This window comes from Anas acuta, chromosome 3 (assembly GCF_963932015.1).
Source record: "Anas acuta chromosome 3, bAnaAcu1.1, whole genome shotgun sequence".
NCBI classification, from domain to species: domain Eukaryota; kingdom Metazoa; phylum Chordata; class Aves; order Anseriformes; family Anatidae; genus Anas; species Anas acuta.
Window position 1 is genome coordinate 82,061,851 of NC_088981.1, and position 122,458 is coordinate 82,184,308.

At 39.6% G+C, this 122,458-nt stretch overlaps 2 protein-coding genes across 14 annotated transcripts; one reads left to right on the forward strand and one right to left on the reverse strand.

Annotated features, from left to right (window-relative positions):
- The first annotated feature begins 27,196 nt into the window (after window positions 1-27,196).
- On the forward strand, window positions 27,197-68,493 carry CEP162 (centrosomal protein 162). Of its 3 annotated transcripts, none has more exons than XM_068678033.1 (28): window positions 27,197-27,366; window positions 27,862-27,947; window positions 28,775-28,857; window positions 33,930-34,068; window positions 42,302-42,454; window positions 42,721-42,907; window positions 43,860-43,912; window positions 44,946-45,013; window positions 46,030-46,057; window positions 46,444-46,566; window positions 47,200-47,391; window positions 47,550-47,631; window positions 48,506-48,770; window positions 49,903-50,170; window positions 51,969-52,111; window positions 52,756-52,983; window positions 53,676-53,813; window positions 54,665-54,777; window positions 55,549-55,654; window positions 56,461-56,587; window positions 57,260-57,423; window positions 58,095-58,199; window positions 59,363-59,587; window positions 60,489-61,159; window positions 61,950-62,091; window positions 64,711-64,809; window positions 65,709-65,843; window positions 68,066-68,493. In XM_068678033.1, the coding sequence occupies exons 3-28, from the start codon at window positions 28,798-28,800 to the stop codon at window positions 68,273-68,275; spliced, it is 4,224 nt and encodes a 1,407-aa protein (XP_068534134.1). In that variant the 5' UTR covers window positions 27,197-27,366; window positions 27,862-27,947; window positions 28,775-28,797; the 3' UTR covers window positions 68,276-68,493. The 3 variants fall into 3 exon arrangements, with proteins under 3 accessions (XP_068534134.1, XP_068534135.1, XP_068534137.1); XM_068678034.1 differs by having other exon boundaries at window positions 28,778-28,857; XM_068678036.1 differs by lacking the exons at window positions 27,197-27,366; window positions 27,862-27,947 and adding exons at window positions 29,707-29,853; window positions 39,692-39,816.
- Window positions 68,494-71,657: 3,164 nt separating this feature from the next.
- Window positions 71,658-94,331, reverse strand: MRAP2 (melanocortin 2 receptor accessory protein 2). Of its 11 annotated transcripts, none has more exons than XM_068678044.1 (9): window positions 94,285-94,331; window positions 93,138-93,409; window positions 89,353-89,526; window positions 88,600-88,768; window positions 85,943-86,043; window positions 85,127-85,193; window positions 84,703-84,852; window positions 79,214-79,313; window positions 71,658-74,901 (listed from the first exon to the last, which is right to left on the reverse strand). In XM_068678044.1, the coding sequence occupies exons 7-9, from the start codon at window positions 84,827-84,829 to the stop codon at window positions 74,508-74,510; spliced, it is 621 nt and encodes a 206-aa protein (XP_068534145.1). In that variant the 5' UTR covers window positions 84,830-84,852; window positions 85,127-85,193; window positions 85,943-86,043; window positions 88,600-88,768; window positions 89,353-89,526; window positions 93,138-93,409; window positions 94,285-94,331; the 3' UTR covers window positions 71,658-74,507. The 11 variants fall into 11 exon arrangements, with proteins under 11 accessions (XP_068534145.1, XP_068534139.1, XP_068534138.1 ...); XM_068678038.1 differs by lacking the exon at window positions 94,285-94,331 and adding an exon at window positions 93,787-93,974 and having other exon boundaries at window positions 89,424-89,526; XM_068678037.1 differs by lacking the exon at window positions 94,285-94,331 and adding an exon at window positions 93,787-93,974.
- Between the last annotated feature and the right edge of the window lie 28,127 nt (window positions 94,332-122,458).

Here is a 122,458-nt window from a genome sequence, read left to right on the forward strand (position 1 = left end):
GCCTAGGGAATACAAAACACTAAACAAAGGGGTTTGGAGGATGACTGAGCCTAGGCCCATAAGTTTTCACTTCTAGAGGTTTTGTTTTTTTTTCCCACATTTTATTCTGCAGCATGCCCAAGATTGGCAGGAATTGTCCCAGTTATGAGAAACTACATGACAACCTACTGCAAACAGCCTGAACTAATGTCCCTGACTTTCAATAGGGCTTTCAGCTCCAGCACTCTCAATCCAGTTTCCAGCCTTCAATTCTGAGAGGAGAATCCAGATATACTTTTTTCAGATGTTCTAAGAAGGGCTAAGGTAGCTAAACAGAAGACACAAATCCGGTATATGAAATAGCAGATCTCAGCTGCACATTCACAGCATTTTACCTCTGATATTGCAGAATATCATCTTTTTGCTTTGTTGTGCATATGCATATGCATGTATACTGCAAATATGCATGTATACTGCAAAAGGGGGAAAGTTCTGGAGCAAATAGTACAATGCAGTTTCATATAATTATTCTGACAAATCCATAATGCTGTAGTAGAATTTAAATAACATTCTGTTAGTATAAAAAATAGTGTTTTTAAAAACATATGTGTTTTTCCATTAAAAGATTGCAATCTGTCCCTAGCTTATGAAGCTCTTTTGCTTTTGAGATAAGACTCTGTGAATGTATAACCAAAAGGTTTAGCCATTGTTTTTTCCCAGAATGTCACAACATGCTCTGCTCTTAAATTGGAAAATATTGCTGTCTCCATATTTCATGATATTCTGGGGAATACAAAGTGAGCTCTTTTATGGACTAGGACAGAGGGGCATTGGAACAGCATGTGCAGGAAGTCACAGTGCAACCACTGGGGATACAGAGAGATGCAAAAAAATTCACATTTCTACTTACAGTCCTATCTGGGAAGCAATTTCCCAATAATATAAGAAGATATATGGATAGTCTGACCTATTTTTTTTAGAGACTCACTGCAGCTGAGTATTTCCTGTACTGACCTGGATCCAATATCATAGAACCTAATAAATCAGTTAATATTTCAGGTAACTAAAATATTAAAAGATGCCTTAAAGATTTAAAATTTTTCCACACATCATACTCCAGTTTAACAAACAAAGGTAATGTAAAACATGTAAAAATTCTCCTCCTTTATTAATTTTTCTTTTTTTTTTTCTTTTTCCTTGAAAGCTATCCAGCTAACAGAGGGGAAGCCATGACCTTAGAAGGCGCTTTTCTCTTTACCAGAGTGTTTGGAGACAATGTGTGTGGCACATTTAAGTGATACATAATCCCCAGTTCTTCCCCTCAGTCTCTGAGGAATACAGACAGAATCTCTTGTTGTGGGAAGAGCTATTCCCCAGAATGCAGACTGGATCTATTCAGTGCATCTAATGCTGTTCAGTTACTCAACAATTTTGTTCTGTTCTGATTTGTCCCCAAATATAGGATTTTCTTCTGTCATTTGACACAAGAATCCAAATCTTCATTTGTGTCACATAGGCCCCATGGCAATCACACAGTTCTTCGACAAACGGAGATTCTGTATCACTATGCCAGCAATCATTATACTCAGAATAGACCCAACTCCTTTCATTTTGTTGGGCTCTGCTGACAGTGATGTAACTGCACAGGCACAATCTGTTTAGCCCAGGAGAATCTTCCCATAAAAAAAAAAAAAAATGAAAGGAAAACAGAGAAAGGAAGAAAAAGGAAAATAAAAGAAGAGAAAAAAGAAAGGAAGAGAAGAGAAGAGAAGAGAAGAGAAGAGAAGAGAAGAGAAGAGAAGAGAAGAGAAGAGAAGAGAAGAGAAGAGAAGAGAAGAGAAGAGAAGAGAAGAGAAGAGAAGAGAAGAGAAGAGAAGAGAAGAGAAGAGAAGAGAAGAGAAGAGAAGAGAAGAGAAGAGAAGAGAAGAGAAGAGAAGAGAAGAGAAGAGAAGAGAAGAGAAGAAAGAAAAGAAGAAATAGAAGAAATAAAAGAAAAGAAAAGAAAAGAAAAGAAAAGAAAAGAAAAGAAAAGAAAAGAAAAGAAAAGAAAAGAAAAGAAAAGAAAAGAAAAGATCTTAAAGTGTTTCTATTGTTTTCCTAAAACAAAAGGATTCCAGTTTCATAAAACCAAGGTTTTTATATTCATCAGAGAATCTGTTGATCTCTGCCAGCCAACACATTTCTTTGAAGCTTAAGGAGCTGAAACAGTTAATTCGCCATGATCTCTTAGAGAGACTCTAGTAGCAGAAAAGGGTTTGCTGAAGGCGTTTTCCTGTACCCAGGGTTTTAGTTAATTTTATACACAACAACTAGGATGACACGCTATTATGGAAAAGGTCATAATTCATTCCAGTCCATTTGCAAGCCAGGAATTCTAGGATTTGTATAAGTCTTTTGTAAAATGGCCAATTTCATGTAGAGGCATGAAAACACTCAGAATTGCAACTGTCAGGAGAGAAAATTCACTAACAGCCGAATGGAATTGAAATCAAAAATACTTGGGTTACTGTCTTGTATACTAGATAAACAGTAAACTAAATTTTACCTGAAAAGAAATGGTTGTGACACTGAAATAATATTTTGCCATCAATCCATAGGTATTAATTCAACCTAAAATGCATAAAACTCAAGGGTTTGCATTTTTCACAAATTTCCCATGGTTTCCAAGCTATCCTGACTCTCCCAGGCCTATAGTGGAACACATGCACTGACGGTCCTTGGCATACCCATAGTTAACAGCCTACACACTGATTTCAGTTGTTTTTCTTATTTGCATATATCCCATGGACAGTGTGTGATCTGGCTGCTTATTTCCTGAATTTGATGTAGTTTCATAGCTGTGCTATGTAATTTCATAATGTGCTTCAACTTACAGGCTGGACACACAGGATTCATTGAAAGTATCCAGCAAAATCCATCTAAGATTTGAGCTAAAATTTCAGATTGTCACTAGTAGACAAAGATATATCTTTGTGTTTATGTACATAAATTTAATTACATAATGTCATTATGTTTATGTATATGGCTAATGCTAGAAGTTAAATATATAGTTAAGTTTGCTGCTGGATAAGGGACTTATTTCAGGAAGAACATTAAAGCTCTGTAGTATTCTGTTTTACTTTAGAATAAAGAATAAAAGGGTTGATTTTTTTTTCTTTATTTACTTCTTTGATTCTTTTTTTAAAGTGTAATTGTGGACCTGAAAACATCAACATAGTTTATGAATACATTTGGCTTTTAAGAAATTGATTATAGCTTGGAAAACATTAAAAATAAATAAATAAAAGACCGCAGAAACATTTTATAATAAATATTTTTTATTTTTTTCATCTCCAAATATCCTTCCTTTTGTTAAAAAAAAAAAAAAAAAAAACAAAAAAAAAACACCTGTTTTATGCTTGGGTTACTTGATTTTTGCCCCTGAACTGCAAGTAAATCATCCACCCCAGAAGAGCTTAACAGAAAGACAAAACAGTCACAAATTTCAGCCTGGGAGCAGTAGCAAGACAAAGCAGTTTCATGCGTATTTGGTGAAAGTGGCCCTTAAGCAGCTCCCCTGAGCATGGGAAAGCAGGAGCTCAGTCCCTTTCATCTCTCTTTACATTGGTCTGGCAATGGCTAAGGCATAGATTGAAATTAGGTAGCAGAAGCCAGCAAGCCATCCTGTCCCAACACCTCTCCTGCAACCAAAGCACCTATTCCACACCATCATTGCAGGTTGACCAGTAGCAAACCAGCCCAAAGCTCAGCCTACCTTAGGGTGGACTGGGGCAGAAGCTGCCCACATGCTGGTGGTGGCTCCATCCCATAGGGAGGCAGCCCCATCGGCCGGCCAGAGCACACGGCTGCTGGCAGGAACCATCTCAGCCATCCGATATTAATCCTCTGCTGCATGTGAGCCAGAGCCCGAAGAGGCCCCGGGGCAGAATTGCCATTTAATAGCAACCTTTCTCAGTACACTCTAAATTTGGCCAAGTCAAGCAGCTGCAGTCCTATGTTAGTCATTTGGCAGGCAGTTTGATCCTGCAATTTGTTGAGCACACATAGTAGTCCTTTAATGTAGTCCATTAAACAAGCCTCGGTGCATGCGAGTAGCCCTTGGATTCAGTGGGAATACTTCAGCAACCGAGCAGTTTTGGTTTCAGGAGTCCCGTCCTGTTGAGTACATGGGAATTTTGCCATTGAATTCCACGGGTGGGGGGTTCTCTGGGATCAGTCGGACTCTGTAGCAAAGTGGGGGGAAAAAACACTTTTAGGCACCGCGTGTGGTTAGCCTGGCATTGCTGTTCTGCTAAGGAAAAAGTTTCCGTGTGCAAAATCTGCATTTTCACTTTGCAACGTTGCAACTACAGTCTTTGCAAGTGTCTGCTTCTTGACGGATGCAGACAGATAGTGAAGGTACAAATGGCCCAGTGCTGTTTTGGCAGTGTAGAAGACGCAGTTCTTCCCCATCACTCTGTGACAAGCCTGTGGGGCACACCAGCTGCCATATGCCTTAACTGCCCTGACAATACTTCCAGAGCAAACCTAAAGCTGCTGTACACTAGGATCTACTGTGAAAGTGGCTCAATGGGGTAAAGTGGGAGTGACTTGAGCTAAATGTGTTGCATGCTTCCAAAGGCTTAAAATGCCTTTTTCTCCTAAGTCCATCCAACACACATCCTCCTGGTTAATCCCGGGAAGCCAGGGAACAAAAAGCCACTTCACACAGTCTGGTTCATTTGGATAACAAAATATCCAGAGGAATTAGGTCTGGGGAAATGCTCTGACTTGCAGTTGTTTGAAGGCCAGACAAGTTAATAGTGTCACTGCTGAAGATAATCCAAGGAATTTCAGAGATAAACAGGGGCCGAAATGTTCCCTGTTTAATGGATATCTGATGTTACACCTTGTTATTTCTTTTGAGAAGTCTGCACTTATAAAGTCTGTCAACAGCAATGGATATGGTGGGCTTGAGGATCCTCATGACCACCAGACAACTCCGTTTTTACCAAACTACCACATATTTGACTTGCAGCTACTTTTCCATCCATGCCGCCACATGTCAGTGCTGACCTACCCCAGCCTGGGTGCACGTGGCTATTGCCGCTCACACAGCACCGATAGCAGGCTGGAGGCTGTGCAGCCTCGCAGAAGGAAAGGTCACCACTGAAATAGCTTTCAAGGGAGAAGTGCTGTCTGCAGCGGCAGATGCATGTTCTCACACACACTCCTGGGTCCCCCCCGAAGTCAGGGGGCTGCAGCAGGAGCAGACAGGCCTACCTGCAGGGAGCAGCAGAAAAAAGGTGCAGAAACACCCTGGATAGGAGAGAGGGTAGAGGGAAGAGGAAATAAAAGTGCAGCAGAATGAGCAAAGCTCATTCTAAGGGTTTGGAAGATGGTTCAGATGCCTTTTTTTTTTTCCCCTCTGACCTGTAAATGCCTTTTGAAAAGACATACAAGCCATTTAGGATAAGCATATTTTAAGGATGTGGTTAAAAGAGAAGAATATGAAGGCAGAGGAGACTGTATTTATCAAAGTTGTTTTAATACCAGAAAAAACATAACTGTGTTTGTCAAGTAATTTCTTCTTGCTGAAGATGGCAAAAATATTAATTGAACAACTTGCTTGACAAAAAACTTCAGCTATTATTTAGTCAGCTGTACTTACAGACGAATTTATGTCTGTTTCCCTCCTCATTGTTATGAGAGCATCCCTTGGGAGCTAACAGTGTGAGATAGTAAAAAAAAATGCTTTTATTTTACATTATTTTATTACCTTCACACAAATGCTTGATAATGGTACTAGGTTTTCTCTACACAACAAGAGGAGGACATGCTGAGTGAGAACTGTAATAGTAAAAAGTGTTTAAGAAGCAAAAACCTTGTTTTCATCAATTCTCAACCTCATGCACACCAGCATATAACCAAAGTTACACAGAAAGAGGTATTTGTGATCCAGCCAGCACATGAACTGGCTTTAATGAGGTGATATAGTAACTAGTATTCAGCTTTCTAACACAAATCTTAAGGTCATTAAGGTGGGGTTACTTCCAAGCAGTCAAACTTGTCCCGTACCCACAGGACAGGCTCTAGGATCCACACTGCAGAGCATCCGCACAGCCCCCTCTTCACACGCGCACTCCAGGCACACACTCCATTTTCACAATGCCCGGAAAAACAATCTCAGTGTGAAACGAAAAATGCAGCAAAACCAGCAGGTGTTTGGGGACACTGCAGCATTTCCTCCCTTTACTCTTTTGCTTTTTCCTTCTTTCATCCTCTCTCCCCTCCCAGTGCTCCCACATTCATGGCTGCTCTTGGCTGTGTCACCATTTGATCACAGCCCTCCTCCCATCCCCGCACACACTGGCAGTGCCAGCAAAGATTCATGGGCTGGACGTGGCCTGCCCACCCAAAAGGAGAGCAAGCGACTGAAATATTCCCTTCAGGGTTTGCAAACACCAGCTCTAAGAGGCCGGGCTCTATGCTGTAGCCCAAACACAACTTAGTGTAATCCCTTGCTGCCTTCTGTGCTTATACAGTACAGATCTTCTTGAGTTACAAGACACTTTGAAGATCTCACCTTCTCCCATTACTCGTCTTTTACATAAAATGTCCACAGATGTGAGTCTGCTGGTGTGTCAGAGGACTGCGGTTAATAATTTATAAACCAATACTTCCTATTGGGCATATTGTGTAACGCACTGGGGTACGGGAGCAGGCTGCCTTGCTGCAGGAGCACCCTCTGCTGACGGGCAGCAGCCCTGAGGTGGGGTGATGGCCACTCTGGAGGCCTGTGGGGGACCGGCCCTTGGCCACAGGGACACTGCGTCTCAGCTTCTTCAGGGTGGTGGCTGGGTCATGACTGTTAAACCCCTCGCTCTGCAGCAAATGGCTTCATATCCCCAGCAAAGCACAAATGAATGGTACTCTGGTGGAAATATCCCTACGTGAGGTTCCTGGGAGCCCCATGCAATGCAACCCCAATTCGTGAAACATGGATCACAGGAAGCCCAGCGTTTCTGTGTGCATGCTCCAGCAATCACACTGAAAAGGCTCCTCTTGAGCCAAAGCCACAAGGAAATGGTCTAGACAGCTACACCTGAAAATAGGTCGTTGTGTGTGATGGCGTTTGCCCCGTACTTCTAATTCAGCCCAGGTCTGAATGGAGCATGGGAGAGGATGTGGGCAGATAGATTTGCAGTGCGGAAGATAATTCCCTGCAGGTGGGACTGATGCTCTGGACCAGCAGTCCCAGCCTGGGAAGAAGGGTCCTCCCTAGGGGCATGCACTGGATGGATCTTCTTCAACTCCCTTCCCGTCTGTGACAGCTCTGGAGCTTAAAATTCCAGTAACAATGGTGAGAACAGTCCTAGAGCATTGTCCTGCAGGGATGCGTGTACTGTGTCATCATAAATAAACAATTTGGCATAGCTAGCAATGGCTGCTCCATAAAGAACCATTGTGTAGCTCTAGAGCACTGACGGCAAGTGCTTGTCCTTCCTTCTCTTAGCACATCTGTCTTTATGACCGTTACATCTATTTATTTTTTCACTTTATTTTAAATATTTTTACTTTTTATTAACACTTTTTAACTATTTAATTTGTATATTTAAATACACAAAGCTCAACCACTAATTGATAGGCTAACAGTTCTTCACATAATCAGAGATCCTAGAGAGATTTTAAATCAATTATTAATTTCAGATTCCCAAAACGCAGTAGGCAGTATAAAAGTTATAGAAAAGCTTTCCAGGGCACTGTGCAATTTCAGCTTGTTTTGAATTTTACTTGTGCCTTTGGCCATTTTTCTTACCGGAAAAGTGATTACAAAACCAAAACGTTCATGGCTCTCTAGGCATACCTTTACTGACCTGAGGAAGAGTTTGTGTGCCGAAAGCTTGTCTGCTTTTTCAGACTAGTGTAATAAAAGATATTGCCTTCCCTAACAAACCTTTTTTCGTTGACTGATCAAAATGCTGCAAATGTTATTTCCAGCAGTGCTTTATTATTCTGATCAGAAGGGCAGCTTTAAAAACCTGTGGTAGAGGGATGTCCTCATATAGCTGGAAACCAAAGTGACACTCTTTTCCTTGAAGCTTTTGGCTGCTGATGTCCAGTCTGTGGCCAGGGAGTCCATTTTTGCACCAGCTGGAAAGGTGGACAGCTCTGCTCTAGACACCCTTCATGCAGGATGGAAGCAGCTCCACATCCTTCCTCCTGCCCCAGCCGAGGCTCCAGCCATCCTCTCGCCACATGTCAATGCTGCTCGCTCCTCACTGTCACCCAAGCCCACGTTGATGCTTGTGAGCCCCAGACCGCCCTTTCCTGCGTTCCTCATCAGGGGGACTGCTGGTTGATGAATAGCTGGGGGCATCACTGGGCAGCCTGGACAAATGGCGGGATGCTGGAAGCTGCTGTGCTGAGAGTCATGCATAGGAAGAGTCCATAGGAAGAGTCAGAGTCCTGCACATGCACAGCACACATCCTTGCCTGAGCTAATGACCACTCATCCTCACAGGCTGATGCACCTTCAGGAATGCCTCTGAAGACTGCCATTGCCAAGTGTCACTATACTCTTCTTTCTCATCATGCAACACAGAAATTGTCTTGCAAATCTGCTGTTAACAGGGCAGGAATAAAGGCTGAGATGATGTGTAACATGGCATAAGTTGATTGAGTTTTTGTTCACTCACCCAGGGGCAACAATCACCTCCACAGAGGGTAGACATGAACCACCATGAGGACAGATGGTGAACCAAGACCAACTGCCATCAGAAATACCACACATGTTATGCTGTCTTGAAGAAGCAATGTGTTGATCCCTGTTTCTGTGAATCAAGCCATTTCATATTTTTAAAGGAGGTCAAAAAATACAAATAGCCTCCCTCTGCCAAAATGTACCTGTTAAGAGGCCTTGTGCTGTACTTAACCGGAACAATATCCTGATGGAACTGGCTTTTGGCTTGTACTGCCAATTCTTTTAGAGTTAGTGCATCAGTAATATGTGCACCATCTCTTTTCCATAGCCATGTAAGCATCTCAGTTTCCTCTCAGTGATCTCCTTTTGTCTCTTCTCCTTTTCATACCTGTATTTTCCTCTTCAATAGGGAGGAGGAGTTTTCTCCAGTTAGTCATTCATAATGGAGTAAAGCTCCATTTTGACTCTGCAAAGTGCCAGCATAAAGCTAGTAGCTCTAATGTCACAGGATGAAATATGTTCCTATGAAAACACCAAGAGTTTGGGGTTCTAGTCAGACCTTCACTTGAATGTGACAACAGCAGAAAAAAACGACCATCAGTAGTGATCCTGGGCATCTTGAATGTTGCCCAGTTGCATGTGTCTGCACAAAACAACTTCCAGTTCTTGGCTGCTTTCAACACAGCCATGGGCCAAGGCAATCCTTGAACAAAATCACTAGAAAATAAGTGTTTCTTCCCAGGAAATGCCATGTGCTTCTACCACGTATTGGGTTCAGTTTTGTCTTCTAGGTACCTTCAACCTTAGGTGTTCATCTTCGGTATTTTTACCAAATTTTAGATCAGCAACAACTTCCTGTTCTTTGTGTGCTTGATGTTCATTGTCATTGTGGATAGTCAGTCATAACGTAGGGATAAAGTACAGTTTTAATCATCTATTAATTTCCTAGGCTTGTTACAAAGTAGCATCTAAAAAGCTCCTCAGCTCAGTGGGTCAAGCATCCACAGAGAATAAGGTGCATGCTGCCAGACAGAGCAACCCTTATAACAAGAGTAAGAGGATATGTTTTTGAAGGTCTTTTATTTAGGAAGAGGAGCAAAACGTTAAGAAGTGCCAAGATTTTTCTTTTGTGTATAAATCCACTCACTTTTATTTCTGGGGTCATGCACCACTGAGGTATGTGGTAAGGAAATAGCATCTTGAACTTGCCTTATATTGAAAAATGAAACAGATCTTCAATATTCCATTGAGAAGAGGGTGTGCATCATTTCTTGAGAATAAGCCCTTTGTGTCTCTATTATTTTTACAATGCACTTTAATGACCTGAAAGCATGTGTGTGCCTTCTTAAATCATCACATACAAAACTACATTTTGACTGTAAAATATATTAAGAAACTTATAGAGGAAGTTATGCCATGTGTGTTTTTTTTTTCTTTTTTTTTTTTTCTCTGCTTTCAAAGATAGGATGAGTTTTGCCCATATTATAAGGACAAGCTCCAAAAAAAAAGAAAAAATAAGGTGGGAAGGGGAAGGGTTTTTTTTGAAAAAGAATAAATCCTAGCCCTAGACTTCAGTGTTAGAAAAGTCACCCTCACCAGATGGCTAATACAGACAAGGGAAAATAGCCAACTTGATTTCAAATGTGAGAGTGATTTTTAAAACGAATGATAGAAACTACTTCAGATTCATTATTTTAAGCAGGGAAACTCATGTGTTTAGCTTACAGGTCTGGTTTGAATAAAACTTTGTCTTTCTTGAATAGAAATCATATGTGATTCCAGGCAGTGGCCTGGACCATTTGCTAATACTAATTGTTGCTGGTTGAAAGTAGGGTAGAAGATTGTTAAAGTCTTCCCTGGCAGTAACTTGATCTGTGGAAATGTACTTTACAGGAACTGTGATGAGGTTTGCAGCTGGCAGACGCTTGTGATAGGATGGCCACATGACTTTACATCTTCCTTTTAATAACAGCATAAAAGCCTGTGTGACACAATTTTGGTAGGATGGCAGAGATTGTATGAACAGAAATAGGGTTATATATTTTTATAAACATTTCACATTTTGAATGATACTCGATGATGTGGCTATTTTGAAATAATATTATCACAATATGCTGAAGTAAATCTGGCAAGTTAGAAAACCACCAACAGAGGCCAGATGGGTTGTTGAAGTTCTCACATGAAGCATCAGTGGTAAATAAAAAAGTGTCAGGTTATAAGCATACCAGTTTACCCTCACCCAGTCTCAACAGAAACCTGGCCAATTGATAAATACTTCATTTGTTGATAACAAAGAGCTCTAACCTTAGTTAAATATATAAAATGTGATTTTTCTGGATAATTTATATGTTAGCACCAGGATCCTGGTAAATTTCAGAGTGAAACCTTATCTTCTGTTTCTGAAACACCAAGGCTACCCTATTTTCTACGTTCAGCCATAACCCCCTGTACAGTGTAGCTGTTCACATTCACATCCAAGTGGGCAGCATTTCCCTGGTGTGCAAGACACCCAGGGCATGACTCAGCTGCCTAAAAATAGGTCTCCATGCCCTTCAGAATACCCTGATGTGTCTGAGACATCCCTGAGGGGCTGGCAGATGTGGTGCAAGACCCACCATACCCCATAACCCGACCTATCTGGACATCCAAGCCCTCCAGAATAGCATTCAGCTGCCTGGGTAGACACCCCGCAGCATAACTAAGAGTGGAAGGCACCAGAATTTGAGGTACTGAACAGAATCCCCTTTGTTGTATAAACCTGCTAAAACACTTTGGGATCAGTCTCTCCAGACTCCTATAGTTGTGGCTGTGGAACAGCTGTGGGTTTGATGCCACCTTTCTCCCAGGCTGCATGTCCATATCTTCTTCCCCATGTGGAGCGTTCCAGAGATGTGAGAAAAGCTCAAATCCAGTTGAAGGGATGAGTGGCATTTGGATGGCATTAATAAAGATGACATGTCACTTGCAAGCTCATCCAGAAGAATTTCAGCGTGCAGTTCCAGTCTGAGCATCACACGTTTATTTTCATTGTGCATCCAATCAGTATCAATGTGTTTTCTGAAGATTTGTCATGCTCAGCTAGATGGAAAGTATTCTTTTCACTAATATTTGCATTGTTTCACATCTGGTTCATAATATTTCTCATGCTATTGTCAGTGGAATTGTTCTGCCATTTCCTTTCATGATGTGCTTGATGGCTGTTCTGGAAAATAGTTTTTTTACAGGTTCAAGAAGATGCCGTTGGGTATATTTTCCATTTGGCAAACTACAAAAGTAACATTTACAGTTATAAACACCTGTATAGACTAACATATGTTGTATAACTTTCTTCACAGAGAGGTACACAGCATAAATAACATGTAAACAGCTTTCTACAAGTTAAAATGAATGCAGGGAAAAAAAAAAAAAAAAAAAAAAAAAAAAAAAAAAAAAACAACGCTGAGATTCTTAGGAAAATAAAAAATGGAAAAGAAAGCAACTTTTTAAAAAACTTTTCAGTTCCATTCCTCCCCAGTCCCACATTTTATCCAATGACTCTCTTTTGAAAGTAGTGAATATTGTGTACTCATTTTACATCCTATTGAAAAATATAACAACTTCACAGCCACTGGCTCTTTTTATTTATGATTTTACTTCTCTACCCATTTGTGGAGTGGCAGCTGGCTGTGGAAGTGGTCTGTGTTGTGTCCTATTCTGTGTGGTCCTGTAAGAAATTTCAATGTGATTTTCTCCAGGGAAACCTGAGCTCTTTGGTTGGGTCACATTGGCAGCCAAGGCTGGCATTAAGTCCTTTCACCCCTTTCTGGTTCTCACCTGAGCATACTTTGGCATTTTTAGGCAGCACAATGTCCTTGCCTTAAACCCTTGGCTCAGCTGGAGAGCAGACATGTCATTCTCAGCATTCATATTCTCAACACTAAAATGTGGACTTCAGTTATGATGTTGTCCAGTCCAGCTCCTGCTTTTCTCCGACTGTTTGGAGGTTTTTGGCAATCTCTTGTGACGATGATGATAATCTGACAAGCGTAACTTTGCTTTAGCAAACTCTGCTAATTTCTTCACAGTTGGCAGTTTCAAATAAAAGTAGTAGGGTAGGTTGTACAAGAAAGTGAACATTTGCATTGTGTTGTGCCTTGTTCTAAGCAGTATGTTGCAGCTTCAGGGATGTCTTTCATAGACGGGCAAACAGCTTTACCCATATAAATATTGTATTTGTATTTGCAATGGCCATTTGCATATAAAGATTGCAGCTTCCCTGACTATGGAGTTTCCAGAACAGTGTAAAACATCTGGGAGAAAGTCCAGCTCTTGCACTCACAAACCTGATACTTCAGGCTTAAATCTCCCTCTTGTCTCCATCTCTCTCAAGAGAAATGGAGATGGCTGTGGGACAGATCTTTGCTTCTTCGATTCAGACAGCAATGCACTTCTCACCCACTTCCCTGGCACTCATATTCCCAACAGAATGTGTGTTTTTTTCTCTGTTCTTCCTGTTATGTCCTTAAGTTTTCTTCCAGTGTAGGACATGAGGGAAATGGACACAAAAGGTGCAATAAAACTCACTTAGCTGCTTTGAGGACATGCAGCCTTACACTGTAGTCCTCATCTGCCTCTGCTCCTGTGCACTTCTAGCAGGTGCAAAATGGTTCCGGTGGTGTGGAGAAGCAGATCAGAGGACCAACAGTTCATAGCTGTTCGATAACATTCAAGGCCATAGAAGTTAAAATGCAGAAATGTATGAGAAACAACTGGCCTTCCCACTCCTGCTTGGACCTCGAGCAGGAGGAGCCAGAGAAACACCGAGTGACTCCAAAACCTTTAGGTGCACCCAGTGGAGACCATTTCCTCACACAGCCTGTGGGCCATACTCCAAGTGGCCCCTCACAAACTCTGAGCAGTGGGGGGGGGGGTCTGTGGGGAGCACTGTGGACAAGGCTGCAGCACAGGCTCTGGACAGGCTCTTGGAAAGGGTTGCTGTAACTTAACAGGGTCTCCATGGCTGCCAAGATTATGTAGAAGACCACGGAGACCACCGAAAAAGGAGGAATGGGATAGATTAAAGCCACCTGAGACCCAAACTTTCTAAGCTATGCCTCTTAGAGTTTCTGCACGTGTCAGCTTTTCACAAGCAGTTTGGTGAAAATGCTGATCAAATGCTGGCCTTTGCCAGGAGCATGCTTTCGAGAACTGTGTGGACAAAGGCTAAGAAAAGCCTTCACAAAAAGCATACAAAATAGGAATTACTGGAATCCCTTCTCCAGCTGTAATTCGTGTGTGTTTTAAATATTATTAACACAGACAAAAACAAATTCTCAGGTAGTTTCTGTAATAGCAAAAGTGGCTGCCGTTATAACAGGTTACGATTCAATGTTTCATTTTCTTTCATGCATTATAACTTACATACAGCCATCTTTTAGCTGGCTCTGTCACCAAGCTCCCTGTTGAAGCCTCAGCCTCCGACACTCATAACTAAAGCAATGAGAACAAGTCCTTAAACTTATCCACTAAATGTGTTGTCTCTGAGAGCTTTTTCCAGAATTATGTCAACTCTCCACTTATCACTTATCTTCCTGGCTCCTGCAAATGCCCTATTCACAACACTCTGTACATAGCCTCAGACTTTCAGAGGCCATCATGAAACATATTAAAACCATTCTAATCTGCTGCTTCACACATAACCCCTCACTCGCAGCTCGTACTGATTCCAACCACCAGGCTCATAATCTTTGTAGCACATTAGCCAAAAGGAAAAAAAAATCCATTTTCATTCTATCTTATCCATAACATGTGCAAATATTACCTCATCCATCCTTGAGCTGGCTCCAGAGATTAACCCAAAGCTGACATGATAGACGTCTAATTTAAAAAATAGTCCATTTCCTGGCAGTTGGTTTTATTGTCAGGTTTGTTTTAAACTTCGACTTTGGGTGTGACATTGCTACCAGAATTCCATATTTTTAAACACTATTTTGCCCTCAAAGGCTGTAGCCAAGGATGATGTCATGTATTCTGGTAGCTTTACACATATCTGGAGTGGGAGCCTGAAGATTAAAAAGCAAGTTTTATTTGCTAAAATGACAGAGCAGGACACACAGGGAAAAAAATAAAAATAAAAATAAAAATGTAAGAAACTGACACAACACCACATTTAACCTGCTGATTAGGTAAAGCATTACGTGAATCTTTTTAATTGAGGGAATGTCGCTTAGGCAGTTTACTAGGCAGGAAGTGGCCGCCGATGCCTAAAGCAAGCAGCCTCCATAAGGTTTGAAGCAGTGCCCTTTGAAGTGAATGGAAAGAGTTTTACTGAACTCAGCGGAGGTACTCTGCATTTGTACTAATGCAATTCCGAGCACAATTTGACCCACGGGGATGAAGGGCACCGGCTAAATGAAAAAATAGCATGAATCCTTTGTTTATTTTACAGAAAAGCTCATATTGTATGCAATATTACTAAGAAATAAAATATCCTTTGCAGTGAAACAGTTTGTTCTTCCTAATCCAGTATTATTGTTACGCATGTGTTAAATCATAGGATACACATGGTTGTAAAAGCTGATTTATTAACTAACTAGAAATCAGAGGCATCCACCCAAGCGCCACCCAGCATCTGCTCAGACTAATGTCCCTCAAAAACGTCCCATATGTCAAAGGAGAGCATAGGCTCAGAAAAACACTAATCCCAGCTGGTCAAAAGGAGCAAAAGAAAAACAGGTTTTGCTTTATAGACTACAGTATTTTGTTTGTTTTCATTAAACACTCTTACTGATTTTAAACATCTGTATTTGTTAACTTGTTTAGTTCTTCCAAACTTAAGAGTACAAACAGTGCCATATGTGCTCACTGATGGCATTTCTGTTCCTCCTGCTAACATTTGCCCGCAGGGCCAGGCTTATCTCTGACAACTCAGTAAACACAGCTCGCTAGGAAACCTGAACCGCCTGAGGTAGGCCACTGCCTACAGGGCAGAGCAGGCAGCAGGGACACGTGAAAATCTCTCTTCTACGGCTTCCAACACCCGACACAGCAATGCCAGCCCAGCTGAGGCAAAGCTGGCATATGGGGGAACCACATGTGGCCAGCTATATTGTGCCTGGTCGTTCACTTTCTCATTGTTTGTGCTTGCTGGTGGGAGTCAGAACACACAGGTGGGACTGCAAAGCCCAGCCACTCGAACATCTAGCAGTTAAATTATCTTAGGTGCTATTTTTAAATGCTGAACAGAAACAAGTAGCTTCCCATAGTTTTATGAAGCAAGCCTAACTCACTTCGAGTCACAACTGGTCAAAAATAAGATTAAGTGGTTTGGCTTCAGCCTGTTAGTGCTTCCACAGAGACAAAGTGGAGAACACTCTGGGACTTTTTAATCTAGCAGGGGATGGTCTAACAAGTTGGAGGCTCAAGCCAAACACATTTAAGTAATGAATTAGATGGGCTTTTAACAAAAGGATTAATCATTATTACTAATCGGAACCAGTTACTAGGGGAAGTAAAGTCTTTGTGGCTGCTTTCCTAGAAGGCAGGTCATAGTCAAACCAGTTCCCAGTCCCAGTGCCACAATACTTCTGATTGACAGGGGATGAGACAACACAATGTGTTGTTCTTCACCCTGTGTGCTCGGGGAACCCACAGACCAGTGGGTACACCACTCCCACTCCACAGCAGCGCGGGAAGGTGATGGTGACGCTCGTTCCTTCATGACAGGACGTGAGGAGCTCCCACTCAGTTCTGTGAGGAGGAAGAGGAGTGCTTTCCCCGGCTGTTGAGTTACACGCTAGCACGAAACTTCAGCACTTCCCTGGTGTAAGTGTGGTGGAAAAACCTCTGGAGCACATTTGCAGAAGAGGATGGTAGAAATGCTGCACTTCTACAGTTACCAGATGAAAAAAATCTTAAGGTCTGTTAATTTCTGATAATTTGAGTGGCCATGCTCTAAAAAGCTAGACCCATTTAAGGCACTTCCGATTGAGTGACCTAATTTTGAGTATTCTGACCACTTTTTACATCCATTAATATAATTTCAAGCTGATCCCTCTTTCAGAGTGCTTTGACTTCAACTTTTTTTTTTGTTGTTTCTCCTATGTTCCATTTGACATGTCTAATTCCAGATTCTAGCATATGCCCCCTTGGTAGGCATATGACCATGGCAACTGGCCTGTAATCATCCAACCTAATTTTTGGCTCCCAGGTTTCCTACAGAACAGTTAATAAAAGTGGGCACCTCTTAAACCATGATTCTTTGCTTCTGTTTCTCAAGTAGTCTGCTCCGTCACACAGAGAAGGCAGATGCTGGCATACAATGATGGCTGGTATTTAGAATTACAGAAACATAAACCTATTCTGTCCTCAAACCCACCCTCCCCAAGACCCATTCCCAGGCTTCTAAGGCTTTCCACCCAAACTGTCCTCCATGCTACAGAGCTCACCTCTCCAGGTTCTCTCTCCATGAGTCAGTAAAGATGGCTCTCAGTAAAGAGTTACTCCTCCAGACAGGGGTGCATCTGTACACGAGTTAATTTGACTGCATGGATGTACAGTCATGCTCATGCACTCACTTTTCAAATACACCAGCAGCTCTGCCTGCCTCTCTCCACCAGGTAACATGGGAGATTCTGATACTATACAAAAGCTGAAGGAGTGCAGGCAGGGAGATGGTGTGGTAGGTGTATGTATTTCTTCACAGGAAAAGAGGAATGATTAATGGAACACACAAATATGTTTAAATGGGAAACGAGGGGGCAGAAGCAAAGGAACGGCACAGTTTATTTGTTAAAGGCTACAGAAGGCACAAGGCATGGACAAACTGGGTCTGTAGATGGTCTCATGTAGAAGAACTAGGGCAGCTTCTGCTGTTTATGTGCAAGTGCAAATACACATTGGGGTAAGGGAGACTCGTGTTGTGAGTGGATGAAATCTTCTGATCCTCTCTGGGCACATCCTCTGTGAGCCTGACAGCAGCTGGGTGAGATAACCAACAGAAGATGAGGTTGGGCAAGAACTACTATGCAGACTTGGTTCATTTAACACTTCCTGAAGGATGAATATAGGAGAGTGTGCATTAGTGTCTTTCAGAAATCTAGTAAACAATTTGTCAGAGCCACTGCCTTTGCCACTGCTTCCAGAAACTTTCTGAAGAATGATAGGGGATCTATTAACGTGTTTAAATACCTGAGGTGTGAGAGACAGAGGGATTTGGCCAACCTCTTTTCAGTGGTTTGTGGGGCAGGACAAGGAGTAATGGTCAAAAGATAGAGCACAGGAAGTTCTGCACCAACATGCAAAAGAATTTCTTCGTGGTGAGGGTGACGGAGCACTGGGACAGGCTGCCCGGGGAGGTTGTGGAGTCTCCTCTGGAAATATTTAAGGCCCGTCTGGACACCTACCTGGGCAGCCTGCTCTACGGAACCTGCTTTGGCAGGGGGGTTGGACCCGATGATCTTCTGAGGTCCCTTCCAACCCCTTCAATTCTGTGATTGTGTGATTCTGTGAAGCTTCTCTCAGCAAGTTGCTCATGGTACAGTTCTTGGCATTTCACTGACAAAAGTATGAAATTGTCACTTCTGTCTTTGTACACTTCCCCATAGGAGGAACCAGCGATATGAGCTCTTCAGAGAACACAAAAGTTTCTAAATGTGTGGCTTACACCTTTTGTTACACCTGCTTTCCCTGCAACATCACTTTCATTCCACTTAATTCTTTAATCTCTACCTTTTTCGGATTATTAACAATTGACCTCCAAGAGAGCTAACTCTTAGCACATCAGTAAGAATTTGTATGTTAATCTAATTAGACTCAAAGTCCCCTGGAAAGGCAAAGAAGCATCTGAGGGGATTATCAAAAGCTTCCAGGCAATGAAATATCTTAAGAAATCTGGCTTTACTCTTCTGGGTGTGTACTGTGGTTTGTATACATTGCTGAAATCAGCGGCAGGTGTCTTGGAATGCTACTGCAAAGAAAATACACAGTGGGGTCTAGTTCATATCACTTCACATCCCCTCCTGAATTTGCACCTCTTTCCATGTTCAACCATTGGATGTTTTTTATAGCTTATTACATTTTGAACTCGACACTGCGAAGATCAAATAAGCAGCCAGTCATCAATTAACTTTCCAAAGAGAATACTTCAATATTCACAACACATATGCGTTGCAGGCATAAATGTTGGTGTGTGTGTGTGCGCATGCAGAAGAAACCAGGGGAATGGACTGCTCATTTAACACACAAGTTTCCAAACATGTGAATTATGCACTCTTCTTGTACCTCTTTTCCCCACAACATCTCTTTCACTCCAGGCACACGCAGATACATATACACACACATGCTCACCTTTGATATAAAATTGTGGCTGACTCTTGCTGTGAATGTGATTTTCTTCTGCTCGGTGGCTCTCATACAATCCTCTGTAAGTGGTCCAAAGGGGCCACAAGGTAAGGAGAATTTTGGCCCACGATGTTTTAAACCTCATCACACATTAGGGCCAGGAGCAGCAATAGCTTCTCATTGTAAATTGTGCCTGTTATTGTAATTTATCAGGATCAAACAGTTGCTGGCAGCCCTTTCCATAAGATCCGGTTGCAGTGTCTATATCAGCATCAAGCAAAATCAAACATGGCTTGCGAACAGAGGTTTAGCGATAAATAAATCACTCAGGGAGCTTTAGAGAAACAAGTCTTCACACACACCAATGTTATGGTACTTGTCTTTATTTCTCTTCCAGCTTTCTTTTCTTTTCTTTCCTTTTTTTTTTTTTTTTTTTTTTTTTTTTTTTTAATTTGATTCACAGTGTTCCTATGACATGTGTTTTGCCTTATTCAGCCATTTGGAATACAGGTGCATGACTGTGTTTTTGATGGAGTGTTGCTATTCTGGAGTGCTCCATCCAAAACACAATCCCACACATGTAATCCAAACTGCTGAAGATGAGTCAACCATCTTCCCGTTGCCATGATAATTAGACATATTTTCATTCAAAGTTGCATAGTCTTTATTATTAGTTGCAGATGCCAAGCTTAAACAGTATTGTTGAATCTTAAAAGCCTTTAGCACCGGGCTATTTCATCTCTCGGCATGGAGGAAATGAACAAAAAGCCTGAGCTTATCTAAACTTAAATTAAATCAAATCAAATATTATTACACGGCAAGAAAGCAGTGACACCTAAATACTTTTATTATACATGTAAAAATTGTAGCTTAATACACTATTAAGTAAACATAGCAGCTGAACGGAGAGGGCTTGTCATAATTAAAGGATTCACGTAACAGCAGCTTCCAGTCTTACTAATCCATGCAGGCCACACATCTAAATTTCTTTACTTTGAAAACATTTCAGTTTCTTATCACATTAAGAAAATGACCACTTCCCAAAAGCCTGAAACAACAAAAAACTTCACTAGGTTTTAAATCCTTAAGCTAGGTATTACTTTCAAGACTAATGCTTGGAAAAGGCAGTTTTCACAGGTCTTAATATACACTGCCTGAACCTTGGGGCTGCTAGTGTTTATTTCTGGTACCTTAGGAGCTAATAGGTGATTAGTGGGATAGATATGGAGAGGAAGAGAAGACATGGGAAGGCAGGTGTCATGGGCCTTTGAGGCTAAGCTTTAAGGCCTATTTTAGTAGATCGACAAGCTGATCTCTTGGTGGCATTTTTGGTACGAGGTGGGTGGCAGACAGACATCAGATGTTCAGCTGCTGAAAATCTCTAAGTAATGACAGGTCATATCCCTACCTAATGCCCTCTTGACAAAAAAAATAAAAAATAAAATACAATAAAAAATCTTCCTGACTGCATTTAAGTTTCAGGGTACTGAGGCTTTCCTTTTTTTTTCTTCCAGTAGCAACTATTTGTCTGGCTTCTGTTTTCTGTACACAGAAAATACACATACACGTAGAATATCAGTTTAGATTATCTTTATTTCCAGGTATGAAAAAAATAAACTGAAAAGGAGGGTAAATGCTGACTCCAGAGAGGTTTCTTGGCCTGTGGAGTGCCAGATCCCCCTGTAGAGCCCTTCCGGCACAGGGCGACAGGAGCAGTGGGCTCTATGTTTGCTGTAGGCAAGGTGTCTACCTCCAAACAAAACATCCCCAAGCAGTGCTGGGGATGCAATAGCAGCGGAGATAAACACGGGTCTCTTTGACTTCTCCATCCTTCGTATCCACGCTTGCAGCATCGCTACAAGCAGCGTGGGGCCAGGGTTGATGGCTTTGTGCAAGAGGGGATGACTAGTGAGACAGCTCCATTGAAATGACACACATGCACACTCTGCACAGAGAACAGACTTGTAGCAGGCAACCTTTTCCTCCCCATAGATGCTGGTTAACACATTGCAGGGTTTCTGCCATGTGAACCTGATTTCGGGGAGGGGGTGGGTGTTACTCCTCCAGTGGCCAAAGGAAAAAGGGCCTCTTTCAGAAGCACTCATTGGCCTTTCCCATTCATCAGGGGCAAAGAGCTCCCTACACATTCACTTTGGCTGCCCATGGACCAGGTGCTGGAGCAGAACTTTTTACTGGTAACGATTCCTTGCAAGGGTCTAACCTTGTCCCTTTAGCCTTTAAGCCCTGATACCAAATTCCCTGTGCAGGAATGGAAGACTAGGCCTCATAGCACAGCCTAAAGGAGAATAAAAAGGTGGAGTGGATTAATTTAGGATGCAATTATAATGAGAAAAAAAGCTTGAGAAAGCAGGTAATTGGAATAAATTTTACACTCCATCTCTCCTCTCCAAAAGTACACTATAACTACTTCTAGCCTGCTGAAAACACCACAGAAACACCACTAAAAATCTCTTTGGTCCACAGGAATACTGTTTATAGCAGACACAAAGTCAGGAAAACTGTGGAATGCATTATTGGTTAAAAAGTTAAAACAAACTCCTGGCAAATAAATTAACGTTCGTTCCAAATTTTCTTTCTAAAAATGTAGGCTAGTATACAGCAAAGCAAGTGATCAAATAACAAAGTCATGACCTTCCAAGACAGAAGAGAATCTTGTCCAGTAACTCGCTGCTTAATGAAGTTATTACCTCAGTAGCATAATTACAGCAAGCCTTTTGCCAAAAACCAAAGTCCTGTAGACCCACTAGATTCAATGGTAAATGCATCAAGCTGCAGTGCTTACAGTACAAAAAGCCACACAAGCGTGCTGAAATCCTCAGCCCAGTGGTATGAAAGGCACTGCATATCCCGAGCTCTGCTTACAGCGAAATTCAGCCTTTAAAATAAGATGTTTCCTTTGCAGTATTATGAGAATAGTAGGAAGAACAAACCCAATCCCAAGGGCAATGCAACTGTGGCACCTGCTTTTTTTTGTGGCCAGGCACGGACCAGCTGCCACGCCGTCAGTGCAGATTTGTCAGGGCAGAACCACCAGCATCAGATGAGCATTAATTATTGTGCACGTACACACCTGCTGCTATGCTCCACGTCTGTTGGGGAAAGACAGACCTGCAGTTATGGGAGACATGACAGCAAGTTTAGGAAGGTAAAGGACAGGCTGCAGCAAGCGTCCACAAATAACCATGCGCCTTGGTGCAGGCATTGCTGGTGCTGGCACACGTAGCTGCTGGTTTCAAGTAGGAAACGGTCCCAGCCTCTAATAGAGACAAATCTTACCATTGTGGTTGCACAAGGGTTTCAAAAAAAACTTTGAGTGATCTTCCTGAGAAGATGCACAAAGCTTTCTTTCTGTCTGTTCATTTCAGCAGACTCCGGCCTGAAATAACCATCCTGCACTGAAAGCAGGAAAAATAAGTTCCTTGGCCAAGTGGGTGTTCCAGGTTCCCACCACTCTAATAACAGATCATTTCTAAATCGACCCCCAAAAACCTGAAGACCTCCCAGTGGCACTCAACACAACTGTTTGATCATTTTTTGGGCCAGTAGGGTAAAATATAATGTTATTGCTAGCTGTGTGTTGGTGAGAAATCTACTCCTGTAATCGTAAGGCTGACTTACTTTCAAAGGAAAATTAAATTGCAAACCTTTCTCTTAAGATTTTGTCCTATTTCCGTACTGACAGATGTAATTGCACTTGCCATGCTGAGACTTTTTGGACACTTATTTGCAGAGAAATGATGCTCCCCTAAATAAGCTCTTTAAGATAAACACATATGCATGTGCTGTTTATTATACTTTAAAAATACAAAAAAAAAAAAAAAAAAGATAAAGTTGAGCGCAGACAAAACTTTTCAAACTGCATTTGGAGAGTGACCTAAGATGTGGGAAAGTTGTCTATTGCTTATGTTATTTTTTCACCCACTTTTGAGTGCTTTGAGGCTACATTTCCCCTGAGTTATGACAGATATTGCCACCCACCTTAGTTCTTCCTGCCTCTGCCCTAACAGAACCTCTTTGTTGTTTTATCTAATCAGATTCAGAGGCCCTGCTAGAGTTGGCTCTTTCAGACTGTTCAAAGCGGTTATATTTCTTATTTCCCAGGCTTCAGAAGAACTAAAAATAACCAAGTGAAAACCTGAAATGCAAAGCTAATATTCTTGCCAGTGTGAAGAAGATATGTTGGCAGGATTAACAGGAGATTCTACAGGTCTGAATAATTTTAATAAATGAGCACACTTAATTTTTCCTTGCTGAGTTTTTGGAGCTTAATCTTTGCTAAGCCACTAAGAATTTTTTGTAAAAATATTTACCTTATTTTTTTTCTGAACCAAAGATATGTGGTGTGTCTTCATGCAAAAAGAAAAATTTATTATAGCTTTCTGTATACAGAGCAGAATATTCAAGACAGATGAGGGTTTGCAGTTCAAATAACTTTGGGGTGAAAGTTTTGTTTCCCCAGCCCCGTGGAAAGGAAGTCTTCGATGTGCCAAGCACTGAGGACTCTCACTAGCAAAGAAGGATATGCAAAAGGCATAGGATGGGATTGCCAGGCTTGTTCAAATGCGCTAGGGTTGGTCAAATCTATCGTGTTTGTATCTGTCTTTACACAGTAATGTTCCTAGGACCTGTCAAAAGTGAAAGCTCTTAATAGAAGGGATCTGGCTCCATGGGCTCGATTATGTAGTGTAGCAACATTTCCCAAAAAGTTTAGAAAGGATCAGGAAATGTCAGAAAAAGCAGTGTTAGGTGCTTAACTTCTAAGCTAAGAGAGTGAGAAGCAGCTATAATTACTGACTGCAAACTTTCATTCTCTTGAAGGCACTTTTAACTGCTTCTATTTGCTGGCGGTAGCACAGTTTTCTCCATGATGGAGAAAGGTTTACTCCTGCAGCTAGTTATTACGGAAACTTTGTGCTCCCCCTGAGGAGCTGAGACATTGGCAGGACAGGGCGCAGCATTAAGGCTATTCAGCATTTACAAAAACGAGGCAAAGGGAGGATTCATTTTCAAAAAAATCTGAGAAATGGTGCCATAGACCATGTCTGCAAACTTGCAGAAACCTTGAAATGACCAGCAACGTGACAGCCTAGCTTCCAACTTGCAGCTCAGTTCGAGGGACGCACGTACAAAGCAGAAATAAGGTTAGTGAATGGTTTAAGCTGCTGGAGCAATTTAAAACAATACACAGTTTATTTCTCAGCTTGTGGAGAAACTGCATGACGGAAAAGACCTGGGGGGTGAGATTCAAGCTAAGCTGAGTTCAGCCTAGCTACTGTAACACAGTCCACCGTAAATCTGGCCCTCGGGATTTGAGGACTATGGTTAATCAGCAATGGAGCAATGTCAGATCTGCAGTGACACAAAATAGAAAGCATTAAAATTATCTTTTAATATGAAATTTTATTTAGGTGAACTATTTTATAACTAATCCTAACTTAACAATGCTATTTATTTTTATTGTTGTTCTTTTTTTTTTTTTTTCTCACAAAAAATACAGTTCCACATAGGAGAACGTAAGAATATAGAAGAATATAATTCTTCTGTTTTCTATGAAACTCTTGTTTTTAAGGACGGCTCCTTTTTTTATCTGATGCATATAGTGGAAAAGATTTTGATTGCATAGTCGTGTAAGGAAGTATTATCACAGTGGGCATGAAAAGAGAATGCAGTTTAAAGAAACTTCTTAATTCACCACTGTTTGTTTGCTTTTCATTCAGTATGAAACTGTCAACCTTTAAAAAAACATAACCAAGAATATGGCTAAATATTTATTATCATAATCTCATATTTCACATATTTGCAAGTTCAGTACTGAAATACTATCTAATGCAATGCCTCAGCCAAAGTGGATGTGGCAGACGTTTTGTTTCCTTTTTATTTGATGTCTTTTTCCTCATCGACATTTATGGATGATATTAATCTGAAATAAGACATGCAAAAACAAAAGTATGGATATCTTATCCCTTTTAATTTTACCATTAATAATTTGAAATCATTATACTAATATGCAAAGCCTTCCATTTTAGCAATCTGAAGTAAAAATGTCTAAGTGTACACATGCCACATTTAAAAGAGAAACCAGTGACTACAGTGGCAAGATCTGATTCCACACAAGTCAACATAAGCCTCCCACCAATGTCAGTAGAGCCAGAATTTTACCTTATAATTTGGGGCTCTATCCAGCAGGATCTATTTCAGAATTTGTGACCACACTTCAGCTTTATTAGCATCACCACGCTAATGGCCAAGTTCCTGAAATTCATGGCTGTCCCTGCTCTCAGTTTTTTTAAGCTTTGCTGTTAAGAGCTCTACAGAAAACTGCTCCAACTGGATGGCATTAGAAGGAAATGAAAATCTTTTAAGTGGCTATTGTGCATGTCACTTGAATGCACTGGATGACATTTCAACACCAGGCAATGCCTCCTCTCCACAACAGTCATCAAGAGTGGTTTGGTTTTTTTTCCCCCCCATATGGGCACTGAGGTTTCCAACAGCATTGATCCCTCTGCACATTTTTCTATACTTTGTACAAGCCTCTTTGAACATACTTCTGCAAGCAAAAAGGCTTCAATGTGCAACAGTTTTTTAGCAGCTTGCAGGACGACTGAGCCCTTGATGTGATTATTTGATTATATATGAAGTAACTCTCATGATCGATGAATGATGTCGCGGCTATCACTTTGAAGTTAATAGCAAAATTTGCACTGGCTTAAATGTGAACAGGATCAAGGCGCGCAGCATCAGACTGACATATCTTAATTAATTTCCATATTTCTCTTTAAATGCTCATGCCTCACTCCATGCCTCTTCATGACATATGAGAGAAAAGAGCAAATGCTGGAAACTGATGTTTCCACCAGCATTAGGCTGTCATGCCTAACAAATCGTTCCAGTGTATTAGTTTATATGGGCATCCTGTCCTTGATCAGCTCCCACGTTTCCCATAGACAGCAGCAGAAGTTGCACACAAAGACAAAACAAATGACCCATACTTTGCAAATGGAAATACAATACCCCATCTGCAGACAAAAGGCCTGATTGAAAGAAGTGCTGCAGCACCTTCAGCAGAGTAATTTCTACTGACTTCAATGGAAAAACGCACAGCCCATATTTCTTTGCTTCTTTGAATATAAACTGTAATTTATACTTGGATAAAACAATCTGGGACGTATAAAGGCCATATTGGAAGCACAGTCTTTATCTCTCAAACTAACAGGAAATGAGAGACAGTAATAGAATTTTAACTAGTTTCTCACTTGCAATGAGTACCCAATGCTGGCTGAAGAAAACTTCCTTTCAAAATCTTTTCATTCCGAGTCTGCTCGGCAGAGGACCCAAATGCGAGTGTGTGTGTGTGTGAACAATGTTCATTTGTATTCCTAAGTGAGCCTGCTTTATTTTGCCATTTACTAAACGCTGGCGTAAAAATTCCTGAAGCAACGTGACTCTCACAACAAACAGAGCTGACAGACCCTGGCTGGAGAGCACATGCAGGCACAGGCTGCAATTGTTCTGCGGTTATTTGAGAGACAGTGGTCAGGGGAGCGGGGGTCATTAATTCCCCTGCATATTTTAAACATTTCCAGAGATGTGCTAAAGCGCATTAGAAGCGCGGCAGCCAACATCCAAGGCAGAAACACGGGAAAAACTTCACGAGGGGATTTCTGGGGAAGAGTGAGGAGAGATGCTTTGGGTTTGACCTTTTTGTTAGGGAAATAGATGTCATTTTTTATTCATTTTGTCTTGGTTTGGTGAGGCTGAAGGGGCACAGCCCTCTGAAATTTTAGGGGATCGGTGAACGTGCAGACTTTGAAGGGCTCGTTTGCCCCGAGCCCTGGTGCGAGCAGGCACAACGCTGCTCCTCGCCAAGCACCCGCCAGGCGGAAAAACCCGATTCCGCTTTAATTTTGGGGAGAAAAAAGGGAAAAGAAAAAAAAAGAAAGGCAGAGGAGGGACAGCAGGCTGCCGGGACTGGCAACAGGAGGCGGCGAGGCGCAGGTGCGCGGGCAGCTCCTGCGCTATCCTGCCGTGACCCCTCATGGTGGAAGCGCTCAGCGCCTCCCGCGCCTTCCTCCCCTCCCTCCTCCTCCTCCTCCTCCCCCCCGCACCCCGCTGCGCGTCACGTGACCCTCCCACCCCCATAATGGCGGCCGGGCGCCGCCTCCCCCCCTCTCCCCGCCCTCCCTCCCGCCGGGCCGTACGGTGGCCGGCTCGGTTGCCATGGCAACGGCGGCCAAGCGCGGGCGGCCTAGGCCTAGGCCTCGGCTGTGGTTGCCCTCCCGGGCCTTCCCCACGCACTGGCGTCCCGGCACCTGCCCCAGCCCCAGCCCCGGGCTGCCCCGGCTTTTGCCTCAAAGTTTACGGTAACGTTTATTCTATTTAAAGCTGACGGTAAAGTTTATTCGCGAAGGGTTGCGGGCGCGTGCGTTCCGTTGTGCAAACCGCCCGCCTCGTTCTCCTGTTGAAAAATGAACCTGGGGCGTCGCCAGCGTTCAGAGCCGCAGTTTTATGGGTGACAGGAGCACAGGGAAGAACCGATCCGCTGCTCTAGCAAAACAAATTAACCGCTCTCCGCTCGTTTAAGTACTTGGCATTAACGGTTTAACAGTAAAGTGTTACAGCATCCACTGTGTGCAGTGCCCTTTGATGTAAAAATATAAAAGGATAATGGATTATGTGTGTCGTGAGAGGTTGCGTTCTTAATCTCCTTACCATCTTTTCACAGATACTGTCCAAGTGCTTGCATAAGGATATCTTATTTAATTCAAAGTCTGGGCAGCCTACTATAACTGGTTTGTGTTGATTTTATTTTATATTTTTTATTTTATTTTATTTATTTTATTTTATTTCTGTCAAAGCCAAAGTGTCGGGTGGTCTGCGGATGAATAAGGAGTGAAAGCAGGAAGCGGTTGTCACCACTCATCTGTCAGAATCCATTTAGTAGGTAGGTAACAGTCCTGTGTACTGAGAGGGCTCCATTTGAGAGAAGTTTTATTTAATGGTAAAAGCATTTCTGCGAGTGTTGAGCCCTTTCATGTTTATGCAGCGCTTCTCTGCCTGGAGGATGCTAAAGTAGTTTAATACTGCAATGTGTGTGCAGTTTTGACGGTAGCCATATGTGTTGAGCATTGTGATATGCAAAAGCTTTGTAGCATTTTGAGTGTGGGGCATATTTTATACCTGAGAAATCAACAAGGACTTTTGGGAATGAGAGGAGGGCAAGTGCTTTTGGTTTTGTGTTTTGGGGCAGATCAAACTGAATGTCATCCTCTAATTTTGAAGGTTTTTATGTATTTGTTATTTACTGAGTCCTAAACACAGCAGAGACTATGAAGCAAAACTTACAATGCCAGATGTATCCGCTTTTAGGAATTAAAAGCCCTTAAAAGAGATGGGAAATATTAATGCTGTGGATTCTTGATTTATCATTGACAGAACTCTTAATTGTAGGTAGCAAAGAGAGATGTCATTTAAAGAATAATGTAAAGGTGGTGAAGAGACTTGTCATTTCTTTATCCTTCACAATAAATGCTGTGTAAATGCTGTAGCTGTTGTTCTGGAAATCAGTATTCTTATTATATGGAATCTGAGTAATGCAAATCTGTTTGCGTTGACTGTCTCATTAAGTTAATAATGTAGATTTGAGTTAGGAGTGGAGAACTCTGACATCTATCTGGAGGTTTTTTTGCTTATAGCCCTGTGAAAGCAGGAAATCTCTAGGCTACCCCTAATTTTAGAACGCTTTTAATTAACTTTTTTCTTATTGTTTAGAAGGTAACATCCAGTTGCAGATAATGGCTCATCGATTTTCAAAAGAAGAACTAGATGAGCAGTTTGAAGAGTTTCTGAAAGAGGTATGTCTCAGAGCAAGGTCACATCCATTTTCTCCATTAAAACACAGAAGAATAATTGAGTATGAAATAGAAGATGCAGCTGTGCTTCTGTCATATGATTCACGTAGGTGTTTTATGAGTGGGTCCTTGCAATGTCATAGCTCCCTTGCTAAACTGAATTCATACTACCCTGCTGTACTGAAATCAAGAGAACAGTTTTGTGATTAAATATGATTATTTTGTCACTGCTAGGTTATACCTTTAGAATAGAGCCAATGAGATCAAAACCTTCTGTATGTAGCTGCAAGGTACATTTTGAAACATGTCCTTATTTTTCCGTGTAATGCCTACTTTCATTGAACTATATTTAAACACTCGTTTTAATTGTAACAAAATTAAATATGTTGTAGTGATTGGAAAAAAATAATTTGAATCTTTTTTTTGCTCATCCTACTTGATGTTTCTGCATATAGGCAAAATCTTGCACATCTGTGGGTTATGACTTCAGATAGCAATTATTGGGCATGGTCAGAATGTCGTAATTTGGTGTATTTTTTCGTTGGAATAAGCTTTGCAATTTCAGAGTTTGCTTTCTGGTATATCAGACACACTATGGTAAGCCTAAGATGCAAATACCACGCATGTAAGGCCTTTACTGGATGCTACGACAGTATGTGTATAAATGTAGCTAGCAATTGCAGAGAATTTTCTTGGGGTCTTTGTTGTAAGTAATGAATGCATAAAGTGTGTTTTTTGTACAATGTAATTACTTGTGAGAAGTTTTATAGAAGCTAGCACCTAAACTTTCACTTTCTACTGTGTAGTGGAAAACTGTAGTAATAGGAGGCTTCTTTTTCATGGAGATTTCAGCTTTTCCAAGTCCCTCTTTCTGCCTTGAACATCATGCAGCTGCTTTTACAAACACAATATAGATGTTACTTAATCGAGTGATACAAAATTGAGAGAATAGAGAACCAATATGCTATCTGAATATTAAGATTCGCAAGGATCTTAAAGGTAAATTTTGGCCTTTAATTTCATGATGTAACTGACTTTCTTGAATTCACTGGAGTTACTAATTGAAGTAAAAATAGAAAAGTAGGATTTGCATTTCTGTCAAAAATGCTTCTTCTATTGTTATGAAGGCAGTTGCTCTGGGGAGGATAAGAGATTTTTTTTATTTATTTTGTGCATCTGACAAAAGCCTGTATATAACCATTTCTTGTATTTTATTCTTCATTTACATGTTCTTTTTACTCTTCAATTATTGTCCATGTTGAGAACAGTTGAGTTAGAATAATTCAATACAGCTATTTTGTTGTGTTTTTTCTAAGTGGCATTTGGCATCGTTCAGAGAAAGCAACTTCTAACAGTTCATATCTTAAACTTTTTTTATCGTTTCAAACTAAAACTGTTTTTAAGCAAGCTTAAACACTTTACACATATATACTGTCCATCCAGTCATTACAAGTATGTTTTATTTTATGTTTTGCTATCTACGGACCCAAATAATGACATTACATTATCTATGCTGTTACTTCATGTGCGTGCATCTTCCACTCTGTTCTTCCCTTTGCTATTGTTTTTTTCATAAAAAGCGGGCAGCCTTTTAGTGTTAGAAAGATGAGAAACTGATGTGCTCCATTGTTTGAAACACATGGCTGTGTAGGTGATGTTTGTGTTGAGAGTATTAAGCAGGAGGAAGGGGTTGGGAAAGTTTCTTAGTAGTTGGAGGAAGACTTGCTATTGTTTAAGCAAATGTTTTAGGAAAGAAAGGGAGCAGGATGTTTTCCCCTTTTAAGTAACTCTTGGTTGCACTTAGTGAAAGTACTTTTATTTGGGGAGGATTGTAGACTGTACGCGTGTCTGAGATGAAAACAAAAAGTTAAAAGGAACATTGTGGATATAGTTAGACGCAGATCTAGTATGTGAATTAAACTAAAGAAATCCTTTGACATACTCAGTGAACTTCAGAAACTGTCAATGAAGTGGATTTTCTAGACTTTTGTCATTACATAGAAGTAAGCAAACATACAGTAACAATTACTGCATGCGGAATTTGCCTTTTAAGAATTCCTCTGCCTGATGATAATACTTACTCCAATCTGCTTAGTTGTAGATACGTAGACTACGAAGGCTGAAGAGAATTATGGATTCAACCAGCTGTTGTCATCCATAATTCTTCTCTTGCTCCTGTGTTGTCTATGTACCAGTGATCCTTCCCCTCGACTTCCACCAGCTTCAGTGTACTTCCCCTACTGTCAGTTTGATTTTCTTTAAGTATCACCTGTCATATTGGTATAGCTCGTGAGCTTTTTGAGTGTCAGCTGTGCAGTTCCCATGGGGCATGCTATGCAAGTTCTTTCTTATACACAGTGCTTCCATTATTTGCATTTTTTGATGATACTTCAAGCAAAGCAAAGTTAGAAAAAAGCTGTTATCTGCTTCTAGACTTCTAGGTTGTTTTTTGTTCTACATAATGCTCATTTACAGCTGAGAAGGAAGACTGGAAAGGCGATGTCATCTTAATTAGCAAATCTGTGGAGTACCACAGAATAGTAATATTTCACACTAAACCGTGTGAAATGTTTTGGAAAAGCATTTTTAATTTTTTATTAAAAGATCAAATATATTAAGGCATTATAATTTGGAGTAGTCTTATTTTCTTGAAAAAAGACTTATTTCACAAAATAATTAGGGCAGTTGTTCATGAAAGTGTTCTTGATCCAATGCTGCATTTGCTTATCTACTTTTTTAAATTCCTTCTGTATAGGAGATGGTAAGCTGATTATGTGACATAGTGGTCCTAGGTCTTAAAAATGACTTGCTTTTATTTAAATTGAGATTAAACAACTTTTTTTTTTTTTTTTTCCTTTTTGTTATTGTCTCTGTAACTGAAAGGCTGAGAGGCTATTTTGTAGGGGTTAGGAAAAAATTGGTACCACTTACTGGTACTGAAAATCCATTACCAGTCCAAAAAAAATTTTTTTTTTCTTTTAGCAAACAAACAAGAAAAATCTAAGTTTCACTGTTGAGGCTGCTGACCTGTTGGAAAAACACTAGCATTTTTGTGTCAGTATTTCTTCTCCAGCTGCTGCAACTTTACTGTCTGCAGTTGACAAGATGGCTGGACATAGAAAGTTTCCAGAACTTGAGAGCAACATCTGGGAGTTTCAGTTTCTTTAGTTACAATGCTCTAAGGAGTATGAGCATCACTGAAGCACTCTGTTTGCAGAGTAGACGATGCTGTTAGTCATAAAAGAAACAGCAAGTGACAACAAAGCCTGCATCGAGCACCTGTCAGTACTTGCAACCAAACCTTTGGGGACAATGGCACTAGTACTTGGTAGAGACTAGTGTAAGGAAGTTGTTATTTATAGGACATTTATTAAAAATGTAAGACACTTTTGCTCTTTGTCGCTGAGCCAACATAAAGTAATTGTAGTGCATCCTGTTGTCTAACAGTTCCATAATTTGCAAAAATTGTTTTTATTAAACTGCAAGACTTGGGGTACTTAAACTGTGACAGGCGTTTAGTTTTTTAAGGTGCAATTGTAAACTCTGAAGATGTTATTGGTCAGAGATATTAGTAAGATTTTATTTTTTTTTTTCTTAAATTGTGCTTTGGGATGATTGGTGTTTTAAGAATGTTCCTGTTAGGCGTGTATAAATTGAAGCGTTAGATATCAAGTAAAAGTAGCCTTTTATGGCAATGCTTTTTATACAATAGAAGTCAGGCAGTGGACTACAGAGGAATGTTTTAATAAAACATCCTGTTGCATTTTACATATTAAGCATGCATGATCCCTTTGCTTCCAGTATTCTGTTTGGACTGTCACGTTTTCTTATTTGTGACAAGTATAAAAGTGAAGCTTTTGAAATCTTCCTGTGTGATGCATTCCATATGTGAATTCTTTGCATCCTATGTTTCATGGCTTTTGCTAACACTATTACTGTGTTCTGTAAGTCACTTTAGGACAATTGATTTCAAAAACTAAGGCTAAAAAAAAAAGAAAAAAGAAAAAGTATAAAAATAAACAGTATGCCACACCCCTTAACCCTCTGCTTACTGAATTTAAGCACAGGGACTATGTTACACATAAGCTGTCAGTGCACTTGCTTGCTTCTTTGAGCCTCTTTGGTGGTGTTAGTGTAGGTAGAGAACATGGGATTCTGTCAAGGAAGGAGAAAGACTGGAAATACCAGGTTTCTTGTGTAGTTCTTAATTGTTCTTAAGTTATATTTCCTACACAAATATATTTCCTTGTTCCATGTCTGGACAGCTAACTAACTGGGGCTCTGATACTGCCATAAGCCACAGAGAGCTGTACTAAAAGAGATTTTCTTTAACAAGTTGAATTGCTTAAGAAAAGTGCTGTTGTCTTATGAAGGATTTGTAGGTCTTTTCCCATTACTGTTTCATAACTAAATTCCTAAGGTATTGTAGCCTTCTCTTCTCCACTGAATTAAGCTGTCAGTCAAATCAGTATAGATGACTAAAAAAATACGTACCAAAGCTTAATACGTGGAGTCAGATAGAAAGGGATTTGGTGTTTCTGTTCATTTCCATGAATACAAAGTACAAAGTGAATTTCTGAATTCTGTTTTGCTGGGAGCTAGAAAGTTACTTGTGAAGGTTCACTTTTAGAATATTGATAGTTGCTTGTGTAAAAAGCCCGGCCAAGCATAACAGTTTCTATGTTTTGTTTTGTTTTTTTCTCTTTAATCTTTAGGGATGTAGGCAGGATTTTTGTCAGGTTGTTATATGTTGTAACTAATTGAAAAAGGAGCTGATGATACTGTTCTTTTGAACATAAACTCTACAAAGCAGTTAACTTTTAACATTTTAAATTCTGGCAGTGGTGTTACAGTATAATCACCAGTATTGCTCCACATGAATATAGTTATTGTCTGTTACTTATTCTTTTCATGCATATACAAAAAAAAAAAAAAAAAAAAACAGGTGGGGGGAGTAAAGACAGGCATCTGAACGCAGTTCAAGAACTGAGTGGCTAAAATACAGTTAAACAATGTTAAACAGTTAATGAGAAAAAGTAAATGCTGTCTTTAATCTTGTATATGATTTGATCCAGTCTCTTTCAGATGATTCACTTGGAAATTCAAAAAAAAGGTCCAGCATTCTTGAGACGTTGGGACAGCCTAGGAAAAAAGAAACAAAGAAAAAGGATTCAGTGCCATGGTGGATAACTGAGGAAGATTCAGATGACGGTGGTAAATAATGTTGTTCTGCAGTTTTTTGGCCACAGGGTGTCAGGCTAGTTCTTTCCCTTCACGCAGGCTTGATTTCAGATGATGTCCATGCAACTCAAGTACTTTAGAACATTACAGTGCAAGTTTGCAAAGGATAAAACTCAAATGTAATTGTATTTTTTAAGAGAGATCATATTCAAGCTGTAAGCAAGCTTTCTGCTGTTTTTTTTGTTTGTTTGTTTTTGTGTAGTTTTCAAGTTACTAAAATTTGTAAAGAGTAAATACAGAGAGTAAGGTGATTAGAAAATGTAACTTATGAATTCTGCTGAAATATTTATAGGTATGTTTTGTAACCAACCTGTTCTTATACTGATGGTTTAACAACAGCACCTGATTCGAAAACGTCTGCTGTCAGTATTCTCAATATTTCCCTTGCCATAAAGCATGGCTCAAGGAGATAAGGGCCATGATAACGCACTTATTAGTTCACTGTTTGGTCATGTAGTTATGAAAAGAAATATATTGCTTGCAAGCTTTCCACCTCTAGACTAATATTCCTTCATTGTTTCCCTGTTTGGTAGCAAACCCTAGGAGTAGTTAGTTTCCACAGGGTGATTGTCTCTTGTTCTTTTAATAATCAGTGGCCTCTTCTTTTCATGATTTGTGTAGCTTGTAACGGATCTTAACAGAAAATCCCAGAAATCAGGTTTTCATATGATGAAATTAAAATCAGAGACTACCAGCAATACTTTAAGAATAGCTCTGTCCTGTGAGTGTTATAGTTCAGGTTAAATATTAGTCTGAAATTGTGCCATTTAGGCATAACCTTTAATGGATGTTGTCTGAACTTGTGATATGTCCTTGGCTTTTAAGATGTTGCTGGCAAACTCCAGTGGATATGAGAAAACTCCTATCAGGCGGTGCAGCTGCCTGTTAGGTAGTTATGAGACATTGTGATTTCCTTACTGCTTTCCCAAAAAATCCTGAAGAGCAGTGTGGGCATAGTATGAGAATTAAGCAGTTAGCATGGCCTCATTTCTCTGTTTTTTTCAATTAAAATTTTCAGGGGTCTTTAGAAGTTCGTCATTCTTCCATGATGTTTCTGAGATGCTTGAGTCAACCCATAAAGGGCTTTGATGCTTCTCATGCTACTTCAACCAGAAATACTGGAATAGGTACCTAAAGGGCAGGCTAATTAGAACTTTTGGAGAACAGTTCTTATACGGGTTAAGTGCAAAGCAGAACCAGAAGTGATGTGATGGTGTCAAGTTGTTCCTGTTCAGATCAATTCAACGGCGTATATTTTTTAAGCTAAGAATGTCTTTTCAGCCATGCAGTTTAACTAGAGGAAAAGCTACGAGAACTGAAACGTGCTTGATCTTCAGTTTGTTGACATATGAAATACAAATAAATTTCTAGTAAACTTGTTAAGGTCCTGTATTGGGTTCATGTGACAAGGTTTTGGTAGCAGCAGAGCTGCAGGGGTGGCATCTGTGAGAAGCACCCAGCAGCCGCCCCATGTCAGATCAGGGCCAGCTCCAAAATGGACCTGCCTCTGGCCAGAGGTGAGCCAGGGAATTACACTGGTTGGGTCTGGGGGGAGCTGCCACCCGTGGGGGCCCCGTGCTGGAGCAGTTTGCTCCTGGGGGATGGACCCCGTGGGACGGAGCCGTGTGGGAGCAGTGCTTGAGGAGATGCTCCCTGTGGGCAGCCCCCACAGGCTCAGTTTAGGATGGGCATCCTGGAGCAGGGGCAGAGAGTGACTGTGAAGGAGCAGCAGAGACAGTGTCAGGGACTGACTGCAGCCCTTGTTCGCTTTTCCCCTGTGCTGCTCGGGGGCAGGAGGTAGAAGAGGGTGGATGGGGAGAAGGTGTTTTTAGTTTGTTTTTATTTTCTCACTGCTATAGCTTGTTAGTAGTAGGGAGGTTATTATAATTTATTGCCTATGCTGAGTCTGTTTTGCCTGTGACGATGATTGCTGAGTGATCTCCTTGTCCTTATCTCAACCCCTGAGCTTTTTCCATTGTACTTCCTCACACTTCTCCTTGGAGGTTGGGGAGTGAGAGTGGTTGTAGTGGAGCTTAGCTGCCAATCAGGGTAAAAGCATCATAGATACCTTAAAACAAACTTATCTTTTAATGTGAAAATATGTAGAAGGTAAATCTATCCAGTTTTGCAAGCATGAAATCAATTTACCCACGAAAGAAGCGAGACTGTTCATATTCATACTCTTCCTGAGTTACTGATATGGTTCTAGAACTGCTCATTTTTTTTCCTTTCTCTGTCTCTTTGTGTTGCACGCTTCTGTGCTTCCATCAAATACAATTTTGCTAGGTCTAATATTCTTCAGTAGATGTGTGTTATGTATTATGTTGCTCAGGTGTATTAATAATGGATGAAGGTACAGCAGCATTGCAACGTAAGTTACTGCAAATGAGGAGAAGGTGATCTAGTTCTTAGCTTTTTGTAAGGTTATTAAATGTGCCGTACGTAGCAGAATAATTGTCCTGGTGAAGAAATAGTAGTATTACTCTGTTGAAAACTATGGAAATTAAGCTGAGCTTAACTTTTGAGAAGAGTAAATTTAGCATTTTTCAAAACTTTGTGCAGATCCTTGTGAATTCTCATAAGCTTGAACCTCCATGTTGGTTTGCAGATAAGACTCTTATTAACAGGCTGTCAGGTAGTATAATTATTATTCTCAAAGTGTTTTGTTATCGTGATTTAACATTATGTAAATGTATGAATCTCACCTCCACCCCCAGTGCAGCATTACAAATACGTGAGCTAGCTCCGTATGAGTTGATGTGTTTGAGTGGCACCGTGGAGAGAGATTGTGATATTAATGAAGTGCAGAGTCTGGCTAATTAGCTTGAGCTATGCACCGAGGTGATAAACGGTTTCCAGTTTGGGGTTTTCATTTTGAGTTGCTTTTGTTTCTGTACCATGCTTTCCTGAAAGATGTAAGTGGTGTGACTGGAGGACTCCATATTTATGCATGTATTTGTTGTCTGATTGTTTTTTCCAAGGCGTCTCATTGCCAAAGTGTTGGGAAATAGGTAGCAATTTGCACTAATAACCTCTTTTCACTTGTTTTTGTAGGCTAATGGTAAACAGAGTAAACTACTTCTATTCTTTTGGCTAAGCATAGTAAAGTACATTTTAAAATAACTCTGCTTATTATTCTAGGCACGTTTGAACTCTGTTCTTCAGCTTTAAGATGAAATGCGTAAATTATGATTCAAGATACGGTCTTACATATTTGACAGGTTAAAGACATATCTCTAACTAATATAATGTCTACTTGGTTTTTGCCATTTAAATGATAAAGAGAAATTGGGTAATAATAACTCCTGTCCTGTCTTGCTTGCCTATCTGTTCTTGCTGTTTGTCTTCCTTTTCAAGATTCTCAAACAAGATTTGTTAAAGTGAGAAAAGAGAAGAAAGGGATGGAAAGCCATGCTGAAGTAGTGGAAAATAGTGAAAAACAGATTCCACATTCAGATTCCCAGTCTGGTATTTGATTAAATATGTTTTGTTCAGTTTATTCAATATTAGCCTTACATTAGTAGTACATTTCCTGTAGAAAATCCTTTGTAGCAGTCCATTTGACCATAGTTTTCTCATAAAAGCGAGCTGCCACTTAATTTGTTTGTCATTTCCAAAAGAAACTAACAAGTGTGTGAACTTTTGCTTAATTGTTGTTACATCATTGATCACTGTACCTAGCGATGTAGGCAGACAGTATTGAATGTAAGCAAGTGGGGGAGGAAAATAACCTTGAAAGTCATAACAAAGACCAGTATAGTTAGTAAACAGAAAATATCTTTTCTGTATTTCCTACTCAAGAAATATTAATATTCAGTATTCTATTTGTCAAAGCTGAAAAACTCCGGTCAGATAAGTATTATATTAATTTTCTATTGATATTATTTTCCCTCTGCTGTGCATGCTGCCTCTGAAATGGAAACAGTGCAGTTGGTATCGTAATGACAAATTGGGTTATTTAATCTATGGGTTTATTTTAGTCAATGTAATTTCAGATTCATCCGTTTATGTGAAGTAACTATTAGTGCTATCTGAGAAAAACTCCAAAGAATAATTAAGAGCTATAATTGCTACTGTACTTTACACAAATGTGTTTCATAGAGCAACAATTAACTTGAGATATATATATAGAGAGAGATAAATAGATAGATAGACTAGGTTAAATGTGGCATTGGTGTTGAATTCAAACAGATTCAATAATATTTTGGAGAGCCATGACAAAGAAATATTTGGCAGTCGATCTTTTGTGACTACATAGTCTATAGATCATTTTCCTTAGGGTAGATTCCTAGTGTGTATGCCCTGTTTTCGTAAGCCTCCTTTGTGCAAAATAGCTATAAAGCATCTCGGTCTGGGTTATAAACATTAAAATTGACTGTCTCAAATTAGGCTTAACATTTGAAATGTGAGCAATAGAAGTTTGACAGTTATGTCAAATTACTGTTTTAAAAGGCACAGGTGTTTGCATTATTTACAACTGAAGGTATGCTGTCACCATTTTTGGTGTTTCTGTAAATGCGGAAGAATGAAGGTAGAGAAGTGATGCCTCATTAGTGGTCTTGGCCATCAGTCAGGGGAATAAAGGACCCATATATTGTATCAGGAAGGGTTTTAGAGCTTTTTCTTTTGACTTTAGCCTGCATCCGTCATATGTTTATCCGTCTTTAGTCATCTTGCATATTTCTGAGTTCTACAAGCTTCTGGTCAGATCTCCCCATAGTCCTCCCACTTGACCAGGTCCCCTAGGCTGCCCTTGCTCTCTCATGTGTCAAGGTAAATTTGAACAATCTTTAACTAAGAATTTTCTCTGAATTAGCCAGTTTAGGAGCACCCTACCACTCCTACAAAGCACATACACAAGCACACGTGCTTGATGGTTTGGACAAGTCTCATGCAGTGCATCTGTCTAGTCTAGGGTAATATAAAGAGCATAGTATGACTATCATCTGAGTCTCATGAGAGAGCACAGTTTTCAGCAGTGGTACTGTTATCTAAAACTTAATTAGTGGTAAAGTGAATAAGTGTTTGGTTTTATTGGTCACTAAGCAAGTCCTCACAGGGGTATAAACAGGCAATATGCAGTTCTTTTAACTACCAGTTACAGAGGCAGTAGTAATTCACATTTTACCTACCAGTGTTTTTATTCTTTTCTTTGAAGTGATCTAGATGCTTTCTTTCAAAACTTATTGTACAAAACATCTTTTATTGCTGAAGTAGTCTTGTTAGTTTTTTTTTGTTTTTTTTGTTTGTTTGTTTGTTTTTCAGGTAATATATATTTTGAGCTCCTAGAACATTGTATTTGAACGCAAGGTATATGTGGAGTAAGAACTAATTAGTAATTTCTCTTTTAAAAACGAAAGAGGACACAAAATATTTTTAGTTTCAAAATTAATACGTACTAACTTCTTAGTTTTTATTTATTTATAGCTGCAAAATTTTAGATAATTCAACAAGAAAATGAATTACATTACTTTTTCAGAATTGGCAATATGAATACTCACACCTTATTTTTCTCTTTATTCCCTGTCCATTGTATATTAAAACTCCTAAATGTTTGTGTACACCTAAAAGTAGTTCCCCCTAAACCTTCTTCCAGTGCATCTCGGAGCAAGGCTTTGTCTAAATTCAAAATGCTGGAAAAATTTCATAAGGACAAGAAAGATTCATATTTAAACAAAGAAGAAGAAAGCATCGCTTCTGACAGTCCAGACAATTTGGAGGGTAACAAAATTACTGTGTTTCATATGATATCAAAAAGAAAATTGCTCAATTCTGTAAGTCGTGGCCATATTACAAATAACAGAAGTAAGTGTTTGTCATCATATCTAGGTTTGAGCCCTGCGTATTTTTGTTCTTAAGGTTTTCTCTGCAGGTATGATAAAATATTTTTCTAAGTGAAATTCAGGTTCTTACTTTAATTTATTGTAAGGGGCAGTATACCACGTATCATGAGTCTTGCAAAATACTGCAAGAATCAACAGTGCAAGGCTCTGGGTAGTAAAATGAAACTGCTGCTCAAGAAATCATTTTCACAAGAAATAAAAGTGCCCTGCCATCACCCTTGCAAGTCCCTCAGAAATCAGTAGGACTATTCAAACAGTCAAAAAAACACAGTGAAAATATAAACTTTGAAAACCATCCAAGTTGACATTTTTTTCCAAGTTCAATAGGCTTCTCAGAGTTCAGATTGTGTAGGGCTAGTAAAAAGATGTTCTTGCCTTCAGCAGCAACACTAGTATCCCCTTGTAATTTGGTGCACATATCTGGGAATTGGGAGTGGCTGAGTTACAAACCTCAGTGGCTGTAAAACAGTATTTGATTTTCAGATTATAGTTGGAAAGTGCTTTTTGAAAAGCTCAGGTCTAGTCTGAACTGGAAAATTATTTGAATATATCAGTTAACAAAAAACTCATGAAAACTTCAAGAGCAACGTCTGTCAGTTTATTGAGCTTGAGATAATTAAAATAAAATTAAGGAAAATGGTTTTTAGCATTTTCTTTCATTAGAAGTTGAGATTACAGCTAATCTAAAGCTGTGGAAAACAATTTGTGATCCGGCTGAAAGCAGACTCCTATTTGCTGTCTTGATAGCTAGAACAAAGTGCCCATCTAGGTAAATCACTTTAAATTACTGCATTTAGCTATCAGGGAAATGGTTCATGTTTTTCTGTACAGCACAATGAGTTTTTCACTTTATAGTTTTCAATGTAGTAGCAAATAGGTTTTGTTTAGTAGTAACTGTACAGAGGTGGAGCTAGTCTCCAACATCTATTTGTAGCATGCAAAGTAAGTCAGAGCTCTGTATCAGAGAGGGAACCAGTTAGGTATAGAAATTGAAGTTATTTGCAAGATGTAAAATTACATGTATTTAGCCTCCCAATAAAACATGTAAGGGAAATGTTTTTCCTTTGTCATTGCAACTCTAGGAAAAATAGTGTACTACTGCTTAACAAGAAGGCTCTTAAAATCAGAACGCACATGCTAAGGGCTGGCCATTAGGGAAGGAAAAGGTGTTCAGACTTATTTTTTCCCCCCTTTTTCTCCCCTACCTCCCCTCTTTGCCTCACTCTGGTGTATTTTCAGTATTGAAGAGAGGGGGCCCTCCATTGTCATGATATAGGCAAGTATGGCATTTCTTTAAAGGAATTTGGACTTGTATATTAGAAGGACAGAGTAATAACCTAGAGCTGATGTGCTTAAACGGCACATGGGAGACAGGTTTAGTGTTCTTGATGTGCAGGGTTGTTGAGGTATGCATCTCCTGCAATCCCCTGCCAGCAGGAAATGAGGTTTTGTCAGTGTCTTCGCCCCTCCTGGTATGTTCAGTACAAGCACACAGCTACAACCTAAACATCCTTTGGCCAGACAGAATAATTTCTGAGTTTATTTTAGTGACTGGAGATTCATGTTGGAAAAAACAGATGTGGTAACAATCCAAGCCTAAAAGTGGATGTTATAAGGGGAGGCAGAAGGGACTTGGTACAGCTTATTGAAGTAATAATTTACTGTAATATTTGGCTTTTAGTTTTCGGTAAGGAAGTAGGTACAGCAGTGTTCTGTTTGAGAGCAGAATATGCACGTAAAGTTAGTGCAGTGATGTTGAACCCTTGCAACAATTAAGTTACAGTAAGGAGAGAAACTGCCTATTGCAGTTGCAAAAACACAGAATGGAAGAACTATGTGTTTGTCAACGACCTCCAAGTTTGGTTACTTTTTTTTTTTTCCCCCCAAAGCGCTTAATTTGCAACAAATGAAATGTAGCTGTTAAGCCACTGTCTACAAATTTTAGAAGTCTGGTGCTTTCTCCGGGATAGTTAATCAAACTTAATTAATAGACTTTCAACAGAGAAGTGCTAATTTCTCTGTTCTTTTAACAACAACAACAACAAAATAGTTAATTGTTCTCCAATTGTTCTCCATGAGTAGTGTTGCAGGAAGTCGATAGCAGTTGTTACATACTGAGGCTTGGGCACAAATGTGTAGAATGGGAAGAAAATGTGTATAATAGGCCAGTTAACTCTAATTAAACAAGGTTTATACATGTATATCATAACAGAAACAAGTTAGAAGAACACAATTTGTAAGACTGTAGATCTTTGCAGTTGCAACAAGATCAAAAAAAAAAAAAAAAAGGTGGTTCTGGAACACAGCTGAAGTGTCATACAAACAGCTTCTAGGTGATAGTAATATTGCAACTTCCTTCCTAGGAATGCTTGGATCAAGTGGAAGCATTGTCAAGATACAGAAGACTTTGCAGCTGATGGGAGGAACTGATGAGAATATGCACGCAGAAAAGATGCCTCTTCAGACAAGTAATGGGATCGCTGTCTCCTTAAGCAGAGACAGCCTGGAGACAAACGGTGAGAACTGAGAGTGCAACCACTTCATGAAGTTATCCACATCTAAACCTAAATTATTATTACAAAATTTCCTCTAATTTATTGCAAGTTGGAATTCCTCACTTGTCAGCTGAAGCTTTGGGATTGAAAGCTCCTTATATTAATTTGTGATAATTTGATGCTGTTAATATTTTATGTCTGTCTACAGTTGTGGTTGACTGTTATGACTATTGTGTGTAGTCATAGAGTGCCAACACAATTCGTTTATTCTGTTTTCTCAAATCTAGATTCAGTGGTAGCTTCTGGGCTGAACCAAAGTATCACAGGAGTTGGATTGGATACCCTGGAAGAACAAGAAGAAAAAGAAATCTTTTTTGCCAAACTCGAACAGGAAGCTTCATCAACTATTGATTATTCAAGATTAAATAAAGAGCTGGATTCCAATGATTCCATAATACTAGCACCATTTGTTCGGTAATTTAGAGGGAAGAAAAGTTTAGAGGGAAGAAAAGTTGCAGACTATACTAGTGGGCACATATGACCTGGGCATCTGAATACCACATTTGGGTATCCATGAGACAAGATCCTATATGTTTTTCTGGGTGTGGGTGGGTTTTGTTTTTGTTGTTGGTTTACTTTTTTTTTTTTAAAGACAAAGACAAGTGGGTTTAATAAATAAAGAAGTAATCTAAGTGCGTGGCTTGGTGATGACTGAGCATAGCTACATCATGTTTGTACTATGCAATAGTTATAAGTTGATTTAATGTTCTTAATTGTAAGGTGTAACTAAATGAGAAGAGTTAACAATTGATAATAACTAGGTAGTAGACCAAAAAATATTTTGTGTCCCCTTGGATGAATATGGAGAAAAGATAGACTAGGGAAATCCGTTTGTAATCAGTAATGTGAAAACAAGTATCTGTGAGAATAATGGAGGACTGGGCAGTTCAGTCTGCATTCATTAAAAATGTTAAGTGTAAACAGCCAATGTGAAAACAGCTGGAGAGAGTTCTGGAGAGTTTTAAACGAACAAAAAGTACTGGGAAAGGGGAAAGAGATGGTTTTTTTGTTCTGTTTTGTTAATGCAGAATGAAAAGGTCAGAACAGGAAGCAAACCTGATGATAAATTTTTGTATGAGAATCTGCTGTAGATGTTGGAGGGAATGCAGAAAAAAGGTGATTTTAAGAGTTAGACTGAGAATTTGAAGTACGGAGGTATACAATATGATGGAAATGAATATGATAAACATACATATTTATTTTAATAACTACTGACATTTACATGCCTTTCTTACCTATGATTTGATATGATGGAGAAATTCAGGTTTCTGGTACTTCTTACAATAAATGTGAATGTTTATGATTTAAAAAATATATTTATTTACTCTCCAAAAAGAGACAGTAAAATTTTCATTTTGTTTCTCAGAAATGAAGAAAGTAAAAAAGGAGAAGAGGAAGCTGCACATGAAGAGAAATCTGGTAATACTATCCAAGCTGTTCATTTGAAGATTTTTTTTTTATTATTTTTTTTTTTAAACAGTGCATATGCTATGAATTGCAACAACCTCATTAGGCAATAACAGAAATAAATTTGTGGATTAATGCTCCTGTTCAAATGCAAAGACTTCATAGCAGGGCATCAGAGGATGCCTTGTGCTTTTTATTTTGACTTGGATTTTTAATCTATTGTGACCAAAATGTATGAGATGGGAAGAAAAAAAAAAAAAGGAAAGAAAGAAAAAGGAAGAGAAAAAAGGGGGAAAAGAACTCTGCCTATCAAAAACCGATAAGATCAGGGTCGGGCTTTGTTGTTGTTTTGAAATACCTCGTAACATTTGAGTTATTCCAATGTTTCCAGTGTCATTTTCTGTAGTGTTGTTCAGTCTTTTCCTGCCTGAGCTTTGTCTCTGTAATTTGCAGTATTACTTTTACCTGATCTTTTTTTTTCTGAATTTCCATGCTATATTCCTTCCATACTTGTCTTTCATTATTTGTGTTTCATTTGCCTTCTTTATTTCACTCTTCATTCCTAGTATATGATAAAGATTTAGCTGAAGTTCTGAGCAATACTGAACTTGAATTTCCCAAATATAAAGAGGCCATATTTGTAAATCACAGGAAATCTCTTCAGAAATATGATTGATCAGTAGATCGCAGGAGATGGTAGGTGTTGTAGAAATACTATAGCAACTTTGTAGCTTTGCATCATTTCACCCTAAAGTGAGAGAAAAGGATTGAATAAAAACGGTCAATTCAAGTAGGCCACAAGGTGAAAAAGTTAATTTACATCTGTCATACAACAAACTTCATTTGTACTTGGAGATATTATGTGTGACTTTTACTGTATTTTTTGTACTACACTTAGTATCAAAAACTTTCTGTTTTTGTGGAACAAGTAATAATGGCAGTAGCTGTTCCTAGCTGAGAAATTGGGACAGAGGAAATAGCTTTTCCTATGCTGCTTTATCTTTCCTGAATATTGCATTTGTTTGATGTTTATTTTACTCTTCAGGCAGCTACAGTGAAGATTTTGAAGAAGAAACGGATGCTAATCCTGGCTTTAAAACTGAAGCAAATCAGGTAAATCAAAATACGATGTCAGGAGTCTAAGTACTTAAGACAAATATAACTTAGGAAATGTTTATATTTCTTTCATGAACTGTAAAATCTCTGTAATGTATAACCGTGAATATACTAAACCCTGGTATTATATGTACTGTCTGAAAGAATATAATGATCCTAGGACTATATTGTTTTATTGAGGATATGCACTTCCCTGTGATGTATCACTAAACACTAAGCTCTTCACAGGGTTGCCTGCCTATTCCTCCTTTGAATTAAGAACTGTGGAAGAGTGCAGAAATCATAAGCTCTGCTTAAAGCCTCAGCCTCAGGACGGATAGTGATTAATTTCTCCCTTGGAGCTATTAAAGTGGTGTCTATGCTAGCAAGTGATACAGACCAAAAGAAGCAGATCTGTATGGAGAAACAGTTTGGACAGAAAACGCAAAATCTACACAGCTTTGGGAATATTGCTATCAACCTGCTTTGTCAGGTCTTTTGAAGTGGAGCGTGTATGGCTGGACCACACCAGGTGCATTCCTGGAGCATGCCTTCTGGTCTCAGTTTTTATGAAAGGAGTCTATAGAGCTCTGTGTTCATCTATAGTAGATAATTTGTAGTACTTTTTAAGTTTATTGGAGTAATATTTCTAAGAAATGTTTGAAAAGAACAAATAGAATGGAACTGTAATATACTTACTGCTACATTATTTTATATTCTGAAATTACAGTAGAAGACAACCAGGAAGGTGTAAATATCTTATTTCATTTATGCAGAGTATAATGTATATTATACTACTATATATATATTATTATACTGCATATTATACTACTATACTACTATATATAGTAGTTCGCAGTCAATCACAAGAGAATTTTTAGAAGTATTGAAAGAGGAGAGCTTTAGAAAAGTGCACGTGCTTGGAACACTAAGAACTGCTTTAGTTCTTAGGTTTTGGTCCAGCTTTTAAAATTTATCCAGGTTTTTTTCATAAAATTCTAAAAGTAATGTTTTTATTTGTTTATTCTTCACAGGAACCAAACACTGGCATGCTGGCTAAAGGTAAAATACAAAATTTCATCAGCAGAAGAATATTAAATGTACCTTTATGATAATTTTTCATCTGACTGTATTACCTTTTTTTTTTTTTTTTTTTTACTTAATTTGGTTGTGTTCTACTGGAAGTCTGTTAGACTGAAATGATTAAAAATAAATCTATGTTAGCACTTCAAAGTAATTACTAATTTATTTTCTTATTTTACTAGACAGTACTTTCAGTGGTTGTATTTAGAGTTGCTAATATTAATGGCATTATAATAATCTATATGTCTGATTTTTTGGCACATTTAGGGCATCAGGATAAGCTTTGGCGCACTCCTAATTTCAGCATAGATGGACTATGAATAAGAGAACTGTGTTTTCTTTAACACTTATCTTCTTGGTTTTAGTTGTATTACTTGATTCACAAGATTCAACTACAGAACTTCAAAAGGCTGTTGAAACATCAGATGTAGCACTAGGTGAACGTTATCTGCCTCAAGAAGATATTGGAACTGAAATGAAAGAAACAGGTAAAGCTTTTATTTATTTTAAGCAAACGGATGGTTCTGGAGTCTTCATTTGTTCTTAAGTTGTCAGTGAACATGAAACCCTTGGCTTTTATTAATGTGTCTTGAGAGGAGAAGGAATTATCTCAGTAAAAAAGGTGTCTTTTTAGCATAAACACACCTTTTACCCTTGGTTACTGTAAAGTTGGTTTTGACATTGCAGCCTGATTTAAATACAATCTCTTTTAGTTATATGTGATAGCTAAAATTCTGCTTTGGCAGTGTTCAACAACAAAATACACTGTTGTACAAAGCTCTGTAAGAGATTGTACCCTGCTGATAACCAGAGTATGGCTCTGATGGCATCTATTAAAATTGTTTCACAATTTTAATACTGTTAGCTTTAGTAATGAGACAATAGTGGAGGTAGGGCTGGGAAAGGTATGCAAACTGTAGATAAGGCTATTTAGGTCATACTAATTAACTTGGCAACTGTTTATTTTTGTAGCTGAAATGAGACATTTATTTTTTCAGTACTTGAAAACACTGTTCTCACCTGATAATAGTCCAAGCTTGTAACTGAAACATGGGTTGTGGTGATATGTTTCCCTCACAGAAAGTCCTGTAGTGTCTCTTGAGAGCTTTTATTTTTCACAGGCACTTCCTATGGACAAACTAGCAGTGACATCGAAGCATTACACCAAGCATATCATCACATTGATCAGTCTTTGGAAGACACTGATGAGCAAAAAATACATGATTCTGCAATGGCAATCTCAAAGTGCTTATTGGAAAGTGTTTCACAAAATAATGATATCTATTCAAAAAACGTGTCAACCACTGAGTCAGGTAAATACCTTAAAGGGGAAGGCGTGTGTTGTACAAGCATGTAAGTGAACTAGTAATATCTTTAATATTCAATTCATGAAATATTTTTAAATGTTGTCCTTTTTACAAATACATTTTCTATTCTTTTTAAAATATTTTTATTACTTTGCACCAATTAGACCTACCTACTGTGGAAGAATTAATGAGACCTATTAAAGGAGATTCGTATAATGCCAGAGGATTTCATTTGGAACCTGAAAGGTATTTATTTCAGAATGTGTTTTAAGAATTGTAATAACTGAAATCCATTAACTATTTGTGAAAATCAGCTTATAAATGGCTCATCTGTCTTTTTCACTTTTTTCTCGAAGACTGAAATTTTACAGCTTTGCATTGGCATTATGGCATAATGCTGTGAATTGTACAATGGTTATACAGTTAATTGGTTTAGACCAGGATGCCCAGACTTTAAGTGATAAGCAGCAACATTTGCTGTGTCATTTGGATGAGTCTTCCTCATGCTGACAACTACTATAAATAGGATCTCTGCTTTTTGGGACTTCTGCTCATCATTCCCCTCCCCTGTACATGGCTTTCAGCCCACATCCTATCCTAGTTCTCTTATTTCCATGGTCTGGAAAGAGATCACATCTTCTTACACTGCTTACTCTTGTAATTCCTACTAACCTATGCTCCATACCTGCTTTTGTTCTACTCCAGCTATTGTGTAGAGAAGAAAGCATATGTCCTGGAGCTGTCAGAAATAGGTTTTGCTTAACAAATTAGTTTGAGGAGCTTAACACTTTGCAGAAATTATCATTTGTGGTTTTATTAACACTCACTGCATGCTTGCAGGTGTTTGTCTTATAGCCCAGTTTGGTGTCTCCACGAAAGCAATTACTGCTGGGAAATGTCTCTTGTTTCACTGTGTGGGAGTGAATCTTCAGCCTTAACTTTTTTTTTTTTATAACTAAATCTGCAAGATTGTTCTTGTAAAGATCCTAGTGACTCTTTCAAGTTCAAGCAGTCTTTACAGATGCTATATAAAGAAAAAATGGCCCACTTCTTCCAGAGTCGCAGAAAGGTAAAGGGCAAAAATCTTATTATATTGTGACTTTATTTCTTTTTCTTGTAGTCCTGTGAAACAGACAGGCAGCACAGGAAATGAACTTGTCAATCACTTGCCCTTTAATGAGCACCAGAATAATACAGTTTGGGAGACAAACTTAATTGAAAAATCTAACGAAGACAAGAGCATCTTTCTGCAGATGGGTGCAAATAAAAGTAACCTTCCGAGGGTGACTGAACAAGAAATTCATACCAGTGAAGTTCAGCCTGATGTACTAAATGAAAAGATTGTAGATGACTGTCTGCTTTCACAAGGCAGCAGAACTAACCAGGTAAGTAGTGTCAAACAGACTTTTATTACGTGCAAATACATTCAAAATGTGTGTGTCTTTAGACTGCCTGTTATTTGATTATTCTCTGATGTCTAGAAACTAAAAGTGTTGCTGTTTTTCTGAAACATGAAACCTTCATGTTCTGATTGCTATTGTTAGAAGTATCCACATCCAGTAGGCTCTGGGACTGGTAGGACAGGAAGAATCTTAGCCCAATGCGTTCAAGGCTGTTGCAGTTCCATATCCCCACCTTAAGCAAGTAGTGAGTCTGAGCATATATTCCCATTGAGGGAACATGTGTGAACAACTGGAGAGTGTTCCTACAGAGTGGATAGTTAGAAATACAGCTCATTAAGAGCATAGATAAGACTGATCAAATGTAGGGCATTTAATCAGACTAGCATGGTGACCAGCAAACCAGTCAGCTTCTCTAATCTTGTTTTCTATTTCCTACTCTTGTTTCTACCTAATCCGTAGGAATCCTTCCCTTCACCTAATTTGTCATAACAAGATTTAGACAATCTCCAAATTCTGTCATCCCTGAATCCCCTAAATTAACCCCACTCTTGCCTTTATGCAATCACTCCTTCAGTCTGCAAGGCATTGAGGAGGGAGGTTGTTTAGTTGATTCATTCTGGTGGGCTTCCCACAGGGCCAGTAAGCTAATCTTTCCCATTTGCTGTTCCTGGGAGTCATGTGCTCTGTTTTTAATGATGAGTTTTAGGAGATTTTTCTGCCTGCCTCTGTTTCGCTTCCTTACTTGGTTTCTTTGTTCACTGTGATTTAGCCTTTAGTCAAATAACCTGACAGCTACATGTGTAGGTAAGCTAAAGATCCTGTAATATAATACAACTTCCCAGAACAATGAAACAGAACCAGTGCAAATACTTGTTTTATATAAACTTATGAAGTAGGAAAGCATAATAAATTCTGCAGGATGTCGTGCTATTCACTTGGCTAAAATTAAATCTTAAAATTAATTCCCTTGTGTTTTTTTTCTTCCCCTCCCATTCAAGTAGTCTTATTGCTGTGTAATTCTTGTTGCTGATTCTATGGTTTTCTAGTAGCAAAAGTTGCCTTCAGATCACACTGAACCCTAAAACCTGTTTTAAATAAATATGCTTTGTCATAGGCTATTCAGTCTCATTCCACGAAGATTGAAAGATCAGAGTCAATGACAACTAAGCAAATGTTGTACAAGAATAACAGAAGTGCAGCACCTTTACATAAAAAGAAGTCTTTGTATGGTCCTCAAGGAGTGGTTAGAAGTTCTGGGTATGGGAAATCCATTTCACACTCAAAACAGTCTTTTCCAGCTACTGAAAGGAAAACGCCAAGAGAAACTTTCAAGAAAAACACTGTGAAAGCCAGAAGTCCTTCAGACAGAGCCAAATCTAAAGGTAATTCTGTCTTAAGAGGTCTGAATTTTACTTTTAAGAGCCAGAGCACTTTGCTGTTCATGCTTCACATCCTCTTTCTTCCCTAGCTCCACCCTCCCTCCCAAAAAGAAGTTAACATTTCAAAATGGTGTAGAAGAATCCAAAACTAAATGCATTAAATGTGATTAAGTACTGATTTTTTTTCTATATTTTTCTGTATATAAATCACCACTTTATTTAGGTTTTAGCTATTGTTCACCAGTAAGTCCAAAACAACACGAAGTTCAAAACAGCTGCTGTTCAAAAATGACTGTCTATACATTACATTTTTAATTACAGTAAATGCAAAGATTTGCTAATAGACTAGCTTCTGCACATGATACTGAATTTTTATTCTCAGCTTCTTTTTTCATCTTTGTTTTTCTAGAAAACAAAAACTCTAAAATAAATAAATGAATGTCCTCTTTCCTGTTCATGTCTCCTGTTGTAGCACTAAGGAATGGATAATACCTATGTAGTCCTGTAAATGCTGAGCTGCAAGTAGAGGACTTTATTTTTTTTGTTTTTGATGACCGACTTCTTGCTGGAAGGGTTTTCTGAGATAATTCAACTGGCCATCTTTTACCAGGCCACACTTGCAGTCTCAGAGGCATGGAAAGATAACTTTCTTGATGCCAAGGTTTTAGCACTCTTTTACCATGTAATGCTTTTGAAAACCCTGCAAGTAGTGTTGGGAAAACCAGCTGAGCATTAAATTGCCTGCCTTAAGGAGATGCTTCAGTGGCAGCTGTCAGACTAAGGAACCGTGTTCCTTAGAGCATTGCTGTAGAGCTGGAGATGGTGCAAGTGTACAGGCAGACAGAGGTGATAGAAGTGAAAGACAAGTCCTAAGAAAATGAGGACACTAGCCTCACTCAGGCATGCTTTTCTCTCTCTAAACAATTCTCCCACAGCAATTTCACATGTGTTCAGAAGTTGCTTTCAATAGAATGCATTCTGCCTCTGTAGTTAGGAAGAGAAAGGCATTGAAGCAAACAGTTCCCTAATCATCAGTTCTGAGGGAGTACCTTTGTGAGAGGAGAGTGTAGAAAAACTGTAAAAAGTATTAAATTTGGAAAATGATAATTGCCTGTTTGTTTTTAGGTATGATATTCCTAAGGAGGAGCTCTTAGCTTAAATCATTAAAGGTAGAAATAAAGTGGCAATTGTAGTTAGTGCTTGTATTTCAGAAGACTAAGTTGTGCATAGTTCCATGTATGGTAGTTACTTTCTAGGGGGAGCTTCCTTTTTTTTTTTTTTTTTTTACTTTGTGGTCAGGTTGCTACTTGATGCAATAAATAGATATTGCATTTCTCTGTGTCCTACCTGCACTCCAAATTTTGAAAATCACTGGGTCTTATCTTCACTGTAGCTTTGAATATGTTTTATTTCTGTATATATGTTTTATTGTTTTTATTGTCTTATATGTTTATTTCTGTAATATGTTTTATTTCTGTATGCACAAATAATTGGTCCCTTCTCGAGTGGAGAACTGAGATGAATCTTGTTTCATAAAGGATTTATTATCCAGCTATTTATCCTAGTTGATCTTGTGTTTTTTTTTTTGTTTGTTTGTTTTTTACCTTAAGTACAGAACTGATGCCTGCTACATTTTCTGTAGTGTCTCATTGCTCTGAAGTTTCTGTATTTAATTCAAAGTACAGGTTGTAGAATGGTTCAGTTGCATGCTTACAGGCTGGATCACAAGTAGATTTTTTTTTCCAAGGACTTCAAATTCTAAATTTTAATTTTGTTCTGTTTTCCTTTCTGCCTGATGAAGAAGTCTTATTTGCTACAAGGGTAATAAGATCTGCAACAAATGAACCAGTTTCCAAGGAGGATATTAACAAGGTTATGTCTGGACAATCAGTTGTTCATAACATTGGGCACCAGGCTCTGGATTCTTGCAAACAACATCAGCATGTAAGTAGTAATTAGTGATGCTCTTAATTATAGCATGTGCAGCTTGGTTTGCAAACCTATTTTGTCAAAACTTTTAATAATATTCACAAGATATTGAATAAATACTTTAATTTAGTCAAATGTTTGGTTTTGCTTTTAAAATCTGTAAGTATTCTGCTAAAGATCTTAAACAGTGCTTCTATTTGTTTTTCTACCCGAGTTACACTGTATATTTAGTATTATCTTCTGACTTCTCTAAGATGACTGAATTTGTAGTACCATGATGGATTTTCCTTCTTCCTTATAAACTATATAAAAATGTATTTACTGAATGCCTAAATCATTACTGCTTTTCAAAAAAATGTATAATGGAATAAATCCAGTGGCTGTGTAGTGGCTCTCATATGAAAGGTGTTTGCTTCTAGTTGTTCTTCTTTTCCCCCCCCGCGCCCCCCCCCCCCATGCATTTTTAGGAAGTGAGAAAATAGCTCATTAAAGGAAAAATTTGTGGGATGTTTTGATACTAGAATGGTGTTTTATTTTCTCTTCAAGTATCCTATGTGGTTGCCAAGATCCAGAAAACCAGTTAAATAAAATTGATGAGAGTAATTTTCTGTAAACAATCAATTCATTTTAATGGTTCCCTGGACTTCTCTCTTCAATAGCATTTGCCATTTTCTCCTGGCAAAAGTTGTGAGAGAGAACTGTATTTGCTAAGACGAGCACAAGTTGCTGAGGAGGACCTGAACAGAGCTCGTGATTTGATTCAACAGCTAACCAGCACAGTTTCACAAAAGGAGAAAGAAATGGAGACAAAGATACTAGAATTGAAAACACAGCATGAAAAAGAGCTTTCTCAGTGGGGTCAGGAAAACTATGTTCTTCAGAGCAAGGTACTTTATCACTTTGTATCCTGCTAGTATAGAAAATGAGAAACATTACTTCTGAAAGTTGTTATTCTGAAAGCATGTTATTTTAGATGAGTTGTTAATGAGCAGAAAATCCACACATACAAACCGGTAGTGTATGTGTTCCAGTGCAGTATATGTTCACCCAGTGCTTAATTTATTACCTATAGGACATGATCTTTTTTTCTATAAACTATGTTGTCCTGAATTCACTTATTTTGCTATTTTGGAGATCTCTGCAGCAGTTTTTGTTTGTTTGTTTTTCAAAGATTTAACTTGGTCTTATGTGTTTAAAAAATAGGTAAGAGTAACAGATACCACTTGTTGAAAAGCAGAAAAGTATGATATGTTGAAATACTGTTTGTTTATTTGATGCACATTTCAATGTTGTGTTTTATCTTTAAGGCATATTTGCAGGGTTGTTTCACTATAACTTCCGGTCTAGGTATATAACAATAGAAAAGGGAGGGTATATTTAAAAAATAATAATAATAATTAAAAACTACTGAATTTTTTATACTTTGCTGTTTTGTATTGCTTCTGTTAAACTCCAATTCATTGATCTACTTTTATATCTCAATGTGTAGTAACCTATGTATAATATAAATTGTAGCGTTGTAGAGGATTTCATATGGCTAACAAATATGCATCAAATCATTTCTATTTCTGTCTGAAAGTTGAGAAGCATGGAAGAGCTGTCTAAAGAAAAGAGGTGGATCCATCATGCAGCAACAGTTCCTGTCACTGAAGAAAAAATGTCACAAATACAGAAAGAAATTGAAGATCAAGAGGTCATTATTCAAGGTTATCAGCAGGTATACCACACAGCATTTCACGTTGTGTTCTGGCCAATTTCAGAAAGAAAACCATTTAATGGTTACTAATGTTCTGTTGAAAATAGTTACCTTTCTTTCTAAAAAGTGGATGGAATTTAGATGTGAAGGGCAGAGATATATTGCACGTTAAGTGTTTTATACATGTCTAGTTTAAACTAACTTCTTTGCCCCGAATGTAATAGAAAAAATATACTTCTAAGTAATATAGGCAGTCTGTTTTAAGATGTTTTTCACAGAATATGAGCAGCTGATTACAAGGAAACCTTGTAAGTGTGCCTGATTTATTACTTAGTCAAGCATATAAATAGATGATGCAAGCTTAATGATCCCTTTGAATACTTGCAGCTGTAAAATAAGTTAGTTTAACCAGCTTCCAGCTGGTGCTCAGCAGCATTTCTTAGTATATTTTGCATGCAATGTTTTCCCATTGTGGCTGTAGGTATGGCAAATCAGTGACTGGTTTTGTTCAAGGAGTATCAGCATAGGCAGGTTGAACTTTGACCAATCATCACTCACCCACTTATGTGCTTTTAGAATATAGTTGGGATAGCTTTGTGGCAGAGCTAACTCAGGAGGATTGGTACTCCAGAGTGAACAGACACTTGGGTGAGGTTTTAGAGGTCACTAAATACGACTTCAGTGTAAAGATAATGAAAGTAGATATCCCTTTTTGGAAATTTGTTAATAAACATTTGATGTTTGCTTCTGCTATTTCAGTGTTTCAGGAGGGAAACTGCAGAAGTCATAGATAATTGTTTTTGAACTGGGTAGAATGGTAATTTATAAACATTCTTTATCAACTAACATTAAGTTTGTTTGTGTCATCTTAGGAAAATGAGAAGTTATACAAACAAATGAAGGAGCTGCAAATCCAAAACAAAAAAAATGAAGAACAAATGTTTAAGGAAAATCAGTGTTTAATGTCTGAGTTAATAGCACTAAGGTAGGTTTAATCAAACATCTTACCTAATGACTCTAGATTTCTCAGGTGATTTTATTATTATTTATGAAGAATGACTGCAAAGTTTGTTAGATTCATGTTTTATGGATTTTCTTGGATTTGTGATTTTGGTGTTTTTCTTTTTGAGAAAATTTAGATTTATACTGATCATGGGCTGATCTTGCTGACATATGGGAAGACTAGAGGCTTCATTTGTGGAATATTTCAATTCTAAAATTTTAATATTGTTATTCAAATCGGAATGTTTAACACATATACTGCACTTGTCCTGGCATTTCAGATCTGCTCAAATCTGAAAATGTTTTGATCTTGTTGTAAGATAGATCAGGAGTCACAAGGGATTCTGGTAGTGGAGGAAACAGATTCACTGCACTGTAGGCCCTGTAAGATTTGTGTCCTATGTACCTAACGAGGAGGAAACAAAGAAACAAACAAACAAAAAAAAAAAAAATAGCAACTGTGTATATTCCTAATTTATAAATCTTTGCCTGGGAGAGGCCCATAGGTGAGTTTCATTGATGAAAATAGGTTTTCTTTCGTCCTCTCATGTAGCAGATTTCCCCACATACAGGTGAATATTTTTGGTATAAGGATGCACTGTAAAGTTGCTTTTTAATTTTATTTTATTTTTGAGCCTGCATGAATTGATGTTATATAGTACCATTTGGAGGGTTCTGTGTTTTGCTTTCAGTATGCCAAGTCATCACGTTGTAAAGTTGGCTTTTTTTTTTTTTTTTTTTTTTTTTTTTTAAGAGAAAAGATAGAAAAGATTAATATCCAGTCACGAATTGTGCAGGATTCTGAACCAGCCAGGAATCAAAGTTTCACAGAATTGATTTCAGAGCTTCGAGCAGCACGGGTAGGTATATGCCAAGCCTGTTTGTCACATGGGGGGGAAAAAAATCAATATTGTAAACTAACAATATAAATGAAGAAGGTAGTTGAACCATGCTTCTCTTTTACACTGCTAATTATTTGCCATGCTTCTGAGAATTCATTTGATGATACATTTGTAATATACAAGTAATCCCTTTCTCATCAATGAGCTCTCACAAGCAGTCCCTTAAAACGCAGATTCACTGAAAGCGTGGTGTTTATGTTTATTGACAGTCCTGAAATACCTCGTGTGAGATGTTGCAGAAAGTAGCAACACTTCTCTAGATTTCACCTGAGACAAATCCAGAACAGTGTTTATCACTGCTCTCTACCACGAAGGTTTTAGAAAAGAACATTGGAGATAAAATAATGTTACAATTTGCTCACCTCACTCTTCTAGTACTCCACGTGCTTCTGTTTTTGAGGGAAAATGTTTTGTACACTTCACCCTAAAATGAAAGATTTTCCAAGAGCTTTTGTTGTTCTGCTTACTGCAAGACTGTTATAGTACATACTTGCTCTGATGATCAAGCAAGAAACTAAAAGGAGTTTTGTTTTGTTGTGTTGTTATAAAATGATTAAGTCAGTGATAAGGAAAGCTGGATCTAAAGAGTTTCACAACCAGTGGAATTGTTCCTGGTCTGATACAGTTGATGTTGAGCTCTAGAGACTTCAAGGGCTCCTCTGGTTTCAATACAGCCATAGTGATTTAATCATTTTATGGAGAAAACTGTGTTCATGTTGATGTGTGTTCAGTTTTCATGTCTTACCATTTTCTTTAAAACTCAGAAGGAAGAAAATAAATTACAAGAAGAGATAAAACGTCTTAAACAAGATAAACAAGCTCTTGAGGTAGACTTGGGGCAAGCAAAGAAAGAGAGAGATTTAGCAAAAGTCCAAATTGCATCCACATCAGGTAAAGCACCTTCATTTTATTGAGTAATTGTGCTTATTCTTTGCATGACTCCTAAAATATACAACTAAAATTTACTTATTCATATAGTATGACTTTGAAAATGATCTGGATACATTTGACTAATATTGTCTAAACTTGCAATAAAAGTATACAGTGAAGGAGAGACCACTGTACCTTTGGCACTATTAGAAAGCCTTTTATTGTATCCAGCTAAACTCTTTATTGCTTACTAAGCTTGATTTCTTGCCTGTCTCTCAGTGGACATGGAAAACATATGATTCCACTTTTATGACTACTCTATTCAGAAGAAAAGATTGACCATGTTGCCTTATTCTAGTAGGTAGTGTAGAAGAGTAGATCCCATTGGGATTCTGTTTTCAATATCTTCTATGGCAAACTGTGAACTATTGACTAATACTATATATAAAATAATTATTATTGTATGGTTTGGTGTTTTTTTACCTTTTTTTAAATATTGTTGCATTTAAAGACCTAATTTGCATCTGATTTTAAAACTTTACTGCAGCAACAGGATTGTCAAAATAGGAAATTTATGAAATGTGCTGAGAAGAATAGTATTGACTATCCAACACATTCAAATAACATTGAATTATGTATTCTTCAACACATAATTACTAATAAAACACTAATAAGGGTGTTTTATTCTTGTAGGTGAGAAGTCTTATGAATTTAAAGTTATGGAAGAATCATACAAACAGGAAATTCTTCATTTAAAAAAAAGACTTCAGTGGTATGCAGAAAATCAGGATCTTCTAGATAAAGATGCAGCCCGTCTTAAAGATGCAAGAGAAGAAATTGAGAAACTAAAACTAGAGGTGATAAATACTTAGCTTTATTTAAAATGCTGAAACTTAAAATTATTTCTACGGATGCATACAATGTAACTTTGTCCTTCATAATGCTCCCACCTTTTTGAAGAAAAACCACGGGAAACCTTCATAACCTTTAAATCAAATGTGGATGTCTTTATATTCAAGATATGAATTACTGCACATGCAGTCAGAATTGCAAGTGAATATTGCTTAAAACTGTTTTTGCTTGTGTTTGACACACTAATGATACTGCTAGAAACAAAAGTAATGTGGCTTAAGATTAGCAAATTTCTTGACTAAGAAAAACTGACCCTAAATTCATGTATTATAATGTAGTATGTTATATTATTTCATATTAACCAAGCCTGCGTACTGTGAGGATGGGAGGAAAGAAAGCAGATTTACTGGTTTGCAGTCAAGAATTGTCCCTAGAAGAAAAGTTTTTTTCTTCTAGATTTCTGTGTCTAGTTTCAGTTTTAGCTCCATGGATCTTAATTGTCTTCAAGAAGCTGTAACTTAGTTTAAAAACATAAAGGAACGATTAGTACAGGAATAACTACTAACAGTTCTTAAGTTGAATATTTCTATGATTGTTTTTATTTGAAATGCTTGCTTTTGTACTACAAGAAAACATCTCTGAATGTATATTTCAGTTTTTCTCATAAATTGGATAGGTCGAGAAGCTCAGAGCTGAAGCTGGAGACGAGTGTGTGCAACAGAAGAAACGTTTGAAAGACAGAGCAGCAGATGCTAAAAGAATTCAGGACCTTGAGCGACAAGTAAGCCATAATATAACTGTGTTTCACTTAACCTTTACTTTAGATAAGGTCACTTACAAGGCTTACTAGCCCTTTCGTAAGGGTGAAGCACTGAATGAAGCCCTGTGACAAAGTAATTTTATACTGTAGAACACTCAACACAAAAAGCTGCAATTATTTAGTTACAAAGGGCTCTCCTGCCACTGCGTTCTAAGCCATTTACTGACAACCATTTAAAATCGTTTAATGTTAAATTACTGTTCAGAGTTTCTTGGAAAAGAGCAAGAGGGCAAAAGCACATGTAAGCTTCCTGTTTCTCTTCTGAGACTCCCTCTGAATTTAGTAAATCCTTAATATTTCAACCAAGTTGTTTCAAGAGAAGACATTGAAATTCCATTGAGTTCCTACAAAAGCCATGAAAACTGGGGAAATAGGGAACTTAAAATCCATGTTTCTACTGAGGAAAAAATCAGAAGGAACTGCACCTTCCTCAGTTTTTGGAGGTGGCAGTTGGTTAGCATTTCACTCCAAAATCGTTCAATTTGCTGTGCTGGGGGAGAAGCAGGGATGCAGGAAAAATAGGAAAGAGCCTCTGCAGTATTCTAATACAAAGAATTCAGAAAGCATCTTATCCATAGATTTAAAAAACAAACAAACAAACAAAAAAATTTATATTAGTCTTCCACACAAGGTTTTAGTTTATTTTGAAGTTTGCAATGAAATAAAAAATGACGTTACATCTGTTACTGAGAGAATTTCAATGCTGTCATGAAATCTCTCTATAGCAGTTGGAAAAGTAGAGTGGAACATGAACTTGTGAATGTGAAATCCAAAAGAAAAGCAACTATTTTAACGGCATTAAGAGCCTTATACAACTTAAGAGCTAATAAAGTAAATAAAAGGTCTATCTGACATAAGGCCATCTGATGACCAGAGCTATTCTGTTTAAATCCGTGATGTTGTATAAGAAGTCAGTAACTAAGAGATGTTTACAGACAAGCAAGACTTATCAATAACAAATGTAAACAATGCAAAAGAAATCATTATAACAAAAATTCTCAAAACACATCTCGTTCTTATCCCAGCTTAAATGGATCATGTTTGTCAATGTTCTGTCACTCATTTCAGTACATTTTTTCAATAGAACTTTCTTTTTAACTTCTGACTTAATTTTCTTTTGGTAGATCAGAGAAATGGAAGGCATTCTGAAAAGAAGGTATCCAAATTCTTTGCCTGCTTTGATGTTCGCTGCTGCTGCTGCAGAGAAAACTAACGATCTTTCAGCTAAAACAAACACAATTGATTTTTTGGAGAGAAGAATAAAAAAGTTAGAAACGGAACTTGAGGGTAAAGATGATGAAGCTAAAAAAAGTCTCCGTGCTATGGAACAACAGTTTCAAAAAATAAAGGTAAAAGATGGAGGCTTGTTGAGCAGTCTGCTCCACAAGTTAGAGTCATAAGGCTATTGGGGTCTACCACAGACTAGTGGTGAAAACTGAAGGCCAAGACCACACTGAAAAAAATATTAAAAGAATTTATTGCTAGAACTTCAGCAATTTGGGCATCTAAAATGTAAAGAGCATTTAAAATTGTTAGAATAGTATCAAAACTGAGAGGTCAAGTTTCTGGGGCATAATAACTTAGTCCTTACAAAGAGGGTGTGTGGATATCATTCTGTGGGTCAGAGCTGCTGCTCACTAACTTCCTTGCTGTATACACAGCAGGTTGTGGTTTCCTTCTGCAGGGAACACTAAAAATTCTATCCAAAATCTATATGATAGCAACTTTTAAAGATTTGTGTTAGGAAACACGGAAATTTGGCATTTTACTTCACAGAAAAGTAAGTTTCACAGGTTCTTAATTAGCAGGAAAATTGTACTTCACATCTTAAAAATTGTGTTTGCAAGCATGGCAAACAATGGTAGCTTTTAACAAAAATATTTGTTTTGATATATTGTGATATTAATTTGTTTGTCCAAGTTATTTACATCTGAACAGAACAAAATTACATGAAAAATGGTTTCTTGTCCATTTAATTTTCTTTCTAATAGCAACTCTATTCACTGTGAGTAGATGAATTTGTAGTAAGTGTCTTGAGTAATTCTGTTCTACATCAGACTTAGCTTTGCTTCACATTTTTTTCACTGATTCCTGAACCGTTTGAGCACTGTTGTTAGTAACAGTGATGTGTATCCTGTCTTAAAAATCTTGTGTCAGACACGAAACAACTATAAAGAATAATAGAAAGAGCTATTCATAAATGTACAGTTAAAGAAACTGCTTCCCCCCCTTCTCCCACTCCTACTCCAGATACAGTATGAGCAAAGACTTGCAGAGCTTGAGCAGCTGCTTGCCTACAAATTCATGAGTGAATTGCCAAAACCGAATGCTGATAAAGCCAATTCTACCGAACTTGAAGAGGAGCTTCAGAATCTGAAGACGACCCATCAGATCACTGTTAAAAACCTCGAGACAGAAATTGAAAACCTCAAGAGTCAAAATTCCCAATTAAAACTCAGAAGTAAAAAAGATAACAAAGACTTAAAATTAACAGACTCTCAAATAAAAGAAAGCAACACAAAAGACAGACTGTTAAAACTAAATCAAGAACTGGTCACAAAAAATAAAGAAATAAGAGACCTTACAAAAACTGTAGAGAAACTTCAAAAAGAAAGGATGATGATGTTGTCTGACAATAATTTGAGAAATAAAACTGATAATAAGGAAAACTCTCGAGAGATCTTGAAAAAGCATACCTTAGCAACAGATAAAAGGAATTCCAACAACAGTGAACCCTTTCTGGGCATTTTTCATGATGACAGAATATACCAACCTCATACTTTTTCTGATCCTAATATCTCGGAAGTTCTGCAAGAAAATGCACAGTTGAAAGAGGAGCTAGAAAAATTGTCTCTGGAAATGAACCAGCAGAGGGTGAAGTCTCAAGCAACGCTGGCTTATTCTGAAAATAATATACGAAGGTAAATGGTCAGCATGTTCCTGTAAAAAAACTTGTTAATAATGGGTGATGCAGGATCAGAATGACACATCAACCATGTGTGAAGCCAGGTTATACTTGACCATCATTCTCTGTAAATTTCATTTTTGCTGTTTGATTTTTTGGGGCAGTGTACAGATACAATTATTCCTGCAGGAAAACCTATCTCAATCCTTTTTCAGTACTACAATTTGTCATGGTTCTGAGTAAAAAAAGATCTCAGTATAAATCATTGTATCATAAATGCTTTGTGTTGCATAGTATTAATGTTTGGTACATATTTTGGCACTTTGCTTCAAACTGAGGCATGCTTTCAGTTTTAACCAACAGTAGAAACTTTACACTTCGCATTGTTTCCCTTAGCTCCCTTCATATTCAACGTAGAGGTAGTAAGTACGTTCAGATAGCAACCCATTTTATTCTAAAATAAATACCTGAAATAGCACAGCTAAATTGTGATTTAACAGCATCTATTTTCTCTACCTTGATTTTTATAAGAGGAGCCTAAAAAGGTGGTTTGGCTGAGTTTTCAGTATTCTAGCTGCCTCTCGTTAAATGGAACACATCTCCAACATTGTAGGATTCCCACCCACTCATCTCTCCAAAGTGGTGGAAGTACTGGTGGTCGTGTTTCTTGCAAAGTATTATGAAATATCTAAGATGTACTATCTTTAACACTTTTTTCGTATTTTGTGTTCAAATGAGAAAATTCACTGCATTTTTGAAGAACCGTCTTGCTGCTTTACTACATGTTATGTTCTTCTCCTGTCCAGGATACAGGAAGACACAGCAGAATACATTGCCTCTCTGAAAGCTTCCCATCAGAGAGAAGTAGAGAACATCCTTTGCCAGTACGCAAAGGAACATTCTGCTTCCAAAGTAGCTGAACTTAACAGCAGAATTTCAACGCAAGAGGTGAGATACAGTAGATACATTCATTACACGTAGCAATCTGGAAACAAATGATTTCAACAAGTATCTGTAACTTTTATTTTCCCTTTAAGTAGGATGTATTGTTTCAGAAATGGGCCCGTGCTACTGTATTCAGAGAATCAAAATGGCAGAGGCTGGAAGGGACTTCTGGAAGTCACCTGGTCCAACCTCCTGCTCAAGCAGGGACACCCAGGGCAGGTTGCCCAGGGCTATGTCCAGATGACTTTTGAAGATCTCCAAGGATGGAGATTCCACCACCTCTCTGGGCACCCTGTACCAGTGCTCGGTCACCTGCACACTAAAGAAGCCTTTCTTGACACTTAAAGGGAACCTCCTGTCTTTGAGGTTGTGGCCACTGCTTCTTGTCCTGCTATTGTGCACTGTTGTGCCAGAGCCTGGCTCTCTCTTCTGCACACCTTCCCTTCAGGTGTTTATATACATTGATAAGATGCTCTGAACCTCCTCTTCTCCAGGCTGAACAGTCCCAGCTCTCAGCTTTTCCTTATTACAGAGATGCTGCAGTCCCTTCATCATCTTTAGTTGCCCTTTGCAGGACTCTCCAGTCTGTCCAGGTCTCTCTTGCAGTAGGGAGCCCACAGCTGGATAAAGCATCCCAGGTGTGGCTTTACCAGTGCTGAGCAGAGGAGAGAGAATCGCCTCCATTGACCTACTTACTGGCAACACTCCTCCTAATGCCCTCCAGGATATCATTAGTGTTTTATTTAACTTGGTGTCCACCAGGACCCCCAGGTGGTCCTGCAGACAGGACTGTGCATGTTCCTTCATGGAGGGGCCTCTTGGCCAGGTCACTCAGTGACAGCATAGCCATCAGCCACTCCCAGTTCTATGTCCCATCAGAAATCTTGTGGAAAATACACTCTGTTCCACCGTCCAGGTAACTGATGAAGATGTTGAGCAGGATTGGACCCACTATTGATCCCAGAGGTACTCCTTAGTTACTGGTCTCCAGCTAGGCTTGATTCCACTAATTACTGCCCTCTGGGCCTAGCCATTCAGTCAGTTTTCAATCTACCTCACTGTCTGCTCATCCAGCCCTTACTTCATCAGCTTTTCTATGACAGTCTTATAGGAGGCAGTGTTGAAAGCCATACTGAAGTCAAGGTAGACAATATCCACAGTTCTCCCCTCAAGCTAGTTGTTTCATCATAGAGCATTATTGGGTTGGTCAAGCATGGCTTCCCATTTTTGAGTCTATGCTCACGACTAGCAATCACTTTCTTGTTTTTCACCTGCTTGCAAATGGTTTGCAGGATTAGTTGCTCTGTCACCTTCCCAGGGAGGCTGACTGGCCTGTAGTTCCCTGAGACTTCCTTCTTGCTCTTTTGAAGGAAGGAGTGATGTTTGCACTCAGCACTCATGGTAGCAACCCATCAGGGTCCATGGATTCCTGTATGTCCAGTTTGCATAATCATTCTCTAACCTGATCCTCTTCCACCAAGCGTACATCTTCCTTGCTTCAGACTTGCCCCCTGGTCTCTGGAGCCTTGCATTCCTGAAGGCTAGTCTCACTAGGAAAGACAAAGGCAAAAAGTCACTCAGGACCTCAGCCTTTCCCTGTTCTGTATCACGAGGGTGCCTGCCCTGTTCAGCAGCAGGAATACACATTCACTAGCCTTCTGTTTGCCACTTACATACTTAGCGAAGCTCTTTGCCTTTGTTCCTCTCACCAGTTTCAATTCCAGGTGGGCTTAGACTTCCTTGTTCACCTCTCTGCATACTTGGATAATGCCTCCATATTCCTCCAAAGTCACCAATCCCTGCTTCCACCTCCTGTGTGCTTCCTTTTTGCATTGAGTTAGGCAAGGAGCTACTTGTTTGTCCATGCAGACCTTCTGGCGTTTTAATTTGCTGCTTATTGCGATAGACTGTCCTCAAGCCTGAAGGAGGATTCTTGACTATCAATCAGTTTTCTTGGGTCCCCCTTCCCTCCAGGGCCCAATCCTTTAGACTCATGCAAGCACATCCCTTCAGAGGCCAAAGCCTGCTCTCGTGAAGTCCAGAATTGTTACCTTTCTTTTGCCCTTCCCTGGTGGATCCTGAATTCCACCATCTCAGGGCCATTGCAGCCAAGGTTGTATTTGACCTTCACATCCCCGGTCCTTCCTTGTGAGTTTGATGCTCAGCAGAGGATCTCTTCTAATTAGATCCTCTCTCACCTGGGTCAAGAAGTTGTCAGTGATGCTATCCAGGCACCTTCTGGGTCACTTATGCTGTGAAGCAGATATTTGGGTGAGTGTTGTCCAAGAGGATCTAGATCTCCAATAAAATTTGGGGAGAAAATGCCTACAGTATGAAGGTAGGAAGCACTAATGAATTCAGATTCTCTCTCAATATTTTTTTTTTTTTAATTGAGGGAAGGAAACTGAAGAATGAAAGTTGTTTTTGCATACTATATATGTACATGTGTGCTGTGTAACATTTTGGGTAATTTTAGAGTCAGTAGTAGCTTTTAATAAATGCATTGCTTGTAACTGCGGTACTACAACACTGATTATATTTCTGGTGTATTTTTCCTGTATAGGTTTTCATATGTTGTCATAAGAATTTGTTAGTGATAACTATACTGAATCTTTTTTTTAGATATTAATAAAACATCTCCAAGAACAAATCAGCGAACACCAGAGACATCAGGAAGCCCTTCTAGTTTCACAGATGCGAGAGGAACTCCTACAAAAAGAGGTATATGTAAATTTGGATTTAGGGTACCTTACAAAATTGTTTTCTTTTTCATCCTTGTAATGAAATACCTTAAGTAATATGTAGTAAATTAAGCCTTAGAAGCAGTATTTTTATCAGTATCCCCTACGTCAATTATATCTGAGAACTGATTTTTTTTTTTTTTTTTGAAGAGGGTTAGTGCTGGGATATTGGATAAGGGGACTTGAGGGTTGTGATAAAAGACTATATAAAGTTTTCACTTTAGTTTACTCATAGACATTAAGAAAGTGAACAAAAAACCTTGGTATGTTAAAAGAGAAAAAATCAAGTTGAAATAGGAAAAAAAAAAAAGAGAGAATAAAGCAATAGAGCTTTATAAGAAAACATACGTAAATTTCTGGAGGCTTTGGAAAATCAATTGCAAGTCATCAGTTGAGCTGATTTGACCTGCCAGTTATTAGATCAAAGGGGTTTGATCATGTGTATTAGCAGCATGTTTTTTCTTAATCTTTTCCTGAGAAATGAGTTTCACTGATGCATTTTATATGTGATCTTTATCCAGTGTGTATGAGGAGAAGAGAGTGTGAGAAAGTTTTAATCATATTATCTATTAAATTTTCAGTATGCTTAGAAGTATAAAAATTAACTGTGAATAATCATTTCGTGACTCATTACAAACAGGATTGGATTTATCAAAAAAGGAGTAGACTTTCTTATCTTTAGGCCACTTCACACAAATGAAAGATAAAATCCCTGAGCCGCTATGTAAGCTTTCAAATAAAGGAGATTTCTCTTCTAAGTCTCCCCTTCTACAGCTTTTAAATAGTCATTAAACAACACAAATAAATTTTGTAAGGCATCTGTTGTTATCACAGTGTTAAGTACTATATAAAATCTTCATCAGTTATCTGAAATTTTAGGTGGCAAAATTGTTGGAAGAACTGAGAGAGGCAAAGGAGAGCCAGAGTCCCGAAATGAAGCATTTCTTGTGTCTGGAAAAGAAAATCAAGCATATAGAGACCAGATATGCAGAAAGAGAACAAGAACTTCAAAAGGTACACCACAGCATATTCTGCATTTACTGCTCAAGGGCAATTTATTGTTAGAACTGTAACGTTATGGTATGTGCACAGGCTCATTTACCCCATATTGGAGATGGGGGCAAATATTTTTTGATACAGCCGTGGTTTGGCCTACTGATACAATTAACGTGGTGCTAGTCAGCAATTCCTTGCTCCAATTACACCATGAAGAATTTCTTTACTGAAAGGGTTGTTAGGCACTGGAACGGGCTGCCCAGGGAGGTGGTGGAGTCACCATCCCTGGAAGTCTTCAAAAGACGTTTAGATGTAGAGCTTAGGGATATGGTTTAGTGGGGACTGTTAGTGTTAGGTTAGAGGTTGGACTCGATGATCTTGAGGTCTCTTCCAACCTAGAGATTCTGTGTGTATGAAAGCTGGCCGTTGAACATGTGACAAGAGTTTGTAATTTAGTTTATTAAGCTGTGATATATTCCTCAACTAAACTCTTAATTTTACTTTCTAGTCCTAGAAGTCCCCTTCAGGAAAGCTGCATATAAAAGTAGAGAAAGATCTTGCAGCTGTCTATTACATTTACTACCCTAAACAACAAAAAAACACCTTTATCGTGTACACACTAAAAATTCTGTATAATTGCCTAATGTTTGTTTGACAGTTGGGTCTTTGACACAGCTCCTTGTGTCTGACATTTGTATCACCTGAATGGGCAAAACAGTTTTGCTTTTTGTTGTTGATTTTAGATTTTATATCATAGCCTCCAACTTGATCTCTCTATATGGGGAGCTGCTATCAGTTGGAGACTGTTTCCTAGTCCATATAAATTTTTCAACACTTCCATCATTTCAGTGTTTGAGTGTTTTATTTATTGTTTTAACTTTGACTTCATGTAATTAAGTAAAACCAAAGGACAGTTGGACTAGAAGACAATCAAACCTGTAGCAGTTCATAGCTTGTGCAGTTTGTTCTATAGTTTTGAACCAGATCTCAAGGAACTCCCAGTTAGGTACAGAATTGTTCATGGTAGAAGACTTTTCTCACACATTTCTACAACAGATCTTTAATTCCAAAAAAGAACTGTGCATAAAACAAGCCTGTAGATTAAAAACAAACTCTAGCAGCACTGATGACTTTTTTGTTTGTATTCTGTCATACTAAGGCAACTGTAATGCAATTACTTTTTTACACTATTCATTTGCTTTTGTATGCTGTGATAACTTCCTATCATTTCTGTAAAATACCAGCTGCTGCCTAGTTTGTGATCCATCTCTTCTGAAATCCTTACATGACCCATAATATTTACTGAAATGTTTTTAAATGTATTATTTAAAAAAACAAAAACAACAACAAAACACAGAAATGATACTACATAATACAACTACTATGAAGTAATTTCATCTTTTCTGCTGTTATTAGCCTTGCTATGCATGAAGCTTTAGGTTTTATTTGTTCTAGTTTTGTACCCTTAATCACACGCGGTGGGGGAGCCAAACAGTCCTCAGAACAAACGATAACAAACCTGAACCGAACAATGTATGGAAAAACTGATTGCTGAACAAGGCAGTAACAGGTTGTCCTTGGTACCAAACTACAAATGTCCTTTAAGCGATAGAGATTTCTTTTAAGAATCTATTAGAGCTTAATAGTGGTGGTTACTTTCTGATTTCCTGTGACACTTTATGTTGGGTAATCCAATAGGATTATGCCATAGATTCATGTGAAAATTAATTCAACTGTGTATCTGCAGCAGCTTCAGACCCTAGTCAGTGATATTTGCTGATAATTATATAACCACTGGCTTTGAAAAGCACAGCAGTAGCACAGAATATGTAATTCAGATTTTGTTTGTTTCTGCTGCGGTGTTCTTTAATTAACACATTTAAATGGCAATTCAAAAAGCTCATTTTGATTACAAAGGGCTCTACATTATGTGATCAATTTTGTCTAATATATTCAAACTTTTAATTGCTGCTTTGGAGAGGCTAAGTCAAATTCTCCCGAGGCTCATTAGTCAGTGATGGCTTCTACCCTTCTGTCATCAGTGCAAATATCTAAAGGCAGTATATTGCCATGAGAACAATTTTTTGTAACGTTTGGAACAACTTGTTCCCACTTAACATCAGCACTGGGCTTTGACACTGAGCATCAAATAAAATGAAGTGGTATATTTTTGTAAAGGAGCAGTGGTAACTGAGTATTTGACTAGAAAATCACAATGCTGACTTGCTTGTAATTTGCAGGCAACACAACACATTACTGAAGCAAGGCAAACCCATGAGGCTGAGAAGTGGAGAAAACTTGCACAACGGAAGAATCAAGAACTGGAGAAATTTCGAGTGGAATTGGATTCAATTTTAGACGTTTTACGAGAACTGCAGAAACAAGGCGTTGTTATTCCAGCACCTAATTCCAGTGGATTCAGCATAACAGATAACTGTTGGAAGACATGATCAGATAAAATTCTGCTTGTGTAATCACCTTACAATGTTCAGTTACATATATATGTAGGAAATGTTATGGGAAATCATTGATGTAATGCTTGTGCATTGTATTACATTGATCTGATCTGAAATCTTGCTGCTTCAAAGGGAGAGCATTAAGTTACACTGCAGTCCAAGTGTATGTCATATTTTGTTAGTAATAAAGTTCATGCACTATTTTTTTTAAATGTGAGGAACTTTGAGGTTATTCTATTGAAAACTTCCATATGACCTTTTCAGATGCAATTGAACATTCCTGAATATCCTTAATGCCTGTATTTTTACTGTATAGTGTTACCAGTAGTTACCATACAGTAGAGCATGGACTTCTCTTCCACCATTTTGCTTCTCCCCCTTTAATCTATAAAACTTTCTGATTTCTTTAAGATCCCTTTCAAGTTTTTAAATGCTTGAGGAGCAGGGCAGTCACTTTCCATTGCCATTCTGCTGAAGTGGTAGACAACGCAGCAAGTAAAAAGCTGATTGTTACAGATACCACCACACCTCCTATCCTGTTGACATGCACCCACTTAAGCATATTTACCCCCTGTAAAATAGGGGCTAGTGTAGGAGGCCTTCCTGCTGCATCACTGTTATGTAACGTGGGCTGCCCTGCTCCAGCAGGAAATGGGAAGGGGGGAAGAAAACAGCTGTTACAGCTGTCATCTGGAAAAAAACAAACTTTTATCTTGGTAAGAGGGTAGAAAAAGTAGAAGAAAATGAAAATATAGTAAAGAAGATTGAAGGTAGATATTTAGTGGCTGGAAGAATAGGTTTTTGAACAACAAAATCAGTCAATTACTAGTCTGACAATGTGACAATTCTTAACTCCTTAAGAATTACATAGGACACTCTGAGGTTCGAGCTCAATCAATGATACTTAGAGCAAAGACAAGCTAAAAGCTAGAATGTACGCCTGAGGTCCTCTCCTGTAATTGTGTTCATTCTACACTGTATTTTGTGTCATTGATTTTGCCTTGTGAAGCTAAGCTTCAAATCAAAAATGAAATTGTTCAGCGCTGTGTGTATGTATTTATATGTCACACTTCATTAGGGACCAGTGGTAAGCACGCATTTTGGCTTATACAAGCATGCAACAGTACATAAAGCTCAAAATAGTACCACTTGCACCACATAGGCACAGGCAGCTATTTACAAGTGTCAAGCGTCAATTAACAATGCAAGATGTTTGAGTACACACAAATCTAAAAATGTATGCACATATGTATTTAAAAAAAAAAAGTATGAATATAAAACAACCAGAGTTAGTATATTAAGCTTTTTTCAGGATGAGTTTTCTTTACAAATAATGAAGTACTGGTCTATATTCATAAGATGTGTAAATACAACACTACTTCTATATAAAATATCAGTTGTATATAGGATCATAGAATATCCCGAGTTGGAAGGGACCCGCAAGGATCATCAAGTCCAACTCCTGACACCGCACAGGTCTACCCAAAAGTAGACCATGTGACTAAGTGCACAGTCCAATCACTTTTTAAATTCAGACAGTCTTGGAGCAGTGACTACTTCACTCCAGGCTGTTGAGAGAATTATCTTAAGCGTTTGTGCAGTTCATTCACATACCTTTTAAAATTCTTGTATTGGAATCCCAGCAAATGCTGTGTCTTTTATACTGTTTGAACTAAATTTCACATTAAGTTCTCCTTCAGTCAATTTTTACCTTTACTGTAAGACAGAATATGATTTATACTAGGTTCTCATAGGTGTTTATGTAGTTGTGCATTCACTGAAGTTTGTCTTTAAATTTGTAAGGCATTTACCATGAGGAAATCAAGCAGGCAGCTGGCTTTGGTGACTCAGTGACCTAGATTATAGGTAAGACAGCTGGTTTGATAAAGGAGAACAGCATGTGCAGAAGAGTCACGGCAGAGGTGGCAGACACACAAGCGCTGTTCTCTTTCAAGTTCTCTGAAACACACCAAAATTACTCATGTAACAAATTAAATAGGTTATTGTCATGGATGAAGACTTCATTTCATAGTACATAATACATTTTCAACTCTGCCCCTCTCTCATCTTTAACCTATACTGGAAAAAGAATGAAAACCAGACTCCCATTACCACTAAATATTCAAGTTTTGCTTTACTCCAATTCTGCCTGGACTCTGAACAGTTGTCTGTTAAATGTGAATCGTAATGTTTAGCTTTACACACTGTTAACTGTATTCCTATCGTTCAAAATCAAGAGAGCACAGGCCTCCAACTCTTGCTAGAATAATGCATGGTGAAAGGCTCTGTGCTGTCCTTAGCTGTCAGTCCCTAAGGCTATAGCATGACTTCAGGGATCACCATGGCTCCAGGTGACCTGGCTTTATCATCTGTCACTGCCAGGAGGACAGGAGTGAGTGGAAGAAGAGCACAGTTTAATTCCTTCTTTGCCATGGGCTTGTAAATGGTTGTATGGGGTTCTTTTCCTCACAGAATGACAAAAGTGTCAGTATTAAAGAGTTCAGGAGCTGCAGCTCAAATGTATAAATGCTAAATATTTTAAATGATGTTCACATCACTTACTTTGCCTTTTAGCCTCACAGACAGTACATCATTAGATTTCAGTAGAGAAATTCATGGTTTTACCTTCCCCTTTCTTTTCTCTATCAGCAGATGTCTCATGATTTCACTGTTATTTTTTTTTTAAAGGTACATAATTAAAACTTCTTTATACACAGAAACAAGTATTTACCTTTGAAAACTGGAATACATAACTTGCCATAGTAAAAGTTGTTACACAATACGTACTTAGGCTAACAGACATACGCAATTATCCCTGTGAAGTTAAGTCTATCACAGGCGCTGTACTTAGAGTAAATTTTGAGAACAGGCTATAAAATGGTCAGCCCAAGCAGTTAGAAAGCTTTCAATAATTCCATTTTCAGACATGAAGATGGGAAGACCATTAAGTTCCAAGTATTCCTTTTGAACAATTACCCTGGTCAAAACACTTTTCATTTACTTTGCCTGATGCTGGCTTGCTGGGGAAGAATGCACTTTTCTTTAAAAAAAAACAAAACAAAACATATAAACTTGATTATTATACCAGTCCCTTTTCTCATGAGACAAATCATCATGTCTAGTAGTTCTTAAGAAAGAAAAAGAAAATAAGACCAGATTTAAAATAATTGCTTTTGAAGACCACAGAAAGTTTCTGTATTTGCCTTTGACTGTTCTAATGCACAAGCACAGCACAAGGCTGAACTGCATGGTTGCCACAGTGTTTCTCAAGCCACATCAGAGCTGTGCAAAGTGCAGGCTGTACGGTTGTTTATCTGTCAAAAGGAGCTTGAAGGGCATGGTAAAAACAGAAAGGAGACACAATGAAGAACAGAAGCAGGATCAAAATGTTTAATTACTCTTACAGGATTAATACATGCTTCCAAAGGACACTAAGAATGCAATTCAAATGTGTAGCATGCCCAGTTGGTATTAGCCCTTGGTCATTTTATTAAATGCCTGTCATCTAGGAATTAAGTGTCACCATCTTCAATACACATGAACACTTTTCCCGTCTCCCCAAAAGCAGTAATTATGCTCCTAAACAAAAAGCTTGAAGATTTAAGGTGGGGGAAGAAAAGCTTAGACCACAGTGAATAGCAAGCTTTTCTTTTTCTAGAGCCCAGCCTTCATGATTTTGATATCTAGCTTTCAAAATAAGCTTCCTTTCTCAATAGCAGAATAGATGGATAATTTCTTTTGCACAGGTTTTCCCCACTTAAGCAGCAATTTGTTTCTAAGATTGGCAAAGGGGGGAAGAAAAGATCAAATTTCACTGCAAGCAGCTCACTCGTCTAGAAAAAAAAGTTATAAAAGCCCCATTTAGAAGCAGCAGAGTTTGCTAGCAAGATCACTATTCTAGCACATTCGAGCTTGAGCTCAGACAAAAACTTCCCATTAGACAGGTGAGATGCCTGAGCTCCCTCAGCAGGAAGCAGCTACCACATTCAGAGCACAGCCCTTTTCCACTCAGCTTGAACAGTTGAGCAAAGAGGAATTACACTCTGGAACCACCTAGGTTTTTTCTGCAGAGCAAGATGGTTGATTGCCCTAGCTAAGGTGATTTTGGCAAGGCACGTTTACACGCATACAGGCTACAATGAAAGTTTTAGTCTATTCCAAAACTGTATTTTAAAACATGTGGGATTGAAAGAACTATACTCCGCAAACTTTCTGACGTCACTGGAGAACACTTAGTTAAGAACAGCTGTGAGAGACAGCTATATAGATTTTTGTCTATCTGTGCTGTCAAAAAATCTATTGTCAGAGACACTTCCAGTTCCTGGTGCTTTCTGGACACATGCAGTACCAACGCTAAGGAAAGGGACAGGAACTAATCTGGGAAGGAAAAAAAAGAAACGGAAGCCCACAAAAGCTACAGCCTCTGTACTCATGGTTAAGTACTTACAGTGACAGGAGGCCGTTCCTGCACTGTAAGATACGAGACACCTCTGTGGCAGTCTACACAGCTGTACTCGTTTAATACAGACTTCACTTCAGGCTTTTCTTGGGAAGTATTTTCAACAATAATCTGCCAGTTTGAAATAGCCCATGCTTTTAACCCCTACTTAATGTGCAAGGAAAAGGTGCAAGAAATTACATTTGAAATCAGGAAATGTAGGTGTCAGTGGTTTGCAGTAAAGGCAAGGGAGATGAAGAGAGAGGTTTCTTCCACTCCCTATATTCTTTAAATGCATAACCCATTCATTGCTTTTTTCCCCTCTATTTGTCATTTGAAAGGAAAAGAATGAATTCATCCGAATTTGCATCTCAGAAGATTATATCAGCAGGCCACTGCTACATGTTCATTTGGACAAAAGCATGTTGTATACAAAGCAGGTTACTTTCAAAAGAAAAAATAATCCAGTTAAGCTGGGATCTTGAGCCCCCTACTTTGATACACATGAAGAACTTCCTACAAAGCACTGTTAACTCTAAATCCAGCAAACCTGGTTCTTCTGCCCTCCACACGCTTGCTCTAAAACCATTCAGCTACTAGCTAACCATCTCTTCAAGAAAGCTGACAAAAAAAAAAAAAAAAAAACACTAAGGTTCAGAACCTTAATTCTTCTCTAAAAATGAAACAAAGATTGAAATTACACCTACTTGTTTTCTTAACAAACCCTTACCTGGGGAATAGTTGTGGTTACACCACCATCCCAACCAAGTACAGAAAGATGAAGCAAGTACAGCTCAGCTATGCTTCTGGAGCTGGCCCCCTCAGAACAACTCAAAGCCTCCTAAGCCCTTCACTGGCTGTCTGGTCAAAAAAGGGCAGTTTCTAGAGCTGAAAAGCACAGGAAGGTTCAACTGATAAGCAAAGCATGAATTACATACAAAGTGGTAGTGGTATATTAACTCTGTTGGCAGAAGAAGAATATTTTTCATCTGATTTCCTGTGATCTAGCTACTGAATTGTGCATTACCCAACTGGCAGTTCATATCAACAACAAAAACCAAATTAATGTGTGTTTGATACTAATTCCAGGGCCGACAGAATGTCACTCTGAGGTACCATAACTACAGGCACCAATTTGCTTCTACCAGGCAGCAGGTGGTGGCAGCAGTTTGTAAACACAGTAACAGAACCATTTAATATACAAGGTATTCCCTCTGGAAGCTTGTAAAATGGGTCTCACCTGCACCTAAAAGCAGTTAGGCTTTAGAAGTACAAATTAATGCCATGCAGGTATCCATCGTGCTGCTGTTTCAGAAGTCCTTTTGGGGAGCGGCAGAAGCTGCAGAATCTCCCCAGCGGCTGCCTGCTTATTCCTTGCTTCAGCTGTAGTTTGACTTCACACTTTCCTTGGCTGAGGAGTTCTCATACACCTCCCAAAGCCAGGTTCTGGCCTTCACAGTCCCCACAAGTCATGGTATCTTCAGAAGTCATAAACAGTCATTTAAAACCAAAATGAACAAAAATAACAAACAAAACCAACAGGGAGCAAACCCAACACTGGACAAAAGGCCTAGATGACAGAAGGCATTGGAGTAAGGCATTCAGTGTTTTACTTCTCATCTAAACTGTTCTGTCAGCACAGCCACTCTTACATACAATTTTAAAGAGAAAAAAAAAAAAACAGGGGCCTAAAATACCTTCTTCCGAAAAAAGAAAAACAGAAGGATGAGAAGGGCTTCCAACTGGATAACACCAGGATTTTTTATTTTTACCTTAAAGTAAAAATTTTCAGTCAAGGATCCGATGGGAAGATTGCATGACGGATTTGCTTTCTAAAATGATAGGTGGCTCTGAGATAAGGAGATCATCCTCACCTAGCGAAGAGTTCTGCTCAGTGTTCACAAAGTTAGGAATATTAAATTTTGTAAGACAATTCAGGTCCTCCTCAAATGTTCCACTGCTCCTGGGAACTTCCTGAAAGTGGATATTACTTTCCAGACCTGGACCTTTCTGATTTGGTTTTGCTTTGTCTAAGCGTTCCACTTCATTAATGCAGAAATGGAAAAGTGACCGGGATTCTTCAGCTATCTGACGAGAAAAGACTCTCTCAGATTCTAAAGGTCTTCCAAAATCTGCCACAAAGCTATTCATCCGGAATCTTTTTTCAGAAGGTTCTGCATTGCTAGGGAAAATAAGAAAAAAAACAAGTGAGAGCACGAAAGTAGAATTATTGGTATTCTCACCATCAAATCAAGATTCAGCAGCCATTACGATCAGGAAGAAAGGAAACCCTATAGCTTATCTACAATGGACTTAAAAGGCCAGCACTATTTATTTTCCGCTGAAGCTATTTCAAGTCTTGATTTGTAGTGGTAATTTTCCATGGGAGTAAGTTATCAATACCCATGCTCTTTAATGGCACTTCTAGCAAGCAGTATACTTTAATAACCAGTTCAGCTCACTGAATGAGCCTACAGAATTTCCTCTTAGGTAGCTAACAAGCAGTAGCAAGTTAAAAAAAAAAAAAATGTTTCATAGAATGCTTTGAGAAAAATCTTTAATAGTGAAAACCTTTGAGAGACATTGGGTAACGCTGCTATCACTAAAGGAGTAATTGGGTGGTTGGTTGTCCAGATATCAAACCATCATTTGTACTGACCTCGGTCAATGTCATTCTGATTTCCAGATTTAAACAGACTACTATAAAGACTGGAAGGCTTAAAGAATCATAAACGTAGCCCAGGAAGGAAAGACATCTTGACATTTCTCTTGGAGCTTTCTGTAAGTGTTAGCTCAGAACAGCTCCAGTCTACACAGATCTGTGCAGGAGCCACAAACAGCTGAAGGTGAGAAAAGCTCGACCCAGACAACAGTTAATCCTAGAAATCTCCGTTTTCCAAGAGCTAATTTACTTTTATGACATTATACAAGAATTAGAGCCTAACAAAGTCAGTTACACTGGCCTTCAAATCAAACCAGTCCTCTAGTTTGTCAAAACAATATTGGCTCATTCTGCATTGCAAAGTGAAGCATGCAGAAGCTTGATGTTTAAACAGATGCAAGACACAGGATTAGCTAAATGATGATCTACTGGATACACAACAGGAGGCAAACACCCAATCACCAAATATCCTGAGTCAGAAGGGACCCACAAGGATTATTGATCGAAACAGACTGGAATAATGCCACGATAACCTTCAGAACAGGTGACTGACATTAACATAGTTGTAATGCAGCTGAAAGCAGCCACTGAGCTGCGTACAGGGTTTTGCAAAATGAGTTCCTGTATGGTTTTGTGGCACAGAGTGGAGCTGGCAAGCACATTAAGAATAAACATTGTAAACCTAGGAATCCAGTTTTAAAATGTATCCACTAGAGAAGCAAAACCAGCTTATAGGTGTGGAAAGTCCTTTATAACCCAGCAAGGTGTGAAGGAGCAAAGGCTCAATGCAAAGAAGGGAACCCAGGACTGGCAACAGCAACCTAATCTAAATGGAGGAATAGAAGATGCAGAGAAATTTTACAACAGCCAAGTTTTTGAGGACTTATTACAGAGAACGATCCTGTTCTGAACAGGGAGCACATGATCTAGCATACACTCATATTGTCAGATTCTGAAACTCATGAACACTACCTTGCTGTATTTTGGGGAAGACTTTTAAACTAGACTAAAAAACTTTTATAGTCTTGCCCACAACAGTATCCAAGCATGCCTCAGTGTACATCTTTCCGGAAGACTGATAAAACAGAGAAGCAGTTTCAGAAATCCCAGTTCTTTATTTGGAGAGCCATGGCAGAGACCACAACCCACTCTTATTACTGTATTTGGGCCAAGAGGATTCCGAGTCCCAGAAGCTGCCATTAAGAGCAGGATAGAGAACACCAGACACCTCGAGCGTCACACTTAAAGAAAACCATTCAAACAAGCAGTCACCAGGGAACTAATGCAGGGAAACTAGGCTCCCTTCTGGGATTTTTCTGGCCAGTGGTACTGAGTTCTGGTTGCAGCACTGAGTTCTGGCCTCTGCCCAACAAATTCAAGTGTACCGTCAGGGTACAGACTGGTTTGCAGTATACCCTTCAACTGACTTAGGACTGTCACTTCAGATTCCTCTGTAGCTTAAGCAACCCTGCCTCGATCCCTCTATGAAGCCTTGTAATTACAAGGGCCAGACTGGTTACATGAGCAGACTTGCACGTTTGTTAGATAAACATGTTTTAAGGCCTTTTTTAAAAAGCACAAAGAAACACAGGATAGTGTCCTCTGAGTGACGAAGAAGAGTAAGGCAGAAGTTTCAGAAAATTTCAGGCAGAAATATGGAAAAAATAATTGATCTCTTTTTGGACAAGCTGATGTTCTACACCTACCAATACAAGTGAACAAAAGAAAAGTGCAAGAGGTATCATTTCCTTTACTAATTGCATTTCTGCCTCCTCATCCATGTCCTGAACCTCTCCTCTTGGGCTGAGGATGTACCCAAACCTGAACATCTTGTACAGTTTTAAAAAGAACATGCTATCATACCCCTTTATATTGAGCCAAGAAAAGCATATTACTAGAAAAATCAGAGCATTCTACTTTGGATCCATCCATCTGAACCCAGTTACACTTCTCTCTTGCGTTAATGGTACTTTAAAGAACAGCCAGAATGACTTCCTGAAGTCAGAGACACGTCCATCAACCAGGATGGCTTTCTCCCAAGACCTAGGGATCCCATTAACATCTATTTCTAAAGGACGGCTGCAAGACAGCCCACTAATGAAACTATGAATCATGAAGAATCCAGTGAGCTGTAAAGACAAAATGCAGGCAAAATAAATCCACAGTCTACACTGTTTTTGCAAGTAGGTATTTATGTTCTCCAGTTTTTATATATACGCAGCAAAAATAAGATACATCAATAGTATTCGCTGCCCTTAGCGTATCTCTGGATGTTGTTTTTCCAGTACTGTACATGTTAAGTTATCAGATCTCAAAAAATAAGCGTAGATTTGTTAAAGGCACCAACTCAGCATATGAAATAAGTGGACAAATATACAAGCACACAGCTCACTGAAGAAAAATAATATATTGAGATTTAGGATGGAGGAGACCCCTCAAGGTCCCTAGTCCAATGCCCTCATCAAGGCAAGACAAACCATGAATTCAGGTCAGGTTGCTCGAGGCCTTATCTGGACATGGAAGTTGACCAAAGACAGAGGTTTCACAAACTCTCTAGACAGCCTGTTCCAAGAATATTGATGAAGAAAGCAGAAATGCAGTGGGATATATCAAGCAGCCCTCTGCTACTTCAATGTACGCTTTTACAAGCACACAAACATTTTGACAAATATCCATGTAAAATTCTCATTGTCATGTATTTGACTTCATCACTTCCTCCCCCACTTTGTATTATTCACATATGTACAGAGCTGGATGCTAAGCAAAGAAAAAAGATCCCCAGGGAAAAGAGACAACACACCAGTATTTGCAAAGATTTTAAATGTATCTGGGAGCAGAGCATGGCTTTTCTGTGTTTTTTTTTTTGTTGTTGTTTTGACAATACATAAGGGAGGTAAAAATCCCAGCTATGAAATTCAGCAAGTCAGTTCCGGGAAGCTGAATTCTTCTGCCTGCTTCCTTCTCAGAGAAGCAAAAACGCAGGAGCAGAGCCAGGAGCTCACCGTACCCTCAGGTCCTCCCTAACATGCGCCTGCCTCTGGAGAGAAGCTATTACAAGCTGTCAGATGCAGCCTTCACACGAGTAACCAGCACAGGGCCCTCGGAGGCAGAGACAGGCAGGCTGCGTCAGGAAGCGGTAACGGCAGACAATTGCCTTTCACAATCAGCTCCTCATCACTGCTACCCGCCTGCGAGCCTTCTCACCCTCCAGAGAGCCTTTTGATTTCTTCTTGATGACAAGCAAACGTGGGAGGAGATGCGGGCTCAGACTTTCTCAGAGGGACACTGATAGCCTGCGTGCTGCACAACTGCGTTAAGTGTCAGATTTGCAGATAAGTGGTTGAGCCAAGGCATGGTGTGCACATACAGATCAGCCAGAAGGAGGTGGAGAAAGGCTTCCTTTGTGATTAAGAGGACTCTAGTGCTAAGAAGTAAGGAGCTGATCGGGACTTCCCCATCTACTGCAATTTTTCAGCAGAAACTAAAACACCTGGAGGCTCAGTGCGCTACATACAGGGTTAAGAGAAGATCTTGCAAATATTATGGACATCTACATTTTTAGATGCAAACATGTAAAACCCTCCACGCTTCAACATTCTTAAGTCAGTACCTGCATTGTATTTAATTTGTATCTACCCTGTCAATACTTCTGCCTTTTTCAAACACTTGGAACAAAAGAAATATTTTAGACACCCAACAGCCTTTCCTAAGAATGGAGTACAAAAAAATAAGCTGAACCAGTGCAACATCAGCACTGTCATTGGGCGTTCATGGGCTGCAGGACACCACACAGGCCACTAAGGCTATTTGTTATTCCAGTTTTTGGACTCACTCTTGATGTGGTGCTCCAGTCTTCGTCAGCAGAGTCAGGACAAAGAACATGAAGATGACAAAAACTGCAAGACCAACCCAAAATCCAATCACAATGGAGTCTGGTGAAAAAGAGAAAATAATTTGATCAGCATTTCACCTGCACTTGCAGAAAGTTCCCTTCCACATACAGTATGAGACTACAGATCCCCAAAAACTTTGCATCTTATTCCTGGTTGGCAAAATGGGAAGAATGATAAGATTTATTTTTATTTTTGAATGGAAAGCTGACACTGAACCTCTCATTTCTAGCCCAAATTTTATTCACATCCAGACAAACCAGAAACAAGCTGAAAGCGGGAAGGGACTGAATTCTCTGCTATTGAACTAAAAGCAGCTCCTTTTGTTATGCCTGGCCCACGTCCAAGCACTGCTTTGGAAACAATTCAATACTAGCACTCAGATAACAGGATTATTTGATTTTCAGCAAAAACCTCCGTCCCTATATAGCACAGAATTCCTGCTACTTTGAATGATTTCTGCCTGACACCACTGGGGTTCCTGGTTTTGACAGATCTCCTTGGCACAACAGGCTTAGCTGTCTTTCAGTGGTACAAATGGGACAAGCAGTCCCAAACAATTGGTAACCACAGCCCAGAGCTACAGAGCACCAAGCCAAAACATGACTTGGGCCAGGACCTGCAGTCTGCAGGTGGTTTTTCACCTGTCCTTGCAGTTGGTTATTTTTAGTTTATGCAAATATTCAACACTTGCACTGTAAAAGTTCAGTAAAATTAACACACAGACAAGCCAAAGGAAAGTCTCAGGCAGGACAAGCTCTTGTCCCACAGCTACCTCTGAACCTCAGCGATCCCCAGTGAATGCAGAGCTCCTCAACAAGCCATCTGAGCCAATCCAGCAGGAACAGTGCAAGACATTTACCAGTACCTCAAACACTCAGCCTCCTACGGGACTGACTAAGGACACCAGAAAACAAGGAACCGGCCCTCCTGCCTGGTACTTGGCCCCAGTGGTTCATCACACTCCCACTGTGAAACATCTTCCACGTTAAAGGCAGATCTGGAAACTAGAAATCAATTGTAACCATTTGCTCTTTCTGTGTGAAGAAAAAGTGCCTGCTGCAACTCGACATTTTCTCCCTGTAAAAATACTCAATCATAATCAAGTCACTCCTTAATCCCATTTTCTGGTAAACTAAGGAGGTTAAGTTTCAAGTCTTTCACTGCAAGCTTTTTTCCATCTCTCCTCAACATCCTTTAAAATAACCAAAGGTAGTTCAAGTATAGGTCTTCATGATCAGTAGAAAATGGGGGAAAAAATCACCCCCTACTGACGCTCTGTACTCTTTCCAAAGCTTGGAATATTCCTTTTAGCTTCAAGCGTACTGGTAAGAGTTTATTTTTGCAATTCTGTGCGTTGTGAGCCCTAAATTATTTTCAGAATCATTCTGTATGTATAGCCTGTACTCGGTGTTTCAAGATTCATCAGGCATTTCACCTTATTAATACAAGATAGTTCATGGTTATTTATCATCTTAGACTTTGCAGTACCTGCAAATTTGATCTGAAAAGAAATATCCCCATTAAGCAATTCACCACTTAACCAACTGCATTGGTGAGCAGAACAAAATATGATCAAATAGAATGCTTTAGAAATACACGCATAGATCATATTGATCAAGTTGAAAAAATGAATATATTGCACAATCTTGACTTTTCTTTATTGACAAATTACTACTTCCCACAAAAATCACATCTGCTGGCATTGTGTGCTCCCATAATTCATGATTAGCAAGCCTTCCTCAGGGTTTGTTTGGTGTTTTGCCCCCTGGAAGAGAACTCCTACGCTTACTGAGCATAAAGCTACATCTTGCTTCACTGTGGCTGTTGACACTTCTAACCCTCTGCTGCATCAATGACGTTCTTTGGGTTTCTTTAAAATTAAAGCAGCAGGCCAGAAATCTCTTTAGTATTTCATTTCAGTCTCACTCAGTTAAGTGCAAATTATGCAAACCTATTAATTTCTAAACATTTATTCAACATAAATGGCACGTCAAACTACTCGTATTCAAAATAAATGCTAGGACTACATTTACAATACCAGCCAAGTTCCAAATAGATTAGGAAAGCATCCCCATCACTTTCTAACTTTTAGTATCAGCCTTCCTAACACAAATTCATAATCCTGTGATCACTCCTACCTATTTTACCTCTCTCTGATGTTACCAAGGCTTCTTCTGTTCCAAATGCACAAAAAATTGTTTGTATCTCTGCCAGTCACAGATAACTCCTGGTTATCTTCGTCTATTTACTTCAGAAACTTTTAATTTATAAAACATCTGGTGCCTACTTTTCTGGATTTTCTGATTTCTAGTTTCTGCCTTCACTTCTGCTCAGGCAGAACGTGCTTTCAGCTTTTGAAACAGATTTTTTCATATTTGACAGGTCATTTGGAATTTAAACAGCCCCCCCCCTTTTATTTTTTTATTTTATTTTTTTTTACTATTTTTTTATTATTAAATGATTTCTGTGTATTAGATTGTTTTCTAAGCATTTTTCTCTACAAATCACTTCACATAACTTTTTCTCTGCTTTCAGAGAACAGGCTTCTGAATTTCTTTTCCTGGTATGCTGAATTATTAGGGATCTCCATTTGACTGTAACTAAATCAACACTAAATCCAGAGCAGCCTCCGACTCTCTCTTGTAGAATTCATCTTACATTATAGTCCAACACGGTGCTCCCTCACATTGGGTGAAATACCTTGGTACATCAGAAATTCAAAGAAATCACCTCTAAGTTTAAGAGGAGACAGATGTTTTACAGCTGGCAGTGTGCTGCTGCCAGCCTGCATCACCTGAACTGGAATCCACTCTAAGTTTTTAACGTAAGTTAAAATATAGACGTATGTGCCCTCTCCAGTTGGACTGACTTCTTTTCTTGTAGACTCATTTCTGGATTTTGGTGGAATTTATATTCATGCATCTACCAGCATTCAAAGACCGTTGTACCATAAAGGTCCTTCCTGTTCTCAGTGCAGAGTAATAAGATGGACCCTTCTCAGCTACTTCTGTTTTTCAGTACTCTAACCAGATGAGCAGGTGTTTTCCACATGGAGTGGCACCACAGACACTTTCTCCCTGCATCTCACACCTCCCCATCAACAGTTCAGGATGTTTATTCCTTTGCTTTTCTTACAGCTCCCTGTACAACATACAGATAAGCCAACAGCACCATTTTAACTTTATGTTGTAAACCAGATCACCAAAGCAGAGCCTCATTGCTTTCACATCAGTTCTTTTATCACTGATTTTGATTCTACCTTTACTACAAAAATCTTCGAATAGCAAAGCTGAGGAAGATGGAGTACTTCCAAGTGGGAGTACACCTACAAAGCCCCAACCTCACCATTTATGATGCTTGCCTCTACAGAATTTAAAATTCTTTGTTAGCAAAAGCTGAAAATCAGTCGCATACATCTGTGCAAAAAAAAAAAATAAAAAGGATTTAACATTTCTTACGTGGCTAAAAAAAAAAAAGAATAAAGAGAGCTAGCAAATAAAGTGAGGACTTGTCAAGTATTCAAGGTCTCCATGACAATGTCACCCTAACATAACCGTCTCTCACACATTCAGGCTGCAGTGAGACTAAACATTTGACCATGTTGCCTCCACAATCCTCAACAGGCCCAACTCAGCTGGAGTTACCTAGAACAAGGTATTTATTGAAATATCATTGCATATGCAAAAGACATAGACTGTCCTCTACTAGATTAAAATCAACCCACTGAAAATGCAGTAACACTAAAGTAAAGAGAGGCAACTCCAATCTATCAGTTAAAAAAGTGGGATAAAACACAGAAGGAGAAGGGACTTCCTAAGTAACTTATTTAATACTGCTATTAGCCCCTCTCTTTCACAGATACAGCAAGCTCCACCTGAAAAGGTGGTGTTTCCTCTGTCCCATTCACTAACAAGTGTCATCCTGAGCCCTCCTGCTCTACCAGCAGCACAGCCAGACAGCAAAGCCGAGGTTCCACACCCAGCATGGCAAGCAGCTCAATGGCAATCTGAGATTCGCTTTGCCACTAGCCCTCCAGCAGTTCAGAGGCAACTACCATTTATATTTGTTCTCCCATCACACTGACACACAGAGCTAAGAAGATGGTGAGCACACACACGGCAGCTCATCTTCCTAATCAGTGATCTCTGTAATCAGGTTTGGTCTCTGATTAAGTGGAAAAAAGGAATATAGATTGGAAACATGATAAAAACTAGCCTACATTTTTCAAGTACCTAACATTTGTAAAAACACAGAATAATCAGCAGACTTCTGTTAAAAATAAATAAATAAATAAATAAAGGAAAAGCACAATTCAGGCCAAATAGTAGCTTCTGGTCTAGCTTTTGTCTTTTAGAAGTTGTAGGAACGTCTGAGTTCTTCTGATTTTCCCAGTGCCTCCCAAAGCAAGAAGCAAAGCAGATCAGCCTTCCTGAGCTACTGATTGCCACTGCAAGCACTCCTCCTTCCCAGTCCAAATCCTCATCACAATGAATGAGCATGGATCCCACCCTGGACCAGCACCCCAGTACTGGATGGGGACCCTGCCTCACTACTTCAAAAACCAGTGCTCAAACATTTGCACAGAATATTCAGCTAAGAAACAGTGGCACAAGACGGCTTGCTTCTTTTTGTAAAAATGCTTGCAGAACACATCCCAGAGTTTCCAGTTAGTTTGTTCCTTTTTTAAAAACAAACAAACAAACAAACAAAAAAACTTCCCGTCTCTCCTTCACCCTCCTCCCCCCCCGAATAATAAAAAATCTAGAAGTCAAAGTTACTGTAACCAAATTTATTGTCAAATAAACATTGGCCTGGTTGCACTAGCTTGTCCTAGCTAAATTTCCTCTTGGAGATAATTTTCATCTCTCTGATCTCTACCCTCCACTTTCTACTTGTACTGTAATTAAACAGCTCCAGCATTATTACAATGCTACATTAACACAAGCATTCTAGGAAGAAAATCCTAATGATAAAAGTTTCTTCAAAAAAGAAAATTCTTCTTTCAAGTCTCTTGAAAGCTTTACACTCATTTTTATGAAAGAAAAACAAAAGCAGTAAGGCTGCCCACCAATGCCCTTTTCACATTACCGGGAACAAGAACAGAACATGGATTGCAGCAAGCAGGCACCAGAAGCAGCAGGGGCTGCACCTGCTGTTACAAACAGTTCTTAGTAGTCTGCTATTCCTTAGTACTGAGAAATTCCTACTACACTCAAGAAATCCATGGTGCTCCTACACATAATGAAAACAGCCGACAAAAAGACAGAAAAAGAAACAATTATAATAATTCAGTAAAGAGGCTAATAACTAATTGTTGAGAAATCAGAAAGTTCAGAGAGACTTTTGTACAATAATCAGCTATAAGTGAAGGGCAGCGAATAAGATGGGGAAGCTCAGCTGAAATAAAATACGTCTGTAGTAAACTTACATTTATGGGCCTTCAGGCCTTCAAACGACACCGGCCCGTACTCGTAGTACTCGTACTCCCAGGTGTAATCAGAGTTAGACATGGCCTGCTGGGAGGTTCTGTTAGAAATCAACCTCAGGGCAGACATCTTGCACTACAAGAAATATGTCCCTGCGGATACAAAATGCGTTAGTACAGAATGTATTTTCTAACACATCTTTTGATTTCACCCAGCATCTTTTCTTACTTTGGAGATTCTCTCTTGTCACTGTTCCCAAGATGAGCCAGCCGCTCACGCTTACAAAGATGCTCCCATCAGTAAATCCAGTATCACTGCCCATCAGATGAGGCCGTCACAAGCCCTCTCACCCTTTCCTCAGTCTTTGCTGGCCAACCACCAGCCAGCACAGCTTCTCTTTGATGGAAAGAGAAAATACACACTCACCTCCACAGAGATGCTTGTAAATGTACAAAGTATCAAAACCAGGCTCCTCAAAATGGGGCTTTCATAGCTGAAAAAAATAGTAAATACTAAAGACCACCATCCTCAGCAGCTTAGGATGAATGCAGCCATGAAAATCTGGGGGCAGAACAAGCTAGAATGCCAGGCTCAAAGGGTTGGATCACTCAAAGTCCAACTGGCAGCTGGTTACCAGTGGTTACCAGTCCCTTTAGGTACTGATGCTGGACTAATACTGTTTTAAATCTTTCTTAAAGAGCTGGATAATGAGACAGAGTGCACTGGCAGCAAGTTCACAGATTAATGGGGAGGGGGAACAGTGCAAAGACTGGAGGGCAGATCCTGCTATTCAGGACCATGACAAGCTGGAGAATTCAGCTGATAGGAACCCAGCTGACTGCTGGGGAGCAGCTCGGCAGGAAAGGACCTGAGGGTGCCCCCACCAACGCAAGTCACCAGCATGCCCTTGGGGTAAAGAAAGCCAACCATGCAGTGACCTGAATTAACAAGAGCGTAGCCAGCACATCAAGAGAAGCATTTCTTCTCTATTCAGTGCTGGTGAGATGGTGTCTGTGGTACCACATCTGGGTTTGGTGTCCTCACAAGAGGCTGAGGGAACTGGGTTTGTTCAGCCTGGAGAAGGCTCAGAGGTGACTGCAGATGGCTCTGAGGTCTAAGTTAGTCAGAGAGCATAGAGAAACTGGGCCAGACCCTTCTCAGAGGTGGACAACAACAGGACATTAGGCAACAGACACAAGTTGAGACATGGGAAATTTCAATTAGACAGACAAAAATACTTACCTGATCTAGCTGAACATGCTTTGAGCAGGAGGTTAGACCAGATGACCACCAGAGGTCTCTTCCAACCTAGATTTTTCTGTGCTAAAAGTTTCAATATGCCACTGCAGGAGGAAAATAAGACAGGAGTGATTTTCCCCACAAATCAACAAAACCTGTAGGGCAACATTACTGAGTATTAAAGTTAGCCTGATAGACATTCTGTCATTCCAACACTGCGCTAGGGATTTGCATTTTGCAGAGTAATTTTTCAGGATTAAACAATTCTACACACACCGAAAGAGAGCACATCTCTGCACAAAACATCTGCTGCAGCAATTGGAATCAGAACATCTAACCTGAGGTTTACTACAGAATAGCGTTCCATAAGAAACTGTTCAGTGCTTTTCAAAAAGTAAATTGAGCTTGGGTAATTCTGCATTCAATTCAAACCCAGGAGGGTGAAGACTTCATGTGGTTTGTAAAACTATTGCAATTAGCTGTTCTGTGGACAATGGACATAGTACAAAGTCAAATCCACGTAAAACTTATTGGGGATGGAAAAAGGACCCTAAGTACCCATGTCACTCGAAATAGCTGAAACTCCAGTCTTCTGTTAAATTCAATAAGACCGTATGCAAGTATAGGACACTTCAAATACTATGATGGCCATGCATAAAGACCAGGAAATCAAGCGAAGTGAGAAACACAAATTCACTCCAGAAGTACGAGCAGCCTTTCAAGTTCATAAAAAAACTTTATATTTATGTAAAAAGTGATAAATCATTTAGAACAAGAAATGGATACATTTTTCAAACTCAAACCAGCTTAATTTTCAGGATTAGCCATTCACCCATGGTGGAGTGGGAGGCTGGAGAGGATGACATTTGCTTGAGTAAGGCTAAGGTGCTTCATTACCTTCACCCTTCTTCATCCACTCATAAAGCTCCCAATTAGACTAAATAGCCTAAAGCACAGAAGGTGAGGAAAAAGATGCTTTAGGGGCTGCAATGTACAATTCAGTTCACAGCTCAGGATGTTTCCCATCCTCTACTTCCTTAAGGGTCTGAAGGAACACAACAGGAAAAAGTAATTTAAAAAGTGCTTGTGTTAACAGTAAAGTTCCTCCTCTGCTTTCTCGGTGACTTGAAAACTTTCCTTATTTCCTGGAATAAGAGAGAATGTCTAATTAAGCTTTAGACAGTTTTTCTTGTTTTCTAAAATCAACTGAGGTAACTGCTGCCTTCTGGAAAAAGCAAATGGCACAGAGGAAAAACTACAATTTTTGTCCTAGTTTGCTCCCACCAGCACAGCTCTGTCAGCTGTCTCTTACAAGCTTCTGCATTTCATTTTTGTGACTGACCCCTGAGGGTTCCCATCATCTTTTTCCCTTCTCCTCAGTGTTTACTTGATGATGCATCTCCTGTCAGATTTTATCAGCATGTTCCTGTCTAATCCTGCTTTTCTCTTTTGCAGCCTTCTAGAGGAGCCTCTTAGATATTTCTTGTATGGCTTTAGTGTTCATTGTCACTGCCTCTTTTAGCATTATCATAAATCCACAGGCAGAAAACTTCTGAATGAGCTATATGAACAGTCCAAAAACTGTTTCTTCATCTACCTCAAATGCAAAGTGATAGAATCATAGAATATCCTAAGTTGGAAGGAACCCACAAGGATCATGGAGTCCAACTCCTGGTTCTGCACAGGACCACATACAAAAAAAAACAAAAAAACAACAACAACAACAAATAAATAAAACCGTGTCTGAGAGCATTGTCCACAGGCTCAGTGCTGTGACCACTGCCCTGGAGAACCTGTCCCAGTGCCCAACCATGCTCTCAGTGAAGAACTTTTTCCTAACAACCAGCCTGACCCTCCCGTTTCAGATGCATGCCGTTAACTGGGTGTTATGCATATCTCTCCCCTCAGCCTAGTCACTAGTGTCTACTTGTGATTCTTCCTCATAGGTCATAAGAGAATTTGTCCTGGTTTAGGTGTAGGTTCCGACTCAAAATTCCAGCCTATCACCACTGGCTACAACCATTTCTACACTTACTTTACTTGCACTATCAGAGCAACAGGTGCTTACTGAAACTTTGGCCGCTGGCTCCTTGCCTGATCTGTTACTCAGGCTTTGCAGGACGTAAAGCACGCCTTTACGTGATGCAGTAGAGCTAAGCATAAGCATTGTCCCAACCTAGCACGCACCTCACTTGTAAGCTGTCTGCCCAAATGTCTCTAAAACCTTGGCCTGAAACACATTAAAACAAGCCTTCTATTCTACATGCCTACCTGTTGACTCTGATGTATACGGCTCACACTGGCTCTTTTTCTTTCAGAAACAAGTAAATGAGCAGTAAAAAGCTTTATTTTGCTCATATTTATTATGCTCATATTATCATAAAGTAAAAAGCTTTTTTTTTGCAGTCAAGGAGACTCGACTGCAACTCCTGGAGCTGAATTACACCTTCATGAGAACTCATTCTTAACCTTTGTGAAAGTCTGTAGGGTCACAGCTGCCTACCAGTGGTACCTGTGCAAGGCAGTTTGACTCTGCAGCACTGAGCCTGCACAAAATCCACGTCTCTGAATCGCAGCAGTGGGGTGCAGACACCACTAAGGTTTGACTATTTGAAACACTCTGGATGTCATCAGCACATTTGCTCTGCACAGCCACTTACCTCTCAGACTGCCACCCAGTCGCTCTAAGGGCAAAGCTGGGCACACGCCATATCTGAAGCACAGCTCTGTGGTTCACACTGCCACTGGGGCCACCAGGGCAAATCCGTTTTTGTGTGCATCTGGAACTGGTCTTGGATGTCACCAGCAACAGCCACCTCCAAATCTGACCTGCATGCACAAGAGTAAATCCATGTGGACTGGTCAAGGTAGTGTTAATTTCTGGAGCAAGATAAACTACCAATACTGTAGATGCAAGCAAGGAGGTATGTTTTCAATCAAAAACTACATTAATTTTCCACTTTACCATTCTGCTTACTTCTGTAGAGATCAAACATTTTACAGACTTCATAGACTAAACAAATTGTTGGTCCCCTGCAAACAGTGAAGATCCCAAAAGCCAGGCAGGAACAGAAATCAGCAGCATTTCAAACTGTGGTAAGTCTGAGAAAGCTTAGCACTGCATCCTGATGCATCAGCTCCACCGGCTATGCAGTACAATTAAACCAGAAGCACTGGCTACAAGAAGGTAACAAACTCAGGCTGTTTCTGTGCCCCCCTCAGTCCCCATACTACCAACAATATTCTGCTTGCTGGGGGCAAGGGAAGCAGCCACCACACCACTGCATTGCTTTTTACTCCATCCTGAGGCAGTCACAGAGGAAGAAGTGAATGAGGAAAGCAAGCACAAATCTGTTTACTCTGCACTGCAGGAGCTAAAACGTAATAGAGATCTCATCTTTCTACAACCGTACCACACAGCTATTGCTTCGAACAAGCTGTGCCACTTCTGAGTACTGATGAGAAAGGAGTCTGCAGCAGATACTTAGCCAAATGGTCCTTGCTTCTTTCCAGTTCTCAAGATCCTAGATGTACGGGGTTTGAGATCCAACTTGAGGTCTTGTATAGGGTATACCCAATCTTCTCACCTGCAATAATAGAGGAAATCAAGCAATATAAAAGCAAAATTTAGCAGGAAAAATAGCAAGATAATTGAAAACTGACCGTACAATTAGAATCAATCATACATGCTAACTTTGAGTACATAGCACCTGGGACTTTTCTTGGAAAGAAAAGAAAGTACCAATATTAGCAACTCAGAACAGCATCATCTGCATGAGCTATTGCACTACAACAACCAGAATAATTTTAGACTCATCACAAAAGGGCTTTATAACAATGGTACGGAAAAAACACTAAATTAGTCTAAGGGAACTAAGGACAAGAAATGAAAAATCACAGGCAGCTGTGCAGCATGCTCCTGTATTATACATCACGTAACATACATTTTAATATCCTTGCAAATGTAAACTAGACTCTAGCACCTGCTTATCCAACATGCATATGAATTCTCACGAAAATGTCTTATTTTCCACGAACTAGCACTTAATGTCTTATGCTGTTTTGCTGCAGCGTAGGTCTCCACACCATTATGTATAATTTTGCATGCTAATCGTATGGCTACTGCTTGTGTCTAGTTTAAAAGCAATAACTTCATGAATTTAAAGTCAAAATTAACAAGTAAAAGACCAAAATAATTTGCCAAGTACTTTCCTAAAACGTCAATCATATAAACAAACACTGATGCCTGCTTAGTAGTTAAAGTCAGATGGGGCCACCTGAAGCTTGGTAGAAACTAATAGGAAATCACATTGTACTATGAGTTCGCAGACAACTACATGGATTTGAAAAAAGACAAAGAAATACTGTGTATGCTCACTTTTAAGTCTTGTCTAAGAAGAAGGCTGAATTATACCTAATGGGACATCACAAAAGCTATATATTCCTTCTATTCTGAAGAAGCTTCAAACCTGAGCTGACAATAAAGGGACAGGGAACTGTCAATTAGTACAGAGCTACTGGAACTGGCTCCCAAAACACACACTGAAGCAACAAGCTTAGTTCAACTCCAGTATCAAAAGCCTTTAAAATTACAGGCAAAATATGCAGTCCTAAGACAGTATTAACTACAAACAATAGAGAGATACTAGACATAATTCCATTTGTTTTCTGCAGCTACAACAAAATTATGCAATCAATCTTCAGAGCTCAACTTTGAATCCTGAAAACATATCAGGTTTTGCCATCCCAAAAGTCCAAATGGAGTATTATGAGCATTCACACTTCCACCCAAATAATAAGTCTCTATAAAAAACACTCAATTTGACAGCTGATGTAGTCATTGGAGAGAACAAAACCAAACCTCCTCCTAAGCAAAGAGGAAATAAATGGAGAAAACTGTATCTGAATAACAGGTTCTCATCTCTGGGCAGCTTTAAAGTGCAAAAGCTACCCTTTACTAGATGTTTTTTACTAGCTCTATTACCACAAGTTCAGTGCTGAAATGGAGATCTTTTGGATTCCTTGCTAACCCCAAAATCTGTTACTCCAATGCCTTATTCTGAGTAGGGAGAAAGGAAAGATTCCCCACTTTCCATATCTTACTGATCAGCCCACCTCAGGTCAACTGCAAGGAGCTAGAAAATGTGTGTTATTATGCAAGAACTGATAATAATAAACGATAATAAGAAGGCAACTTCAGTAGTAGGGCTAGAGCAAGTGTTTTAATTTTTATAACCCAAAGATGACATTACATTTAATAGGAAAAAAAAAATCTCTCTGTGAAGAGAATTTCTGTCAATGCACATAACCCTATTCATAGGGTTACTAGACTACAGATTTACTCTAATGGGCTAGTTTGCAAATCACAAGGAAACTGCAAACCTGATGCTGAGCGTGGCCAAAGGAGCAACTGAATCCAAGAATAGAGGCATCAGGGAGGATTTCAAACAACCACATCTACCCTGACTGTTCTTAGCAAGGGCGAGGCTAAAAGAACTAACTGTTTTCGCATCACTGCATCAGGGAACTCAGCACTAATTAAGGGACTCGGCCCCTTTGCCGAGACACAGCACTGCTGCATGTAGGGCTGCACATCTAAGGAAGCAGAGAAGTGTGCTCACCCCTCATTTTGCAGCTCTCTGTCAGCTTTGCAGCAATGAAAAAGCCAGGATACTGCAGTTGAGAAGCAGAGTGGAAACTGAGGCCATCTCCCCTCCTCCCTAACAAAACAAGCCCCTGACCTTCACACAGCACCCGTCAGGTGTGAAGCACAGCCATGCACTTCACTGCTCAGCTATTCTATCCACAGAAACAGATTTCCCCTGCGCAGCTTCTGTCTGCCTTCAAGGTAGCAGAAGATAAACTGGCAGAGCCAAACCAAACAGGTATGATAAACCACTCGCTCAGAGTTGCAACCACTCTTGGATATCTCACAGCAGCGGTTTGGCCGCACTGAGGTGGAAAAATGTCTATGGGTTAAGATTACACCCACAGGGTCTGTAAAATCATAATCTCTCTCACATGCCAAGTAATTCTTGAGCTTTTCAGTTTGAAGAGTCAGCTGTATATTATGTTTTCTCAAGAAAAAAATAAAAAATACAGCTTTTCCTGAAAACTTCCACACTGCACGGATAAAGGATTTCTGAGCTCTTGCAGTTCATGTACAACACAATCAGTTCAGCAAAAAAACTTTGAATAGCTACTGAAATGGATCTTTACTAAAAAGCAAACTGGTTTAGGACTTTTCCAAAACAGAACTGTTTTTTTTTTCCTACCTTTAGGTCTAATTCTCTCTACTGCTGTGAAAGAAGCAAACAATTCATTTCAAATTTCTTCCCAGCAATACAATCGGACAGCAATACACTACTCATAAATGCACATCCAAACACTCTCATCCTTAATCCCTACCATGTCTCTGTGCTACACCAGGCAATAAACACGCAACAAGGGACCAAGGAAGCAGCGTTAACAACAGCGCAACCGAACCAAAGCTCATTGGAGCAAGCACACAGAATAAAACCCCATAAGTACTAAAATTTTGCTCACACTATTGGCTTTAAGATTGGAAATTCGATTTAAACAGTTTAACAAGCTGCAAGAGCATCATCTGGGCTTCACCTTATAACCTTTTCCACCACAATGTGCACACAAACTGTGAAAGAATAAGCACAGCAATAAACAACTTTGACAGCTCTTAACACTCTGGATCTTATTTCTTCAGAAAATGAATTCTCTGGCAACAGCTTGATTCTAAACATCTTTTCTCATGATTGATGCAGCCAGAATGTTTCATTATTTTACGCAAGAAGGGAGCCAGACTGCCCTCAGTCAACAGGGAGTTACCATCTCACTGGCATCTCGCCAGGTATTTACTCCTATAGCAAGAACTTACCTTAACTCTCTGATTAAGAACCCGAATAGGAAATAGGCAAATGGACAAGAAAAACAAGCAGCATTTGAGGCAATTGCCTGATTATCTGAGAGCGGAAGCCAAAACATCTATTTATTTCCACACCGGTTACGCAAATCTGCATCTCTGAGGAGCTCAAAGGAGGAAAAACAGAGAAGCGCACAGAGAAAAGTGGCAGGTTGGAGAACACAACTGGAAACAGAAGTGCCCTCATGTTGTGCCAAACAAGTTTGCCACACACCCTGTCACCCACACACCCAGCCACCACCCGGCACTGCGAGCACCTACTGATGCGGACACGTCAGGATGAGCAAGGCAACCATGGGGGATCGGAGGGAAGCTCTGCCAGCTGGTCTGGAGGGGATCAGCTCCAGCCGAGGGAAGGGCAGGCAGCTGAGCACAGGGACCTGATCCTGCCACCGCCAGCAGCCGCTGCTCGCCAGAGGGACCACTGAAGGATGCTGAGGGATGGTGGAATTAAGCGCCAGGCTCCTCTGGGGAGGGAGGAGGGCAAGGCTGAGAATGGGTAAAGCCATCCACTGCAGAGAGCCACACGTCACCTGGACAAAAAAGAACAAGAAATATATATATATATATGTTTGGTTTTTTTTTTTTGCAAGTGTTTTTAGGTTGGATTTTAAAGTTCGCTCAAACGCACAGCCCCGGGGAGGGAATAAAAACTTTTAACGCCTTCTCCATGTGCCACAGCGGGGTGGTTAAGGGCTGGCTGGGCTGCTTTGGGAAACGCGTGCCCCGGAGCACCAGAGGGAACCCCTCAGCTACACACCGAGACGAGACACAAGCCCCCTTTCCGCAGGCACCACCTCCCCCAGCCCCGTTTACGAACAGCCCACGCGAGCCCCGCAGCCCCTCAGGGCGGGGCGGGGCAGCGCCAAGGTCCAACCGCCACAACCGCCACAACCGCCGCCGCGCTTACCTGGCCGGGCGCCGCCCCGCCCGGCACAGCACAGCCCAGCACGGCACAGCCCGGCAGGGCGCAGCGCAGCCAATGAATCAGCAGCAGCCGCGGCCCCCGCCACGGCCAATGGGCGGTGCGGGCGGGAGCGGCGGCGCCTGGCGGTGCTGCTGGTACTGCTACTGCTGCTGGTGGTGGTGGTGGTGGTGGTGGCGGTGCTGCTGCTGCTGCTGCTGCTGCTGCTGCTGGGGAGGCTCCGGCGCCGTGTGGGCGGCCGCGGGCAGCGGCCTCGGCGGGCGCTGAGGGGGCGGCGGCCATTTGCTGTTAGCCCAAGGGGGGAGCCCTCTGAGAAATGAGCGTGAACTCGATGCCTGCCCTCAGCTGCTTGTAGTTATCGGAGCAGCTTGTGCCCCTTCCCTCATAGCACAGAATCATCTAGGTTGGAAGAGACCTCCCAAATCACCGAGTCCAACCTCTGACCTAACACTAACCAGTCCTCCACTAAACCATATCACTAACCTCTACATCTAGATGTCTTTTGAAGACCCTGTCAGTGGATGCCACTGAGGAGAATTAGCTCCCTAATTCCTCTACCAGGTGTTTATACACATGGGTGAGAAGCCTCTGAGCCTTCTCTAGGCTAAGCAGCCTCAGCCTCTCCTCATACAACAGGTGCTCCAGTTCCTTCTCCATCACAGAATCACAGAATTTCTAGGTTGGAAGAGACCTCCAGATCATCGAGTCCAACCTCTGACCTAACGCTAACAGTCCCCACTAAACCATATCCCTAAGCTCTACATCTAAACGTCTTTTAAAGACTTCTAGGGATGGTGACTTCACCACTTCCCTGGGTAGCCTGTTCCAGTGTCTAACATCTTTGTGGCTTTTATTCATCATGGCAATTGGGCAGTGTCCTTGAGCCGCCTCACACACCGATCCAACAAAGCCATTGGCCTGCTGTGCTACCTGCCCTCAAGTGTTACAGTGGGTCCTTGCCAGGACTCACTGGCGTTTACCCTTTAGCATCAGATTTTCCATATGGTTCACATCCATTTGTCTTCTTCCACTTGAATACAGCTCATGTGCAAGTAAGGGCATCAGTGAAACCACTGTATTTCATCTGTCTCTTCAGGTGGGACTGTGATCTTGGACAGGGCTGTCTCTCTCCATAAACAGTTGTAAAAGCTCTCAATATTGTCATTTTCATCTCAAAAGTATTAAACTGATGCTTATGTATCATCATAATTAGAAAATTCAATAAACACAATGGAAAGTCAGGAACCTGCCTTCTATTAATCCATTGATGTTGAAAGGGCAGCATGACTCAGACTTTTTGTTTTTATTTATTAGGCTTAAATAAAATTTAGTGCTCAAATTCCCTCTTAAAGAAGGAAACCTCATGTAGCTTCTACCTCATCTCCTGTGCTTTCGTCCTTTAAGGAAAGATTAGAGCTGTCTTTGATACCATATACAGCAGAGACCAAACAAAACGACATCATGGCTAGACTTGTGAATCAGAATTGTGTTTTCTCAAGACTCTTAATGTCAGTTTCTAACACTTACTGGTGAAAATGTAGAATTGGTGATTATGTAGTGCTCTTTCCAGGTAAGCTGTGGATCTCTGCAGGTGCACAAACTCCCAGTGAAGATAGAAGTGTGTAATATTTTTTTTTAAGGGTCTTTTCCCCATTGCTCCTGTCGTTTCATTTTGTCTCTTCATGCAAATCATTAGTATGTCTTCCTGCTTACAGAGCTAGTGGTGGGAATTTGTAAAAGGCAAAGGAATTGAGCTGAGGGTAGTCGTGAGCAGCATACATTTGCATTGCAGCTGACCACAGTGAGGATGGAGCTTCATCTGCAGCATCTGCTGTCTTCTGGCTCAGCAGCTGTGGTGTCAGCCCAGGATTTAGTGAAACACAGCTAGAGACTACATTTACAATTAAAGCACAAATTCTGCAGAGAGTCATTCTACCAGTCCTTCTTACTTGCCAGATCTTTAAATTTATGTATTCAGTAGCTGCCTGGGTTTTAGCAGCCAAATCAAAGCAACTGCAAGCAAACAAACAAAAAAAAACCTCTTCACTGTAGCTTAGTCATAATAGACCACCCTCCCACACACCCCAAAAAAATACAATTTTGAAAAGGAATATTATTACAGAGTTAAGAACCTTGCAGTTCTTACATATCTCAGGTGGTTTAAATGGTAGGCAACAGAGGGATTTGCCTGTACCACTTATGACAAGTAGGACTATGTTGCAAGAATAAAGTTGTTGGGTTACATTTGTACCTTAGTTATAAAGAAACAAACTTTGAACGTATTTACCATTTTTCCCTACTACATTCTCAAATTTCTCCAAGTTGTGGATCTGTAAAAAGGCTGCCCTAGTGAGCTTTCCAATGCTGTTGATGGACAAGCGTACTAACAAATTCAGGGTTCAATTTCACTTAAAAAAAATAAATTGCTTTTTCTCTCAAACAATGCTGAGCTCCACAATCTGTCATGTTTTAAAAGAAATGGTATTGTAAGGGAAAACATATTGTATCCACCTTACAACATGAAACTAAAGGTAAAATTTAAACATCCAAGAATAGAGAGTAAAGTTTTGACATAAGCCACCCATGCATGTTTGATTTCATTCATATTAGTAGAAATTAGATGTAAATCTACAGATAAATGTAACAATGAAAAAGTGGTTGAGTAATGAACTATATTTGTACCTTTTTAAAAAAAAAAAATCACTTTCTTATTTGGTTATTTTTTAAATTAAATTAGTATTAAGTTGAGGTTGCAGGAAACTATTGGGAAGCAAGTGGAATAGCTTTCTGAGAGATACTTCTTGTCCACAGTAGCATTAGGAGAATCCACTTCCTCCACTGTAGCATGTTTCAGCACTCTTCTGCTCTACTGTTACTGAAAATGTTATCTCCCTTCCAGTTTGAGTTTGATGCTCTTAGTACCATTCCTCTGTTAGAATAAATAAATAAATAATTTTCATGGTATATTCTATTACAGTTGTGTATTTACAATTAACATTCTTTGGATAAGTTTTATTATCTTGAACATTGCATCTATTAGTGATGTTTTTCTTTCGGTAAAGGAAATTTCCTTCTTTTTAAAGGTAGATCAGAATTTAAGCATTATTCCAGCATCAACTACCTAAAAGTTAAATGTCATGTATCAACTGATCCTGAGTATTTCCCTTTTAAGGAAGGCATAGGGCTGATACAGCTCTTTCATAACATCAGTTATGTCCTTTACTGATAGTTTTGCCCTTTAAAACTTCTTCAAAATGACAAATTTCTAGCATATAGTCCTGTTTTCTTTGTGTGACCTTCACTCTGTGATCCTCTCTCTACAGCCTGAATGTTCTGAATTACCTTTCAATAATTACAAAAAAAAAAAAAAATCAAGAAAGATCACGCCTATGCCAGTTTACTACCCATAGCTGTTTAAAATCTGAACTAGCCCAGGCCCCATCTAAATGCTTGTTGGCTTTTTAACATATTTTTCTTCACTGAACACAGTGTAGATACTACATGTAACTTGCTGTTATTTTTATTCACCAAACTTATAATCTAATTCTAAAAATTCATTACAGTTGTTAGACATGCCCTTATTCCCTTAAAAATACATTGTGATATTTAAGCTTGGAACACACTAATGCCTTTTTTTTTTTTTTTTTTTTACTGTGAGCAGTTAGAACATACAGCTCTCTTTGCAGCCATCAAATATCCGTAATCAAATTCTTGAACAGTTGTCCCGCCTCCAACACTTGCAGTTACCTCTCAGTCAATTTTAAATTCTGAAAAGAATAAATTGCCTCCAATACTTACAGTCTGTCCTTTAATTTGGTACCGGATTAATCTTGTGACAGCCTTTATGGTTTTTTGCACAGCTGTGGCAAGCTATGTAGCCTAGATTTTCTCATCTTGTCCTCTTGCTAATGTGATAGCACAGCATCGCTCTTCCTTGGTGTGTTGATCACAGAATAAAATCTTAACATCTGGCATGTTTCACCCTAATTTATGGAGCATCTTTCCTTGTTCCCAGCACAGTCCCTGTTTCCCAGAGGAGCAGAGTTGCAGAGTTATATAAATAAATAAATAAATAAATAAACAAAGCAAAACAAAACAAAACTCAAAGATTTGCAGTTTATTATTCTATACAAAACAAGGAAGGGAGGGACAAGAAGACTTCATTCCAAGAAATTCTGGGTATTGTTTTCTAAGTATGTTAGTTATGAGGCATCTTTATTCCAGCAAAACTATTCATAAATCACAGGCATTATATCCTAGTTTATTCTACAGATTACGATTCTATCATTTTTAGCAAAATACTCTGCAGCACTTGAATAGCACAGCATCCATAAGTAACAACACAGAAATGTGCTCCATGTCACTGAAATTTGATAAGCTACAGCATGTAGCTCAAAGCTTATCATCAGAACGTCATGTTCATCCCCTATACTTGATATGCCACAGCAACTGCTAGAAATCACAAGTATGACTAACTGCCCTAAGCAGTAGCTCTTCCAGCTTATGTATTGTTTATTTTGCAGACTAAGAAACAGATAAACATAGATATAATTTACTCTGACTGCACTGAATCTGCTATAATGTGCAGAGGACCCATGTAGTGGAATTTGAGGCAGTTGTATCTTTCTGGGAACTCCATACTGAAAAGGAACCAGGAAACCTAACTTCAATTCTGCCTTTGGATGTCTACGCAGGCTCACAAGTGCTCACAGACCCTGCCACTGAAATTCAAGTATCCCTGAAGTTGTCCATAAGGAACTGACTGGTGAAGCTGGAGGAAGGGTAATATTTCCACTGGAGGCATCGCATCACCACATGTCCAAGGGCAGTTCTCTTCTCCCTTCACAGATACTCTTCACTTTGATAGGAAGAGCTGCCTAGCATATTAATATTGGCATGCCTTGCAGGTATTAACACAGAGGTTTAGATAGTCTTTACTTCACCCAGTTCAGTCCATGTTCTGTCTCTTGGAACTGAAGTCATAGTTCAAGCAGGTCTGAGAGCGGTGCATTCTCTTTCTGGGAAGATAAATGGGAATGTGATCAGATGTGGATCACTGCAAAGACAGGAGATGAAAATAATTCTTCAGTCTCTGACACTGCAGAGATGATGTTCAGTCATTCTTTTGTTGGTCTTATTAAGAAGCTGTCATCTTCTGATCGCTCCTTATTTAGAGGAGGTTGTGAAGCTTCACTCAAGCCTAGAATTTGTAGTATTCCCCTTCCTGTTGGCTCCTCCTTAGTAGAGGAGAACACATAACCTACAGCAGATATCACTCTGCCAAAAATGTGTTTGCTCATAGAAGAGTCACAATAACATGATCACTGCTGTGCAGTGGATCTTTACTAACCAGGGCTGCACCTCCTGAGAAACAGCATCATTTAACCACTACACAGTTCACCATACAAAATTATTGCAATACTTTCTGTGAGGTATCTTAAGCTGCACGAGAATTTCTTTTGTTAGATAAGCTGATATAATCAGAACAGGCAAACTACCATGCACAGAGCATTTCTTCTGGTCTGAAATAGATAGAGGCTACATCAAAGCTAACTACAAGCTGAATGAGATTTTACCATGACTGATGTTAATCAGTTAAATGGTTTGGAAGAAAAGGTGGCTGATACCTGTGACATAGAGATGGATACTAGAAAGAGATAAAGTTGTAAGGCTGGTAGTTCTAAAAAAGCAATAGTAGTCAGTCTCTGGTAGATCTATAAGTGAGAAGTCAGGTGCAGGATATAGGCAGAAACAGTATATACCACAAAACCAATGTTCTTTTGAGTCAGTGGTATTCAGTGTGCAGTAGAGTTATGAACTATACTCACCAGACTCATCTGGTTAAGGTAATAACCTTGAAGGTCATGGAAGAGGTGAAAGGAGCACTTCTTTGTGAAAATATTGATGGGATGAAAATAACCAGGTATTGTTCTGTACTGATTGCACGGTAGCAATTTGGTCCCTTTAAATTTCATACACAAACACAACCACTTCCATAAAAACAGCAACTGGCCAACATAACCAGTACAAAACAGTCATTGTAAAGACAACATTAATTTAAGAAGGAAATGCATCACATTTGGGGGGAGTCCCTTAAATACAGTTTTCTCTACTGCAAAAACAGACCCTGTTTATAATACCTGTGCAATTGTCATCTAGAACTCTACTGGCAGGTGTGTGGACAATGATGCATTCAGAAGTGAATCACCACCTCCAGTGAAAGAAAAGATCCTTGAGGGGGAGAAATTGCCTACCTACCTCCAGGTGATTCATGTTTAGGACTCCTAAAATGTTAAGGGTTTCCATTTGTTTTAGACACTTAAAGTACCAAATATAACTTTAGAACTCATATCTCATTTAACCTCCAATGAAAATGTTGCTTTTTAACGGGCTTGCTGTTTTTAAAAAAATCATTTTAAAACCCCAGTCAGTATAATACCACAGCTCACTGAATTCTGAATGTAACATTTTGGCTTTTAGCCACCTTCAGCTTTGAAGAAGTTTTCTTTGATAGAACTTTAGATATACTTCCACAACGATAGCTTTTTTTTAGCTTTAATCCTTCTGAGTCATGTCTCTTCAAAGGAATAGTCTTTCAGTTTGGACTACGATGGTTCTCAGAAATAGCTTTTAATATTTAAGTGCTGTTTGAATAGCCAAGTACCTTTCATTTGAAAATTCAAACTTTCGGCCAGCTTCAAATCTGACTCTTGATTTCAGCAAAGTGTTTTTAAGCTGCTTACCATGCCAGAGAGAAAACCACACTGTTTTATCTTCTGCATGATGAGAAACAGAGTGCCCCAGAGGCCAAACAATTTCAGCAGATGGAGAGCATGGAGAATAGGGATGATCAACGCAGGAATCCTGCTGGCCAGTAGAAGGGCAGGAAGTCAGAACGTTTTACCAGTAACTAAGTGATAAGTATTCATTCCTGCTCTTGTGAAAAAGGCTGCTCCCATCATAGAGGGCTTGTTTCTAAATTGAAAATGCTGAATGTGCTAACCTGCAGGTCTTTCTCCACTGAGGTTTTGGCACTGGGATCATCCAACCGTACAAAAACGATGTAAGAAAAAGTTCTGCCCTGCAGCACTGAAAACTTTGCTGTGCAACAGGTAGCATGACGCCTTATTTCAGCTAAAGTATCTTTTAGGACAGAGACTCTGCAAGTACTGAATTTGTAAGTCTGTACTCAATAAGATTTTGTATCCATCCAACATCTTCCTTTGGTAGGGAAAGAAAGTTCATTTAGGTCAAAAACTCTGGAGCTAATAAAAGCAACACTTTTATGTTCCCAAGTCAGTAGTGTTTCTGAAGTGCTCACTGGCCACTTGTTCTAAACTGGAACTTAAATGGAACAGAAGAAAATGGACAGAAGGGGATGCTGCAAGGTTCAAGAAAAATTCAGCCCTATATATATTCCAGACAAACACATCCATAACCCTTCCCAAGAAAGAGTAAAACAAAAACAACCACCACCACAAGAACATACTACAGTCAAGTGTATGGTTTAGAAAACAAAGCTAAAATTTGAATACCAGGTATGTTTAAACTGTTAAATATTAAAAAGCCTTCCTGTGAGAATAGGCTAATTCTCATGCTGGGTTGGTCTGAAAAAAGGGAGTGAAGTTCGAACTGCTTAAATAATATAAATAATAGGAAGCTTTATGGAATCATACCATACACCTTATTAATCAAAAGAAAATCAGGTTTCAGTACTTAAAGAGACATTATTGTCCTAAATTGGCATCAACTTGGCAGGGATACAATTGTGAAACAATTCACAGTGCTGGTTTTATGATTAGTGTGGGTGGAAATGATACGCCTGAATTCTCCTTGTGAGAGACACAATTAATGTTGAGGTGCTTCTCACCAGCAAGACCTTATTATTAACTTCTTCTCCCTTTTGCTTATCTTCAGGAAGAATAGTTTTTGAATTACACAAGAGGAATTGAAAACAAAACTCTTAACAGCACTAAGTCATTCTTACAACTCAAGTTCCTGGCATATGTAAAAAGGTAGTAAGTAATTACCTTTTTAATAAGTCTGTTATGACGATAATCAAAAGTCGTGGATGTCCTCTGAGCTTGTAGAATACAACATTCAGGAAAAAGCTTGACATTCAAGAAAAGAAAGCCAAGGAACTCCAGAAAAAAAGTTGAAGAACTTCTGTTCTTTATTTTCTTGTTTGGTTTTCTGTTTGCTTGTTTGTTTATTTTAATATAAGCCTTGGCAGGAGTTCCAGATTTTGAAATTTCATTGTGTGAATGTACTATGAGTCCAAGCAATGGGGCATACCCTGTCCTGAAGTATGTAGAGATTAAATGGGGCAGGGGAAAAGTTACAGCATGATGCCCAAATAGAGAATGAGAAGGCCGAAGTTGAAAAATATAGTCACATTTTGTGTTCAGGGAAAGACAGACAGACACCCCAGCTATAAATCACAAAGGAGAAGTATGAAAATGTACTAAAAAGCCTGTTCCTAAACCTTACCTTGCGAGTATGATTAAGCCATCCATCATTAACAATGAGAAAGTAAATTGATAGATGTATCCTGTCACAGATTAGTTTAAATTGAAGATACCAGAACAATCCCATGGTTAAGAACACCTCCCAGATTTTAGGGACAGATAGACTACCCTTTCTTTCTCTGTCATCTAAATCATGATATAGCTGCCTTTGCTGCAAGCCAAGCCTGATGTTGAGGAAGCATAACTACCTCAAACCTGAAGTCACAGACATTTACACCCCACATCTGAAGCATCGCTTCAAGCTCACTTAAAAGTCTCTGCACTATGAAAACTTTGGCTAGTCTGTAAAATGTTGACTTGAAATTTCACTACCAACATTATTGGATTGAAATGGCAGCTTCCACTTCAAATCAAGCTGTGTGAGTTTCTGAAGCACTGGCTGTACATGACAGATAAGTGGAGCAACTAGAAATAAAACAGAAGCTAACAATGTTGATCCCAAGTTATAAGCCCTCCATCACTATGCTTACACTGCTCATAATAAGAATATTTCAGCTAGCACCACCTGAGCTGGTAAGTACACACAGCACTAGTTTCTATCCCCAAAGCTGTGTCTGTGTGGCATTGAAGCTGATTCATTAGCCCTGTTTCTTATGTGGCTCATTATTCCTAACACAGAGCCATACAAGCATGGCTGCAACGTTTTACTGTCACAGAGGTTACTCATTCCACACGTACCTGTCAATATTATCTGATGGTACACTAACCCCTAGCATGTATAAATAGTGCAGCAGATCATAAAACCTGCCAATGACTCATCTAGGGTTGGATCTTACCAGTACAGGGATGGTACAAAGCATCTGTCTTCAATAAAAATCATGGAGCTCATGAAAATGAACAGGCATGGGCACATATGCAGAGGTTTGGATTCTAAACACAGCTGTAAACAGTGACTCTCAAAGCCCTGGTCTTCAAGTGCTATCTGCTTTGGGATGACCAGTCTAGGGATGCCAACATGTAGGTCAGAGTCATGCAGGAAAGAATGTTTTCAAGTACTGTTTTTGGTCTGTTTTCTGGCTTAGCCATGGACTACTTGGGCAAAGCGCTTCAAATCTGCACCTCAGTTCCACATCACCCAGTGCTATGGTGGTGGAAGAGCTCCACAGGGAGGCTTAATATCAGGCTCAAATAACTGTACAGATTGTAACTACAAATCATTTTCTGCTGTGCTTTGAAGATGACTTGCCCAAATTGCATGCTGAATGAGGGAGGATAGCAAGATCTCTATCTTTTTTCCCAAGTCCAATGATAAATTTTCCCCCTACGGTTTCATTTTTAAATTAAGGCAATTTTAATCCATCAATTTCTCTCTTTCTATTTCATTTCCAGCCTCTTGGCATTTTCCTTTCATCCTTTTCTATCTTCTTCCAAATTTGTTATGGTTTTTACTGTCTGATTAAATTTATTTAGGGCTCCACCTATCACTTGTTTATTGTCTGACTCACTTGCTCTCTTCACTCTCCTATTATTTGATGCTTAGGTACACATTGTACTTCCCAGCTCCAACAATCTTTTCTCCATCTTTCGTGGCTATTGTCCAGTATTTTGCATATGAATAGTTTTCATTCCATAAATTTTCCCAGTGTCATCCATTAGTGCTGGAAACATTTCAGTATGCTAAACTGGATAGGAAAACTGAAGAGTCATCATAGGATGGCTGATCAGATTGTCAGCCAAGAAAGGCTTTGTACCACCATTCCCCCAACTTTTGGTATGCCAGTTCAGCCACTACATTTGATTTTTTTCTGATACCAAACGCAAGATTTGAAGAGACTTTTCCCAAATGTATATATGTATCTCAAAAAATGCAAGGAAAATAGGAATAGGTTCAAACCAGGTCTCAGTGCAAGAGTATTTTAGTGGATTATGTAACTGGCTGTATCCTTGTGTGTTGGTTTTACCCAGCTGGGGAGCCGAGCTCCACCACAACCACTCTCTCACTTCCCCTCCTCAAAGGGAAAAGGGGACAAAATATCCCCTTGGACTGGGGGCTCAAGGGTTGAGATAAGGACAGTGAAATCACTCAGCAATAATCATCACAGGCAAAACAGACTCAGCATAGGAAGATTAATATAATTTATTACCTACTACTAACAAGCTAGGGAAGTTAGAAATAAAAAAAGATAAAGAAATAATAATTAAAAAAAAAAAAAACACCTTCCCCCCATCCACCCTTTTCCACCTCTTCCCCCCAAGCGGTGCAGGGGAACAGGGAACGGGCGCTGTGGTCAGTCTATAGCACTTCGTCCCCACCACTCCCTCATGGTCCCTCTCTGCCCCTGCTCCCCATGGGGTCCCTCCCACGGGATGCCATCCTTCCCGAACTGAGCCTGCAGGGGCTGCCCACAGGCAGCAGCTCACCAAGCACTGCTCCCACACGGCTCCGTCCCACGGGGTCCATCCCCCAGGAGCAAACTGCTCCAGCACGGGGCCCCCACGGGTGGGGGCAGCTCCCCCCAGACCCCCTGCTCCTGCGTGGGCTCCTCTCCACGGGCTGCAGCTCCGGCCCGGGGCCTGCTCCTGCGGGGGCTCTCCATGGGCCGCAGCCTCCTCCAGGCCACATCCACCTGCTCCCCCGGGGGCTCCTCCACCCATGGGGGGGCTGCAGCGTGGAGATCTGCTCCATGTGGGACCCATGGGCTGCAGGGGGACAGCCTGCTCCACCAGGGGCCTCTCCCTGCACAGGCCGCAGGGGAACTGCTGCTGCCTGCCTGGAGCACCTCCTGCCCTCCTGCTGCACTCACCTGGGGGGCTGCAGGGCTGCTTCTCTCACATTTCCTCACTCCTCTCTCCCAGCTCCTGCCTGCCACACAGCAATATTTTCCCTTCTACTCTCCCAGAGACCCACCCATTGTCACTCCGTGGCTCAGCTGGGGCCAGTGGTGGGTCCCTTTTGGAGACAGCTGGAGCTGGCTCTGATCTGACAGGGGGCTCTGTTGCTGGGTTCTGCTCACAGAGGCCACCTCTGCAGCCCCCCCAGCTACCAAAACCGTGCCATGCAAACCTAATACACGTTGGTGAATACAGGTGTCTTGAGAACTATGAGAAGTGGTTTCCTCTGCAGGGAAAGGGGAGGGGAAACACAGGATTTAATGCCTAGTGGAGATGTGTCCGTCTGCAATTGGGTGAAACATGCTCTGCAGGCACCATTTCCCATCCCTTGTCCTTTGACTCTAAGCCAAGATTACCTGAACACCCTGGAATTGGTTTCTAGATAGTTAAGGAAGATGAATCATGCCTCTCACCTTTCTGTCACCCCAGCTACCTCTAAAGATGGAACACCTTTCCATTCCTCGGTGATTTACTCTGAAGGCAGAGCAACAATGGCAATCTACTGAAGGAAAAAAAAAAAAAAGGATGCATGGGTGTGGGGAAATTCCCTTTCCCACATAGCTTAACTATGGGCATAGTCCTAGTTTTGGGGCACTCTTAATTAGAGTTTGAATAAAAAACTCAAGCTCACAAACCATGTGATAGCAAGCAGACTACATTGCTACACAGCAGGTGAAGTGTTTCAGTTCATACTTCCCTTTTAATTTTTCTTAGCCAGAAGGGAAGAGTAGTATTAGATTTACTTCTGGATGAGGTGGGATTTTTTGGTTTGGTTGTTTGGTTGGCTTTTCCCCTTTGCTGTTAGGGATATCATAACACTCATAAAGGAACAGGGAATGTTGTACAGCTCACAGTTTTCCCCTCCCAGTGTGAGGGGAAAAAAAAATCTTGAGATATAAGGTAAAAGAAGCTGCAGTTCTGTTAAATTACTGCTTTGTTAACAGCAAGAGCATCCTTTTTGCATACCTACTGATGCCAAGTTTAACTCACAGGTACTTAAATACACAAAGATATTCTGTCTAATTTAACAACAGATAGCTGTCATCCACTCATCTGCTTGTTGAATATGCTTTTTTTATTTATCAGCCACGTTAATGGGTACTGGTGCAACCCAAGTGTCTGAGTACTGACTAACATATAGCAATGGCAGATTTGTAAATGTTAGTTTTTAGAAATAACTACACCATACAATTTATAATTAATCAGAAAAGTCTTGAAGTCAAAATCAGCTGATGAAAAGGTTGTGTGTGTCCTGGCGCTTAGCACATGTTCACTATTTCAGCCTTTCCTTGCCATCACCCCATCTCTTTGTCCAAACTCCTTTGCTGTGACCATTTTCACTCTGGAGAAGGTTGTTTCTATTACGGATGGGAAGGAAACATAGAAATCAAAATTGATAGCAGTAAATCCCAGGAAAACACTGACAGCTGAATATCTACCCCAAACTAAGGGTCACCTCATCACTGAAAGCTCTGTGGGGAACAGTATTCAAGAACAGTTAGCTCCAGTTTAGCAAGACTTAATAAACACAATTTCAATAGTCTGCACTATGGGAAATGATCACTTTGGAAAAAAATATCTCATCTTGAAAGAGGACAGCTAAAAGGAAACCCTCTTGCAGATTTCTTCAGCAGCAACCTACCACAGTTTGATTCACAGGAGTATCACACGCTGCACAGCAGATGATAGCCATTTAAATATAAATATCAAGCTGTTGTTTCCTGAACAGCAATAATAGCAATTCCAGCCAAATAGTTTTATTTACCAGATGCTTCAGAATGTGTCTTGCACACCTAGTGAATAAAACCTACTATACAATGGTGAGAAGAGGTGCATAGTATCAGTGATAAAGCTGTGACAGTAGAAGCAAAGAGCAACAATAAGCAGAGTCTTGACACGTTTGATCTGTTAAGTACCTTACTGAGAGAAAGGAATGAAACAGAGTCATGTAGAGTAGTGGGAATAAATATAATACAGCCTTCTGGGAGGTGTGACTGCACCTCAGAAGAAAGACATTTGAAATCTAGGCTCTTGCAGAGGCACAGAGGCTATTAAGTGAGAAAAAGAGCAACTGTAGACGGACAGGTTGTACAAGATACACACCTTAAACTTCCAGGCCTTTTAATAGATCAGAGTTTCTTGACAGTCACTTTAAAAACAGAATGTCGATGAATAGATGTAAAGGTAAGGTAGAACCATACTACAGGAAGAAATCTTCCATCTCTCTGCCCAAGCATGCCTTAGTAATGGCTGTGCCTCTAGGTTGCTTACCGCCTTCTCCAGCTGAACTTAGTTTACCATGATCTCAGTGCAATAGCAGAGACTGTTTTAGAAGATGATGTACACAGAAACTGCTTTCTGCACATACTGCATATACAGCTCAGATTGTTGCACTTACCTGCACCAAAGCTGAAACAAAGGTCCCATACCCACTGCTCCCTGAGGTTCATGCAGGTGGTTGTGTGTATGCTTGAAAATGCTTCTTGGGGTGAGAGAATTCACTTGCCACCAAAGGGCTGAATTCATTTAAGACATCCGTGCTTCCTAGGTGATGGGAATGCTTTTAATCATTTCTTCCTTTTCTTCCATGAGAAAAAGGATTTAAATTATACCATTCAAAGAGCATCTGTGGTAATTATATTTCTGCAATACAGAACAGATTATTTTCATAGACAAGGTAGTTTTTATTAAAAACAGTTCTAATGATTGTCTTCAAGAACAACCTAGACTTGAAAAAACACCACTCTTAAAGAAGAAACAAGGAATATTTCAAACAAATTAGTAATTTTATTTAGTTATTTCATGCCATTTTTTTTGGGGGGGGGGAAAGGTGGGGGAGAAGACATGCATTTATTGTGTAGGTTCATCAAAACAGTCCTTTGCAGGCCCAGATGACAGCAGGAGAATGTGCATTCAGGGCCTGACATCAGGATTATAGAAGCTGAAGGAGAAAAGAAGCTAGCATTTAGCACCTTGGCATCACCCCTGGATCTGTGCAGGCACATTATGGAATTACACGCCAATTTCATTTTGTTTTAAAAGCACTTCTTAGGGCATCACATTCCTATATTTAAACACCTTTGTGAATATGTCAGCAAAATAATACCCACTAGTCAAAACATTTGCATTCATTTCAGCTCTTTTCTCTGGTTATCAAGCTTGGCATTTTTTTTCAAGAAATGCTCTGAGGCTCTGATTTCTGTTTTCAGACAGATACTGAAGAGCCTTAGTCAACTTCAGGTAAGTGCTCTGAAGCGTTCTTTGTTGTATCAGGCTAGTTTTAACTACCAGCCAGGCTAGTAAGTACATTCAGTGCCAGCACAGACATATAGACAGTCAATAGTGTTTCTTCAAAAAGGATTCGCCAAGATCGGTGTGCTCAGCAGGAGATGAGCTAGTTGATAATGCCATAGATGCACATGAAGCCAGGCCCTCTCTAAAGGCACTACACGAGGGAACACCACGTCCCCTGGGAGTCACAGCCATGATGCTTCACCTGAATTTAGTTCTCCGTGTCTATGCCAGCACAGTCCCAGGACAGAAGCCCTACTTGCACTGCTTTAAGCTCATGGGCTAGTCACTGCTGCTCTACAGCCCAGGGGTCACAAATGCTTTGAGAAACAGGATATTCCAACCCTGCTGCTCCACAAGCAGAAGAGACTGAAGATGTCCTGCATTTAAGGATGGTGCTCTACTCACTAGTGGCTAATAGGCTTCTTACCCCATAGGAGTAGCATTTTCAGACTGAGCAGTGGCACAAGTACTAGGACAGACACTAACATAGGGCCAGCCAGTAGTTTTCACCAGTGTCTAAGAGCTGACGCTCTAGTTGCCTGTGTTGCCACAGCCATTTTCACTGGCTTGCCTCACAAAAACCTGGGTTAGAAAGAAGAGTTCTCTCACTGAACCCTACTGCCAGGAGCATCCTTTTCAGTTCCAAAGGGATGGATGACTAGTGGACATAGAACTAGGCTAAGGCAATTATCACTCAATTTGCTCTTCCAAAAGTCTGAAACCAAAGCATCTGCTGAGGTACAAGAAACATAGGTTGCATTCTTATTTGGTCAGGATAATCCCTTTCTGAACACACTTCCGAAGGACAGTGGGCCAGCCTTATCTGCCCTCACATAGAGCAATGAGTTCAACAGCTACTCTAAAGAAGTCTTGATTAACACTTATCTACACTTATTTACTTATGAACACAGGGCTGTCCACTTTGCTGAGCAAAAAGTATCTTATTTGGACTAATAAAAACAATCCTTAAACCTTAGGGAATGAACACCTCTAAAACACAGCTGTCTTTGAGGACCTTCTTCCCCAGAGACAAGCCTCTCTTCTTTCTACTGAAGTCTTTGCCTGGCTCCAGGTTCCTAGGACGTTTGTGTAAGTTCACTGACAGGATAGCAAGTCCCACCCTGCATACTGTCAAAGGGCTCTCACACGCCAACTTATTCTTGGCATCCTAGCAAAGTCCCCCAGTGCCTGCTGCACAATTTTACACTGGATGATGAAGCAAGGATGTGGAGGCTGCGACATCTTCATTAAAAAAAATAAACCTCAGCCTAGCTTTAGGCTGACCGTTGGATTTGTTCTTCATGTATGAGGCAGCACATTACAAGATACTCCCAGATAACCCCTCTTTTATGGGTCTAGTTCCAACAACCCATTTCTTGTAGTGTTTATGTTGTGCTCATGTCTCTGTGCACAATTTGCAAGTGTTGCTGCCATGCTTAGAATTGGATTAGCTCATAATGGCTTGTCCAAGAGGAGATTGCACTACATTCAAATATGTATACAATCATTATTTATTGATTAAAATTTCACTCTGTGGGCTTCACTGTACACAACTTCAAAGAATAAAAATTCTGAATTTACCTTTCATGCATACTCTCTTGAGTAAATAAAATTTATTTGCACACATTGCTGCAATACCAGCCTATGTGGAAGAGAAAACAAAAGCAAACAAGCTTTTACTTAGGAAGTTGCTCAGACTGCCAAGAACACTGCATGTCATTAGCAATACAACTTTGGCCAGAATACAGACAAAAATTGCACTGCGTGCCTCTTTCTGTAGGAGTCTGCCCACCTGAGACATACTCTGGTCTTGGCAGTGTCCCTCTCTATTGAGCACAACACACTTCTTATTCACAGCAAGAAGTATCTATCTAAAGCAAGTGTTGTTCTGAGTGGCAAACAAGCCACTCCTGGCACATTCCAGCTATATTTTCTCCTAAGGTGCCTTAAGACACCTTAAAACCAAAAACCTCTGGTTTGTACAGTCTGTCAGATCAGGACACCACACCACCGTGCCCTGACACACCATTTGGCCTTCTAACAGATCAACCTGTTTTAGTGTGATCAAACCTGCCCAACTGCCTCAGATTATGGTGTAACAACTGCAGCTCAGAAAATCTCAACAAGGCTTTGTAGTAGTCAGTATTCATCAACAGCTTAATAACCAATGGAAAATTGAGTATTTCAAGCAGTTCAGTTACTTTTAATGATGCTTAGTTTACAGTGTAAAAATTTCACTTTTTTTTTTCCATCTGCCTTGAAGAATGAACAAAATTAGAGTTTCTAATTGAAAAACAAGCAGCCGTGCACAGGATTCGTGGGCTTTATTCACTTCCAACAAAGAATGAAAAGGAAAAGGAGATGCACTCAATTCTTTGCAGTTAATCTGAGCTACTCATAATAACAAGAAAGAGACTACATAAAAATTTGGTCTCCACTTACAAGTTTTGCTACCAAATCTTCATTAGTTATGAAAGTCTAAGAAGTCATTTTTGAAAGAAACAACATTGGCAAGAAAAGAGCTCTTCTGTATCCATAGATACACACTGACATTTTATTACAATGTTTTTCTTATTTAACTGAGAGAATGCTACATGGATTTAAGTGCTTACCAAGATGTTTTATTTTCATTACGAGGTGTTACCAAGATAGAGATTGCCAAATGTGTTCCTTATACAGACAAGACACCACATTCTTGTTTTCAACATGTAATAAAGGGATGTTGTTTTTTTTGTTGTTGTTTTGTTGGCTTGGTTTGTTTTTGTTTTTTAAATCTTAACAAGGCGTGGTTTGCTGGGAGATTGCAGATATTTGACTACCAGACAAGGCCATTACTTACACTACTGACCACCCTTCAGTAAACACAAGAGGAGGTGCAAGCATTTGGCAGGGTCCATTTTTATTGTATTCACCAAGTCCAGAGGTGGGTAGGTACCACTGCAGTAGCACCAGCATCCCTCATGCTGAGAACTCAAACAGAGCCAAAGCAACCCCCACAGAGCTGCATGGTTTCCAGAATGCAAGATTGGGATGGCTGACAAAATCCCTGGCTGTTACTGAAGAAGAGGACACAGCAGTAGCTTGCCAAATACTGTTTTTAACATGTAAACTCTGAAGCATTGATGGCAAGGTTTCTACAGCTGGTGAAAAGAACAACAGGGAAGATACTAAATTATTAAGCTTGCTTCACTGGTTTCAAAATATGTAGAGGAATTTCTGCATATAAGTCCTACTACCCAGGAAATCTATTATTCAAGGCTTCAGTATTCAATATTCTCTACAGGAAAATAATTTCCTAGGACTGTCTGCACAGAAAAAGAACACTGTTCATTTAGCAAGTATACTAGAGACATCCTATTAATAGACATATTTGCCCTAAGAGAAATGGCATAGAATCTTGATAGGATTGTAGATGGATTTAAAATGTTATTTAAACACTTTTTTTCTACTTTAACATGCTACCTTATAGGATCTATTCTCTGTTTTTACTCATTCATCTTGCTGAAGAGCCAAAGGTGGTGGGTAGGGAAAGACCACCTTACATAAAACTACTAGTGGCTGTGGCATTTAGGAGAAAACCCCTCTCCTCCAAACAGTCTGAGCTACCAGAGGCATTAGATGCACTTCTGTCAAGTAGTTGAGACTGCTATGGATGTAGGACATGGCTGTTCCTTTAGGCACAAATGGCAATTATGCAAGCCACTAGGCACTGAGGTGGGCACAGCTGCTCCTTGTTCCTCATGGAGTTAGTTTTTATGCCTTCCATACTGAGACTGAGGCAACTACCTTCAGGTTCCTAACTTTTAGAAATCTTGACCCCAAAACGTAAAGCACAGTTACATTTTAGGTATCACTGTCCTACCTAAGGCATCTGTGGAGGCCTTTAATCATTTACAGCATTAAAAAAATGCATGAAGTGTTCAATGTAAAGGCCTTTTTCCATTTTGAAGTTCACATAAGTCCCCAATATTTTTTTCCTTTTCATCTCCCCAACATTTTACATTTAGAGCTGTTACTCTTATATCCCTCATTGCCAACTTGGAGTATGCATCTGAGCAGCCCCATCTTGGCTTTTACTCGCAGTGGTCACCATTTGCAGTATAATTATCACAACTTAAACTGAAGCAGATGACTCCTTTCTAAAACGTTTTGTCTCTGCTTCATCTTTCTTGGGGCTGACGCTTGAAATTTCACTCCATGTTCTCCCGTACTGCCCTGCAAGTCACGATGACAGAGCTAAAAGCAGGGGAAGCAGGACTGCTCCCCTCCTTCTGCCAGCCGTGAGCCGTGCAGTCAGTGTAGCAACTTTTTTGCCTCTTTAGAGGGAACAAGACAGGCACTTCTTCTGACTCCATGAGGAAAATGCTTTCATCATGCTGTGCTCCCAAAAATGTACCTGGTTTTAAATATACATTACCTAAAGCTTCTCTTGCATGCCTAAGAGTCTAGTCACTTTGCACAGCATGCAGTTATTTCTCTGCTACAATTTGGACTGTCATTCCCCTCCCTCCTCCTTGCCTTTTCTCCCAGGTGTACATACACATCTCTCTACATTTTCCCACAGCTGAGTCAATCTTCTCATTTTACTTGCTTTTAAACTCCCTGTGACTCTCAGCACATTTTATATTCCTTTGCTTCCAGCAGGAGAAAGCACCTCCAAAAGAACCTGGTTTTCAGCCTGCAGATACGGACAGGATTGCCAGCACATATTTCAATTAGAAACATTTGCAAGTTGACTTCAAAAAAAAAATAAAGAAAAAAATAAAATTAAATCAAAATAAAATTTCCTCTTTAACTTCTACAAGCCCAATCATCAATAACAGAATCAAGAGGTCTACTGAGTTGTTACAAAAGAGGACAGACAGAGCTCTTTATGATTAAAAGCATAAGGATATGAAGCTGGAGCTTGGATGAATATTCATCCCTTTTAAAGCTGAATACCAGCATCTGGATCCCAGGAAACTCTTCACTCCCTTCTGGGACATCTGGCACTGGCCCCTATCAGAAGCAAGGCGGCAACTTCCCAGCCCCGCCAGCTCGGCACTTTTCTGCACCTACCTTAAATTCTTACCTGTGTTTCCACAGCAACTCAGCATGCCCGATTTGTTTGGAGATAGTAATCTGTTTCCATAGGAACAAAGCATCCAGGCCTGCGTTGAAACTTCAGCTTGTTAAAACATAAAATTCTGCTAATAAAAGGAAAACCAGAGAAAAAACTCCGAAGAGATGCATCCAGACTACAGCCACACTTGCAAACATCTCTGCTTCAGTTCACACACTTCTAATTAGATATTTTTATTTTACATCGCTAGTGATCAAAGACCTAAATAATGAGACAGGCTTTTTAATGATGTTGGAAATTTCGCTTCCACATGTGGAGGATGGCCATACATCCAATTGTTTGTAGGTTCGGCAACAGTTTATGAATATTTTTGAAAAATTATTCTGTCAATGATAACAAAACATGGTGTGGAGGCTGGTAGTCCACCCCATAGAAGGGGGCTGCCACATCCCTCCCTCATTAATGCTTAATCCTATTCAGACAAAGAGCAAAACCAAACCAAACCCCCAAAAAGCCAACCCACAACCCAGAATTGCTCATGTTAGACTAAAAACTATGGAACTAAGAGTTGGTTATCTCAGAAACGTGAGTAGCTCAGATTATTAATCCAGTTATTCACAAATCCTGCATCACTGAGTTACAATACTGATCAATCTCTGATAACTGTTTGCATTCCCCATACAGAAGGGCTTTTATACACACACAGGGGAAAATAAAATAGTTCTTGGGCAGCCAACTGAGCTTTAGATGTGTAGAAAACCTTGTCTGACAAGCATGACCTGAAGGAAAAAGAAAAAAACATCACAAAGCTTCCACTCCCTCAGCAAAAGCGTCATGTATTAGATTAATGCTTGGGCTGGCAGCACAGCTGTTTGACACTGAGGCAGCTCCAGAATAAGTCACCAAAATTTGGGTGTCTACGTTCCCACCATCATCCACAGAGCAACCCAACTGATTCTGAAGACAACCCCTGCACAGCACAGGGGATGCTCAGTGCCTTCGTAGGCACCTGAAATACACCCCTGGCCTCCTGCAACCACCCTGGCAGGCTGGAGGCCGTCCAGCTGCCCTGCGAGGTATTTGTCAGTCCTGTATGCAGACCTGGGGCACCACACAGTATCCCAAGTGGCACTGGGGCTTCTGATCCCACACTCAACAGCTGCTCTGAAACACACAGATTGTACTGATTTGAGCTCCACTGGCTTCAGAAGCAGTTTAGAAACTTCACTCAACTGCAGACACATCAGTTTAGGCATCTCAGTTTCAAGCTAAACCTTGCCCCATGGCAATTCTTGAAATACACAGCCAAAACCTCTGAACCATAGGGTATTTAAATTTATTTTTTTTTTTTTCTGCAACTCCCAATTTTCCATGTAAATATTTAACATATAGTAACGTGTAGGAATAAAAGAATGGGACAATGCCTAACCTGGACAAAAACTGGCTATGGTACTTTCAACAAGAACCTAAAAAAATAACAAAAAATTGTTCCAACTTAATGCTTACATGGGCGAAGGTAATTGCTTCATGTGTAAAACATGGATATTCATCTAACTGCAGAACACGTCACACAAACTTATCAACTGGAGCACAAATAAGAGGCAGAACATGTGTTGCTTTTGTCTCTCTGCTACTTTTCTTGCTGTCTTTGGAATTAAAATGCCTGGGCTCCTGCTGGATCAGCCAGAATTTGACTGCAGAATCTATGGCTGGGAAGACCTCAGATGAGCTGGGCATCTTGCCTAAAAATCAGCTTGCAAGACAAAAGGTTCAGTGTGAGCATAGGGTAACAAGAGCTACAAAGCTTCAGTTCCGAGTTGTAAGCATGAGAATCAAGTTCACTTTTAGAGTTGTGGCACAGCAGGGTGTGAGGGCTGGGCTGTACCTAGGTGCATGCCCAGCATGCTAGGACTGTGTAATTGAACCTTCACAATTAACTAATTGCCACAGGAGCTCGGCAGCTGGGAATCTGTGACAGGTTTTGAAATTCTCCCAAGCAATTCTGCTGTATTTCATCCAATTTGTGCTCATTAAGGTGTTAACACCCACTGTGGTCCCTGCTACAGAACTGATCGAATTGTACACAGGTAAGGTTTTGTCAATAGCTAATAGAAATTGTTCCTGCAGGAGCAGTGACATAAGACTGAGGAACAATATTTTCTGCACAGGTAGAATATTGAAGAGATGTTTTGTATGTACTGGAAACATTCAATAGCAATGCACTGTGCATGTTGTGAAGCATTCACACAGCACCGAGTGCCAGCTGGACTACCTCAACAGAGCAGAAATGCTTTCCAGGGTCTCACTTGGTCTTGCTGACACCAGTACTGCAAAGCTCACTGCAGTGCAGGCTCCCATCACCACCCAGTCAGCGACTGACTGTCCCAGTCAGGAGATCTGATGCCACACGCAAGCATTACTGTGGGCTGAGATGCCACTGTCCAGGAGCATCTAAGCTACAATCCCAGCTACAAACTCAGCCCTTCCCTTGCATCAACCCTGGTATTCTGCTCACTCCTCTTGGCAAGTTCCATCAACTCAAACTGATGGAGAACTTATTTAGCTGGAGGAACAGATGAAAAAGCGTCTGTTTGAGGAGCCAAATGACCTCCTGAAGGTGCTTCACAGAGCAGCACACCGCATTTTCCAGGAGAAGGCACAGGGGACAGCACCACCCATTTCCACAGCACCCAGCTCAGCCACTTGACTAAATGGAGGCAGTTCAGCTGTTGCAGCTAATTGTCGTGGGTTCCTGCTAATCATCATCTTTAGTTTGACCTACTCATTAAATGTACACACAATTTACCCTTCACTGCTTTTTCAGAGGAAAACTGTTGATTCCTGGGCCTTCACTAACTCGACTTTTCCCCCCTTATTTGTAACACATGAATACAGTTTCATGCAAACTAAGACATCTCTTTCCAGCTATACTATGTTTACTATTGGCTCTGTAGCTTTCCTCTGTAATCTCTAATCACACAGTTCTAGTCTACTAGGATTTCCTTTTATAAACCCTTTCAGCAGTGTTTTGTAGTTTTCATGTATTCATGTATCTACACTCTGTGACTTTCAACACAGAGAAAAATACTTACATTTTGAATTAAAAGGAAAAAAAAAAAAGCACTGAAGAATACTTCATACTTCACCTTCTATTAACTTTTCATACTATAATCTTTAACAACAGAATCCGCATGAAACTGAAATACAGATTAACAGGAATTGTTATCAAGGAAAAAGTAAGGTTTTAGAAACATTCACAGAATTAAAGGTTGGTTTCGGTGTGAAGCAACCCGAGGCAGTCTCTGTCCAACCTGCTGCTAATAGCAGCATTAATTGAGATTAGACCAGGCTGCTCAGAGCTGCATGCAGACAGGTCTTAAAAGCCCCCAGGAGGATAGACTGCATGACGGGCTCTCCCATCCAAGATATTGGCAAAATCCTATTCAAGAACAGTGCTTGAAGCATTCACCTGAAGACAAGTGCCTTATTTCTCCAGTTTCTTTTCTAAAAGTCACAGAAGCCACTTGGCAATACGCTCAGTGAACAGGAGCTTTCCCAGTAAAGCAGAACACTTTCAGGAATGTGTCTGTTGGATCATATAACCAGCAATAAAGAAGTTTGATTACAGCAGCAAACCAGGCTGTAAGGAGCTCCATTTTAACAGCCACATAAGGCTGTGATGCTACCTAGATACAAACAGGTAGACCATGAGCATCTCTGCCTTCAAAAAAAAAAATAAAATTCATTTGTTAAGACAAATTAACCTTGATTGTAGACATTCAGACCAATGTTCATCACTTCAGAAAGTTATAAAATTTATAATCTGCAACAACCCTTTCAGGTATTTGAACGACAAAAGTAAAACTTAAAATTTCAGCCACTTCCAGCACTGTATCATGCCTAGATTAGGAAGGTAAGATAATGTCAAATTGCCAAGTGTTGCTAAGCTACTCTGTGCAAAACACATTGTGAGTAATGTGAGCTCTATTCAGAACTACAAAGGAAATCAGAAGATTTTAGAAGTATGACGATTCATCCTAAACTACATCTTAAAAACCTTTAAAGTGCCTGTAGTCTTGAGTGCCCACCTTGGGTAGAACAAGCAACTCTGCTTATCTGACCAGGAAGTCCACTGGCAAATGAATGTCCTTCCACTTAACTCCAGTGAAGATATTAAATTATGACTGCTCTCAACTGTATGCTAGGTTGTAATCTGGATTTCAATTGTTGCAGAAAGATGCTTAAATAGGTATTTTCCTAATTGGAAATTCAGATTGCCATGCTTAAAGAGGCCCTCCTGATGAGGCCCTCCTAGAAGGGCTACCATCACCGTAGGAATATCATCCTTCACATGATCAGAGCAATGAAGGCTGTAGGTGGAACAAACATCTGCAGATTGCTCTCCTTTTCACAAACTACCCAGCTTAAAGGACCACTCATTACAGACCCACCTGCAAGAGAAGCACGAGAGCAGAAAATTGCGTTCTTCTACAGCACTATTTTATGAAGTAGTGGGCTTGTAAAGAAAAGCTTCTGAAAATTCCCATTCAAATTCTGATTTAGTATGCAGCTTTTATGTCCGTACCTTCCACAAATTATTATTTTGTTGTTGTTCTTCAAAAACTACAAAACCAGAATATAGTATTCTGATGTAAAGGGCAGATACATTTCCAGGATACTGGTGATATGCCTTCTAGTGTAGGACAGACTGTTCAATTTAGAACAAACTGTTCATTTTAACATCTTGTAATGTGAGCCAGTGATGTTAAAAGGTCACTGATACAAAATATAAAATGTGTGTCTATCTTAAAATAAGGCAATTGCTGCACAATTTTATAATGCAGGAATTTTTCAAGAAAAGCAGCTAAGGGTTATTATGACAAAAGGTATACTTAAGCAGAGGCTTCTGTGGCTCCTCCAAAAAAATCAATTTTGCTCAGAAAAAAACGCATGGGAGGAGAAAACAGAGCAAATTTTTCTGCCTTACCAGAACCTGCTCCAGAACAGTAGGAACTACCGATGCTCTGAAATTAGCAAAACATAAATGCTGTGTTTGTGCAGAATGTGCTTTTTTGTTGTTGTTAATGGAGAGCTACTGAATGATTGCATTCTTCAAATCCCTTATATTTTACTGGATGGTTTTTTAAGTATTTTTTTTATTATCATTTTTTATAAACACTTCTCTCCTAATGAACATACGAACATGTCTTTTAGCAGAAGCACAGAAATAATCAACTATGCCACTTCATATTGGTTCTTCTGAGCCTGCTTTAATCAGCCCTAAAATACGGAAGTATTCCAGAACTAGAACTGATTTATACGCAAATCGGGTTTTCCTGTAAAAACTAAACAACAGTCTTCCTCACATGTATTAAATGCAACAAAAACCAAGCAGCTCAGTTTAAAATACAAGTGACAAACAGTTTGTTACAGTTTGTCCTTTTCACTATCAATAGTATACAGCAGCTAACTATAAAACACAAGTATTAATGAATTCAACTGTGTAATTGGAATTTCAATCAGTATCTTCAACAACAAAATATGCTGTAAACTTCTTTCACACCTTCTTACACACCTTCTAGTGGGAGGTGTCCCTGCCCATTGCAGGGGGGTGGAATTAGTTGATCTTTAAGGTACCTTCCAACTCAAACCATTCTATGATTCTATATTGTATAACATTAACTATTGTATTTTTCATGTTTCATGTGCAGATGATCAAGTATTTTAAGTACAGTCTCTTGGCAGACTACTAATATATTACACTAGAGTATTTATTTCTTCAAGCTACTATTCTAATTAGGCAAAACATATTTACACCTGTAAATGCAACAAGAATTACATGAAGAGTCTAACCAAGAACGTGTTCCAAACAAAGAGGTGGGAGACTGCAGAGGTCTATTTTTCCCCGTAAAAGATTTTCCAAATGAGTTCCTTTTTTGAGAATGACCACATAGTGACTAAGTCCATCCCTTTTGATAAATGTTTCAAAGTTTCTCTAGGTAAACTAAAACAGGTTTGTTTCTTGGTGAACTACCAACCAGAGATGGCACTGAACATCAATTTCAGAGACTGTTTCTCTGACATTAACCAGGTCACTAATATAAAAACAGTATAGGAGAATACTTTTCTGATGTCACCTTCCATTTCTAGTCTTGTTTCCTAGGAAAATGTAGCTCTTCTCATCAATCTCTGTGAAGTACAGGAAGCCTCTTCCCATCCAGTAATTCTGAATCTGCAGGTCAGCTTCAAAAGAAGCTGGGTAGTGTTATTTTGCTGAGCACAAACTTACTGTAAAAGTCAATTTAACCAACTGCAAGTTTGAAGTCTATTCTATGTCACAGCAAGTCATTTAAATCGTGCTAAAGGACTGAAAGTCCTATCAGTGTTGGAAAAAACAAAAAAAAAATCCACCTTTCAGGAAATAAGCCTGTTGCAGTCCCAGAGATATGCAAATTCTTAAAATTATGCCATACGGTGATGATCTAGCTAAGGAAATATTGGTTACAAATACTGTGTGTATTTATTTTATATACTGCGATAATTTATTGTTGAACTTACAGAAAATATCAAAGATCTCTTCCTCCGTAACACTCAGCCACAGAATACAACCATCTGAAGTTGCGAGATGGTACTTCAGGTCCTTTTTGAGAACCAGATGCCACCATAACACAACTGTAGTGCAGATGTTTGAAAAGCAAACAAAAAAAACAACACTTCAAACAGATAAGAATAAATTAAGTTACCCACAATAGCTCAGTGACTGTAACTTGCGACAATTAAAATGCCAAAGTATGAAACTTTGCATAAGAATACTAGTTTTGTATTACTTAAAGCAAGTAATTTGACAGGTCTATTCATTCATCTCAAAAGAAAGCAGGAACACTCTCAGTATTTGATGCTCAACATGTCACACCTTGCAGGATTATCAGCCTTTTTCTCTTCTGCCGTGGAATGTGATCCCCTTTGTGCATTTGTCCAAACAGTAAAACCGATAACTTGATGTTTATTCATGATCTCACACAGGAATCTCCACCCTCTCCCCTTCACTAGACCAGCTTTTGACATTCCATTCTTATCATGAACAGAAACACTTCTGAATTCAGAGCTTGACAGTGACTGCCAATGAATGAAGCATCAACTAACTACTGAAGGCAACCGTTCAAACGCTTTCCAAGGTAACAAGTTTGCATATTGAAACCTCCAAGGATGTCACAATATTTTTTTGCTCCTCATTAGTAACAGCAGCCTCTGAATATTACTCAGCTTTGATTAATGATATTTCCAGGAAAAATACACTCTCAACAAGCCCTAGAATTAGACTCTTCTTTTTCATGTGGATAGAGGCAGCCCAAGACCCAGGAAATTTACCCCAGCCCCATGATCTGAGAGAGCCACCACAGCAGAGTAATTCCGCACTCAACCCCTTGGTGGATATGCAAGAGTAGCTACCAGTTTGGTTCCTTTCCCTGCTTAATTATTACTGCAGCATTCAGATCCTATAAGCCAAGGGTAAATGCACGATAGCTCATTTCTTCGCATACAGCTGCTAAATGTGTGCAACAGCCCTCAGCAACAGGCTTTAAGCTTGCAAAGAAACCAGTTCTACACAGTTTCCTAACACACACTGTACTAGGGCATAGTAACACTGGGACTTACATGTTCCCAAAATCTCTTTAGAAGCTTCCATATTCTAGCATTGACCTCTTCAGAATCTACTTCCTCATCCTTTCTGACAGCAGTGAAGTCTCCAAGAGCACAATTTCCTTTAAGAGGCAACTGTAAACAGCAATTCCCACTGGTACACCAGACTGGAAACAAGCTTTCAGAAACCACATACGGTAACTGCAGACTTCACAAGCTTCTAGACCTGCTCTGAAGTAGTTCCACATCTATGAACACTAGATGGACTGCATGAAGCCTTTGGGAAGTCATAGCCCGTGTACAAATACAGGTCCTAAGTCAAAGGATAGAAATCACTGAAGCACCAAGTCACAACAGCTACTTATCCAAGATATTTTGCCCTTTTGGATTAATGTGGATGCAGTCAGTGAGAGCAGAAAAGGCATCTTTTTGGCAAAGTAACCTGTTACAACCAGAAAGCCCAACAGAGAGGGAATTAATGAAGTCCTTTTACACAGGTGACAGAAAAGCTTCCTTTAGCACAGCGACCCCATCAGCTCTTGAGTGATGGGAACATTAGAAATCCTCAGCATGCTATGGAAGATGTAATTTTTAGTCATTAACACCAAAATGTAACTTTTGAAGCCACCACAGTAATCTTGTATCTGTGACAGAAAAAAAAAAAAAAAACAACAACACTATAAAATTCAATGTTATGAGCATTTTGTTTTTCCAACGTAGCACTGATGTTTCTGCTCAGAGGACAAGAATCCTGTTCAGAGCACTCGGTCTTTGTAATACAAATCTCCACAAATGCAAAACTATAGCTGAAAACTTTTAGATCCTTCTAGATGACAAAATAATGACGCTACTACTGACATAAGCTGAGACCTCTGGGCAATGACTGACAGTCATATCCTTTTCTAACTTCACGTCTAATACATGGGAGGGCACTAAAGAGATGATAGCTCAGTTTAGGACAGTCAGTCACTGTCAGACAGCAACTCAGCCTTTCAAAAAGGCATTATTGAGATATTTTCCATGAAATCCAAGTTATATATCCCACAATCACAAGTCTGCCTTCTTAGGAATAAATACGCATTCAGCACATAAAAGAAGGATGCAAACAGAAATAATGGAAGAACGTGTACGGATATTACTGACACATCTAGAAGGGTCGTAGCTGCTTTACTACTTTTTTTCTCTCCAAACTGTTATTTGACAGCAAATTACCGTTATTGAAAGTATGTCACAAGCCTGTATTAGAATCTATGGGTTTCTTTTACTACAGTATGTTTAATAACACTGTAACCTGTAAAGT

What these genes read in the sequence shown, in the direction of transcription:
- CEP162 (XM_068678033.1), top strand. Translation starts at nt 28,798, where the DNA reads ATGGCTCATCGATTTTCAAAAGAAGAACTAGATGAGCAGTTTGAAGAG. An exon ending in TCTGAGTTAATAGCACTAAG is followed by an intron (nt 54,778 to 55,548) that starts GTAGGTTTAATC and finishes TTTTTTTTTAAG; the next exon opens with AGAAAAGATAGAAAAGATTA. An exon ending in GAGAACAAGAACTTCAAAAG is followed by an intron (nt 65,844 to 68,065) that starts GTACACCACAGC and finishes TGTAATTTGCAG; the next exon opens with GCAACACAACACATTACTGA.
- MRAP2 (XM_068678044.1), bottom strand. Translation starts at nt 84,829, where the DNA reads ATGTCTGCCCTGAGGTTGATTTCTAACAGAACCTCCCAGCAGGCCATG. An exon ending in AGGCCTGAAGGCCCATAAAT is followed by an intron (nt 79,314 to 84,702) that starts GTAAGTTTACTA and finishes CTTTTTCACCAG; the next exon opens with ACTCCATTGTGATTGGATTT. An exon ending in ACTGGAGCACCACATCAAGA is followed by an intron (nt 74,902 to 79,213) that starts GTGAGTCCAAAA and finishes TATTTTCCCTAG; the next exon opens with CAATGCAGAACCTTCTGAAA.